The sequence below is a fragment of the Diabrotica undecimpunctata genome, chromosome 8, assembly GCF_040954645.1.
Source record: "Diabrotica undecimpunctata isolate CICGRU chromosome 8, icDiaUnde3, whole genome shotgun sequence".
NCBI lineage: Eukaryota > Metazoa > Arthropoda > Insecta > Coleoptera > Chrysomelidae > Diabrotica > Diabrotica undecimpunctata.
In genome coordinates, this window is record NC_092810.1 from 51,004,384 (window position 1) to 51,130,562 (window position 126,179).

The window sequence follows — 126,179 nt, forward strand, 5'->3', positions numbered from 1 at the left end:
TGATCAACTCCATTGCAGCAGTTGGTGTTGTTTTCATGGCACCTGTTATATTTATATAAGACATCCGCTGAATATGGTTTAGTTTGTTAATCGCTGTTGCCTGTGGCACTTTTGGTACCCAAGCAACAACTCCGTAAGTTAGCATTGGCGTACTGGCAGCGGTGTAGACCCAGTCGATCACCCTGGGCGTGAGGCCCCAGGTGCAGCTCTACCATCTAAGTGTGAGTTCCATGTTAACTTCCTGTCAAGGATAATACCAAGGTACTTCACCTCGTCAGAAAAATTTAGACTGTAGTTTAGAATCCTTGGGGGTATTAAGCCCGTGATTCTTCTTTTTCTGGTAAAGAGGACTATCTCTGTTTTCTTAGGATTTATAGATAGTGAGTGTTCCTTGCACCATGTTTCTATTAGTCGGAGAGCAACTTGTGATCTCTCACATAGTCTGTTCTCAAACTTACCGCTTTGCAGGACAGCAATATCGTCTGCATAGGCTATTGTGTAGAAACCGTTGCTGCTGAGTTGGTCAACCAGGGTATCTAGAACTATGTTCCAAAGTAGTGGTGATAGCACCCCTCCCTGTGGACACCCCCTCGTAACCATGCCTCTAACAGAAACGTCTTCTACATTTATGCTTATTCCTCTATTAGAGAGCATACTGAATATCCATTCGCTTATGGCCAGAGGAACATTCCTGACGTTGAGTTGTTGGGTGATAGTTGGGAATGTGGTTTTATCAAACGCTCCCTCAATGTCTATGAATATACCTAGGGTGGATTCTTTATTATCCAGCGATCTTTCAATTCTTCCCACTACATGATGCAGTGCAGAATCGGTAGATCTTCCCGAAGTATATGCATGTTGATTTGGATGAAGTGGGTTATGGACCAGAACTTCATCCCTTATGTACCTCTCGCATAGCCTTTCCATCGTTTTCAATAGAAAGGATGTTAGGCTAATTGGTCGGAAAGCCTTTGGTAGGGTGTAGTCCATCCTACCTGGTTTTGGTATGAAGACCACACGTACCTTTCTTCACTTCCTAGCTTCCACGAGCTGCGGCAGAAGGATATCCAGTCCCCACCGTAGTAGGGCTGGATATATGCCGTCAGGCCCTGGTGATTTGAAAGGGTGAAGCACGATATGGCCCATTTTACCTTTTCCTCATTAATCATTGTTCTAGCGAGATGCCAGTCGTTTGTTGAGGGTATGATGGCTTCTTCCATCCGGATTGGTGCTGAAGAACAGCACTGAATACTTTATGGAATTTCATAGAGCAAACCAGCAACTCTGAAAAATAAGAATGTTATGCTCTGTATATCTTAGACAATGCTATAGATAGAAAGCAACCGAATTATCTAAAGCAAAAGAAATTACTTACTTTTTTAATGGTAAATTTTTCTATTTTAAGGATGTTTTGTTATCTCTGTAACTTAAATTTTGATTTATTTCACCTCTTTAACTCAAAATTAGTACGAATTAATCTCAAACTCTTTATGTTATATCAAAATCAATATTTTTCTTTTTACAGTCAAAGTAATTTTATTCAAAATTGTTACAAGACAAAAAATTGTGTAAAACTCATTTAAATATATTGCAGTTGTTAAACAAAGTGTTTGTTTAAATTTGCACAGTAAAGGTTGTACCAGTTGCGGTTTGTTTAGTTCTATTTTTTATTTCCTGAATGATCATTTCATATTTTGTGATAGCCGCCTTCAATTTCTTGATATTTCTCAATATTCTAATATTCTTTTCTTCAGTCCTTTTGATAATATCGACGCTGACATTCATGATGTGCTCAGTTTGTTCATTTAAAGAATTAATTTGAGATGCTAAAAATTTACCACGTAACGCTTCTTCCTATAAAATAATATGTAAATAAATATTAAATAAAAGTACAGATATTTAAACTAAGAGAAGTTTCGTGACTTAAATATCTGGGTTCTAATATTAATAAAAGGTGGAGATCGGATAACCAAGTAAAAATTCGGATGGGTATGGCTAAAACATATGCGAGTACTGATGGCGGTGGATTATGAAATGTTCGTATTATTAAACGCTCAAGAGGCTTAGGAGTCATACTAACTTATGTGTAATCCATATAAAGAAAAAAAAAACATGAATTTAACAAACCAGAAACATGTATAACAAACAGAAGTAAATAATCTATAACCAAAAACTACGATTAGACATCCGAATTAGAGTTATTAAATGCTACGTTTGATCAGTCCTTCTGTGTGGAGTAGACGCCTGAACGTTAAAATTAAATAACATGAGATAGCTAAAAGCCTTTAAAATATAGCTTTATCGCAGAATATTTGTAATATCATGGATACAACACATTACAAATCGGACAGTATTAAACACCATAAATAAAGAGTTAGAACTTATAACAATGATTAAGAAAAGAAAAACTTCGTACCTAGATTATATACTTAATGAGAAATGACAAATATAACCTGCTACGAATAATAGTTAAAGGGAAGATAGTCGACTAAAGAGAAGTAGGCAGAACAACAATGTTCAACAATTACTAAGAGCTACGCATAATGGGGAAGTTTTTGATGTAGTAATCGCAAACCTTTAGTACTGGAGTGTACCAATAGAAGAAAAACGAAAGTTGGTTAGTATAATTACATACATATACACTTCACATTAGCGAATCGGTCACCAGTCAACAGTCTAGAAGTAAAGTGATCTGGGAGCTCAAAATACTGAGACCCCGGAAACCCTGATGAAGACTTTAAAGAGGAAATCGAAAACTCGGGGTACTGAAATTTGACGCGGTTTAACCCGGAAACTAGGTGAGTTTGATATTATTTTTCTAATAATATTAATCATAGCTTTAGGTTTACACAGGGTGTTAGTAAATATGTTGGACAAACTTTAGAGGGTGATTCTGCATAAAAAATAATAAAAGTTTGCTATATAAACGTCTTCTTTTTCTCTGTCTGTTTTTTAATGTGACTCCAGTGAGTTGTCGTTCCATCGTTTTCGTGGTCTTCCTACTGATCGTCTCCTATTGAGGAACCGTCTCTTGCCGTCTGTACTACTCTATTTTTTGTGATTCGGCTTATATGATCGTTCCATTCTACTCTTCTGTTTCTTACTCAGTTCTTGATGTTCTTCACCTTGCATCTACGTCGTATATCTGTACTTCTAGCTCTGCCATATAGTGTCCTACCATCAATTTTTCTAAGTGTTTTCATCTCTGCTGTTTCCAACATTCTTTTTGTCCTCTCTGTGTCAGGTCTCGTTTCTGCTGCGTATTGGTCTGATGACTTTTTTGCATTTCTGCCTTTCGTTTCTTTCCCGATATTTTTATTTCTCCATATTGTTTCATTTAGGCAGCCTGCGGCTCTGTTTGCTCTATTCACTTGATCTCCCACTACAGTTTCGAGCTTTCCGTAGCTAGATAATGTGATCCCTAGATATTTAAACTCCATCACTTGTTCTATCATTGGCACTTCCAGCTTCAATCTTAGTAAATTTGCTGTTGCAACCATGCATTTTGTCTTTTTTGGGGAAATTACCATGTTAAATTTTCTGGCGGTTATACTAAATTAGTGCAGCATACGTTGTAAATCATTTTCACTCTGAGAGAGCAGTATTGCGTAGAATAGAGGACTCAGGGAATCTCCCTATCGTATCTCATTGCCAGCTTCAATAGGGTCGGTTAATTCTTCTTCTACTTTTACTGTGTTGTTTTGGTAGATATTTTCGATCGTTTTGATTATTTCTAGAAGTATCTGTCTTGCGTATAATAAGTGGATAACGTCTTTTAGTTTTACCCGGTTAAATGCCTTCTTAAGGTCCACTAAACATAGATATGCCGGTTTGTTGTATTCTAATGATTTCTCTTGCACTTGCCTCATTATAAATATAGCGTCATTGCATGATCTTCCCAACTTAAAACCTTGTTGTTCTTCTGCTAGTGTTATAAGTTCATTCAGTTTATTTTTTATCACATTAGTTGTTAATTTTAGTGTTGTGTTTAATAAATTAATTCCTCCGTAATTTTCCGGGTCCGATGTGTCTCCCTTTTTGAAGAAAGGTATTAGGATGCTTGCTCTCTATTCTTAAGGATTTCTGTTTTGTTTTATTATTTTTTGGATTAGTCTTAATAGTTGATAAAATGTGTTAGGCTTCACGGCCATCATCTAACTTGTTAAACTGTTTCTTCGGGCTGTTAGGCCGTTGTCTTCTGAGATTAGTTCTCGACGTTTCGCTAACACTAGGGGTTGGCATCTTCTGGAGATGTTACTGTTTCGCTTGTACGCTGAAACTGACGCCGCGTTGTACTGCGTAGGCCATATTTATATTCTCTACTCGCCTCCTCTCCACTGGTTTTGGCGTGAGGGGGCGTGTCGTCGTTTGTAGTAGCTTTTCTTTCTTCGTGTTTTGCGGGAAGGGTTTTTGTGGATTTTAATATTGGTATCCATGTTTTGTTGATTTTTAGTCTTTCTTCTATCCGATTAAAATTATTTGGATGCTTATATATCTCCACCGCTTCCCGATACAACCGTAAGTAGTACTGTAATGTTTTATCCAGCATCTGCGTTTCTTCAAACAGTATTCGATGTTCTCCGCTTCCCAAAGCGTGTTCGGCAACGGCAGATTTGTCGATATGTCCTAAACGACAATGGCTTTTATGTTCGTTTATCTTTGTGTTTGTGTGTCGTTTCGTGGTTCCACATATACCATTCCACATGTGCATGGTATTCGGTATACTCCGGCCGTTGCTAATGGGTCGCGTTTGTCCTTCACCGATCTTAAACAGTCCTTGATTTTCTTTGTAGGCTTGAAAATAGTCTTTACATTGGCTTTTCTAAGTATTCGCCCAATTCTGTCCGTTACCCTCGATATATAGGGCAAGAACGCTTTACCTATACATTCCGTTTCTTCGTCCTTTCTTCTAGAGACGTTGTTCATCGCTTTATGTATTTCTCTTCTGGTATAACCATTAGTGAGTGCTTTTTCAATATGAAGAAGTTCACTTTGCAGATGCTGTGGTTCACAAATTCTCTTCACCCTCTCCGCCAGAGTTTTAATGATACCCTGTTTTTGGCCTGGATGATGATTTGAGTTCCTTTTTAGGTATCTGTCCGTGTATGTAGGTTTTCGATACACTTTATGTCGTAAGTAACCTCCCTTTCGATTTACTAATACATCTTGGAACGCCAGTTGTTGATCTTTCTCTGTTTCCATCGTAAATTGAATATTTGAATGTAGTGTGTTTATATAAGACAGGAAATCATTAAGTTTTTCTACTCCGTGACCCCAAATTACAAAAGTGTCATTGACGTATCTAAACCATACCCTTGGCTTGTATGCTGAGTCCATTACCCTCTTCTCTAGATATTCCATGAAAAGGTTGGCTACTACCGAGCTTAGTGGGCTTCCCATTGCTACTCCATCTATCTGTTCATAAATCTGGTCTTCCCATGAAAAGTAAGAACGACTTTTTACTAAATTATAGATACTGCCTATTAACAAAATAAAGATTCTCTTAGCATCTTTTAAAGTTTCTTCTACATAAATTTTAGCGTAAACCACTCATAATAATGTATTTGTCACGCATCCGTGCCGACGAACACTGCATAGAAAACTTTTTGACCAGTGCGCATGGCACGGATCCGTGACACATGTCAAAATGGACATCTGAGTAATAATTTTACTCTTACCTTTACTTTTAGTAAAGTTGAGTAATAATTTTACTTTTACCCTTAATCCAAAAAAAGACTTTCAATAAAAAATTTTTATTTTTTACAAAAACAAATAGCCGCTTCTGGGCATGACTTAAATCAAAATGTAACGGTGATTAATTTCCTGTACTAACTTTTTAAGCTTAAAAACAATGAAACAAACTTTATAAAATTTTATTAACGATTCCGTTTCAGAATTTCCCTGTGTGAGATTATTCAAAATCACACCCTGGATTCTCGTGTAGAACTCGTTCGCTAACTGCCTGCCTCAGATATGCTCCCAAAACCTAACATAGATTTTCCGTGTCAAAACAAACTTCTCTACCCTCTGGATACTGAGTTCTTTCAATGCAAAAATAAATTGATTATAGTTAAAGATGCTATTGCTATCAAACCTGCTACAGTCGACCCATTAAGCATACAAAAAACTAAAACTGCTTCCACTTTTATTTTAAATTGAATACTTTAATTTCCTTTCTCAACACAAACTTAACACTCTTTAAAAAGCGGTAAAACATTCTTATATATAAACTCTCTCGACTTTGATGTTATTCGTTTGACGGCACAGAAGCAGATGATCTTTCTCTCTTTTCAAATACGCTTATTACCACAAATTCTCTTTCCACCTTTCTTTCTCTCAATCAATCACATTCTAGCATTTTCATACAAACTAAGATTCCTTTTCTTTCCTTTCCTTTCCTTTCCAAAAACTGCTTTGCATAAATTAAAATGTTTTCTCTTGCCGGCTCTCGACAACAAACAGATAGCTAGTTGTTTGAACTTTCCAAACCATTGTCAACCTTACACTTTTCGTCGAATTCTTTTAAAACTAAATCATTCTAACCATACTTAAATTTATTTTCTAAGTCATGTCTTAATCTATATTTTCCACAAACCACTTTCATAGGAAAAAATTTTTTAATATGCACTGATCACTTGCTTACATCTAGAAATACAATATTTTTCACGTATTTGTGAATCCTAACAATATATATGTATGTATATATAAATATATATGTATGTATATATATATATATATATATATATATATATATATATATCTCTAGTGTTAGGGCAAAAGGACTTAAGTCCATTTTTGGCCAAAATGAGTTATCTACACATTTGGTTGTAAATTGTGAAGAAATTTGTTTCGGTAAAAAAGAATGAAGTCTATCTTGAAATATAAGGTTTTTATTAAGACTGGTTCAACGAACTTAAGTTACATCAGCCTATTTTTGTTTGAGCAAACGAACATATGTAACTTAAATCCTTTTTACCGAATGTTATTTTGTCCGATATAAACGACTTATGAAACTTAAGTCTTCTGTATCAATAGTCCATGCGTAGGTGGCGGTGTAAGTGTATATGACATAAATCTTACTGATCGTGCTAAAACATTCACTTGATTGATAAACGCTAAAAGTAAAGTGACTGAGTATAATATCTATTTCTAGGCTTGTTTACTATTAAAATTATGTCTAAACAAAGTGCAAAGATTTTGGATTTATGTAGAAAAAATAACGTATATGGTAAGTAAATTATAATACAAATATACCTAAGTACATACATTATAATTAAATACACGTTTTGACGTTATCTATTAAAAGTGCATCTTCAAAAATTATTAGTTTTATTTATTTTAAACATATCAAAAGCAAAATATACGTAATAATATTATAATTTATAAACAAGTTTAACGCATAAATAATCCATTAAATATTAAATTTATCACAATTATTAAGGGAATACTTAGTCGGAAAATGTCGCCTGTCAAAATTTTCAATGTGTTTTAAATGTATTCATTTTTTTTTTTCAAATCATAAGAAAACTAATAAATATTTTTAAACAATTTAAACGTCGAATGAAAGATTATGTTATTACCAAGGGTCAAAAGTCCCTAAAAACTTCTATATTGTTTATTAATAAGTTACAGGGGCGAAAAAAAAAGAGAAAATTTAGTGACTTTAATTTCAAGTATCTCATTCCAAAGAAACTTTTTGGTTATTCTAAGGGACTTTTGGTCCTCGGTCATAATGCAATCTTTTATTTTGCGTTTAATTGTTTCAAAAATATTTTTAAAACACATTGAATATTTTGACAGGTGACATTTTCCGCCTTTGCCCTTAAATTAAATAATTAGCTTGTCAATACATTATATAAAATATAGCTTTCATAGAAAACACTTTCGACTAATCCATGATTATTTTAAAAACATTGAGAGAAGTGAACTAGATGATGAATATTATTGGGATGGTTATGATTCTGAAAAAGATCCGCCTTACGTTAATTCAGAAAATGACTCGGATTGCGACGAAACTCTCAAAACAACTCAAAATTTGCTACCACGTAGTTCATTGGATCATATAACCGCTGAAAGTATACAGTTAAAGACGTGTGAACTAAACTCTTCTGAAGTAAATAACATCCACAATAAAGAAACTGTCGTATGTCAACAGGTACCACAAGTATTAAAGAAATACTCCAGAAAACTAAGGAAAGAGAGAACTTTAAAACGACATTTGAGTCAGAAATATGCTACAGCACAGGGAAAAGTTCAAAGAAAGCGCGTAATGAAAGACTTAAAAAACTGCAAATTAAAATGCAAGGAAAGGTTATCTGAAGAACTGAGAAGTGACATTTTTAAAGAATATTGGGGACTAGGAAGTTATGAAAAGAGGCAATATTTTATAGCAAACTGCATCACGTCAGCCGAAGTTGAAACACGTAGAAAAAAAGGAAGGAAGTTCAAAGGAAAAAAACATAACTTTCGCCTATTTTTTCCAAATAAATAGACAGCGGTGTAGGACCTGTAAACAATGTTTCCAATTAACTTTGGATGAAACTGATAAATTTATACAAAGTACCCTGAGAAACAAATCGAATAGTGTAACCGGAATGTACATGCAAGATAACAGAGGAAAACACACACCTACTAACAAAACTTCTGACGCCAGGTTACAAGAAGTTATTGCTCATATAAATTCATTTCCTAAATATGAGAGCCATTACACGAGGCGGGTCAATAATAAACAGTATCTAAACTCAGATCTTAATTTGACGAATGTACCAACTTTACTTAGAGATGTGACAAAACCCAGTAGGAAGAAATATATATGAAAGAGAATTTCATAAACTTAATCTTAAGTTTAAGGTCCCTCCTAAAACAGACGTCTGTCATACCTGTGAAGAATTAAGCATGAGAATCGCTGTTACTATAGATACGGAAGAAATGAGCCAGTTGATGATCTCTCAAACAACACACCACCTTGATGCACACTTAGCTTATAAATGTAAGAAGTTGGATAAAGAGAAGGCCAAGCAAGATACCTCATTTGGCTGTTACACTTTTGATCTTCAGCAGTACCTGCCAACGCCGTTTTTGGAAACTTCTGTTTCTTTTTATAAGAGAAAGTACTGGACTTACAATTTAACTGTACATAACTGTGCTTCAGGAGCAGCTTCCTGTTATATTTGGCATGAATCAATCGCTCACCGTGGTACAAATGAGATTGCTTCTTGTCTTTTCAAGAAAATAATGAACCTGCCACCTGAAGTCACTAAAATAACCTTTTACTCAGATACATGTGCAGGACAGAATAAAAATTTCCACGTAGCTGCCATGTTCATGTCAGTCATGCAAATGAAAAGCTCAATTAATTAGATCAACCATAAATTTATGATCTCTGGGCATTCACACATGGAATGCGATGTTGACCATTCCCTTATTAAAAAACAGAAAAAAAAAATCGGGAATAAAAATTGCTCATCCTCATGATTGGGCAACTCTCATTAGACGCACAAACAAAAAACGTCCATTTAAGGTCAATGAATTAACTTCAGATGACTTCTATGATTTTGCTGCTTTATTAAGGACAACGTTTGTAAAGAAGCAAAAAAATGTTGATGGAGAGTTGTTCAAATTGCAGAAATGTCGTTGGCTGCAATACAGAAAAAAATATGCTACAATATTTTATAAGAGTTCTCTGGAAGAGTCAGAAAATTTTATGGAAATTAATTTCACTAGGAGATGTCGATAAAGTGCAATAGAACTAAAGAAAAAGTATGATGGGTTAATACCTATAGCTCTTGAAAAAAAGCAACATCTTCTAGATCTCTTACCGCTCGTACCAGAAGTATACAAAAATTTTTATCAAGAACTGCCAACTACAAGTATGAACGATAAGGACCCAGGTTTAGAGGAGTTTGTTTCTGATGACGAATAACTTCATCATAGTTATTAGTTATATTATAATTTAAAAACTAAATATTACTTTTATTAAAATGTAAACTTGTGTATTTAATATGATTAAAATATCTGGTCAAAAAAACTTAAGTATTTTATTCTGTGATCCAAAGGACTTAAGTCAGATCAAACTTTATTATTTTACAATATTTTATATTAAACCCTAGTATGTATTGTAAATAAGCTATTTTTGACCCATACGTGCTGACAAAATATTTAATTAGGATAAAAATAGATTTAGCATGTTTCATCAAATCTTTAAAAAAATTTTCTGCAATATTCCATTTACTGACTTAAGTCCTTTTGCCCTAACACTAGAGATATATATATATATATATAATAATTTTAAAATAACATTTAACTAATAATAACAAACTGCATTACAGTTTTGCAGTGGACAACTGGACAAACATAAACATAATCGACGAAGACGTAATTAAAGATAAAATATAATAAAAAAACAATCACCAATCAATAGGAAGAATTAATAATTGCAGCGGCTTAAACAAGCATAATATAGCAAGTAAGAAGATATATTAGGGATATATCATTAAATTAAATTGAATAAATCTGACCGAAGAAATAAAAAAAAGAATAAATGTGTCGTGAGCATTATTCGGAAAATTGTCCAATATACTACAGAACAAAAAATATCTACAACACCTAAAGACAAAAGTATTGAATCAATGTATGCTTTCTGTCCTCATATATGGCGATCAAATTTGCACGTTTACAAGCAAAATCATGAAAAAAGTAGCAAAAACAGAAAGATCCATGGATATATGGATCAGACAACGGTCAAATAGTTGTATAACTTAAAACTTAAATGGAAATTTGCTCAACATACCCTAAAGCAAAAACGCGAGAAATGCAATAAGCTACTTGTACACTGGATACCATATAAATACGAATGGAAAAGAGGGAGACCCCAAAGGAGATGAAAAGATAATTTGAAAAAACACGCTAGCGCAAAATCACCATGATATAGGTCATCGAGTTAGAATCTATGTAGAAGCTATGAGCATATTAACCTGTGTATTAAAAACGGCGTAGGTAGGCGTGGCTAACGGTGATACCAATATGGCGGTGGGATCATGGCCGGACTCAATAATATTAAAACTACTATAAAAATATGACTAGTTATTCAGAAGATTTAATCATAATCTACAAAGTGCAATACATTTTTAATAAACTATGATTTATTTATCCTTCGGTAAACACTAAAAACACGATATATTATACATAAAGATAAATTAATACAGTTAGATACTATTAATTTATTCTCTGAAGTACGGGCCATTACTTTGTTTACATATTTGTATACTAACCTGTAGAACGTTATTCCTGAAGATTTTTTATTAACATTGCTTCTGCCACTGCAACTACGTTGAGAACAAGAAACCATTATTATGCACTATCACAATATATTATTATTATCACAAACATATACGATCTGTCAAATGTGTCAAAACAATATGGCCGAAGTGTGGTCGTTTTTAGTCACGTGATAACCTCTCCAGAGATTCTAACTCGATGATATAGGCATAGGAAAAACAGGAGGAAGGCTATATCCAATGAGCGATAGTTTATATTTAATACATGTAGCCAAATTTACTTTACCTCAACTTTCTTTTGGGTGTCATACATAGCCTCTTTCATTTTCTCGTATAACTGAGAATGTTCTGGTAAATCTTCTTTTCCTTCTTTCTCTTGTCTCCTTTCTTCGGTTAATTTCCTTAAATATTGTTCTTTAACTGCCGCTAATACCGCCATGGCGTTATCACAAGCTCTCTCGGCTTCCTAAAGTACCAACACATAAATGCAATTATCATTAATTTAAATAAAATAAAATAAATCGAAATATTGACAGTTTATCAAAGTTATTTTTTGTATTATTTCACCTTTATAAATAATATTCTACTATTATACCTCCTTTAGAAAAAATAATTTTTAATATTAAAATGATAAGTGGATTGCACAATGTGGCTCCTTTTCAACAAGGTTAAAGAAATAAATATCAGACTTAGTCAATTTATTGTACCTTAGATGACCGGTTTTGGAAAATATATAAATAAACTTTACTGTTTATCGTCAGGTCTCTGAAAAAGTTAACTAAATTCTAAAAATTACAAAATTGTGAGGTTGTTGTTTTGTTACTAACCACCAAAGACTAAAATTGTTGACTCCACAATATTTTTTCATACAAAACCACTCTGGACAACATCCGGAGTAGTTCTACTCAGCTTGCCATATTACATTACTTACCAGATACCCTGGTTGACCAGCTCAGCAGTAACGGTTTCTACACAATAGCCTATGCAGACGATATTGCTGTCCTGCAAAGCAATAAGTTTGACAACACACTATGTGAGAGATCACAAGTTACTCTCTGACTAATAGAAAGATGGTGCAAGGAACACTCACTATCTATAATTCCTAAGAAAACAGAGATGGTCCTCTTTACCAGGAAAAGAAGAATCATGGGCTTAATACCCCCAAGGATTCTAAACTACAGTCTAAATTTTTCTGACAAGGTGAAGTACCTTGGTATTACCCTTGACGGGAAGTTAACATGGAACTCACACTTAGATGCTAGAGCTAAAAGAGCATATATTGCCTATGGGCAGTGTCGACGAACGGTCGGACGCACCTGGGGCGTTACGCCCAGGGTGATCGCCTGGGTCTACACTGCTGTCATTAGGCCAATGCTAACTTACGGAGCTATTTCTTGGGTACCAAAAGTGCTACAGGCAACAGCGATTAACAAACTAAACCATATTCAGCGGATGGCTTGCATAAATGTAACAGGTGCCATGAAAACAACATAAACTGCTGCAATGGAGTTGATCATTGGCATCACGCCTCTAGATATATATGTCAAAGAGGTGGCGCTAGTGACAATGATGCGACTGCGCTCAGCTGGTGCAAACCTTGATGTAGCAATGGGACAATTAAAAACTCGTTTCTGGCGGGGAGAGCCGGATGCATTACCACTGCTACAGGCAGGCTGCAGACTCAATTGAAGCAAAGTTTGTCTTTAACAAACCCTATAAAATCGAAACAAGACAGTATAGGGAGACAAACGTGGCAAATGCCTATTGCATATACACCGATGACTCCAAAATGAAAGAAGGCTCAGAATGCGGGATATACTCTAGATCACTGAACCTAAGAATAAAGTGGGGTATGGGCAAAAATGCCAGCGTAGTTCAGACAGAACTGACTGGTATCCCCATAGCCGCAAAAGAGATAACTTAAAAAGGTATGGCAGGGAAAACTATAATAATCTGCACAGATAGCAGACAACTGCTACTAACCTTGAACAGACCACTTGTCGCATCAGGGTTAGTAATGGAGTGTCACGACTCACTAACTCAAGCTTCGGATGGTAATACCATCATCCTGAGGTGGGTTAAAAGACACAATAGGAATAAAGGCAACCGCACTGCTGACCAATTATCTAGGAAGGCGGCAGGCCTAAGACTCTTAGGACCTGGGGATCTTTTTGATTGGTCAACTACAACAATCGCGTAAATTGTCAAATGTCACTCCCATACGCAAACCGTAAAAAGATGGGAAGAAGGGCAAGGATGTAAACTCGCCAGGGTAATACTAAGTAACCTTGAAGAGTCAACATCAAATAAATACTTGGGAATGACCAGGAAAACCTACGTTTGACAGTTGGTTTTTTAACTGGTCATTGTCAACTAAGCAAACACCTCCACACACTGGGGCTAGCAGACACCCCTCTATGTAGGAAGTGTAAACGAGAAGACGAAACTGTACAGCATGTCCTATGTGAATTGTCCTATGTAAGCATTCGGCGAGTCCTGGCCCACACCGGCCCACATAAGAGAGATGTCTCCTGGTGACTTGTCCACCTTCCTAGAAATGGCAAGATGGACAATGAGCTAAGGGTGACAGCTCCCTGGGAGGATGCACAATGGGTCAATTGTGGCCTAAGTGCTGTGAAACTTAACTCGCCCTCCTTACTCTACAGATACAGATACATTACTTACATTGAACAAAAATTTTCCAATAAATAAGTAAATAACACACATTTTCATAATATATCTTCACAATAAATAAAAATACCTTTAATAAACATAACATCACTTACAGTAAGTTTGTAAAAAATTATGTAAATAGCTTTTCCTATTTCAGATTGTTTCCTAACTTTCTCCTCAAGAAACATTTCACAATTTTCAATGTCCAATAAAGCTGATGATCCTCAGACAATAGCCTAACATAATTGAGTGTTTACTATGCACCTATATAACTACATTTCTTGTATCGGAATGTAATTACAATTTATATACTCTTTCAAACTATGTTGTTACCTTTTATATAACGTAATGGCTTCTTTATTTTACATTTTCCTAATTTTCGATCAATTTTTCTCTCTTTTTTATTGTTAAATAATTTATATTAATATAACGACCCTTTGTTTTTGTTGACTGTTATGTTTTTATCCTGAAAACCAAAATAATTGGTGCTCAACTTCTACTTTTTAATATCTGTTTTGTCTACTAACTTTTGGATAACCTTGGTATCTCATCATTTCAATATCCATATATCCTATCTCAATTAATTTTCGTATCGATATCCTTACTACTTGCCTAATATCCCTACTACTACTTTTAGATCTACATGTTTTATTTTTTACTGAAACTTGTGTCTCGTGCTGGAATAAAAAGTGAATAGAAATAAATGGATTCCATCAGGCTCGATTCTAGATCCATGGAGTACAAATAATCCAACACCAGGTCCATTCCACATCCAATGGAATACAAAACTAAGAGTGTAATGCAGCACCCCTAGATAGAAAACAGCACGGCAAGTTAAGTGTTTCATTAGGACATTTTTTTAATCATTTAGGCCGTTAGCCACTTTTTTATCTTTGTTTGTTCAGTCTCCTTTTCAGGCCTTCAGCCACTTTGTACAGGAATTGACGTAACATAGAGGCAAGTCTATTTATTAATAAATAAAATGCTTTTATAAATTTTTTGTGTTACGCTTTGATCTCCCTTGTGATCGTTTTTGCTATCAATATTTGTCTTAGGGATTAGCCGAACTACCTGTGAGAAGAGCTAGTCGGGGTAGTGATCTCTATGATTGTAGTGACTTCCCCACGATCCTCAAGTCAATCATTGATTTCAAAATGGTACAACCCACGTGGTTAGAACCTTACCATGCATACATAATATTGGCATAATTCAATAGTGTACCTGGCAGAACAATAATAGATATAATTTGTAATTTTTAGCATTTAAGGAAACTTTCCGGAGACCTGACGATGAACCGCAAAGTTTTAAGATGAGTTCAAAATCGGTCGATCAAAATTTAATTAATAGATTGTGAGTAAGTTATATATTTATTTTTTTATATAAGTTTTCTCTTTATTAACATTTAACAGAAAAATAAATAGTTACCTCTGCCGTCAGCTTCATTTTTTCACCCTCTTTTCTCAGTTCCTTCTTCATTTGACTGACAACATTTTCATGTCTTCGTTGCATTCGTTGAGCTATTTGTTCTTTGTAATCTCCCAAATATTTAACATATCTAAACAAAAATATTATCTTATTATTAAAAATATTGTTTTTCTTTTTTTGTTAATATTGTTCTGAAGCTATTTTCTTGTGGAATTTTAAATTAATTACTATTTAAATGAGAATAAGCCACAATTAAAGGTTAAAATACGTTTATTGACGTTTCAATTTCCACTTCGGAAATTGTTCTCAAAATACAAACATTAGTAAATTAAACAAATTTTGTTTTTTGTTAATTAGTGAAAAATTCTTCTAATAATTTAATTTTATCTGACTCATCTATATTGACAATTCAGACATACCTTATACATTTTAAAGTAGACGACTTTAAAATGATATTGCCAATATTGTTGAGTTGCGTTCCTGGGACGACTTTCCTTATAAGATAGTTCATTCGATTACATGAAATCAACTTTAACTTGAGAATATCCGTCAGAAAAGATCATAACATGTAATTCGTCTTTAAAAAGACATATACATGCCATAATGACAGTAAAATTCTCCTGTTAGTGATTCCATAGTAAATTATGAGGGAAAAACCAGAAAAAACCTCATAATACTATCCCGACATGGTAAGTATTTGATCGTGCATTTAGTTTACCTTCAATAAACACCAAACTCTGATTTTATATGTTTGTTATTTAAAAAACATAAATGATGTACTCTCTATATATGTTACTGACTTACCAATACTGGTATTTTCCTTTTAATAACTTCCTCTTTCAATATGGGTAACATATAACAGTAATAATATGAGTCAGATAAAATTAAATTATTAGAAGAATTTTTCACTAAGTAACAAAAACAAAATTTGTTTAATTTACTAATGTTTGTATTTTGAGAACGATTTCCGAAGTGGAAATTGAAACGTCAATAAACGTATTTTAACCTTTAATTGTGGCTTATTCTTTTTTTGTTATTTCATATAAATTGTTTATTTTAACTTTATATATTTGGCATGTACGTATGAAGGTTATCACATAAAAATAAAAACTCACTGAAGTAGAGCTACTATAAAAGAAGCACCCCTTGCGTGTGAGACTTAAAAAAATATATTCAAATAAAAAAATATTCAAGTGTATAAATATAAATAGTTAGTTACATAATATAAGCTCTTTCAAAAATGCATTAATTTTAATTTTAATCTAGCCATGTGACACAAATGTTATAGCATTTGAAAATTCTTTGGATATGTATTGAAATCCCCTCGTATTTGCTAAAGCAATCGAAGAATATTTTAGTGTATTTCATTTCCCATTCGTACGTATTAAAACACCGAATTCTTCCAATTCATCTTTACGTCGCCGAAGTTAATGTAAACCATTTTATAGTTTGTTTATATTTCACAAGATGCGTATTTTGTCGGTATTCTTTGATCGAAGCCTCTTTAAGGATATTCTGCGTTTCAAATAAATATTCCAGTTTATATGTTTTGTTTATGTTAAGTTAAGCGAATGAATTTAAAAGATTATTTAATCACTCTCGCTAAGGTCGTTATCGTAAGTGGTTGACTTTAGCGTTTGTCCATTTTTTTCATCAAATTTGTAATATCCTTTGTTCTTCGTCTTACGTTATGGAAAATAAGTTTAGTGGCAGTTAAGTGTTCATTTAATAGTTACAGTTAAAGTGAGGATTTGAAATATACCCACAATGTTCCAGTCTTTTTAAGAAGCAGAGCTCCAAAGTTTGTGTTTCATGCCCAATTTCCAATTTTGTCTTATCCTATCACAGTGGAGATGAATTTGTTCGAGTGGTACAGAGTTTGAGTTCCAGCGAAGTTTGGTTTCTATCCCCAGAATTTTTGTGTAAAACCCCAGTGTGTTTAACTTTTTTGTGTTAAAATTTAAAGTAAAGACATTTTTTTAATAATAATAATTTGCTTTCATAACAAAAAGAATTTGTAATAATTAATATTGTACTATCTAATCATATTTGACATTAGTTTGCTTTTTTTTTAAAGGTCAACCTCCATGCAGTAACAATTTTTTGTAAGTTTTGTAGCATCTCCCGAGTTTGTAAATGAATAGGACACATGCAACTTTTTCTTTATTATTTTTGTAACTGTTTGTGGTGAGACACAATAATTGTTTAATTTTTTGTAAACCATTTTGTTTGTTTATCTTGACTAACTCTCTAACAATTTTTTTTAATTTAATTTGAATAGATATATTTTTTATGTTTAATAATGATTTCAAAAGAGATTCAGGTTAATACCCCTTTGTTTCATTTTTTGTAGTTGCCCCAATTTAACCCAATTGTCATTTACTTCTCCACGCCCAGCTCTCCAATTAAGCCCCGAGTGCCGTTCGGACAGTATCGTTTATTTTGCTTGCCCTATCTCCATTCCCAGTAGTTTCTGTCCCCAGTTTTCGAACCCCCTATAATTATACTCTAAGGCTTAACTCAGACGTACCACTTTCCACCAACAAAACAGTGGTCGTACGGTGGTTGACTTGTCGATCAAAACGACCACTGTCCGTCAACAATTTTGTGGACGTGCTGTGGTCGAATGAACCACAAATCAACCACAAATGAACCACACAAATCACACAGTACAGCTATGAATTTTGAAGAAGCATTGTTGTAGCTTTTAGTGCGCCAAAAAAGACGGCGTCGTCGTAATAGATTGTCTTGGGTTCATCCTATCATCGAAAATAAAGAGGAAAGTCGATTTCAACAACTTTATCATCATTTAAGACTGTATGATGACAAATTTTTTAATTAGTTTCGAATTAGCAAAAGTACTTTCGATTATTTGTTATAATAACAGAGTTAAAGGATAATTTAAAACGAGAAGATACATCCATAAGGACAAGTATTCCTCCTGACAAACGCCTCGCAATCGCTCTAATGTCAGTAAAACCATTTTATTATTTAATGTTTATTGAAATATTTACACAATAAACATGATCAATCAAAAATTTGAGATAAAAGCGACTCCTGGGAAAGTGGTAAAAACTCCGGTTGACTTAACGACAAAGCTTGTCCTGGATTCTCATGTAGCAAAAGCTCCGGTTCTGTTGGAGATAGTGATGCTTGAAGACTACTTCCTTGGGAACATTCCTGTTGAACTCTTGGCGATCGTATCTCGAAATGCCGGATCTCAGGTCGGTCAGTTTGGATACCATAGCGGTCTTCGGGAGACAGCTGTGATCTCTCCTGATATGTATTAGTCGTATTGTAACCATACCCGTGGTAACCATCGAAACCTCTATCTCTAACATTGTAGGTCTGCATGGGTTCAGAAAAGAGTTTTTCTAATAACATTTAAAATTTCTATTTAACAAATATTTAACAATCACCACCAGCACGACTTTATGCTTCACGCATAGAAAAGAGATTGACGCTTTGGCTAGGGAGTCGCTGTGCTGGTGGGGATGCCGTGCCTGTGGTCGGCTTGTGGTCGGTGAATTGCCCGTGTGAGCGCAGGATGGGCAGCATCTGCGATAGTTTTGTGGACGGTATCACCCACCGACGACGACAGTTGTTGATACCGACCACAGTCTGTCGTCCGTCTGAGTGCTACCACGATATTTCATACAAATTGTATACTCTCAACACACAACCACTTTTTTGTGGTTCTAATGTGGTCGGAAAGTGGTACGTCTGAGTTAAGCCTAAGAGGTAGGCAAAATATTTCCTTACAATGTGAGTACATGATATTAACTGCAGTGAATTAAAAAAATGTTGCAGTTGGTAATCAAAGCCTATTTAGATATTTATTATTTATTGCTATTGCCCATTAATCAATTCTTCATAGAACTGTGTTGTTTTGTCTTCAATCCATTGTTAAATGCCATATTTATAGTATATATACATATATATGTATATATATATATATGTATATTATTACAAATTCATTTGATATGTCTGTTAGTTATTATTTCACCATTTTGTGTTTTTATCAGTTTATATTTGTTTTTGAAGCTGTTTTTCCACAGAACTTCATAAGTTTTGTGACATAATTTTTTTAGCATTTATTGGCTCTTCTGCGTAAGCTTTTTTAGCTTGTTGAATATTGCTACATTATTTTTAATTATTTTATATCTATTCTGTAAACGTTTATCATCGGGAGGAGTTTTTAATGATTTAAATAAATTATTTTTTTTATGTATTGATTTAAGTAACGGTGGTGTTATCCATGGTTTTTATATTTTTCTTTTTGTTTAATTTTTATTTTGTTGGTATTTAAGTTTATATAAATTTGTAGTTTCTACAAAAACCAAATTTCTTGTTCTAAATATGACTTTAGTTTTGTATAGTTGATAAAATACTGAAACATTTTGGATTGCGTGCCATTTATATTTATGTTGCTAAAATTATTAATACTGAGTCGTATGGGTGAATGGTATCTAAAAATATAAGATGTAATAATATTCTCAAAATTTGAAGAACATTTGCCAAATAAATGATCCGGATAAATTCTACTTGCTGGACGTGTATATTCGTTTATATATGACACAAATTAACATTTACTCATAATACTATTATACTTCCCTACGAACTATTTATTAGAACTTTTAAAAAATTAAATTAAATTTTACATGATCCTTTGGTACTCAACGCATAGTAGAACATGAAGAATCGAACATTAAAGAAAGGCACATGATAGAGGCTTCACATTGTTTCTTATTCGTTTTTTATATTGGTAGATTGCAAACCTTGCCAATCACCCTCCACATTTTATCCAAGCTTGGTACCTGCTGTGGTAACCGCAGAGTTACTCGATCCACCCTCAATTGCCCCAGGTAGTGTAATAACAACAGTTACCAGATCAGTAATGACATACGCGGCAGAAACATGACCGGACACAGAGATGACAAAAGAATGCTAGATACAGCAGAGGTGAAAACCGACAGAGCTAAAAGTACAGATATACGACGGAGATGCAAGGTGGAGAACATCAAGGTTCGATTGGGTTCGAAATAGAAGAGTAGGATAACGATAACAATAAGCTGAATGACAACCAATAGAACAGTAAAGACGGCGGGAGAATGTTCCCCAATAGGAAAACGATCAGAAAACAATGGAACGATAACTTACTGGAGGCACATTGAAAAACAGATAATCATGTCTACACAAAAAGAAGACGAAAAAAAAAACAGAGAGGGAAGATAATAAGCGAACAAATATTAGAAATTTACGTATAAGAAGAAGGAAAAAAACTCCAATCCAAGAGGGAAAGAAATGATCAAAACAACTAAAAAATTGAAAGGACACAAATCTGGAGCAAACGATATTTCTCTCTGTCTCTCTCTCTCTCTCGCTCGCTCTCTGTCTCTCTCTCTCTCTGCATATTTCTCCAAATTATACTTAGGAATAAACTCTAAGTGGACTTCGGAACAATAAACAAAGTTCAGAAAGAAACGAAAACGGAGTTTACAAAAAACCCAGTCTAGTATTGAAGTACGAAAAAACACAACAGCATAATTAAAGCTTAGGAAATAATATTTCTAAGAACATTTAAAGGTTGCAAAAAATGCGACAGATTACGCAGCAATGAAAAAATAAGAAATGAGCTCAATGTCCAAAGTATGCCAGAAAATTATGAATCTATAGAAAAAAATGGAAACAAAAGAGAGTCATTCTACAAAAAAAAAACAAACAGCACTTTTTTGCTATTAGCAAAATAGTTTAAAACAAATCAAGAAAGGCACCTAAATTTGCAGACGGAAGGGGCTTTAGCCTAAACTATTACAGTGAAAACAAAAAAAAATCTACTTACTTCTTAACAACAGCTAACGGATAAGCTTGAAGTAAAAGTTCCATTATTTTTCTAGCTGGAGCTTTGTCGATAACTTGTTCCCACATAGCGGCTGGTAGTTTGTATTTATCTTCCACTGCTGGTTCCGATACATCGAAGAAAGATTTCGGAGGCACAAGCTTTTCTTCGATTTCATCTAATATTTCTTCCCTTTTGGCTACCTTAAATATTTAAATGTATCAAATATGTTTGTATAAAGTCGCATAATTAAAGAGTTTAAAACAAGATAGGGAGATATTGTAGAGTATTCACAATAAATAAGTTAAATTAACTAAATTAATGCAATTAAATTTGTATTTTAAAAGTTCATGAATTTTGAACCATCTATATATTATAAAGACCTTCTAAATACATTTATGAAACAAAAACTTTGCGACTTTTTGCTTATAAACAATTTGAATGACTTTTTTCGTATTGCTCGAGGAAAAATTATTTTTTCATATTCGAATAGATGATATTTTTTCATAATTTACTATTCTTATTGGAAATAAGCCACTAATTTTTAAATAAGTTATATATAATTTATTTTAACGATTCGATCCCACTTCAGAAATCGCTTTCAAAATACGAAACAATAATAAATTAAACACATCTTATGAAAAGTGTAATGGCGCTTAAATGCAATAAAATTTACATGAATAAATTCGTCTCAAAATTACAATCATTTCATATCATTGCGCCAACACTGAATTTTGATTAATAACGGCGTAAATAGTAATTAAGGTTATGGAAATCACTTTGAAGTCCATAAATCTGTCATTCATAAATACTATTAGTCTAGTCGCTATTGAAAACAGCTTAACCTAGCGTCAGCTAAGCCGATTAGGGTAACTATGTACTTTGGTAATGGTTCTTTGCCTTAATACCTGCTGAAAGATTTATGAACTGCCGATTCACTAAATCTGTTTTCTTTTTCTAACTCACGTATATATACCCATTTGATTTCAGATTTATTTATATCAATTTACGTCGTTATTAATCAAAATTCTGTGATTGTAATTTGGAGACTAATCTATTCATGTAAATTTTATTCAATTTGAATGGCATTACATTGTCCATAAGATGTGAGCGATGTTTATGTTTTGTTAATACTTGGTAAACAATTTTTTAATTTAATTTTATCTGACTCATTTATATTGACAATTCAGATACATATTATTGGTGCTGGTTCGGTATGCGGTCTACCGTCTAATACGCAATCTACGGCTGTTTAGCTGATTCGGAATGCAGTCTACGTCTTCCTAAAATAAGTACAAAGACAAATTAAAGAAACTGTTACAAACTCATTACTGGTCAATTTCTCCTCCTCAGTCCTAATCCCTTTTGGGATGTGGTGACACCATCAGGCCTTTACAGTTTTTTCACGATTTCTCTCCATCCTTCTCTATGCTGGGCTAGTTATTCGGCTTCATGTAACCCTTGGTTAATCAGTATTTTTGTTTGATCTACCCAACGGCTTGGAGATCTTTCCCTAGGTCTCTTTCCTTCAACTCTACCCTCGACTATTAGTTTTTCCATCGTACCTGTTCTTCTAGCAATGTGTCCAAAATACTGCAAATATCTCTGTTGTATTTGTTTAAGCAATCTATCCTTTACTTTAAGTTGTTCTAATATCGATACGTTAGTGCGATGATCAATCCAGGATATTCTCAACATGCGGCGGTATACCCACATTTCAAAAGCGTCCAGTTTATTTTTATCCGCTTTCTCTAAGGTCCACGTTTCGGATGCATATGTCGCTATGGGAAAAATGAGCGCCTTTACCAGCCTTAGTTTTGTGTGTATTGTTATGCTAGATTTTTTCCAAATTGCTACCAGTTTCATCATAGCTCTTCTAGCAATAGTCAACCTTCTACGAATCTCTCTGTCACACCCTCCGTCATTTGTTATTAGTGACCCCAGGTATATGAAACTATTTACTACTTCAAAGTCCCCAATTTCTTTAATGTGTTGAAGATTATTACGAGCTCTGTCTACTATCATGATCTTTGTCTTACTCCTATTTAGCTGTAGTCCATATGTTTTGTTTTTTTTTCTCCAGACGTCTCATTATGTCTTCCATTTCTTCTTGATTTGCCGCGATTATTAAAGTGTCATCTGCATATCTCAAGTTATTGATTTTTTGACCTCCTACTGATATTCCGCCCTTTCATCCGTCTAGTACCTTTCGCATAATGTGTTCGCTGTAGATATTAAACAGAGTTGGCGAGATTATGCATCCCTGCCTGACACCTGCCTCTGTTCTGAAATGATCGGGTGTTGTTTATTTTTACTGTGCACTTATTTTCATATAGACTTCTGATTAGTTGAACTAAGTGGTGGGGTGCTCCCATTTTTGCTAGTATGAACCACAGCTGCTGCCATTTGAGTTTATCGAAGGCCTTTGTGTACTCCACAAAGCACATAAGCTTAGAAGTATTAAATTCACGAGTTTTTTCGATTAGCTGTCTGACATTAAGGATCTGCCTTGTCCTGGGACAAATCCCGCTTGTTGTTCTGATATATGAGGCAATAGAAAAGCTTTTAGTCTTTCATGTATTACATGAAGTAGAACCTTGCTTGTATGAGATATTAGGGTTACCGTTCTGTAGTTGCTGCAATCTAGCGGAGTTCCTTTTTTAAATATAGGGATGAAAGTGGATGTTGTCCAGTCGTTGGGCCACTCTCCAGTTTCCCAAATCTTTTTGCAGATCATATGCATAACATTTACTCCGACATCTCCAGTCTCTTTTAAAACTTCTGCGGTGATCTGGTCTGCGCCATGAGATTTTCTATTTTTCAACTTTTTGATTGCCTTTTCTACCTCTGACTTAAGAATGTTTGGTTCTCTCTCTGCAGTGAACTCATCGTGATTTGCATTCTGGGGATCAACTGCATATAGACTTTGACAATATTTTCTCCATACCTCCGCAATCCCTTTCTCGTCATTTATAATATGTTGGTTTTAATCCATTATTGTTTTTGTGATTGGTTTAAATTCCCTGGATAGATATCGGACTTTGTTATATAGCTCATGGGATTCATACCGGTTTGCATGTCTCTCTAGTTATTCGCCTTCTTCATTTATATGTTTATTTTTATCATCCCTACATGCTCTTTTAATTTCTCTATTTAGCCTTGCTAATTCGTTTTTGTTGCTGTCGTTTTGATATATGAGAGATTTGATTCTCCTTCGCTCTTCGAGAAGTTGCAGCGTTCTGTCTGTCATCCAGTGATTTCTTTTGATGATCTTTTTTCCAGTTCTGGTTCTTTCTACAGAGGTTTCTATGGCATTTCTGAAATCTTTTCACATTTCTTCTGGGTTGTCTTGTATGTTCAACAACAACTGGTCAATTAGGAATGCAAAAACAAACTAGGGAAATTATGACAAACTTAAACAAATTAGAAGTTGAGGCTGGGTTAGTAAATCACTCAGACGAATGGCCAGCATACGGCAAATTGCACCAATTAGGCTACGTGCACTCAACCGTTAACCACCAGAAAGATTATGTCGACCCACAAACAGGAGCACATACGGTAGGGATAGAAAAATCCTGGTTGGAGGGTAAAATTACGATTTTGAAGAAATGAGAGGTGTTCCTGTCAGCACTTTGCAGTCCCATTTGGATCATGTTGCGTGGAAAATGCTACGCAGAAATGTAGAAGATAAGTTTATCTTTTTTCTGCACGATGTTAGAAATGTATATGTATAAATGCCTCTAATTAAATCTTGTCATATAAATTTACTTTAAGAAGCCAATAAGTTTTGAATTTTCATTGAGCTACTTGTTACTTTATTTTGGTGCTACATATAAATATAGAATTTTAGTGAGTGTCTCAACAGTATTTGATGATAGGTGACGTTTCCCGCATATCGAAATTTCGATAGATTGCATATCAGACGGTAGACCGCATACTGAACTAGAAACTCTGCCGTAGACCACATATCGAATCGGCACCATATTATATATACACTTTAAAGTAGATAACTTTAAAATGATATTGTAAATATTTTTGAGTTGCGTTCCTAGGACGACTTCATTGGAAGAAGGTTCACTCAATTACGTGAAATCATCTTTAACATAAGAATACCCGTCAGAAAAATCAGAGCATGTGATTTCTCTTTTAAAACATAACCAAGTGCAATGATGACAGTAAAATTCTTCTGATAGTGATCTTGTAGCAGGTTGAATTTCTTTATTAAGTGCATGTATTTTTTTGTTAACTGTCTTGGGATTAGTAATTTTTATCACTTTAAATACGTATAGGTGTTTAAAATACCCTTAAACTTAAAAGACCCTTTTAGAAATAAATTATGCTTGGGGCTATAGTATTCGATAACCAAATACATTTTCTTTTAAACCACTTTATTCAAGTATTAATTACCCATAATCCCTCTCAAAATTTCAATGGATTTTAGTTAAAAGCCTTCTAAAGCGTATTATTTTCACAGGGGAACAAATATTTCGAACCAAAGTTCACTTCCGCTTCCCAAAAATTAATAAGCTTAGGCCTAATTTATAAAAAACCACTATCCGATTTTATTTCTCAGTTGCCAAATATCATTTGTATCAATATGCATTCAGACAGTGCATATTTGTGGTTTAGTTAAGATCAAGAAACTCACAATTTTGTGATAAGTTGTTCACTGTTCGTTTTTAATTAATGGCGATAGTAAGAGATCCTTTTTTCGTTTATTTATATCGAGTCTGGCAATTCGCTTAGCGCACCTTAACTGGCTCCCGAACTCTATAAAACCACTTTAATCCTACACGAATTGGCTCCCAAACCGATATGTGTACTGGCTCCTGCCCATTGCGAAATTCCCAAAAATTGATTCACCTTCTGAAACTTAGATTTTAAGGAACAGAGGTATAATATACACCAGAAATTAGAAATGTAGATGTAAACAATTTATTTATTAAAGAAACTGCAACTTAAAGACTATACAGGTTGATGCCTTCTTGATATATTTTTTACAAACTTAGAAGCAGTTATACGTTTTTCCAACGTATTTGATGTTCAATGAAAGTTCTTTTAAGACGTATTTGTTTTCGATATACTCTTTTAAGATTAATACTACTTCTTACTGTAATATAGGTATGTATTTGAACATTTTTCAGAACCTGCAAAAATTGGAAAATGTTCAGATGGCAAGTATAAAATAAAGAATTGAATTTTGAATGAAATCTCTCGCATGTATTCGTCATTCTTCGTAGAGACGTACTATTGTCGGCCCACATGGTAGGTAGGTGGAAATTTGGCGTCGTCAGCAATGTAGTTCCCCAACAAAAAATTGCTCCAATATCAATCGCAAAACAATCGTCTACGTCTTCGGAGTCCGAAAAAGAACGACTAAACACGTACTGCAAATTTTTGAACTGCTGATTGTCTAGGTAAGATTGTTCCAATATCAATCGCAAAACAATCGCCTACGTCTTCGGAGTCCAAAAAAGAAAGACTAAACACGTATTTTAACGTTATCAAGCCCAGTTTCTGAATCTTTCGCCACCTGTTTCATGTAATTAAAGTTCATATGAACTAATAATCATTTAATGATAATAACATAAAATTAAACACCTCGTTTTAACTTTCAATATATGAAAGTGTCGTAATACCAAAGGAATAGCTTAACTTACAGTTTATAGCTATATTAGTTTAATGAGTCACTAAAATATTCTTAAATATCATACAGAATCGAATTTATAAAAAATGTGAGATAGTCATAAGTGACTCTCAGTTTGGATTTATAAAAGACTTGGGAACAAGAGAGGCGTTGTTTGCGATTTAAACACTCATTAAAAACACTCTAAAAAAACAGCTAAATCAATATGTGGAACCACAAGAAATAACAACAGAGGAAAACGAACATCTTGGTGGAACGATGAAGTGAAAAGAGAAATAAAAGAAAAGAAGAAATTATGGAAAGAATACATCCAAGACAAAACACAACAAAAATATGAAAATTATAAGAGACAAAGAACAAAAGTTAAAGAGATAGTTAAGAAAGAGAAAAAGAAAAGTTGGGAAAAATTCGGGGAAAAAATGGAAGAAAACAGCACAGAAAACGTAAAATTATTTTACAGAACACTGAAAAACCTAAGAAGCAACAAAGAAACGAAACTGAAACAAATAATGAACAAGGAAGGAACAATATTAAACGACGATAAGACAATAATGGAAAGATGGAGGGAACATTTTCAGCTGATACTGAATGGAAATCAAGCGAATACAATGGAGAAAGAAAGCCACAACAGGAGAGTATCCATGAGAAACACGGAAAATACAGAAACTATAGAAAAAGAAGAACTGGAAGAAGCAATAAGAAAGATAAAGATTGGAAAAGCACCAGGAAGCGATGAAGTAGCACCAGAAATGATGAAATATATAGGAGTAAAAGCAAAAGAAAAATTGTTATACATATATAACCTAATATGGAAGAGAAAAGTAATACCCAGAGAATGGACAAATGCAGTAATTATACCTATATACAAGAAAGGAAACACAAGAGACTGTAGGAACTATAGAGGTATATCACTACTATGTGTAGCAGCAAAAATATACGAAACCATAATAGAAAGGAAAATTAGAAAAGAAATAGAACATAAATTAGAGGATGTACAAAGTGGATTCAGGAAAGGACACAACACACAAGACCATATATTCACCATGCAACAAATAATAGAAAAAGCCTTAAAGAAAAATAAAGAAATACATCTGAGCTTTATAGACATGGAAAAAGCATTCGACTCAGTCAAAAGAAAAGATATATGGGAAAGCCTAAAGAAGAAACAAGTAAGTGAAGAACTGATAGAAGCAACAAAGAGTATATACATGAAAACAACAAATACAATAAGAATGTTAAATATACAGTCAGAACCATTTGAAACAACCCAAGGAGTTAGACAAGGGGGAAGTCTCAGCCCAGTACTATTCATAAATGTAATAGATGAGATAGTGAAAGAATGTAAGAAAATATTCAAGAAATACTGCATCGGTTGGAACAGAATGCAAATGATAAATGCTGAGATGTGTATATTTGCAGACGACATAGTATTAATTGCGGAAACTGCAGAAAAACTGAAATACAACTTAGAGAAATGGAACCTAGAAGCAAGCAAATACAACTTAAACGTAAACAAAGAGAAGACTCAAATAATGAAAATATCAAGGAAACAAGGGACGGAAGATCAAATAGAAGTAATGATAGACCAACAAAAAATAATACAGACAAATTCATACAAATACTTAGGAACAGTAATCAACAACAAAGGAGACATCGAGGATGATCTTAACAACAGAATGGAAAACACAGGAAAACTATTCCAAGCACTAAATAGAGGATTCCTTAATAACAAAGAAATATCAACAAAGACCAAGATGACAATATACAAAACAATATATAGACCTACAGTGACATATGGAGCAGAAAATTGGATATTAAACAAAAGACATCAGAGCAGAATTCAGGCAGCAGAGATGAAATACCTCAGAAGAACGATAGGAGTAAAAAGAACTGATAGAATCAGAAACGAAGAAATAAGAGAAAGACTCAAAATCAAACCGATACTCGAGTCAATCAAAGAGAAAAAATTGGCATGGTTCGGACATCTAACCCGGATGGACAATAATAGACAAGTTAAAAGAGTGTGGGACGCCAAACCAATAGGGAAGAACAGAAGAGGAAGACCCATTAAAGAATGGAACAGTGACATCTCGCAGATACTACAGAGTAAGGGTAAGACTTGGCAGGTAGCAACACAGATGGCATCCAATAGGAAGGAATGGAGAAAGTTCGTTAAGAGCTAGGACACCTCTGAAGACTGTCAAATAGTGTAATGTAATGAATTGTATTTTAAACGGCCCAACACCGAAAGGTACAAATGGGTCTACTGATTAAGTAAAGTAAAGTAAAGTAAAAATGCCTCGATCACCAGAAAAAAGTATATCTCTGTTTCATCGACTACCAGTCAATGTCGAGTTGATAGAGTTTAGCATGAAAAATTGTTGTATGAATTACAGAAAATGAAGCTTAGACGGAAAAAAATCTGGTCAATTCGCCTGAATCCTGAATCTCGCTAATTCACGCAAACCTTTATATCGGTATAGAGCTTATTACCTGCAAGCGGGAACCAATTCATGTGCACCCAATTCACCATTTGCCGCTATGTATTCACATAGTTATCTTATTCCATCTGATTTCTGCTGACGAGCTATAAGGGATTCCGACTACCTGTTCCTTTGGATTCCAACATCTGTTTTTTTTTCAGGCCTATGGCTCTGTATTGAAAGGTCAAAAAACTATTATGTGAGTGCAATATTTATTATTGAATTTTTTTTTGCTGTTAGGGACAGTAACTTTTATCATTTTTTGTTGAGAGTTTATTTTTATTTATTTTTAGTATGTTACTAAATGTAACATAATTTTGTAACGGTAATTTTAGAATAATACGAAACAATGGCCAATGATATTCGTTCAGATTTTAGTGGTAATAAACAATCTTTATTGTTTATCTTTTTGTAATTCCTATTTGTTTAAATTTGACAGTTTAATAAACATTGTATTATTTTATTTTTGAATAGGGGCGATATAAATCTTTTATCAAATATAAGTATTTTATTAAATATATAACCTTTTCTTACAGTTTATGGTTAAATATGTCGATTAAAACGTTTTTGGTTGATAATTTGCTGATATGTTTTCTAACGTGTGGTTTTCTGATGTTTTTGAGAGAAATGTCTGTTTAGTTTATTTATTTTTGAGTTTCTTTATAAGATTCATGTTAAAACTTATTGGCGCTTTCTTTCAAAACTATACTTGAATCTTTTCCTTTGAATATTTTATTTTTTATAATATATGACATTTATAAAGATGATATTTTCTATCCATATTTTACATATTTACATATTTGAGATCTATCAAATTCTTTATTGTTAATATAGGATTTATGTTCTCTTATTCTAACATTTATTGGACTTGATGTTTCGCCTAAATAAAATTGTTCGCATTCATAAGGTATTTTATAAATACAATTATTTGTTCTTTCTTGGTCGTTGTTAGATTCAGTTTTAAATAAAATGGATCTTAATGTGTTTGTTATGAGAAGGTAATTATGGCTATATCTTATAAGGATTTAATAATTCCCTTATTGATTAATTGATGTTGTGATTTGATTTGTAATTTCAATATCTGTCGGTGTGTGTTGGTTTTCTGTACACCTGAATCTCATATCTAGTATCGTCCTTTGAGATTAAAACATATAGGAAACGTAGTGTGTTATTATATTCCTTTTCCGTGGTAAATGTTATTGTCTCTTCTTTATCGTTTATATTATTTATGAATGTATCCAAAACTCTAATCCATGAGGCCCTATTGAGAACACATTATCTACATACCTTCACCATACTGTGGGTTTTAAATTTTGTTTATAAACAATATATTTTTATAATAATATTTGTTTTGACATCTTTCATAAATATAATTACTAATAATAGAGATAACGCAGTGCCCATTGCTAGATCAGAATTTTTATTTGCAGAAATCATTATTTAGTTGAAAATTGGTATTATCAGTGCATAACGTCAATAACTTTACTATAGCTGATACATTTAGTCTTGTTCTAGTTGTTAATGTATCATCTTTCTCTATTTTTGTTTCGATTATTTTCAAAGCCTTATCTAGTGGCACTATATATGATTGAGCTTTAAATTCTATAAGAGAAACACTCACTCATAAATTGTTTATTTAGGTGCTGGCATAATTTTAATATGAAAATAAGTTATATGTAAATTTATCAATTAATATAAATACTGTGTGTGTGTATGCAATCAAATTACGGTACCTGTGATGTTGATGTAATACTTGTTCTTCTTCCTCAGTGCACTGGGTTAACTCGGGAATAGAATCTTCTCAAAAGGTCGCGTGGTCACGTTACACAAAAAAATACTGCAGTGTTTGACGCGCTGATTTATACAAGACTATATCTAACATTGAAGTGCGTAGCGTGTCGTCTTGTAGCTTGCTCCCTTAAAACCTTAGGGGGGGGGGCGGACTGTACAGGTCCGTATTAATTCACGATTGACAAGACATACACACACGTTAATTAAAGAATTAAATATAAAAATAAAATAATAAAAATTATTAATAAAAACTAAGAATATGTATGGAGGGACGTAACAATATGTAAATACATTATTTATGTCAAAACTTACTAGAAGATTATTTGAATTAAATTCCATATTCGATAAATTATTTTAAAAATGTTGTGTATTCTTTATAAATGTGTCATTATTATTAAATTTGCAAATGGTTCATTTTGGCAGTTAACTACAAGGGGAATTCATGGTACAATACAATATACATATATATGGTATTATACAAATATGTCTAAGTGGTGTATTCGCTTTATAAACTTTTGTCACTCCATAAAAATGAGGTGTCTTGTTGAAATGAGGTGTAATTAATTATCTTTGATAATCTGTTAAATAAGTCTGAGTCAGATAAAATTAAATTATTAGAAGAATTTTTTACTAACTTACAAAATTAAAATGTGTTTAATTTACTAATGTTTTCTATTTTGAGAACGATTTGAGAAGTGGAAATCGAAACGTCAAAATAAAATTATTTTAAAGTAAAACTGTGCCTTCTTTCCACTAAAAATAGTAAATTACGTTAAGATGCCACAAGAAAGTACACTCATGGACAAAAATATCGAATATTTTGTAATTTTCCAACTTTTTTTTTTGGAGTCACTATTACTTCAAAATAATTTTAGATTACTGATAATACTCATATAGTAGGCTGATGTACTCAACTGGTTTGAAATATTTTGATGTTTATTTTGACGTTTATTCAGTGGTTAGTGTCATTTGTACATTTCATCATAAAAAACCTTCTTCACGTAAAGGAAAAATCATACTAATTCGGTTATTTTTAATATATATATATATATATATATATATATATATAGATCTAGCGGTTAATGTGGGCCCCGTACTAAAACGGTATTATACTAACTCCAGGAGAATATACACCGTGTATATTATTATCTGGGTAGCGCTTTATGTAGACTCCGACCATCACGTAGGATTAAATGAACTCCGTAATAGGGTAAAACACTTTTGGGATCCGTATGTATTCTTCCCCGTACACAACTAAACTCCTCCGATGTTGCCAATAATTTGATTAGTCGTAGATTTTTAAATTTTACAGCAGGTACGTTTTGGAACTTGAAATTTATTTAAATATCAATCAATTTAGTCATCCCGAAATTTCACAAATACTTGGTTAATGTAGTTAAATATTTTATGGTGGTAATTTATATTACTTGCTTTAATTATTTTTAAACTTAAGTTAGTGTCTGTTATAAGCTTGGAAAAGGCAATTTTTATGTATTAGAATTTTTTTAATGCATTGACACTGAAAAATTTATTATATAAATGTACGTTCCGATGTTTCGATTGCTACGTTTTATGATGTACAATATTTGTTTTATAAAGTAGTAAAATTTAAATTATAATAATTTGTAAATCAATCTTAAAATTATAATTTTTTACTGTCTAATTTTAATATTTCAATTTTTAAATGTAGGGAATTCAATATCTTACTATGAACTGTCAAATAACTGTCAAAGTTAAACTTGATAATTAAAAGTTCTCCTATTAATTTTTAATAATTGTGTGTATATTAAACAGTATTTAATAGTTATATTACAATTAATTAGTATTTAAGATTCCCATTGATGTAGTCAACGAGTAAACATTACCTTGTGATGTGATAATTCGAATTATTTTGTGTGTTATGGAAACAGCAATTATTATTGGACTATAATATTATTATATTCAACTGAAGGAAAACTGCAGATACAGGTAACTGTTATATTCCTATTATTTTATTCACAGTGTCCTAATAGGACGACTGTTGCAATACTAAAAATTAAGTGAAGTGTTTTTGGTATCCAGGAACACTCACAAAAATGAACTCAAATCAAAACCTCACAACTCCACAAGTCCTCCCCACAAAATCATATGTCGCTGCTACTTTATCCAAACCTCCACCTCCTACTTTCCCACGTAAGGAGCAAGACATTTTAATGCACGCTATTCCAAATACTGTTTTATTTGACTATGTTAAAGCTATAGGGGACATTGTTATCCCAAAAAACATTACCTTTGCATCACGTATTCCAAATAACCGCATCTGTATTTATCTTTCCTCGCCTACAGTTGTCGATAACCTTCTAAAAACACATCAAAATATCTCTATCAACTCTACAGTAGTTCCCATCAGAAGACTTATCACCCCAGCTAAACGCCTTCTTATATCTAACGTATCTCCTTCAATTCCACATTCCATAATTGAGAAAGCCCTTAAAGATATTGGATTACAGCTGGTCTCTCCTGTGTCATTTGTGAAATGTGGTGCACTCGGAGAAGGTTATGCACACATAATGAGCTTCCGAAGAGTAACGTATATTATCCCCGATAAAGAGAACTTTTCAATAGATAGAAACTTCGTTATTACATACGAAAACACACCTTATAGAATATTTATTTCTACGGATAAATTGCATTGTTTTTTATGTAAAGAGGTCGGACATACCGCTGACTCATGTACCAATAATCCAACTACTTTTTCTCAAACTGAACTACCCCATCTAGAGCCCTCTACATCTGAAATTACTGATATAATTTCTGACGTAAACACTCCTGTTCAATCAGACCTAACTACTTTAAATTGCACAGAAACCCACACTGAAATAGATACTGAAACTATAGACCCATCAATTCCACCCACACAAGGACAAAAAAGAGCTATATCAACAGACAGCAATTCTGATATTCCTTCTCTATTATCTTCAGCAAGTACACCCGAACCAGCGTCTAACCAAATGCTTCCTCCGTTATCCACAAAAACAAACACTATCTCCAAACCTCACAAGAAAAAAGCAAAAACTACAAAATTAGAGGAACATAATCTTACAGCTAGTTCACTACAATCCGTAGCGGCCATTTATAAAAATAATCCATCTGGTCTAACTTTGACCGAGACTCAGTTTATTGCTTTCCTAGAAAATACACATGGTAATCCTAGTCCACTTAATGAAGCTTTTGTTTTTACGTCAAATATTGAAGGACTATTACAAGACATAACAGTTCTCCATTCAGAAACTAAGGAAAGATCCCTTAAAAATCGACTGACGAGACTTCAAAAGAAAATCAAAAGACAGCTAAACCCAGATGACTCTGATAATATCAGCGTCTCATCTGAACTAACCGATGATGAAACCAAAACCCTTATCTCCCAACAGCCAGAACAACCATCTCAGTTGCCCCTTACCCCTTCAACTCAAGATTCACCTTCAATTTAATCCAATGGAACTGCGATGGGTTCTTTCCCCGTATTGAAAGAATCCAACAACTAGTGACAGAAAAACAACCCGATATCATATGTCTACAAGAAACGAACTCAAAAATATCTAAGCTTCCCACACTAAAAAAGTTCGAAGGATATCATTATATCAGAACTAATTGTGACAGAGCCAGTGGTGGGACATCTATTTTTATTTCAAGTGAAATATATTCATCCCATCTTCTCATCACCACCGAACTCGAGGCTATCGCCGTAACTACTTGGTGTCCTAATAAACTTACGATATGCAGTGTTTACATTCCTCCTAACTACCCCCTTAAAGAAATTGAAATTCTAAATCTTATATATCAGCTCCCCGTTCCGTATATTCTAGTAGGTGACTTCAATGCTCATAACTTTATGTGGGGGTCAAACCATACTAATGGCAAAGGTAAAACTATAGAAAACGTTATCAATTGCACAGGCTCCTGTCTACTAAATACAGGCTCTAATACGCATCTGAACTTTTCCTCTGGCACATTTTCGGCGATAGATCTTAGTTTTAGCGACCCAAAAACATATACTTCACTAACTTGGAAAACTTTCGATGATCTATATGACAGCAACCACTTTCCAATATTTGTATCATCTGATATCTCCAACCATGAACAAACTATAACCAGAAACTTCTGGCGGCTAAAAAATGCCGACTGGATAGACTATATTTCACAAACAGATAACACCTTACCTTCTCTATCCCTATCCAACAATATTAACAATAATCTATTATTAATCACAGATTCCATACTTAAAGCTGCAAATTTGCACATAGGCAAAAATAGTATTTCCCATAAAAGAAAGGCAGTACCTTGGTGGAATACATCTTGCCAAACTGCAACAGAACAACAAAAATTAGCTCTTAAAAATTACCGTAAAAACAAAAATCTGGAGAATCTTATTGAACTAAAGAAAACCAGAGCCAAAGCCCGATTTATTATAAAACAAAGTAAAAAATCATCTTGGAGAGAATATGTATCCTCTATTAATTCAGGCACCAACCCGGCGGACCTCTGGAAAAAGATTAGGCAAATCCAAGGAAACAGCACCAACCTCAAAATCTCTAGTATTGCTGTAAATAACACTACAATCACTGACAATCAAGAAATCGGTGAAACCCTAGCAACGCACTTCGACACTAAATTCAAAAGTAAAATAGATGCCTCCTTACGAAAACCATTACCTAACGCCCCACCCTGTTCCTCACCCGAAACAATAATGGACATCACACACCTTAATTCTCCCTTTCTTTTTGAAGAACTAGTATCAGTTATTCAAACTTGTAAAAACAATGCCGCTGGTCCTGACGACATTCCTTACATATTAATCAAAAAGCTCTCAAACTGTAGCCTACTTAAAATACTTGAGATGTATAATTTAATCTGGTCATCTAACCAATTTCCCAATCAATGGCAAACCTCTATCGTAATGCCTATTAAAAAGCCTAACCTAGAACGTTCCTTGGCCAACTCTTATAGACCTATATCACTAACTTGTACGATGTGCAAAATATTCGAAAAAATGATTAATAAAAGACTCCTATGGTTCATTGAAAAACATAAGATATTTGCTAGTGAACAGTCAGGATTTCGTCAGAACCGTTCAACCCAAGACAACCTTGTAATCCTCCAAACTCATATATCAGAGGCCTTAAACAAAAGACAAGAAGTCGTAGCTGCCATATTTGATATTGAAGGTGCTTTTGACACTATAAGTAGGCAATGTATATTAAACAATCTTATCCTTCTTAATATTAATGGTAATATATTTAACTTCATACGAAATTTTCTATCTTCTAGATCGTTCAGAGTCTCTGTCAACGGTATTTTATCTTCTACTTATACTCAAACTGATGGCGTACCTCAGGGATCGGTACTAAGTCCTACACTTTTTAATCTAGCAATAAGTGACTTATGCTCTCACCTCATTTCCCCTATTAAACATATCATGTATGCTGATGACCTAGTAATTTACTGTCATGGACAAAACTCTTCTACCACCTCGAAGCTTATTCAAACTGCTGTTGACACACTTTTAAAAAAAACTAGTGACATGGGGTTATCTTTATCCAATGTAAAATCTAAAATTATAAACTTTAGTAGACGTCCCCCTTCTCCATCTCCACTTATTTTGATCAACAATGTCCCTCTTCCTATTGTTAAACAATGCAAAATTCTCGGATTAACGTTTGACTCACGACTAACTTGGAAGCAACACATATTTGCAATAAAAAGAGAAACGAGCATAAGACTAAACATAATAAAAACTCTATCACATCATTATTGGGGATCTGACGAAAACTCACTACTTAAAATATACAGATCACTAATACGCTCCAAGCTAGATTATGGTTGTCACATATATATATCCGCCTCCAAAACATATATTAACCTTCTAAACTCAATTCACAACACAGCCCTTCGTCTTTGTATTGGCGCTTTTCGATCTAGTCCTGTAGATAATCTTTATTGCGAAGCTAACGAACCTCCTCTTTGTATAAGACGAAAACAACTGCTACTTTCTTATGCAGCATCGGTATCAGCTAACCCCTCTAATCCAGTGTATCCCTTATTTGTAATGTCCACGTATAATTTACACAATACCAATCTCTTACCACCAATAAAACCTATTCCACTAATTTTAGCACAGACACTTAATGATATCTCTCTTACACATACCCTTCCTCTTTATCTCCCTCCATCTCCTCCTTGGATCATGTCCTCGCCCAAATTTAACACCTCGCTCACCAACTTCGATAAAAATAAACATCCGAAAGAGATCATTATAAATGCATTTAAAGACATTATAGATACAAATAAATACGACCTAATATTATACACAGATGCCTCAAAAAATGACACAGGAGTAGGCTGCTCTGTTACAACCTCTCATTCACTAATTAAGTCATCACTTATACCAGCCATCAGCAGCGTTCATACTGGCGAATTATTTAGTATATTGCAAGCTTTTAACCATATATCTCCACCTAATAAGCAGGTTGCCATATGCACAGACTCTTTAGCATCAATCTATTCTATCAAAAATATATTTACTGATCATCCAATCGTCCAAAAGATCCTAGACTCTTACCAAATTATCTTGTCCCAAAACATAACAGTTACCATAATCTGGCTGCCATCTCATATTGGTATAGAAGGCAATGAAACTGCAGATCACTATGCTAAACTTGCTACAGCATCACCTGAAATCACCGATAAAATTCAAATTTGTAAGGACCTAAAATCATATATTAAAAGAAGAACCAGATTCCTTTGGCAGCAGCATTGGAACTCTAACCGTTCGATCTTACACGAAATACAACCGTCAATAACCAGTCAGCCTACATTTGACTATTCAGCCCTCTCAAGACGAGATCTCATTGTGATAAGACGACTTCGGATAGGACATTCAAAACTCACACACAGCTACCTAATGTCCTCTAGCATCCGTCCCTTCTGTCAAATCTGCCAATCATATTTGACAATCAAACATATTCTCACTGAATGCCATCAACATTTGGCCAGAAGATTACAATACAAACTCAAAAGTGAAGTACGAGATATCCTAAACAACCCTGACCAAATAAAAGCTGTGCTACAATTCCTTAGAGATGAACACTTATATCAAAAAATATAATTAGATTTTAATTTAGACATTGTGTAACATATTATTATCATTCCGTATTATTGTAACATATTCTTAATGTAACACTTAATGTTTGTGTAATGAAAATTCATGTTATAGTACCTGTGTAAGTGGCCATAGTAGCCGAGCACGTTAAAGTTGAAATAAAAAAAAAAAAAAAAAAAAAAAAAAAAAAAAATATCTTACTATAATACTTTAGTATGTAACTTGTAACAGATACTAAAATAATAAGGAGGCATAACACCTAATTTCGCTTTTAACTATAAATGTATCGTATAACGTAACGTAGCAATCAGTAGTGAGTCATTACTCAGATAAAATATTTCGGTGACTTTATGGTAATTTGATTATAGCCAACATATCTATTACAATTATTACATATAATATGTTCGGTTGTTTTAAAAAATACTTTGTCCCTTGTAAATTTTGTATCTTTCGTTATCAGGCATACGAGTATTTTATTTTTAATTTAGAAGTAAATGTATATATAATATTCTTTTTTCTGTCACTTATTTTAAATATGGTTCACTTATATTCTTCTTGCTTATTTATTTTTATTCGTAATACTTATAACGTACGTAATAACGTACCCGTTGTTGCAAAAAGCAACAACGGGTACGAAAGATATCAGGTATCAGGGGTGGTATTTGTCAATCTAAATGCCGCCTACGACACATTAAATTAGAGGACATTTCTCCAAAAACTGTATGACAAACTGTAAACATCGTTTTATCCGCGTATATCTACAGAACAGAAGATTTTTCGTATCATTCAATGGTAATATGGAGAACGCAGACAAACGGTCTCGCTTGGGGTAGCGTAATGGCACCTACACTGTATTACATTTACACAAATGATCAACAGATACCAGTAGATACTAGGATTTTCATGTAGACCATACATTGCACAACCAAAAACTTTTGTTGCTGGAGTGGAAAAAAATCTAGTAGATGCCTTAAATATAATAAAAATGAACTACGATTTAATTTTAAGCCAAACCCCGAAAATCTTAGGAACGCTCCTTCAATTTTCCCAACACAGGCGCTTTCACAAAACTGAACATCCAATAGTGTGATGAAATCCTTGAACTCTGAATTTCCTATAAATACCTTGTAGATAGTTTATATCGCACGTTGTCAATCACAGAATCTTGTTTAAAACTAAAAGGCAAACTAAGGACCAGAAATAGTATGCTCCGCAAGCTTGTCAGCTAAAAATGGGGCGCACATCCTTTCACCCTTAAAACGTAAATGCTTGCACTTTTCTTCTTGCTTAACTGTCTTTTTCCTTTTATTCTGATATACTCTGTACGAGTACTAGAAACCAATTCGTTAAGGATTTTTGCTTAGTTGAGGAGATATGTTGTGGAATGCAATTTTTAGATTCCCCATGTCTCTAATAACAAACAGTTTTATCAACGTCTGTTTTTCCTTGCAATTCTTAGAAGGCACAGATTAAATCAAAATACTGAATTTGGTTTCAAAAATTAGTTTACGTTTTTTAACCAAGTTTGACATCTTGGTGTCTATGCATGTGTCTGATCTACCTTAAGCGATTTATTTTCCTAAACAATATATTTATAAGAGCTTTCTTTATTTAGTATGTGTTCTTATTCTATACGGATTTGTAGCAATATGATAATGAGGTTAAAAAAGTTTTCTTATTATTTTTCTTTCAAATATTCGGAGTTCTTCCTTATTTGTTTTAGTCATTGTCCATGATTCGCATTCATGTATTAAAATAGGTCTTAAGTGAATTATGCTCTGTATTGAATTGCTTTCTTCTGTTGATTCGCTTGTATTTGGTTTTTATTTTGTTGATTTTAAGTAAAACATTTTTCGTGCTCTCTTCACTTTGTTGAAGATGTCGTTTGCGGAGAGAGTTTCTTATAAGATCAATATCATTAGCAGATGCTAGGACTGCTTTGTACCTTGAGCCATTAATGAATTGCATTTTAAATAGACGTTATTTCTATTTTAGTAAGCTGTTCATTAAATTTTTGAATATTTGAATCGAGAATCTGTATTTTATTCAACTGTTTTATAACACAGAGTTTCTTGGCGCCTATCTTCATCTCTGTTTTTTTTTGTTTAGCGTATCATTATTTTTCTTCCTATGCCGTCCCCATTAACGGAGGTTGGCGACCACATTTCTAAAAGTATCTCTGTCTTTTGCAACGTGGAATAATTCGTCTACAGTCATGTTTGTCCAGTCACGAATATTTCGCAGCCATGACTTCCTCTTTCTACCTATTCCCTTTTTGCCATCGACTCTACCCTGCATGATGGCCTGCAGAAGACTTTATATTCCTTAGTATGTGTTCCAGGTATATCTAAAATTCGAAGGCTTGAAGCTTCCTAACTATTTGCGCTTTTACTGTCCATATTTCTACTCCGTACAATAGTTGAGACCAGACGTAACATTCAACAAACCTCAGTCTCAGCGCAGTATTAAGATTTTTGTCACAGAACAATTGCTTGAATTTTAAGAACGCTGCCCTTGCCATTTAGTCTTAGTCTGAATCTAATTCTTTGTTGATGTAAGCTCCCAGATATTTATTATTAAATTAGGGTATATATTCAGGTAGCTAACTGATGTAAATATAACCCACATAACACTTTTAAATCCAGAAGTCTAATATAAATCCCTAAAATCAGGATATATAAAACAGTGATTAAACCAGTGCTATTGACTGAAAATGTGACGAGAACGCTGACAAAACAATGTAAGTAAAACTTAGGTATTAATTAGATCAGGATTACTAGAAAAGCCATAAGATCTATTTTCCAACTTACAAAGGTCCGAATACTAACCAATACCGAACCGGAACTAATGCCAAGGTCTAACAGATATATAAAGATAGCAACGTCATACAAGAGACTAAATCTCAACGCCAAAGTTACGCTGGCTACATCCAAAGGCTTTCTAATAACTGCATTGCCAAGTTAAACTGGGAGAATGCCCCGAGAGAAAAAATGCCCTTAGGACGTCCACGAATCAACAGGGGAGGTAACATATGGTCAGATTTAGGAATAATGGGACTACCTACCGCCCCATCATATTTATCAACACATGCCTGTACAACCAACTGCTATCCAACCTACAATCAATACTTATCTGTTGGGAACTATCAAATCCATTACATGTAGTCAAACGAAGTAGGCTTAAAAAAAGTTATCTTAGGAAAGGCACTACAGAAATATTGATATATATTTTTAAAACGTTATTTACGTGGCTAAGTTTTCAATAGGAATGAGGAGACAAAAAGCAGAAAATCCAATAGAACCTTGTTGCGTTCTGACTATACTATGACGATAACCTTTACAATATAAACAATACTTGGGGCAACTGTTTGTCTCAATTTTGTCATTCAGAATAATTATGTATGTATTTTTTAATTTGCTAATTTCCATAGATTCTAATTTCCATAGAATCTAAATATATCTTAAGGCCTTTATTTTAAATATACTTTTTTAGTAATGAAAATACGTAGATAGAACCTGGAATATACATTTAACCTTTAATCTCTGGGATAAATCCATCTCCTAAACAATGGCGCCGATATATTTAGTTAAAATTCTGTGCACTTATTTTAACCGTTTATGCCCTTATCATTCATATATGAGTTGTGACCGATATTACAAACTCATTTACTTTTCACAAAGAGACTCCATATTAACTATACTTATTACTATACAAATCTGATTCGAAATATCGTCTAAAAGTAACAGTGTGTAAAATTATTTTTAATGAAAAGTTAATTAGCCATTTCTTATGGGGTTCAAAAGAAAAGCCTTTACGAAAATTTGAGTACAAATAAGACCACCGTAATCAGTTGTACCCTGGGTAATGAATAATTAATTAATCGGCTAATCAGAATCACCCGGTCAATATGATTTTTGTCAAATCGGTCCTTTTTAGGATCAATTATTCTAATAATGTCTATAAATATTAAGGGCATATCTAGAGATAAAGACACTTTACTTTACTTAACCTTATCAGACATATGCGCTTAGCACAAATGTGACGTATTTCTAGTGCAGAAAATACATAGAGGGCAAAAAATAGTGTATTTGGTATTAAGCTGATCGCTGAAAATCACATAATAAATGTAAAAGTGCTATCTCTGCCGGCCAAAGAAAAACTTAAAATGAGAGAGGACAAAACCAGTCAGCTGAAGGAACCGTTTAACGATGTTGAGCTTGGATCCACTATCTACGTATATAATGAAGAATAGTACGGCACTGACTGAAGATCTGAGCACAAAGCTTATTATAAAATTTAGACCAAAAATACAACAGTTACTGATATCCAAAGTCTTCAGACAAACAAAGCAAAGACAAAGTTGTTGCCTTGCTTAAACCTGGCAAAAACTCCAACGACCACAAAAGCTATCGGTCAATATATTTATTTTGTCAGCTTTACAAAATACTGCTCAAGAGGTAAAACAGAAGAAAAACTCAAATTAAAAGACAAAAGTTGCTATAGACAGGAAAGATCATGTACGTCACCAATATTAAATCTTGCCCAACACAGCAAAGATGGGTACAAAAGATATTAGGTATGAGGAGTGGTATTTATCAATCTAAGCAGCAATTTGCAGTTTTCATTCAACATCTAAGTTACGTTATGCCCTACTCTACGTCCTCTCTCTTGTATGTTAAAGAAATTTATTTAGTCACCTGGGAAAAATTTCTCAAACGATATTAATATTAAAAGGGACTTTAAAGAGCCAAAGCACGCTAAACCGTAAGGCGACTAAACCACACAAAATGGTTATTTGAGAAAAATTATAGCTCGTTCCAGAAAGAATTGTAAATATAACATTAATGTAGATTAAGAAGAAACGCTGAAGAAAAAAACAGTAGCGGTTAGCCTAAATAAAGAAAGACAAAAAGATGTAATTTAATGTTTTGAAAAAATCTGATCCGAAGACTATATGAAAAACATTTCATAGTATAGACATCGAGCGCGGCGATGCCTTTGCCGTCTGGTGGCCTATATCGGAAACTTTTACTACCATTTGACTATTTGTGTACGATTTACTATACTTCTAGATGTTCCAATACAATAAAGGATAATAAACATAAAGCACAGGCTACAAAATTTTATTATTTTCTATGTGCTAGTTATTATAAACACATAAGCTATACTACAATTAAAAACTATGACCACTAGGAAAAAATACGGTAGACTATAAATTCATTTGTGGTTTAGCACTATAGTAAGAACAAGATAAAAATTTAAATTCCTACATAATTATATTAACGAGAAGTTAAAAAAACTTTTGTTCGTTATCAGTAATAGAAAGCGCATTTCAGAATATATTATGAAAAATGTTGTTGATATTACAATATCAGATGATAGGAATACAAAAATAAAAAACAACTTACCTTTTCAAAACAACAATCAATCACTTCATTTTATCACGAAAAATTTAAAAATTGCAATGTAATTGAACCCATTTTGTGAGCTATAGTTACATTGATACTTATGTGGCAATTAGCTTGTAAAGTCATTAGTCGTTTTCGCCGTATCATATTTTCCTGATATTTTTTGTAGGCAAGCGGTTTAGTTTGTGTAATATAATATCCCCAATTCGTCTCATAATATTTAGTTTTCAAAACAGATGTTACGCTAATTCGTTTAAATTTTTTAAAGCACTTTGCAGTACATTTGAAAATAAGTCGATAGTTTTCCTCCTATTTGATAGTTCACCTATTCACTCAATCGTTCCAGGTGTATTAGAAAAAATACTGTATATCCTAATAATTAACAGATATATAGCTTATATATATATATCTTATATCGCAATAGTTTGTGCAGTACATTTTATTATCCCTTTTGTGTTTGGTATGCTTTTCAGGCCAAAAGGTAAATCTACCTAGGCCAAATCCTGAGACTTGACAAAGAGAACCAAAGTGCGGAAATTACTAGAAGAGCAAGACTAGCATGGGCAGGATTTGGAAAACTTAGTTGGATGCTTAAGAACCGCAAAATACCCCAATACTTGAGGAGCAAAGTGCTCAACCAATACATCCTTCCTATCATGATATATGGAATGCAAACCTAGACCCTAACCAAGGCAAACATGAATAAACTAGCCACAACAGAAAGAACAATGGAAAGAGCAATGTTAGGTATACGACTGTCAGATAAAAAGAGGAGCGACTGGGTAAGATCAAAAACAAAAGTCGAGAACATAGCAACAAAAATTGCCAAACTTAAATGGAGCTTCGCGGGCCAGACTGCTAGACAAAAAGAACAACGTTGGAATACTACAATACAGCATTGGAGACCTTACGAAAGTAAACGACCAAGAGGAAGACCACAGATGAGATGGGTTGATGATATTAAAAGAATAGCCGGAACAAATTGGAAATATGTTGCTCAGGATAGAGACCGATGGAAGGAGTTGGGAGAGGCCTATGTCCAAACGTGGACGACACAAGGCTAAGAAGCAGAAGATGCTTTTCAGCAAGTTGGTACTTGCTCTTACTTCTAAATTGACAGAGCAGCTGTTTAACTGCGTGTACTGAACTTTCTTCTTCATTTTGCAAATATATATATGAAAACTAATAAAACTCTGGCTTACCGTTGATTAAAATATTGGATACCCTATACTATTGAATCAACGGAAATACTAAGATCACACGGGGAGAATATTATGGGTTATTTCTGGTTTCGTAATAATTTACACTGAAATTACTAACAAGAGAGTGCTCTCACTTCCACATGTTCAAATTGATATGTAGTACCAACATATGCTAGTTATATACCATCAGTACTAATAAAATGGAAACTATCAAATTAATGTCAATTTTATTGAATAATCAAAACAATCGAAAATATATACCAAAACAACACAATAAAAGTAAAAGAAGAAGAAGAACTAACCGACCCTATTGAAGCTGGCAATGAGATAAGACAGGGAGATTCCCTGAGTCCGCTATTGTTCAACCAAATTATGGATGAAATAATAAAAAAGTAAGAAATAAAAGAGGATACCAAATGGGAGAAAAACAAATTAAAATAATCTGCTATGCAGACGACGCAATACTATTCTTTCAAAGTGAAGATGATTTACAACGTATGCTACACCAATTTCATATAACCGCCAGAAAATTTAACATGTTAATTTCTCCAAAAGAGACAACATGCATGGTTATAACAGCAAGTTTACTAAGATCTTAATTGGAGCTGGAAGGTCAGCTAATAGAACAAGTGATGGAGTTTAAATATCTAGGTATCACATTATCTAGCTACGGAAAGCTCGAAACTGATGTGGAAGATCCACTAAATAAAGCAAACAGAGACGCGGGCTGCCTAAATGAAAAATATGAAGAAATAAAAATATCGGGAAAGAAACCAAAGGCAGAATTTACAAAACAGTTATCAGACCAATAATGACATACGCAGCAGAAACAAGACCTGACACAGGTCATAGAACACATAGAAGCAGCAGAGATAAAACACTTAGAAAAATTGATGGTAAGACACCATGGGACAGAGCTAGAAGTACAGATATACGACGTAGATGCAAGGTGGAGAACATCAAGAACTGGTTAAGAAATAGAAGAGTAGAATGAAACGATCATATAAGTCGAATGACAACAAATAGAGTATTAGAGACGGCAAGAAAAGGTTACCCAATAGGAAGACGATCAGTAGGAAGACCACGAAAACCATGGAACGGCAACTTACTGGAGGCACATTGAAAAACAGACAGAGTCATGTCTATATAAAAAGAAGAAGAAGAAGAAGAAGAAAAAGATACACAGGATAAACATTAAAATAGCTGCAAGAAAGAGAAAATGAATCAGTCATATTATTGTAGAATAGCAGAGGACAGAGTGTTTAGAGAAAATAATGAATCAGTCATATTAATGTAGAATAGCAGAGGACAGAGGATTTGTCATAGCCTTGGACAAGTGCCCAATTGAAAAAAGAACACAGGTCGTTCAAAAAAGACGGAACTCTAGAAAGGAAATAGAATAGATTTAAAAAAATAATAAAAGCATAAACATGTCTTTTCCTACTCTTTTAATATTGAAAATACGCAAATAGAACCTTGAATTAAAATGTAACCTTTGATATCTGTGATAAACCCATCACCTGAACAATGGCGCCGATGTATAGAGTTGAAATTTTTTACACTTATTTTAACTGTTTATTTTTTTATTATCTATATACCTATGAGTTGCGAACCATATCACAAACTTATTTATTTTCCAAAAAGAGGCTCTTTAATACCTTAAATTATTACTATACAAATCTAATTCGAAATATCGTCAAAAAGTAATACACGGCATGTAAAATTTAAATTTTGAATAAAAAGTAAAACATTAGGCATTACTTATGGGGTTGAAAGAACGAGCCTTTACGAAAATTTAAGTACTAAGAAGACCACCACAATCGGGCATATCCAGGGTAATGATTAATTAATTAATCGGCTAATTCTTCAGTCACCCCTTTAATATGATTTTTGTCAAATTGGTCCTTTAATTTAAATTGCTAGTTGAAGCTAAATATTGCCAGCTTCAATAGGGTCGGTTAGTTCTTCTTCTACTTTTACTTTTATTGTGTTGTTTTGGTATATATTTTCGATTGTTTTGATTATTCAAAGAAATTGACATTAATTTGATAGTTTCCATTTTATTAGTACTGATGGTATATAACTAGCATCTGTTGGTACTATATATCAATTTGGACATGTAGAAGTGAGAGCACTCTCTTGTTAGTAATTTCAGTGTAAATTATGACGAAACCAGAAATAACCCATAATATTCTCCCCATGTGATCTTAGTATTTCCGTTGATTCAATAGTATAGGGTATCCAATATTTTAATCAACGGCATGCCAGAGTTTTATTAGTTTTCATATATATATTTGCAAAATAAAGAAGAAAGTTCAGTACAGGCAGTTAAACAGCTGATCTGTCAATTTAGAAGTAAGAGCAAGTACCAACTTGCTAAAAAGCATCTTCTTCTTCTTCGTAGCCTTGTGTCGTTCACGTTTGGACATAGGCCTCTCTTAACTCCTTCCATCGGTCTCTATCCTGAGCAACATATTTCCAATTTGTTCCAGCTATTCTTTTAATATCATCAACCCATCTCATCTGTGGTCTTCCTCTTGGTCGTTTACTTTCGTAAGGTCTCCAATGTTGTATTGTAGTATTCCAACGTTGGTCTTTTTGTCTAGCAGTCTGACCCCGCGAAGCTCCATTTAAGTTTGGCAATTTAAATCCAGAAGTGTAATTCGAATCTCTAAAATCAGGATATTTTATATAAAATAGTGATCAAACCAGTGCTAATGTGTGGATACGTGACGAGAACGTATTAATTAGACCAGGATTGCTGGAAAAGCCAGCAGAGGTATTTTCCGACTTACAAGGTCAAACACATATATAAAGATAGCAACGTCGTACAAGAAACTAAATCTCAATGCTAAAGTTGCGCTGGCTTTATCCAAAGACTCTATAATTACTGCATTGCCAAGTTAAATTGGGAGGATGCCCCAAGAGAAAAAATGCCCTTAGGACTTCCACAAATGAAGGGGGGGGGGTAACATACGGTTAGATTTAGGAATAACGGGACTATCTATCGACCCATCATATTTATCAACACCTGCTATCCTTCCTACAATCAATACTTGTATGTAATACTGTTGTGGACTATCAAATCAATTGCATGTAATCAAACGAACTAGGCTTAAATAATTATCCTAGGAAAGGCACTTCAGAAATATTGACATAACTTTTATAAACGGAATTTACGTGGCTTTATTTTCAATTAGAATGAGGAGAAAAAAAAACAAGAAAAGGCAATAGAATCTTGTTGCGTTCGGACTATACGATGACGATGATTATATAAGGTATAGGGAGAAAGAGAGAATAATGTTTATGTTCAATTTAGAACTCGCTGATTTTCACCCTTTTGAATTGGGTATGTATATGTATTACCATAGAAAATAAAAGCAAGAATACTATAATTATGAAACGAAAAGAGTACGAAATTAAAAGATTATATAAATCCCTTATATTTACACAGACTGCTTTACAAAAGGTGCACGAATGAGCATAAAAACACAGCTGTTCTAAAAACTTAATATTATTAGACGAATTTAGGATCAATTTCACTCAAAATATGATATGCTAAAATATGATACGACAGGAAAAAAGGCAATGACTTTTACAGCTGATAGCTTATGAATATTGTCTCGTACTGTTATATAGCAGTTTGTTGTCACATTTTAACCTGTTTATTTTCTTATTATCCATATATGTGTTGTAAACCGATATTACAAGCTCATTTCACAAAGAGACTATATATTAAGTACAGTTATTACTAAACAAATCTGACTCGAAATATCGTCTAAAAGTAACAGTATGTAAAATTTAAATTTTTATTGAAAAGTAAAAGATTAGTCATTTTATGAAGTTCATCGTGGAAGCCTTCACGAAATTTGAAGTAACAATAAGACCACCGCAATCGAGCGTACTCTGGGTAATGAATAATTGTTAAATCGGTTAATTCTTCAATCACCCGTTCAATATGATTTTTATCAATTCGGTCCTTTTTAGGACCAACTATTCTAATTATGTCTATAAATATTAAGGACATATCTACAGATAAAGACACTCTACTTTACTTAAGCTTATGAGACATATGTGCTTAACACAAATGTGACGTATTTCTACTGCAGGAAGCAAATAGAGGGCTAAACGTAGGGTATTTGGTATTAAGCTGATCGCTGAAAATAACGAAATAAACATAATAAATGCCGGCAAAGAAAAACATAAAATGAGAGAGGACAAACAAGTCAGCTGAGGAAACCTTTCAACGATGTTGAATTTGGATCCACTATCCACGTATATTATGAACAATATTACGGCTCCTGACTGAGGATCTAAGCACAAAACTAATTATAAAATTTGGACAAAAAATACAACAATGGCTAATATACAAAGTGTGTAGACAAGCAAAGCAAAGACAAAGTTGTGGCCTTGCTTAAACCTGACAAAAACCCCAACGACCACACAAGCTATCGGCCAATATATCTATTTATTTTTTCAGCTATACAAAATACTTCTGCATATGATCCTTAATATAAACCGATATTAGAAGAAAAACTTCAATTGAAAGATAAAACTGGCTATATATGACAGGATAGATCATGTTCGTTACACATACTAAATCTTGCCCAACACAGCAAAGACGCATATGAAAAATATCAGACATGAGGAGTGGTATTTGTCAATCTAAATTCTGCTTACGACACCTTAAATTAAAGCACATTTCTCCAAAATCTATGTGATATCCCCTTAGGTAATAAACTCACTTGTATTATCCGCGTATGCCTACACAACAGAAGATTTTCCGTATCACTCAATGATAAGAATAGAAGATGAAGATGGAGAACGTAGTAGAACGGTCTCCTTTGGGGTACCGTAATGGCACCTACACTGTATAATATTTACACAACCCATACCAGTAAATACTAGGACTTTTATTTTGTAGACGATACATCTATTGTTGCACAACCAAAAAATTTTGTTGCTGAAGTGGAGAAAAATCTAAATATCATATCTTAAACACAATAAAAATAGATTATAAATTAATTTTAAGCCAAACCCTGGAAAAAGTCAGGCGGGCTCCTTCAATGTCCCTAACAGAGACGCTTTCACAAATTTGAACATATACCTGAACCAATAGTGTCATGAAATCCTTAAACACACTTTGTAATTCACAGAACTTTGTTTAAAACTAAATGGAAAACTAGAACCAGAAAAATAATATTCTTCGCGAACTTGTCAGCTAAAAATGGGAAGCACATCCTTCCACTCTTAAAAGGTAGACGCTTGAACTCTATGCTTCTGCTGCCGAATATACCTTGCTTGTATGGGCGATATCAATACATACTTAACACGTAGATTCAGCTATAAATTAGTCAGCCAAATTCAGCGGATATTAAGACTCACATCCATACATAAGCTCTACAATATCGTAGTTATCAATCCACATAATATCCGAAGATAAGTAGCTAGAGAACAAAAGAAACAAAGTCTAGATTCATAACATCCACTCCACGAATAACAACCCATTTTATGACTAGAATCGAGGAATAACTAGCTAGACCAACACATCTGCAAGACATACAAAAAAAAATAAGCTGCTTCTCGCCATCTGAACTCTCGAAAGGAACTTCCTTATGGTAGTTATCTTCCTTAAATCTGCAATGAGGACTCTTGCCTTCAAACACCGGTTAACCTGTATGAATCTGGGGTGATACAAGATTCATTAGTTGACTTTGCCATTCCAATCGCTCTTTTCTGAAGGGACAAGGTTTATTTATTTGAACTAAACATGTAAAGTACAGTCAGTAAGCTATTACTTATATTGATCATTGCAAATTTGACACTAACTACACTTATATTGACTACATATTACCCCTAAATAGGAGATAAAACTTTCAGTATGTAATATGGGTGTAAGTATGTAATATGGGTGAAGTGGTATAATTGTTGTTAGATAAATTAAGCATTCTTCCTTTTTTGTGCACTACTATCTGTAGTACACAGATAAAACAAGAAATAAAATAATAAAAAATCTGTATAAAAGATATCATAAAATAATGGATAAAATAAAAGAAGTTCTTATCTATCGAATTCTTAAATAAAACGTATGAAGACATACTCACGTTAACAAAATACATTAGGAAATTTCCGCATGTGAAAAAAATCCAATTTGGTAACAAAATCCTTTTGTATCTATAAAGCTATTTTTAGAAAAGCACGTACCTACCAAAAACAGGTAGTTAATAGTATTCATATCTGTTACACAATGTAATGCGTTTGAATGATAACAAAAATAAGGAGTCCATATAAACCGTTCAGACTATACGCGAGAAGTATACAGCTTAATGGCAGAGTTGCCAAACTATCAGAGCTTACTTAAACCGATATACCTATGGTTCCAATATACAATGAAAAAGATCTGAACGACCCCTATAAGATATACACGTGAACTAAGCAATATACATTCATGATACAGGGGTACTTAAGGGCTCCACAAAATTTTTAAAAATTATGAAACTACACATGTTGACGAATCGACAGAGTCAATATTATGGAATGGTCAAGTGAGCTCCGTATATCGGTGTCGACTTGACCACGGAGCTCACTTGAACCTGAATTTTAACATGGGCGGAGTCCACTTTATGCCGTAGATATATATATATATATATATATATATATATATATATATATATATATATATATATATATATATATATATATATATATATATCGAGAAAAGGAGTACGACCGTCAATCCAAAATAAACTAAGGTACACTCGAAGAGTGGTGAGTTTTTCGGTCAAAGTGGAGAAATAAAAGACAAAGAAGGTGGCTACTTCATCTATTTATTGAAGACGTTTCGCTTTCTGCTCAGAAAGCATCATCAGTTCATCTAAAAAGAACAATATGAAACCAAACATCCATAGAGAAGTTACAACAAAAGTGTGTTACCTTACAAAGACATGTAGCAGTCAATGATGTTAAAAATATGAAAAAGCTTACGAAACTGGACATTCAGAGTTAACGTTGTATAAAACAATTAATTGAAACTAGGTATAGTTTGCAATTTAACAAAATTAGCACAGCAAAAGAACATGTGATAAACATACATGTATAAAAAAGTTATTATAAAAACTTAAGTAAAAAACATTAAGGTTTATTTTAAAGTGTAAAGAACTAAAAAGATCATAAGAATGCACTTCCAACAAATTTATTTAATAAATTAGATTTTAATTTTAACTTTAGGTAACATTATAAGCTATTTAAAATTAATAGTAATAAGATAAAATGAAGTTACCAGTCTTTAGCTTACTGAGTCTCGCAGATAAATGAATTTACAGGTTTAACACCCACGCAAACAACGTGAAGAGAAGTGGCCTTGAGGTCAAAATGACATAAACAGCAAGGCAACCTACCAACCTCTATATAATAACGCGGTATATTCAAAAAATGTGATAAATTTGGTTGACAGCTTGTCGTTAAAAAACCAAACAATGAAGGGAAAAGGTGGTTAAGATCACCATTTACCCCACAGTGATTGATCTGTCAACAAAGAACAAAGCATGCGAAGTCAATCCAAAATATCATATATTATAATATTATGACGTCACTAGTTAGCCAGCTAACAGGTGAAGATTAATACAACTTCCACAGTCCAAAGGTTCAAACATTTAAAACCGTAATGAAAAAGATTCTATGAATCAATTTCTGTTTAAATTTTATCAAACAAGTTCATCAAAAAGAACAATTACTTAATTATGTAAAAGTGATATTGACAAATATTAATAAAATGTAAGTTGATAAATCTTAGTTAAGGAAAGAATAATTTATTTAATTTAATTTTTATTTAAATTTATTATATGAAAATGTAATAACAAAACCCCAATGTGGGACAAAATTTAAGTAAACAACATATCAAGCCTAATTCTGTAAAATTAATGCATGATAAATTTGACTCAAATTACTAATGTCGGTTCTCTTATTAAGGGTATTAGGATGTTTTAATATTGAACACATTTCTAAAAACTGTCTTTTAACGAGATTGCGTTCAGTGCCAAGAATTTTAACTTCATTAAAGTTTACTTCGTGCTTAGTGTTAATAGCATGTTGGGCAAGAGCACAAGTATGCTTAGATAAATTAATATCACTGCGGTGTGTCGTCAGACGCCCTCTCAGTGATCTTCCTGTCTGACCGATGTAACATGAGTCACACTCAGCACAAGGTATATGATATATTACATTAACTTGTTCCAGAAGGGACAGAGGAGTTTTAGTTTTAGAAAACAAAGTCCTGACAGTCTTAGCATTCTTAATAGCAATTTAAACCGGTACATTGTTATGTTTGTACAGTTTAACGAGTTTCTCAGTAACTTGAGGAAAATAAGGTAAAGATGAGTAATGGGTAGTTGGATTCCCAAGTACAGTATTAGACAGAACAGTGTTATTAATTGAATTATTTGATATTATTCTGAGTTGGTCACCATTGGGTATGTCATTTAAAGAAGAACCATAACTTTGAGTATAAAGGTATTTATTAATAAGGGAGGATGGATAGGAATTCTCAATATGAATATTTTTAAGTAATTGAAAGGATTCCCTTCGATTAATCGAATGTATCAGTCTATTTAGCCTGCAGCTTAAAGCTTTAATAAGGTTTAATTTATATTTAAAGGGATGACAAGAGTGGTAGTTGAGAAACCTATTAGAGGCCATTGGTTTCCTGTACCAACTTGTAGTAAGGGTGTTATCTCCCATTCTAATGACACGCATGTCTAAAAAGGGAATACTATTTGTGTTAGAGTCCTCAAGTTCAACAGTGAACTGTAAATGAGGATCAAACTCATTGAATAAAAACAAGGTGGCCTGAATCTTGTCTGGAGGTAAGGCTAGTAATAAGTCATCAACATACCGTTTAATAAACGGGATTTGGAAATCTAAACGACCAAGACGGTCAGATACTAAATCATCAAGTACATAATTAACCAGGATGGGAGAGATTGAGGAACCCATAGGTGTCCCAAAAATTTGAAGGTAATATTTGTCGTTGAAGACCAAAAAATTAGTGTCAAATATTAATTGTAAAAGTTCTGCAAATACATCCCAGGATACAGGACAGTTAGGTTGGATGGAGTTCCAGTGATTTCTTAAGGAGGTAATAACGCTAGAAATAGGTAAATTAGTGAAAAGAGATACCACATCAAAACTCACTAAAATGTAACCTTGTGGAAGTTCAAAATGATTAATAAATTCACTAAAATGAAAATAATCAACAATATTAAAGTTGTTATTATAATTATAAGATTTAGATAAGATGTCAGTTAAAAATTTAGCAATATTAGTGTTAGGTGAATTAATAGAGGAAACAATTGGCCTCATGCTCAAAGTGGGCTTATGTATTTTAGGTAGACAATAAAATCTGGGAGCATATCCATCATAATTATGTAAAAATTTTGCAAGTGGTTGATCTATGATCTTAATATTTTTTAAGTGTGTAATGAATTTATTTATTTTATTTGTAAATTTAGAGCAAGGGTTGGTAGAGAGAGGTTGATAGTATCTATCATCATCTAACAACGATTGACTGAGGTTAAGATATTGATCTCTATCCATGAGGACAGTGGCATTCCCTTTATCACTTGTAAGAACGAGAAGATTAGGGTGAGTTTTTAAAAACGATACCGTCTCCCTGTAAATCTTATCTAACTCCTATATGGGTTGTCTAGGGCGATTAGAATAGTTCAACAGAATATTATTGGAAGAAGACCTAAGAGATAAAAGGTCAGAATTGTCAGCATGTGACAAAATATTTTTACATAATTATGATGGATATGCTCCCAGATTTTATTGTCTACCTAAAATACATAAGCCCACATTGAGCATGAGGCCAATTGTTTCCTCTATTAATTCACCTAACACTAATATTGCTAAATTTTTAACTGACATCTTATCTAAATCTTATAATTATAATAACAACTTTAATATTGTTGATTCTTTTCATTTTAGTGAATTTATTAATAATTTTGAACTTCCACAAGGTTACATTTTAGTGAGTTTTGATGTGGTATCTCTTTTCACTAATTTACCTATTTCTAGCGTTATTACCTCCTTAAGAAATCACTGGAACTCCATCCAACCCAACTGTTCTGTATCCTGGGATGTATTTGCAGAACTTTTACAATTAATATTTGACACTAATTTTTTGGTCTTCAACGACAAATATTACCTTCAAATTTTTGGGACACCTATGGGTTCCTCAATCTCTCCCATCCTGGTTAATTATGTACTGGATGATTCAGTATCTGACCGTCTTGGTCGTTTAGATTTCCAAATCCCTTTTATTAAACGGTATGTTGATGACTTATTACTAGCCTTACCTCCAGACAAGATTCAGGCCACCTTGTCTTTATTCAATGAGTTTGATCCTCATTTACAGTTCACTGTTAAACTTAAGGACTCTAACACAAATAGTATTCCCTTCTTAGACATGTGTGTCATTAGAATGGGAGATAACACCCTTACTACAAGTTGGTACAGGAAACCAATGGCCTCTAATAGGTTTCTCAACTACGACTCTTGTCATCCCTTTAAATATAAATTAAACCTTATTAAAGCTTTAAGCTGCAGGCTAAATAGACTGATACATCCGATTAATCGAAGGGAATCCTTTCAATTACTTAAAAATATTCATATTGAGAATTCCTATCCATCCTCCCTTATTAATAAATACCTTTATACTCAAAGTTATGGTTCTTCTTTAAATGACATACCCAATGGTGACCAACTCAGAATAATATCAAATAATTCAATTAATAACACTGTTCTGTCTAATACTGTACTTGGGAATCCAACTACCCATTACTCATCTTTACCTTATTTTCCTCAAGTTACTGAGAAACTCGTTAAACTGTACAAACATAACAACGTACCGGTTAAAATTGCTATTAAGAATGCTAAGACTGTCAGGAATTTGTTTTCTAAAACTAAAACACCTCTGTCCCTTCTGGAACAAGTTAATGTAATATATCATATACCTTGTGCTGAGTGTGACTCATGTTACATCGGTCAGACAGGGAGATCACTGAGAGGGCGTCTGACGACACACCGCAGTGATATTAATTTATCTAAGCATACTTGTGCTCTTGCCCAACATGCTATTAACACTGAGCACGAAGTAAACTTTAATGAAGTTAAAATTCTTGGCACTGAACGCAATCTCGTTAAAAGACAGTTTTTAGAAATGTGTTCAATATTAAAACATCCTAATACCCTTAATAAGAGAACCGACATTAGTAATTTGAGTCAAATTTATCATGCATTAATTTTACAGAATTAGGCTTGATATGTTGTTTACTTAAATTTTGTCCCACATTGGGGTTTTGTTATTACATTTTCATATAATAAATTTAAATAAAAATTAAATTAAATAAATTCTTCTTTCCTTAACTAAGATTTATCAACTTACATTTTATTAATATTTGTCAATATCACTTTTACATAATTAAGTAATTGTTCTTTTTGATGAACTTTTTTGATAAAATTTAAACAGAAATTGATTCATAGAATCTTTTTCATTACGGTCCTAAATGTTTGAACCTTTGGACTGTGGAAGTTGTATTAATCTTCACCTGTTAGCTGGCTAACTAGTGACGTCATAATATTATAATATATCATATTTTAGATTGACTTCGCATGCTTTGTTCTTTGTTGACAGATCAATCACTGTGGGGTAAATGGTGATCTTAACCACCTTTTCCCTTCATTGTTTGGTTTTTTAACCACAAGCTGTCAACCAAATTTATCACATTTTTTGAATATACCGCCTTATTATATAGAGGTTGGTAGGTTGCCTTGCTGTTTATGTCATTTTGACCTCAAGGCCACTTCTCTTCACGTTGTTTGCGTGGGTGTTAAACCTGTAAATTCATTTATCTGCGAGACTCAGTAAGCTAAAGACTGGTAACTTCATTTTATCTTATTACTATTAATCTTAAATAACTTATAATGTTACCTAAAGTTAAAATTAAAATCTAATTTATTAAATAAATTTGTTGGAAGTGCATTCTTATGATCTTTTTAGTTCTTTACACTTTAAAATAAACCTTAATGTTTTTTACTTAAGTTTTTATATTAACTTTTTTATACATGTATGTTTATCACATGTTCTTTTGCTGTGCTAATTTTGTTAAATTGCAAACTACACCTAGTTTCAATTAATTGTTTTATACAACGTTAACTCTGAATGTCCAGTTTCGTAAACTTTTTCATACTTTTAACATCATTGACTGCTACATCCTCAGAAAAGCTTTCTTAGGATATACCAGTATAAAGTGGTCCAGGGTAGTGTCTAACAAATATTCTTTTTCAATTTAAATGTTTTTATATTTTTGCACGTGTTTACATATATTAATCCACTCCTCTAATAACACTCCAGAAAATTTAGTTTTTGCCATATTTTCAACATCATTTATATTAAATGTTGTACTAGTAGTTGTCACTCTACCTTTTGCGAAGCCCATATTTTTTTGATAGGGTTTAACTCCGGATGATAGGGAGGCAAACGAAGAACTTGATGTCCATGATGTTTAAGCTCAAAATATAATACATAAACAGGTGGAAAAAATGTCACAAACTTATCGTATAAATTATTTTAGAAGATTTTTCGGCGAATTAAAATATTCATTGTATATTTTTGCTGAACGACCTTTATCTCGTTATTAGTTTTGTAGACAGTCGTTAATAAGCTTTTTACGAAATTTTTGTTAAAAATAGAATTTGATTTATTATGAAACTTTAAAAGTAATTATGGGTTACGTTACTTTTATTGTTATAACAATTGACTTTTTAATTATAAACATGCACATGATTTAAAAATTCACAAGCACATAAACGCACCCAGCGTTAGGTACAAATCCAGTCTCTTTTCCAGCATAAACAATAATCAGCGTTTTGCCCGTAGAAATCGGTTTCTTTAGATCGAAGTTTTTCCACTTTGATCTGCCAAGTGATATGGTGCAGTATGGCTGCTGTGTACCTATATATCTTTCATCGGTATAAATTATGGTTCTACCCTCGAATCAAAATTGAATTAGCTGCTTTAAATATTCTATTTATTTAAACGAATATCATAACTTTTTATTAGGACACTCCTATTGTCTTCGAATTTTTGCCACCTGCAATTTATTCGAGATGATTTTAAGAGTATCTGTTCAAAAGTATGATGGTTTTTTTTTGTTCCTGTCTTTTTAGGAACCATATTGTTAAATAACTATTATTAATAACTAAAGTAAACACACTATAGATACACTAAATGACTTAATAATACACTAATTTCTACTAGCAATATACTAAGCACTAATCTGAAAAAACCTAATAAAACATCCAACACGATCAAATCAACAAGTCAAACGTCAAACACTCTCTGCGATACGTACTTCTCAAACTACGACACTGGCAAGCAGTACACTGGTCATTTCCATGGTAACAATAGTAAACACGATTCACTGCGCATCGTCGAGGTATGAGTCATATTCCCAAACTTAAGTTTGTTGCAGTATAGCACATATTATTGTAATTTTGTACGAGGAAGGATATGCACAAAAAGGTATCGCACGACGTCTCAGCAGAACTGAATCTATAATTTCGAATACTCTAAAAAGGTAACGCGAAACAGAAAATTTTGCACGAAGGCCTGGTCAAGGACACCCAAGGTGCACAACCGCAATCGATGACCGTTTTTTTGGTTCTTAATTTTACACGAAATCGTTCATTGACATCGATGCACCTCAGAAATGAGCTATTAAATATTAGACAAGTTAATGTGAGTTCACAAACAGTTAGACGAAGATCAAAAGAAGCAAACTTAAAGCCCAGATGCCCCTCCAAATTTCCATGTCTCTTCCAAAATCATAAAGCTCGTCGTTTGGAATTTGCCAGAATATATATTTAGTGGAATATCGACAACTGGAAAAACGTTCTTTTCACTATAAGACCAGAATCCTATTATGGAAGCCAGATAGTCAAAACTATGTCTACAGAAGAGTTGGAGAACGATTCGCTAGCTGCAGTCTCGCCCAGACTGTTAGTTTGATGCGTAGTGAGTTGATGGCATAATTCTTTGGGGAGGTATTAGTTGGGAGGTACGTACCGCACTTGTGGAAGTGATTGGACGGATGAATGGTGATTCTTACGTTTAAAACATCCTGCAAGATCATGTTTTGTTATATGTTGGTTACAATGGATATGAAAGATTCACGTTAATGCACGATAATGCTCGACCACATGCCGCTGCCATAGTGAGTAATTAATATGATGATGTCCAAATTCGAAGATTGGATTGGCCACCATTTAGCCCGGATTTAAATTCAATAGAGCACATGTGGGATCACCATACGCATACGACAGCATACGACATACGGGGAAAACGCAGCATACGACAAAGAAATCTTGTCCCTAATACGATAGAGCAGCTTCGGCTTGCTGCACAGGATGGATGGAATGCAATTTTCCAAAGATATGTCCAAAATTCACTTGCAAGCATGCTGAGAAACATGCAAGCAGTAATAAGAGCTAGAAGGGGGAATACTCGTTACTGATCATGCACATCTTTCAGTCAAAACGACTTATTTAAGCAATTTAAGTTATCATTTAAGCTTAGGGTAAAATAACCTTATTTACCTAATATTAAACATTTATTTTTTTCGCAATTTTCTCTGCATAAAAACTTAAAATTGTTTACAAACATTGTTAAAATAAACTCTTTTTTACAATAAATGACTTGATTGACCCGAATTCATTTTGAAAAAACAAAAATTGGAAAATTTAAAAATATTCGATATTTTTGTCCATGAGTGTAACTTCAGAACAATATTTTTCACATATTTAAAAAGTTCTATGATAATTAGGGACGATGATAATCCCTTTTTTTTTAATTCATAGTTGGTTCCTCTATAACAATTAAGAAACCTTATTAGCAGCATTTTAAAGATCTAGGATTAAAGTTTTAGTATAAAAAGTTTGCAAGAGATTGCCCTTAACCGTTGACGGTGTCGTCTACAAAGTTTCAGAATGTGGAGCTTAAAGCTTGTGCCAGCTTGAAGTATTAGAGAATGAACTTTAAAATTCGTACTCTCAAAAAATGAAATATCAACTATAAACTCGAGCTTTAAACTATATCTCCGGTTTTTGTTGCAGGATTTTGGTAATTCTTTTTTTTTTTATTTTTAAGTACGCTTTACGTACATTAGGAATAAGCCTTTTATTAATACCGCAATTAGCACATCGATTAGAGTTAAAGACTGTAAGCTGTTAGTGAGTTTTTTTAATTTTTGACATTTTTTACTGAAACAGTATGCAAAACGTTCAATATGAGAGTTATTGAAGTTGTTTTGTTAATTTGTAGGTTAAAAAATTTCCCAGCACTCCTTTTGCAATATTATGAACAGGCTATTGAGTAACATTTCGTCGACTAGAACCAGACACAGAAAGACTTTTATTAATTTAAAGTTACAAATTGATTTTCTAAACAAAGATAAATTAAAGATCAGGCAATGACCAACACACTAACCCTTCATTTTGGCCTTTAACCAAGGACCCATTTTTAGAGCAACTTCGTGTCCAGTTTCGCGCAGTAAACTTTTTTTAATGTATATAAATAATAACCCAGTTAAAAAGGACTAATTAAAATAATCATAGGTCACTTTTTTAATTCGTGAAAAAATCTGCAGATACATTTCGAATTAACAAAAGTATACATCGTATACATAATATAATATAACGAAACGTCAAATGTAACGTATTTTCAATTAAAATTGTTGCTGATTTCCATTAAATATAGTAGTTAACATAATATTTCAGTTTTACCTTATCTCTCCTAATTTTAACTCTGTCAAACAGAACTAATAGTAGTTCAATTCTTCTTTCACCCTCCTCCATCTGCTCATACTCATCGTACATATTTTTATCAGTTAAATCGTGTATTAGCTGCGCTATAAGTCCTTCAATAGTTTCATTATCGGCCACTTCTTTGCCTGGAACAAAAACGTTTTAGAATATATTTAATTAATATTTTATAGTTTCTTATTATTATTTGATTTATCTTGAGCTATAAAGAGAACAAAACTTAGATCACAACCCACTTATCGCCAAGATTATAATCACACTTAAAGATCACAACTATTCAAATCACACTCACAATCTTGAAGAACCCAACGTAAAAGAAAGCCTTTAACACGAGCCTCATACGAACTGTAGCATGAACATAGACACCATTGATATTAACAAGCACTGGGATCGACTCAAACATTGTCTACTGAAACCGTGTAAAGAAGTACTAAAGTAGTAAGGAGAAAAGAGGATGGATGAATAATGAGATACTCAATATAAGGGAGCAACAGAGACAATGCCAAAACAAAGAGAATAATAAATATAGAGGGATTAACCACAAGATCAGGACGATGATAAAACAGGCAAAAGAAAACTACTTAGAATAGAAATGCAAAGGTATTGAGGACCTTCAAAAAAGTTAAGAAAGTGGCAGGACTACGAAAAGAAAGTCTCACTGGTACATTAGGAGCTGAAATAAAGGTAAATGGAGTGTCAATCAACAACATTAGATGAACCGATGATACTGTGATCTTCGCCGAAAATATTGAAGATATTCAGAGACTGGTGATCAAAATAGAGGAGCATTTGAAAAGAATATGGTCTAAAAATGAACGTCAAGAAGACAAAAATTAACAAAACATGTCTTTATATGTTGTCGCCTTAGATCATATCAATAGTAATCCCCTTAGGCCTAATTACCTCACGCATAAGTCTCATATGTTTTCCAATTAATTTTATTCTGAGCATGTTACTCGGGGTGATTCTTATGAGTATCTATCTATACAGCCCTTGCTGTCCAATTTTGGACAATAGGCCTCCTCTTCCTTCTTCCACGTCTCTCTATTGTAGGCAGTTTGTATCCACTTCGGGCCTGCGTGTTTCTTCAAGTCATCTGACCATCGCATTTGTGCCGTTCCTCTTTTTTGTTTGTAACTATATGGTCTCCAGTGTATAATCATCTCATTCCATCTGTCGTCTTTTTGTCTTATGGTATGTCCAGCAAACTTCCACTTAAGTTTTGCTATCTGCGTTAATACATCGGTCACTTTTGTTTTGGTTGCGGATCCAAGTATTTCTTTTCTTGTCTGATAGCCTGATGTTCAGCATTTGCCTTTCCATGGCTCTTTGTGTTTGATATTTTTTCTGTTTTCCTTTGTAAACGTCCAAGTTTGAGAACCGTAATTGAGAACAGGAAGTATACATTGGTTGAAAACTCTTGTTTTTAAATATTGGGGGTATTTTCTATTTTTTAGTATATAAGAAAGTTTTCCGAAAGATACCCAAGCCAATCGTATCCTTCTCTTTATTTCTCCGGTCTGATTTTCTTTATTTAATTTAATTCATTATCATCATTATCATCACTGGCTCGACAACCCTTTTTGGGTCTTGGCCTGTTCCAGGATTCTTCTCCACTCTGATCTGTTTCGTGCTTTTTTTCTCCAGTTTTTTATTTTTAAGGTTGTTATATCATTTTCTATTTGTTCTAAGTATCTCAGTTTCGGTCTTCCTCTTGTTCTTTTTCCTACTGGCATCTGTTTGAATATTTTGTTTGGTATTTCGCCTTCTTCCATTCTTTCTACATGTCCTATCCAACGCAGCCGTCCTATTTTAATGAATGTTATAATATCCGGATCCTGGTATATTTTGTATAGTTCAGAGTTGTATCGTCTTCGCCATATTTCGTTTTCTTTTGTGCCCTTATATATGTGTCGCAAGATTTTTCTTTCGAAGGTGGCTAACAACGTTTCCTCTCTTTTAGTGAGTGTCCAGGTTTCTGAGCCATATGTGAGTACCGGTCTTATTAGGGTTTTATATATTTGGCATTTTGTCTTTCTTGCGACGTTATCTGATCTTAGGTGTCTAATTAAGCCATGGTAACATTTATTTGCAATAAATATTCGCCTCTTCACTTCCTCCGTAACGTTATTATCAGACGTGACTAGGGATCCCAAGTATATAAAGTTTTTTACCCCCTCTATGTTGTATTCTCCTATTGTTATATTTTGTGGCTGCCTTATTTCTGCGTTTTTACTTACCTGCATATATTTTGTTTTGGTCTGATTGATTTTAAGACCACTATTTTGTGCAGCTCGTTCTATTTGGTTGTATGCCTCTATCATTTCTCTTCTTGATCTTGCGATTATGTCAACATCATCTGCAAATGCTAGTATTTGCACGCTTTTATTTTTTTATTTAATTTAATTAGTTACCCCAAATATACATATTCTTTTACTTGTTCTATAGTTGTTTGTGCAATTGTAATTATTAATTCTTCTGGTTGGTTGGTCATAATTTTCGTTTTATTATAATTCATTTGTAGACCTATTTTTGTTGATTCGCTATTTAATTCATCCATTATATTTTGCAATTCTTATGAGTATATCAATATTTTATGTGAGCTACTATGTCATTATCACTATAGGTAACTAATACTAATACTACTTCATTAGAATACATTAGTGCTGACTCGAATGCGAAAATTGGTAAAGGAAAAAGCGGTGAATTAATTGGTGATTTTGATCTAGGGAAGAGAAATGAAAGGGCGAAAGATTTAAACTATTGGTAGAGGAAGAAGAATGTGTAATAGTAAATACGTTCTTCAAACTACCACCAAGACGTTTGTATACTTGGGTCTCTCCACAAGATCAACCAGGAAACATAATAAGGAATCAAATTCATACATAATGGTGAACAAGAGATTCCATAATGGATACCTATCAGTTAAAAGTTATCCAGGTGCTGACGTATCGTCAGATCATATTCCTAGGATATGTAGAGTATGCGAAGAAAAAATCAGCCGTACACAGTTTGGTTTTCGGAGTGCAATGGGTACGAGAGAGCTTCTCTTTAGCATACAAAACGCAAGTGCTATTTCAACGATGTAGAGATGTGAATTGCGATATTTATGCATGCTTCATTGATTACCATAAAGCATTTGATACAGTAAAGCACGCAAGCTGATGGAGATATTAACAAATATTGGAATAAACGCCTGTGATCTAAGAATTATTAGCAATTTTTACTGGAATTAAACATCGTGTATCCGTACAGAGGCAAGAGAATCCGATAATATCAAAATCAAACGTGGGGTCCGACGGAGATGTATACTATTACCCTTGCTGTTTAACATATACTTTGAGAAAATCTTTCAAGAAGCTGTAGAAGATGTTGAAGCTGGAATTCGAATTAACGGAGAATGTATCAATAACATCAAATACGCGGATGACACGGTAATATTCGCTGACAGTTATGAGGAGTTATTGAATAGAATCATAGAAGTGAGTCAGAGATATGGACTTTCACTGAACATTAAGAAAACAAAATAATGTATGATGATCTCTAAGAAGGAACAGCAAATTGAAAGAATCAGTGTAAATGGTCAACCAATAGAAAGAGTAAAAACATACATCTACCTTGGTACGAACGTCAATAAAAACTGGGACCATTCCCTAGAAATAAAATTTAGGATAGAGAAAGTAAGATCTGCATTTACTGATAAATGCCACGATTTATTAGTACCCCTTAAAATTAGGTTACTACGATGTTATATATTTCCTATACTGTTGTACGGAGTTAAGACGTGGACTCTCACAGACGCTGCCTGTAAGAAAATTGAGGCTTTCGAAGTATCGCTTTATCGTAGAATTCTGAAAATATCCTATACCGACCACGTTACTAGCCAGGACGTTTTATTAAGAATGCAAAAAGAAAAAGAATTGTTAACCACAATAAAAACAGTCAAAATTGAATACCTAGGTCACATCATGAGGAACAGCGAAAGACATGGGTTGCTGTAATTAATTCTTCAAGGAAAAGTAGAAGGAAAACGAGGAACAGGAAGGAGAAGAATTTCCTGGCTGAAAAATCTACGTACGTGGTTTAACACAACAACCCCAAAATATTTTCAGAGCCTCAGTTTGCAAAATACAGGTTGCCATGATCGTCGCCAACATTCGATATGGATAGGCACTACAAGAAGAAGAAGATCGCTAAGAACAGAAAAAGTTTCTATAATCAAATAGATTCAATACATGCGAACTACTGAGAATATAATTACCTATCTCAGAGACCAATAAACCTCATAGGAATAATAACTTAAGGATGAGTCTTATCATCATCATAATTATTATCATAATTGGCTAGACAATCTAGTGAATTTTAGTCAGCTTGAAAAGAAATTGCCACTCTCGTCGATTCCTAGCAACTTTTCTTCAACTTCTGACTCTTAGAATCTTAAGGTCTTCTTTCACATCATCAATCCATCTGTATCAACATATATTTGGTTTCTTCCTCGTTTTAACAAGTCCTAGTTTCCTTCCTCGCCGCATTCGTAAACTTTGTAGCAGGTACGTGCGTATGTATCTCATACTTCTACCCGCTATAACGATATCATCAGCGAGTGCGAGAATTTGTGTCGGTATTTTAAAAATGATTCCATCCAATTTAATATTTATCTTCCTGACTGCCTTTTCCATTAAAGAAAAGGCACGCTAGCGCGTCTCGCTGTCTAAAGGTGGGTACACATATGCGAGCCGAACTGTTTGCGAACTGCTCGTGAGCTGTTCGCGAAGAGTTCGTTGAAAATATGTTTATGTTCAGGCTATCCAATACCCTAAGCATCTAATAACAAACCGAGAATTAATTTACTTCGTTAATCTAAACATTTCGGTATTTTGTTTAGATTATCTGTGATTAATTTCTCTAATTACTTTTAAATAAGCCGCGCTTGTTCAGCAATTTTGTTTAACCGAATGATCTCATCGCACACTTAGCAGAAACAATTTATAGACACAATTTATAGTTCTGCGAACATTCTTTGTGTTCGTCTCAAAAACCGACAGGCGGTGGTTCCTGACGAGCAACGAACTAACAGCTCGCAAGCGGTTCGTCCCGTCGTACAAATTAACGAATATAGCGTTCACAAACGGTTCGCGAACAGTTCTGCTCGCATATGTGTACCCGCCTTTAGACCATTATTAATATTAAAGAACGTAAAGTTTTCTCCTTGAATAATTCTATTGCACGAGCTTACGTTTTGCATTGTTACCTTTGTCAATTTAACTAACTTAGGTGGGATCCTAAAGTCTATCATCACTATCATATAGAGCATGTTATATATAAAATATATATCCTTAATTAATAAAACAATTTAAGAATACTTTAATAAAGTACATAGTTGTTATCAAATTTTATTATGGCAATTAGAAACTAGAGCACACATTGTATAAAATCCGTGTCGCTTATAAAAACACATTCGTCGCATCAAAGCACGATCTTGCAAGCTCGGCATTTTATTGTCAACAATAATAATTGTGGCTTATTTCCATTAAAATAGTAATTACTTTAATATAGAGGTCAGAGGTAAGCATGAATAGAATAACACTATCATTCTCGGAAAAGATTATCTCGAAATATCTCGGCATTGATAGTAAATTTACATAGAATGCACACTTTAAAACCCAATATCATTTGTTACTAATATATAACTGATTCATAATTAAATATTCTGTGCTGGTTTGTTGCATAATATAGAGTGTTTAATATAGAGGTCAGAGGTAAGCATGAATAGAATAACACTATCATTCTCGGAAAAGATTATCTCGAAATATCTCGGCATTGATAGTAAATTTACATAGAATGCACACTTTAAAACCCAATATCAATTGTTACTAATATATAACTGATTCATAATTAAATATTCTGTGCTGGTTTGTTGAACCAAAAGAAACGATCAAAAGACAATAGTAGAGTTGCAGAAAGTGCAAAGACTGTCTTGCAAAAGAATCAGCGAAGTGAAATCCTGCTTCACTGTTGCCTTAGAGGTAATTGAGATTGCAATTCCTACCAGAATTTTAAATGAATAGGAAGGTCAAGTTTAATTATTTTAAAGGTATGTTAAGACATTTTGTAGATATACTGATTTATTTGTTTTGCGATAAAGTTATTGTAAAAAACTCTTACCATCTAATTCATCAGCAATGTGTTGCATTAGAGCGTCGTAAAACTGTAATACTTTTTCCCTATATTTGGGATCTTTTCGTCTAGCTAGGATCTTCTCCATTTCAGTTATAGGAGGCACCATCTCTACAAATTTTTCTCCTATTCTCTGATCAAATGAACTGTAACATAATTATACTTTTAAAATCGTATTAAACAAATTACTCTGACTACAAATGTAATCATGATTATATTGGGAATTTTAGAATTGTATTGATTACCAAAAACAAAAATATTGAACTTACCAAAAACATTTGTTATTATTAATAATATAAATTTTATGAAATAACTGTTTAAGTTCAATATTCCACAAAATAATAATTCTAATTTAAATAGATTAGACCAGTGTGGCCCAACTTCAGGCACGCGGGCCGCTTGCGGCCCGAGGCTCGTTAAACTGCGGCCCCCGCAAACACATTTCAAAAATAATGCCATTGATATCTTTTACCTCTTCCAACCCTGTCTAACTCTCCGTAATCTTAAGAAAGTAGTTAACCTTGAACCCCCACTCCCAATGAGCGGGCAGTTAGCTTCGGTCAGCTGCATGTGTGATGTTGAATTAACAGTGGCGAATAAATTGAATGTTAAATTCAGAATGAGTAGTGCCAAAAAACGCAACATTTTCGAAGCGAATCGTACGTTCCAAGGAAAATGGGAAAATCAATATTGTTTCATCGAATTAAAAGGCAAACCTCAGTGCATTATTTGTTGTCAATTACTCGCGGTATCAAAAGAATACAATATTAGTAGGCATTATGAAACTCTGCACAAAACAAAATACGACAAATATCAAGGTGAAGCTCGCAATACTCTTATAAAAGAACTTAAAGCTAAATTGAATAAACAAAAATCTCTATTTACAAAACCGATAGCTGTTCAAACATCAAGCTTAGCAGCATCATATGAAGTATGTTTAGAGCTTCTTCTTCTTCAAGTGCCCTGTCCGTTGCGAACGTTGGCTATTAACATGGCAATTCTGATCTTATTTGCGGCGCTTCTGAATAGTTCGACCGATGTGAGCCCGAACCACTTCCTCAGATTTTGGAGCCACGAGTGTCTTCTCCTGCCTGGCCCTCGCTTACTGTCTATTTTTCCCTGGACAATCAATTGCAGTAGACGGTACTTATCGTGTCTCAATATGTGGCCTAGATATTCAAGCTTTCTTTGTTTAATTGTATTCACGATTTCTTTCTCCTTTCCGATTCTTTGGATTACCTCTATGTTGGTGACATGTTCGGTCCAGGATATACGAAGAATGCGTCGGTACACCCACATTTCGAATGCTTCTAGTTTTCTCGTGAGCGTCTCCGTCAGCGTCCAGGCCTCCACACCATACAGTAAGATCGGAAAAATGTAGCATTTAACTAGTCGTAGTTTTAGGGGAAGAGACAAATCCCTGCTTATGAGGAGCTTTTTCATATTGCTAAATGCTGCTCTAGCTCGTTCTATTCTCGCCTTAATTTCTGTGGCCTGTTCCCATTTTGCATTTACGTTGGTGCCAAGGTACACATAAGATTCTACATGGTCAATTAGTATGTTACTTATCCGTAACTGTCGAGCAGGCTGTTGCTTCCTGCTTATCAGCATCCACTTTGTCTTCTTGAAGTTGAGGCTCAGGCCGTATTCCTCACTAACTAAATAAACTCTTTCCATTACCTGCTGTAATTCGTCTATGGTACTGGCAAGGATCACCGTGTCGTCGGCATATCTTATATTGTTTGTTAACTCGCCGTTTATTTTTATGCCCTCATTTGCATTTTCCATTTTCCCGTTTAGAGCTTATCAAAAGTAAACAAGCATTTAGAGAGAGAAATGATGAAGCGGTGTGCAGTTAAAATGGCGCGATCCTTTGGAGATGAAAAGATGGCCAAAAATTTTGAATGTATTTCAGTTTCCTATCAAACTATATCTAGAAGAGTTGATGAGCTGAATACTCATGTATTTAAAAAAATTGTCGACACAGTTCGTGATTGTGTTTACTACTTAGCCCTGGACGAATCTGTTGATATTACTAACAAAAATCAGCTATTAATTTTTGTTAGATGCATCAGTGAAGATTTTTGTGTAACTAAGGAACTCAAACTGCACCACATGGAAGACGGGATCAAAGGTATAAATATATTTGAAGCAGTTAGTGACGTCGTGAAAAATATAGGCGGTTTTCAAAAGTGCTCTTGCGTTTACACCGACGGAGAAAAAGCAATGACGGGACGTATAACGGGATTGGCTGGACTTTTGCGGGAAAATGGGGTTAACTGTGTTATGTTTCATTGCATTATCCAACAAGGGACTCTCTGCGGAAAGATAATTAAAATCAACGATACTATGAAAACTGTAGTGCAGATAGTAAACAGCTTAAGAGGAGGAAACAGAGCTCAGCGACACCGAAAATGCATCTCTTTCTTGGAGGAATTAAATATTGAATATAAGGACGTCTCCCTACATTCAGAGATACGCTGGTTGAGTGCAGGTAAATGCCTTTCGGCAATGATAAAAATTTTGTTTCTTGAGATCTTACTGTTTTTTGAAACGGAAATTGTTATTAACACGGACATATTTATAATAAAGCTTAAGAACAAAACATTTCTTCATGAACTGGCATTTCTAACAGACATTACCTCTCACTTGAACACATTAAGCCTACAACTTCAGGGGAAAAATAAGACAGTATCACAGTTGGTTGGTCAAATTGAGACATTTCGCAAAAAAATGATCTTCTCGAGAACTGAATGAAAATAAACGACCTCACACATTTTCCTGCGTGTTTCGAAATAAATCAGGAAGAAACCATGGTCGATTTCTCGAGGTTTGTAAAAGTTCTTACAGAAATAAAAAGAGAATTCGATGAAAGGTTTTCGGAATTTGATGCACTAAAACTCGATCTTGGGCTTTTTAAAAATCCAATGGGAGTCAACATCCAGAACCAATCATCAGAATACCAATTAGAGCTGTGCGAACTACAGTCCGATTCGTTTTTTTAAGCAAAGAAATTTGAAGACATTAGTACCTTTTGGAAGTTAGTCTCCAAGGATCGTTTTCCTAAACTTCGTAACTTTGCGTTGAAACTATATTCAATGTTTGGTAGTACGTATATATGTGAAAGTACATTTTCTGCTTTGAAGCATATTAAATCTAAAATACGTAATCGCATAGAAAACGATTCTCTGGAAGCGTGTATTAGACTCACTACGACTAGCATAGATATAGATGTGCAAACATGAGTAGAGGATAAACCCTTGCCTCAAATATTCCATTGATTTTTTTATTTTATGTTAAATTTTAAACATAAGATGTAAATTGTTAACCATAATAAAATACTTGTAAATAATATTTCGTTTGTATATTATTTTTTAAAATAAACTTTTTTTGAACGAGTCGAGTTCTCTGGCCCTTCTTAATAATTTCAAATTTAATACGGCCCGCAACGTCTAAAAGGTTGGACCACACTGGATTAGTCAATCGTACGTCAGTGATACGGGAATACTTCAAATTGAAATGACAGTTCAACGTTTGGCAAAATTGTTTAAAGTGTTGCCGCTTTTTTAGAGTAAGATTTTTGTTTATGTTTTAATTTCTTATACAATTTAATCACAATATATTATATATTATTAAATTGTATTTACAAAAAGTTATTAAATTTAGCTTAATAGCTTTAAAAACTAATTATTGTTGTGTATAAGTTGATAAGCTTTAATTGATTATTTTGAACAAGAAATAGTGGCGGGACGTTTTTACTATTAATGCTCTATAAGAGGTAATTTTAACATTTAGAATACATAATTTTGTATAAAAATGATTTCTAATGTATTTTAGTGTGTTGCAGTAGTCTTAAAACTAAGTGTATCTGCTGTTAATAATATTTCTCAAGTTGTTTAAAAATAATGAACTTTTAAAACCAATTTTGAAAGTGGGATTATTTTATCTATTTTAAAAATTTAATTGACTATAGTCAGAATCCAGAAATCTAGGCAGTAATTCTTGGACGTAATAGTGATGGTTCATTGCTATTGTAGGTCTTCCAATGGCGTACGAAAAATATCATAAGAAATTACGACAAAGCTACTTGTATTAAATAAATATGTACCTATTTATAATTATGTTAATTTTGATATGATTATTGTTGACATTTGGGTTATTATATATATTAATATAATATACATGGTGTTTGGTAACGAATGGCCATAACTTAATCTTAGATTTCTGAGATTAAAATAGGCCGATTTAAAATAACTTACTTTAGTATGAAAGTTGATAATAACCAAAATAAAGGGGGTCAAAATTAAACTTTTATTTTTAAATATTTCGTGATAGGCATGGGATAACAACACGAAATTTGGTAAGCTGGAGTTTTTTGGGACGAGAAATCAAAATTCGCCACTAAAAATGATGAAGGACGCCACATACATCTTTCAGTGTAATACGTTCAATTTTTTTTATCTCCCACTCAACATACTTTTAGAATCAAAACTTCTGTTCTCTTAATAGTTTTACTTAGAAAAGATATACTACATCGCTGTACAACCCATTACTTTTTATTATTCTTTTATAAATTTGAATTAATTACAATAAATAATAATTTTAGTTTAGAAGGTAATAGTTACACCTCCCTAAAACCGCGATAGTCGGTGAAAGTCGCCTTCTCAGGTATTTAGTTGTTTTGCTATTGAAGTAAACAGTGGTGTGATGCCGATGAGTAAAATACTATTTTGCTGACGTCACGTTGCCCAGCAACCGTCGATTCTATTCGTGACGTCAGCAAAATAGTATTCTACTCATCGTGGCCCCACCGCAGGACATGACTCACATATGGAATAGATTATCTAAGCAGTGAACACTTATTTTACTGTTGTGAGTAATATGGAAAATGAAAGCAGTAAAAGTAAACGACGTCCAAATTTTTCGATGGGAGAAAAAACTATTATATTCAATGTGTATTGTGGACTCCGTGAAAGGAATAAAAGTATGTCGGTCAACGATGTAGTTACCCTGTGTAGTGATTTGATTAAAGTTTCGACGAGAAGTGTATACAGAATTGTAAACAATTTTAAACAAAGTGAAGGCAAATTGAATGATGGACCCCATTGAAACCAGAGGTAGAAAACGCATTCAGCTTGAAGATCATACCAAATATGCTATTCTGAGGAAATTCCATACTTTCTTTTTTCGGAACGAAATACCAACCTTAAAGAAAGTTGAAGTTGAAATAAATTCCAATAATTCAATACCCAAAATATCACGACGTGTTTTATGGCGAACATTAGAACAAATGAACATTAAATATATAAAAAGAAGCAGGAATAGTGTTCTTTTAGAAAAAGATGAAATTGTTTTGTGGCGGAGAAATTACTTACAAAAAATCCGAGAGTATCGTCGTGAAGGACGAAAAGTATACTATTTAGATGAAACTTGGCTAAATCAAGGACATACTGTCTCAAAGGTGTGGCAAGATTTGGAAATTAAAAGTCGTCGACAAGCCTTCATTGAAGAGCTTTCATTAGGATTAAAAAGACCAGTGGGTAAAGGACGGAGGCTCATAATAACACATATAGGCAGCGATTCGGGTTTTTTGGACAACGGCTTGTTACTATTCAAATCCAAGAAAACCAACGATTACCATGAGGAAATGGACGCTCAAAGATTCAAAGGTTGGTTTTCAAATATTCTACCAAGCCTTGAAGCAAATTCTGTCGTTGTTATGGACAATGCGCCATACCACAGTCGACGGTTGGAGCCATCACCAACGACTGTCTGGCAAAAAGGTGAAATAATCAACTGGCTCTCTCAAAAAAATATACCATTCAATGACAACATGTTGAAAGTACAATTATTAAATCTCGCGAGGATACATATACCCGTTTTCAAGAAATATGCAGTCGATGAAATGGTTCGTGCAAACAACATAATTGTACATCGTCTCCCTCCTTATCATTGTGAGCTGAACCCTATCGAGCTTATATGGGCTCAAATAAAGAACCAAGTGGCAAGGGAAAACTTGAGTTTTAAAATGGAGGAGGTGAAGTGCTTGTTAGCTACTGCCATACAAAATGTCACACCTGAGTCTTGGAAAAATTGTATAAGACACACTATAAAAGAAGAAGATAGAATGTGGGACGTAGACACAAGAGTGGGCATTTCGGTTGAACCATTAATTATCAATGTAAATAATAGTGATCGCGATAGCTCTTCATCAGCCGACGAGTCGTCTTCATACGATGATTAATATTTTAACTTCCTGTGGAGGTCGAACCATTTTATTAAGATTACTTTCGTATGTAAGTAAGTTTGATTTGTTAACCTAGTTTTCAAACTAAAATACATTTGGTACCAATATACTTTGCTCTTAAAAAAAATGAATACTTCTTATATAGGATTAGGTATATTCGATTCGATTTATTTTATTTAATTACAATATATGTGTGTGAGTGTTTATATGTTCACTAAAAGTAAAAGTTCACTTCATGTAATCGGCAAGTTCAGAATTGGATTTTCATAATTATGTAAATTAGTCTATTTAAAATATAAGTAATTCCAATGAAAAGAAACCTTTCATTGAAATAACAGCAGGGTAAATCTCTCTACCTGCCTTTTTGATAATTAATTTTTGTAACAAACAAAAAATGTCATTAAAAAAAATTATAGTTTGTCATTAAATGTCATAGAAAGTTTTTTTGTCTCGTATGTTTTGTTCAAAATTATGGAATTTGAAAGTAAGTGTTATTTTGTGATAAGAAGTATACACTTCAAAGTTAAATATACGTCTTATATCATATTATATTAAGAATAATTTTTAAAAGTCACTGCAACAGTGTGAACGATACGCTACTGAATGCTAAGCTAGCAAGTCAATGAGCAATTTATCTCTTTCTATATTATGACAACGTTGATCTACTATTCCTTTCTACCGGTCCTAGAATTCGATGTTGTCATGTATGACTTTTACAAAGAATATTATCGTACTTTAGATGTTTTCTATATATAAGTATTGTATATAAATATAATATTATACATAAATATTGATGTTACTAAATACATTTTATTATATACTTTAACAAATACAAAACGATCATTAATATGATAATTTTGCTGCATGTCAATGATTAATTGATAAATTGCTAGAATATCTATCATTACAAACTGGCAACGATGTTGTTGGTTTATCGCATTCACAGTTCGGAGAATTTACTGCCTACAAATTTGATTCTCAAGTATAGTGTATTTTATATGTATATATATATATATATATATATATATATATATATATATATATATATATATATATATATATGAAAAATTCTATCACTGTTAATTTTTTCGTCGCATAAATTAACAGTTTTGCGACGAAAAAATCTACTTTTTTAGAGGGTTTTTTGAGAATAACTCGAAAAATATAGATTTAATCAAAACAACTGTGGATATGGAAATTGTATCTTTTAGAAACACAAACAAAATCTTTTTTTATAATTTTTCTACGACCAATACAAACCGAGATACGGCATATTAAAGGTTAGCTTTTTCGTCAAATATACAATTTGAAATATTCAAAGCTAAATAACGAAAATACTTTTTTCGAGAAAAACTTACAAAATCCTTTTTCAAGTATACAATTAGACCTTAAAAAAGTTTCTAGCATAAAAATTGAGCGTCTTCTAATCAAAATAAGGTCGGTACCTACTTTTTTCGAAGAAAAAAATCAGTGAAAACAATCCTCTAACTACCCTCCTATTTAAAAATGATCTTCACTCTTCTATAATTCTTTTTATATATGTATTATCAATACACCTAAGAAGTTTGACGTATTTAAAAGGCCTAATTTTAGAAAAATTGGAGTTTAAAAATTGATTTTTTGCAATTTTGTACCATTTTCTTCAAAATATCTCCGAAAATACTGGAGATACGACAAAAATTATAAAGTACTAAATTGTAGCTTTTTTAATAACTAAATATTTCCTTGTACAAAGATTTTCTTTACAGTGAATATTTAGCAAGGTGTAGCTGTTAGTTCACAACCTCTATTTACGAGTAAAGACCCCCTTATTCGAGCCCTTTAAACTCACCCCACTTAAAAACTAAGAGATCTTATGGAATTTAATTTACATAGTCTTATAGCGCTTCAAAAAATCCCACAAAATCATTTTTGAAAAAAATTTTTTATCACCAAAAGTGAAGGAGCTATATAAAACGAATTTTTTGGGTTAAACTGCAATCAAACTTGTTCTGGGTGCTCGGGAGAAGATTTCAACAATAGTCCACCAATTATAGAAGAAGACGAAGATAACATCGATTTCGATGAAGATGACTAAAAACTATTTGTATTTGTATTTGTAAACTCGTATTTTTGTGTAAATAAATGTTTTTGTACATAATTCTACTTTTTCGTGGGTGATTTTTAAGGGTTGAATATTATTATATTTTATCCTAATGCATAAAACAATCATTATTTAACTAATAAAAACCAAATGTTGACCATATTAAAGTTTAAAATGTTGTTTTATATTTGTTTACTATTAGGGATAGTTTTCACCCTTAAAAAACCAAAAGCGTACAACGGCTCAATAAAGAAAATGAACTATAGGGTGAAATGAGCTAATCCCAAATTTTCGTACAAATCGATTCTGGATGAAAAAATTGCGAGGTTTTGCCATTAGCAAAAAAAATTGTTGACATGTCGAAATCTTAAATAAGTATATATTACGTAGACATGAGACTTTTCAATTTTTGAGACAAAATTTTCAATTATAGAGTAAATCTACAATCGTAATTTGATCACATATTTTAAAATACGTGGACTTGTTTGGGTGAAGTTGTTTATGTCATACCTTTGTATAAAATGTGACATTATTGTTACATTTTATATGTTGGAAAACAGTTGAAGATATATTCTATAATAAATGTCAGAGATTTTGTACGATAAATGAAATCATACTCGAGAATTTTAGAGTTGCATCTCTGACATATACACGCAAGTTACAATTTTCGACACAGACGTGCTTTTAAATTTAACACCTTGACAACTGCATCTAGTTTTGCCGGTAAATTGAAATATTCAATACGAAAGTCTTAACTTAATTTACATTTCTAGTAGCAGTCAAGTACAGCTCGTTTTTAGACGATTTGTTTAAATTAAATAGCGGTATTGTATGTTGGCTAATATTGCCGTTCGATATATTTATCAGTACGCGTGGTGAGGTTAATTATAATAATTATGAGTATTTTTGCAGATATCAAACCATAGTCAAACTTTGCATTCTTGGCGTATAAATATCTATTATTTGTATATTTTTAAAATTCAATTGTGATTGAATAATTTCAGTTTCATCTTCCTTCGCTGGGTTTCAATATCAAATCGGCCAAAAACGTTAAAAAGACAATAAATGCTATTTGTAAGAGAATTATATTAATCATTGTTATAATTCTAAGAGAAAAACGTATAAACCCTTAACTGCTATCGTCACTTAAGTACTCGTAACTGGTATCGGCTGGTAAATTCTAACGCGACATTTTATTCAAGTATATATATATATATATATATATATATATATATATATATATATATATATATATATATATATATATATATATATATATATAATAACAAATTTATCAATAAAAATTATTATCGTATATAATTTTACAAGATAAATACTTTGCTAATCGCATGAAAACTTAAACTTCAAACGTTGGATCACCGTCTTAAATAATTAGATCGTAATTTCTAGATTTTGCGTGTCTATCACTCTGAAAGTCGAGTCAGCGCAATTACAGTCACATAACATCGCCCCCTTCTCTCAGGCTGTTCTCCCCAAATAGTACCTAAACAAATCAGATTGATCGATTCTGCCCTTCATAAGAACGTAGCGTCTCTAAGTGGATGACCTTCGTCTTACTTCGTGGTGTTAGTTGCACCCTGTATACAAGGTCATTTATCTTCTTTGTAACCAGGTACGATCCCTCTAAAAAGCGCTGCAACTTAAAAAAATAGACCTTTCTTTCTGGTTGGTTGGAAGCTAACGGGAGTGGAGTTCTGATCGAACCTAGCCTTCATCCGGTCACTGGTTATTGCCGGCGAAATTACTGCTTATTCCTGGCGAAATCGTGGACCTTAACCAGTAGATCTTTTAGGCCGCAGACATACTCGGGGAGTGTCGCTTGCTCCGACTCTCCGTCTGGTAGATTGCCGTGTAGGAGATCAATGAGAAGCTTCATCTCTCGACTAGTCAATAACATTGCTGGAGTGTAACCATTTGCTTCATGTTGGGAGCTTCGGTGGGCTAGCAGAAACAGAGGCACCAGTTTGTCCCAGTCTCTCTGATTTTCATGTACAAACAGAGACAGGCAGTTGTTGATGGTCCAGTTATGTCTTTCTACCATGCCGTCGCATTGAGAACGAAGCTGTGTCGTTCTGGTCTTCTTGGAATGAATCAGAAGTGAATCCCCATGTCGGGAAACGACATTCTCTAGCAAAACCTCACCAACTGTGATTGCTTCTTGGTTGGGTAATGCAACTACTTCTGGCCATTTGGAAAAATAGTCCACAGCAATCATCAAATACTTGTTTCCTGATGCTGTTACTGGAAATGGTGCCAGATTTCATCAGTAACTGGTTCCCATGGAGTCCCGGTGATGTATTGTTGGAGTTTTCCCCTCGTTTGTCCCGTTTTGGGTTCCTTCTTGAACATATGTCACATCGTTTGCACCATTCTTCCATATCTTGCCCACAATTAACCCAATAATACCTCTGACTGACTCTGGCCAGAATCCCATTGATCACAAAATGTTCCGAAGCATATTTGGTAATCTCCTGCCACTCTGGCCTAGCTCTGCTGTTCAGCCACTCACGGACTATCTTTAGATCTGGATCTTTTTTTTATTCACGGTCTAGCTTTAGATCTGGATCTTTCGTCGGCTCAAGTACTAGCTTTAGATCTATATCTTTCTTCTGCTCACGGACTAGATTCAGATCTGGATCTTTCCTCTGCTCAGCCTGGAGGTTTTCCGTGGTTAGAGCTTATTCGATACTTCCGCCCTCTATAATTTTTAACTGTAGAATCTGGCTCCCTTGTTCTTTTTGGCGCTCGCAGAATCGGCAGTTGCACTTCTCGGATAGTCTTTTCGAGAGACCGTAGACATTCGCACGACTTCTTCTCCTGCTTGGTGACTATTGAGAAGTCCATTGTCGCTGCTTCATCTTATTGTGGATATTGAGAACCTCAGACTGCGTTGCTGTGGTGGGAATGACCTGTCAGTGACCCCTCCGATCTTACCCGCTGTCTGCAATCACGTTGAAGGTGGCCTAAAAATCCACAATTGTAACACTTTGGGCGCTCTTGACATATTTGTTTTAAAGAACCAGCTATTGGGCCGAGATATTTTTCGAATTCAGGGCTACGTATTTAGATCACCTTCTTTCACTTCGGTAACACCTCTTACTTTATGGACTTTGCATTGATAAGGGGACACATTCTTCACGGCTTCATATTCCAATGCTGCGATAATAGCGTCATTCAATATTTGGTAGCGTCCTCTGCCTAGTCGTATTGTCTGCTGGAGATCTACATCGCGCAGGCCATTAAGGAAACGTTGGGTGGTGAATTGGTGTAGAAACTCTTTCGGGACTTCGGACCAAGCAAGTAGTGCCATCTTTTCTACTTTCGCTTTGCATTCTTGCACAGATTCGTTGGAGCTTTAAATACGCATTGTTAGTTGACTTTGGTATACTTGCTTCAAATATTGGCTGCCAAAAGCTGCCAAGAGCTTATAAGATGATCTTAGTTTTTTTGTGTGACGTCTGGGATATTTTAAAGGATTTGGACAGCCTTACCTCAAAGTGCTAATATGATAGCTGTTGCCTTCTGTCCGTATGTCCATAAATGATTTTATGCAGTGGCTTCGAATTGTCTTCTATACACTGGCCAAGAGGTCTCGCCTTCAAATATAGGAGACTTAATTATTTTGTTGACAGGGGAACAAATCACTTCTGCTTTACCTTCAACTCTCAGTTGCTTGGCCTTTTCAATTTCTAGGCGGATATTTTCAAGGGTTTTCGTTATCTCATCATGTCTTTTTTTGTCTCTTCGATTTCTCTTTTTATATCTTCTTTGCCTCTTTGAATTTTAGTAGTTGATGTCTTCTTTACTTACTTTTGAGGCCTCTATTTTTGATAAAAGACTCAAAAGCAACTCTCTTCCTGACGAGGGTTATCTTCAGCTTCTTGTCAACGTTTTTCTTTTCTTCTTGCCGTTTTTTTGTCAGCTGCTTTTTTTTCTTGACGACGTCTCTCTTCAGCTCTCTTTTCTTCCAGATGACGTACTCATCAGCCTCTTTTTCTTCTAGATGACGTTGTTCCATTGCGGCCATCATATCTTGAATTTTCTCCATCTTAGTCTTGTTTCTTGTTTTTACGATATAAATTCTCGACAATACCTTCTTTCACTTAATCTCACTTCTGACACCAATTGTTACATTTTTTCTGTGGGTTCAGGGATTAACTAAATTTCACGTAGTTAAACTAATTTTATTTAAACACTTAAATACAAAAAAAACAACTAACTTACTATATAAATATCAAATGTCTCATTAATAATTATCTTATATCAAATCATGAATGTGTTGCTTGTGTGAGTCCATTTCAAAAGGTAAAAGAAAAAATAAATTTGACTTACTCACAATCAATTTAATTTAACTATCCAGACGACCGGTTTCGCTTTCTACAATATGCAAAGCATCTTCAGGTCTCGATACAAATTTAAATAAATGCTGAAATAATAAACCCATGTTAGGGTGTTGTCTAATAAAGATAAACAAAGATAGATGATATAAATGTTTAAGCAGACAAGGTAAGACCAACAAATTGGTAAAATAGTCTATTAAACTGTAATAAATTAATAAATGAACAAATAAATAAAACATTACTTACATGCCGGTACTCTATTAATTGATGGTTGAAAGAACATGGTTCAAACTATCCTGTATTGTTAATTGGAGAACTCAAGTCTGCTATTGTAATTGTTTGACAGTAAACGGGGAAGTTCTTGAGGAGACAGATTTTATCCAATGAAGTAGAGATAGGTGTAATGTAATTGTTTGTTTGATGAAAGTAATGTTCTATACCATTGAGTTATTTAAAAGTTATTTATATTTATTCTAGAAATATATTTATGAAATGTGTGTTATTTATTAAGATTTTATTTTTGCAGGTGACAGTTGTGAGACAATGAATGAGATTAGATGTACAAATTGTGTGGGTGTGTAATTCTATCAACTTGTATAACAAGTTGTTGTTTGTATATTTACAAGTTGATAGAATTGCACACCCACACAATTTGTACATCTAATCTCATTCATTATCTCACAACTGTCACCTTCAAAAATAAAATCTCAATAAATAACACACATTTCATACTTTCATCAAACAAACAATTACATTACACCTATCTCTACTTCATTGGATAAAATCTGTCTCCTCAAGAACTTCCCCGTTTACTGTCAAACAATTACAATAGCAGACTTGAGTTCTCCAATCAACAATACAGGATAGTGTGAACCATGTTCTTTCAACCATCAATTAATAGAGTACCGGCATGTAAGTAATGTTTTATTTATTTGTTCATTTATTAATTTATTACAGTTTAATAGACTATTTTACCAATTTGTGGGTCTTACCTTAACCTGGGTCTGCTTAAACATTTTATTCATTTTGAAAAACCACAGACATGTAATATTGGCATAATTACTGTAATTTATATCATCTATCTTTGTTTATATTTATTAGACAACACCCTAATATGGGTTTATTATTTCAGCATTTATTTAACTTTGTATCGAGACCTGAAGATGCTTTGCATATTGTAGAAAGCGAAACCTGTGGTCTGGATAGTTAAATTAAATTGATTGTAAGTCTAATCTATTATTTCTTTTACCTTTTATCTTATATCACTTTACAAGATAAACACTTCGCTAATCGCAAGAAAACTAAACTTCAAACGCTGTATCATCGCATTAAATAATTAGATCGTAATTTCTAGAATTAGAGTGTGTATGACACTGAAAGCCGAATCAGCGCTTTCAAATGAAAGTCTAGAAAAACATCGCTAGTAAATCATTGATATGATGCCAGGCAGATTTTTCGAGATATTACAGGACCGTAATTACAGTCACATAATAATATACTAAATGTAGTTCATCCGAAAAGCAGACCTTACTCAAGTTTTACTATTTTCGTTTTGTATCGAATTTACCTTTCACCTGCTCCTAACCACATTGGTTCTTCATTTGTAAGAGAAATTCCTACGTACGCGAATGCTCCTTGGCCATTAGGTAATGTCCGAGTTGCTACATAAGTTCTTCCTTGTTTTCCTTTGCCTTCAGAAAAGTGAATTTTTGTGGTGTCTAATTCTGTATCATTCAACCAAGACGGTAACTATAAATAACAAAAGTCGTATATTTAACCAAGATATATGGTATGCTAGTAGTATAGCTGCTGGTAGTGAGTTCAGTGCGCACTGTACTCATTTGTCTAGTCAAAAAACGATCTCTAAACAGAAAAAGATGCAGCTATATAACAGTATTTTTAAAAGCATTGTACTTCATGGATATGACACCTGGCAATTTACTGAGAGAACGAAATGGAATAAAAACTTCTTGTTCTAGAAATAGATTTTTTGCGCAGCAGGTATATCTAGAATGATACAAGATATGCGCGAACAAACCAGGATATCTATGTTTCGTGGACCATACCAAATGGAAGAAAAACAACTTCAAATAATCTTCTATGCAGACGACTTAATACTACTCTCTCAAGGTGAAGATGATTAAGAACGTATGCTGCACCAATTTAATATAACCGCTAGAAAATTTAACATGCTAATTTCACCAAAAAAGACAAAATGCATAGTTTAACAGCAAATTTACTAAGCTGTCAATTGGAGCTGGAAGATCAGATAATATAACAAGTGATGGATTTTAAATATCTAGGCATCATATTATCTAGCTACAAAAAGCTCAAAACAGAAGTCGAAGATCAAGTGAATAGAGCAAACAGAGTCGCAGGTTGTCCAAATAAAACAATATGGAGAAATAAAAATATCGGGAAAGAAATGAAAGACAGAATTTGCAAAACAGTCATCAGAGCAATGAGATGCGGCAGAAACACGACCTGGCACAGAGAGGACAAAAAAGATGTTAGAAACAGCAGAGATGAAAACACCTAATAGCAAGACACTATGGGGCAGAGCTATAAGTAAGATACACGAAGTAGATGCAATGTGGAGAACATCAAGCACTGGGAAAGAAATGGAAGAGTAAAATGGGACAATCATATAAGCCGAATAACAACTAACAGAGTAGTAAAAGCGGCAAGAGACGGCTCCCTAATAGGAAGATGATTAGTAGGAAGACCACGAAAACGATATACCAATAACTTACTGTTGTAAGTGTATTGTGTTACTTACGAAACACCCTTTGCAAAACCCTTTCTTTTTGGGAAGACAAATAAAGATCTAAGTTAACCAGTACTTGGGTAATACGCCTAAACTATTTTGGTTCAATAGTATTACTAAAACATCAATGTGCTTCTTATCTATAATTTTTAGTATTTCAATAGGAAGCATAACGGGTCCAGGGCTTTACCACTTTTTATTGTTTTTAATAAATAGTGAATGCATTCAAATAGGACTTGACATCAACACAGATAAGACCAAGTTTATGATAATATCCAGTATGGACTTGGAAAAAGGAACGAAAGAGGGCAAAGCTAATACAGTTCTGCCAAAAAGAGAATTGCAGTATAGCAAATACTTTGTTTCAACAACCTAAAAGACGACTATATACCTGGAAATCTCCAGCTGATCAAGAAGGAAAGGTGGTCAGAAATCAAATCGACTGCACTATCATTAACAGAAGGTTTAGAAACAGTATTACATCTGCAAAAACATTCCCAAGTGCAAACTAAAATTAAAAATAATAAAAACCCCGACAGCTCAGAAAAAACATAATAATCGTCTCCTAAGAAGTGCCGAAATAGCAGATGAGTTCGGAAATAAGATAAATCATAAAAATAAAAAACAGCTAGAAAGATCCAAACAAGAAAATATCGGACAAAATATAGATATAATGCATTCCGCCATGGTTACCATAGCAGAAGTTTTGAAATCAGAAAAAGAGCCAGTAGAGAAAAAGGATATAAGGACCGATAACATACTAGACCTTATTCAGCAAAGCAGAAATTGAAAAATAAAGATGAGATTCGATATAGAGAAATATATCGACAAATAAGATACGAGGTTAAGCAAGCAAAAGAGGCCTGCATGGAACAGAGATGCCGTAAGATGGAAGAACTACAAAGAAAACATGACGAGTTTAATATACACAAGAAACTTAAAGAAATTACCTACACTCAGAGAAAAAGAACTCCTCCGTTTATGAGAAACTCCAAAGGTAAAATTATTCTCGATTTAAACGAAAAAAAGGAAGAATGGACCAACTACATAAAAGAGCTCTTCCTGGATACGAGGCCACCACTTAACACCACAAAGTATACGAATACTGGTCCTAATATTTTAAAAGCAGAAGTAGAGAAAAAATGGGAAATCTCCAAGCCATGACCAAATACCATCAGACTTTCTCAAACTTCTAGACGACGACAATGTCTCAGAACTAACAAACATATATAACCACATAATACTAAACTGGAACACTGCCACGAATATGGTTGGAGTCTACATTTATCCCACTTCCAAAAAAACCTAATATATCATCATGTAAAGTCTTTAGACTAATTAGTCTCATGAGTCACTCTCTGAAGCTACTTCTTAGGACAATTCTTAATAGAATCAAGCAGAAATGTGAAGACACAATGGGAAATAAACAATTCGGTTTCAGAGAAGGATTGGGAACAAGGGAAGCTTTGTTCTCAATGCTAACACTACTTCAACGATCATGTGAAGTACAGAAACCAATTTACGTCTGTTTTATAGATTTTGAGAAGGCGTTTGATAGGGTTCAACATGGTAGGCTGTTCGAATATCTAGAAATGATTGGAATAGATGATACGGATGTGAGACTTTTACAACATCTATATTGGAATCAAGAAGCTTCTATTCTGGTAGACGGAAAAGAAACAGACAAAATTTGTATTCAAAGAGGTGTTAGACAGGGTTGTGTGTTGTCACCAACTTTGTTTAACATTTACTCAGAAATAATTTTAAACGAAGTCTTGGAAGGGCAATGTGGAGTTCTAATCGGGGGAGAAACTATTAACAACATCAGATATGCAGATGACACCGCGATCATGGCTGAAAGTATCGAAGATCTTTAATTCCTTAAAGATCAAGTCACTAGATAACGCTCCAATAACGGACTAAGCATAAATACAACAAAGACAAAGTTACTTGTGGTTAGTAAACAAGACCTCGGCGCTATACAACTAATTGTCAATAATGAACCGATAACAAAAATTAACCATTTTAAATACCTAGGATGTTGGATAAACGAGACACTAAATCCGGGTGAAGAAATTAAAACTCGTATAGAAATTGCAAGAGGAGCATTTATGAAACTTAGATCTATTCTGAGCAATTCTCAGCTGAACTTCCTAAAATGTTATGTGTATCCTGTATTACTGTATGAATGTGAAACCTGGATTATGAAGGTTAACAAGATGAACAAATTAGAAGCCTTCGAGATGTTGTTATATCGTAAAATGCTCAGAATAAGATGGGTTCAACACATTTCAAACAGAGAAGTTTTGAACAGAGTAGGTCAAGGTGAAGGCGACTTAATAAAGATGATAAAAAAGAGAAAACTCGAATATCTGGGGCATATATTGAGAGGAAGCAGATACAGGATAATGCAGTTGACTTAACTCAACGGAAAGATCGACGGAAAAAGAGGAATTGGTAGGAAGAAATACTCATGGCTCCGAAACCTTCGTCCATGGACTGGCTTAGCTGATGAATTATTACATGTCGCGCAAGATCGAGAACGATATCGGCAAATCGTCATGGAAGCTACCCACGCCTAAAACTTTGGCACGGTACTCAAAGAAGAAGACAAGGAGTCCAATAAGTAATAAATAATTAACTCTTGGTGGACAGCAAATAGAGAGAGCGGCAAAATATAAATATCTGGGAGCTTACATCAACACAGAATTAGATCCAGACCAAGAGATTAGAGTACGAATAGAAATGGCGAGGGCAGCGTTCTTAAATTTTAAGCAATTGTTCTGTGACAAAAATCTGAATACTGCGCTGAGACTGAGATTTGTTATTGTACGGGTATTGTACGGGGTAGAAACATGGACGTTTTAAGCGCAAATAGTTAAGAAGCTTGAAGCCTTTGAACTTTTAATATACCGGAGAATGTTGAGAATTCCATGGACTCCCAGGGTCACCAATGAGGAAGTGCTGAGAAGGATGGGTCGAGACAAAAAATTGTTGAGAACAATAAAAGTACGCAAGACTGCATACCTTGGACACATACTGAGCAATGATAAATATAGTTTTCTGCAGGTCATCATGCAGGGTAAAGTCGATGGCGAAAAGGGAATAGGTAGAAAGAGGAAGTCATGGCTGCGAAATATTCGAGACTGGACAAACATGACTGTAGACGAATTATTCCACGTTGCAAAAGACAGAGAAACTTTTAGAAATGTGGTCGCCAACCTCCGTTAATGAGGACGGCATAGGAAGAAGATTGTTTTTAATGCTTGTAATATTTATTCTTTTGTAATATCTGGACCAATATTTTCTAAATTGAGTTCCAGTTTCCCTCTTCCATCATCAAAAAGTCTATCCAGAAGTGTTTTCTTTATCCTACCATTTCTTTACATTTCTTGTGTAGATTCAATAGAGCATACCTTTTTTGAAGGTTCTCGATCAATTTGCATTTCCCTTTAAAGTATTGTTTTGCCTGCTTTATTATCTTTATGATCTCGTAGTTAAACTCTCTGTATTTATTATTATATTTGTTCTTACATTGTCTCTGTTGTTCTATCATATTGAGTATCTTGTCATTCATCCATTCCTCTTTTCTCCTTGCGGAAGTCTTTCATATGTAGTGTGTGTTGGACGCACTCTTTTAAGTTGGGCTCTTTTAGCTTCCTTGTGTATATTCTATTAATTCTTTGAAGTCATTTAATGTTTTTAAGTGTGAGTGTAATTCTGGCGACAAGTGGATTATGATCTGAGGATACATCTGTTCCGGGAAATGCTTTCATGGCTTTCATAATGTAGTCCATCTGATTCCTAACCACTTTTTCCGATGTATCTGCGGGCTAACGCCATATATACAGTCGTCTATTTAATAACTTGATAAAGTGTTTGTAATAATCAAGTTCTACTCTTGGCAAAATTGTAATAGACAATCCCCTAGCTCGTTGTGACTTCCCAAACTATAGCTTTCTACACACTTTCCACTGTGTCCCTTTCCAGTCTTTATATTGAGATCACCTAGGACTATCGTAATTTCTCTAGTTTTCTTCTTAAGCATTCAGTTAAATTTGGCGTGATTCAATTCATATGTTACTTACTTTAATACCATTACTCTTTCTGATATGAGAAAACACCTTCAACTGCTCTATTCGATACTTTATTAACTATTCCTGCCACGACGTATCTATGTTGGTTGTCCTCGCTACCGGAATAATATATTGTGGCTTTATCTGTTGGGTTGGATGTATACATCAAAATTCAACCTGTTCATTTATTGAATAATATTGTGCATCTTACCGGGCTGAAACATGCTCCGAACATTCCAGGTTTCAATTACGCCTTCGTTCTTCTGGCGAGGAATTCGTTAATTAACGATCTGAGAGACCTTGTCCTTTCCTCCCTTACTGAATCTTGGCTTCCAAAGGCCACCATCAATAACGCCGTTGTTAACTTTAAACACCATGATGATTGTACTAAACTGTACCTTAAGAACTAGGCTAGACTTTTTTTCAAGAATGTGATAGGAAAATACCAAGATGGATTTACAGGAGGAAAAGTGACAAATAATAGAGTTTCTGTGAGAAATATCAGAAGAAGAACTAAAGAAAATATTTAAAAATATTGAGATACAAGCGACAGAGAGTATGGATTACGAATGAATAATACCAAGAAAAAGAAAGATTGATCTAAAACGAAATCGTTGAAAGCGGCGGCAACCTAGTTAAGAGGGGTGAGAGTAGAAAGTTAGAAACAAAAAGCAGAAGTGCAAAATGCAGAGTAGTAAAGCAACCAGAAGCCAAAAGTCTAAACTGTCTATAGCGCTTATTTGTGGGCCATTAAGTAACCTGCACTCTAGTTAATAGTTAATCATAGTTCTAAAAAATCCTAATCTTTTTTAAGTATATATGTCAAATTTTAGCGCAATGTAGCCATTACTAAATTTATGACAGCTGTATGAATTTAACATGTTTGGAAAAATGAAGCATATGAAGAAAAACGAGTTTTTCTTCATATGAAAACAAAAGAAAAATAGAAAACAGAAAAACAGAAAAACAAAAAAAATGCTGGATAAAGATTGTAGACCAATGCTCCTTCAGACTACATTGTCAAATTTTGGTTCCGTGAATTTTGTAGTGACCGTATACCTACATTGGATGAACTACATACTAGACGGCCTTCCGATACAGTTACACTGGGAAAAGTGAAGCAGATACCCATTTCAATATTTAGCAGTCTACCTACGTTACCAGAGGATAATGTTGAAACGTTATCTGAAAAACTAGAGACAAATAGATTTGTGGAGACGGCAGCGATTTCGAAGGAGATTCAACACGTTCTGAGCACTTTATTCAGGAAGAACTAAGCGATCTTGTCAGAGATTTAAACCTTCCAAAGGATTCTTCCGAGTTGCTTGCCTCTAGACTAAAGGAACAGAATCTTCTTCAGCCAGACACCAAAATTACATACTACCGTAATAGAGAAAAAGATCTTTTGCCTTTTTTTTAGCAAGATGATATGGTTTTTTTGTAACAATATTAAAGGAATGTTAGAAAAAATGGGTGTATTGTAGTATACACCAGATCACTAGCGTCTTTTTATCAACAATTCCCAACGTAGTTTAAAGTGTGTCCTTCTACTTAATGGCAACAAATATGGAAGTATACTAATTGGGCATTCTACAAAAATGAAAGAAGAATATAAAACAATATCGCTGGTGCTAAAAAACATCACGTATGACCAACATCAGTGGGCCATCTGTGTTGATTTAAAATGGTGAACTTTCTCCTGGGACAACAAGGTGGCTATACAAAATATCCTTGTTTCGTGTGTCTTTGGGATAGCAGGGCCAAGGACCAACACTGGAGTAGAAGAAAATGACGTTCTAGAGATGCTTTAGTTCAAGGAGAAGCTAACGTAGTTAACGAAGCATTGGTCAACCGAGAGAAAATAATATTACCTCCGTTACATTTTAAACTAGGGTTGATGAAACAATTTGTAAACGTCCTAGACCAGAATCGTCCTTGTTTTGAATACTTGTGCCGCAAATTTCCTGCACTTAGTAAAGAAAAATTGAAAGCAGGAATATTTAATGGATCTCAAATACAACAACTTATAAAAGATTCGCATTTTACAGAATCGATGACTGAAATTGAATGTAATGCATGGTGCTCTTTTGTGAAAGTTGTGGAAAATTTTCTTGGAAACAATAAATCGGAAAATTATCGGAATATAGTGGAAGAAATGCTCAACAATTTTAACAAACACGGTTGTCATATGAGTATTAAAATTCATTGCCTCCACAGCCACTTAGACCGTTTCCCAGAAAATCTTATGACCTTAATGAGGAACAACGGGAATGCGTCCACCAATATATCAAAACGGTTGAAGAGAGGTATCAGGCAAGATGGGACACTCACATGACAGCGGATTACTGCTGGAGTCTTCAAAGAGACCATCCTTTTAAAGCCTTTGCAAGAAAATCCTATAAAAGGAAGTTTTTAGGTGACGCCGAATAACAGATTTGTGCTGAGATACTGCTTAGGTTACATAAAAAATTTAGTTTTTTGTAAATTACCTAGAAACAGTAAAAAAATTTTCGGCAGCAAACTGTGTGTTTACCATTATTAGATGTTTTCAAATATAAAGAAATGTCTCGTAAATAAAATATTAAGCTCAAACGAAGAGATAATTGACGAAATAAACGACTATTTTGCAGATCTTCGAGAATTGTGTTATTCGGACGGCATAAGAAAGTTGGAAAATCGCTGGAATCATAATATGAAGCTAAAACGGGAATATATCGAATAAAAAAAAAGAAAGAAAATGTTTTCATTTTAAAGGAGGTTACATGTCAGATCAAGAGTTATTTTACGATAACCTACTTCAACAGTATCCGGAATAGGTCCAAACACTTCATGGGCATTTAATATATCCGTATCTCGTGCTGGTGCCATAAACGGTTTTTCGAGAAGCCCATTTTGCATTCCAACCAGAAGGTTGGATAAATATATATTTCTGCATCTCTTTTTCTGTACGCCTTCGCATGGTTCGCCGATTAATTTTTGCAGCCAAACCTAAAATATTATTCAATTTTTTTAATAATAAAGTAATAAACTATGGTTTACGTAGAGGTTAAAATACTGTCAAAAAACAAAAGATACTTTGGTGAAACCAGATGATACTTTGGTGGTTGAGAAAAGTTGTGGGATAAGCTACTAAGATGCGTTAGGCTTTCATGACCATCGTCTAACTTGTTAAGTTGTTTGTTCAGGCTGTTAAGCCCCGTTGTCTTCTGAGATTAGTTCTCGACGTTTCGCCAACACTAGGTGTTGGCATCTTCTGGAGATGTTACTGCTTTGCTTGCAAGCTGAAACTGACGCCGCGTTCTACTACGGGGGCCCTATTTATATTTTCTACTCGACTCTCCTAAACTGGTTTCGCCGTGAGGGGCGTGTGGTCGTTTGTAACTTTTGTTTTTTCGTGATTTACGGGAAGGGAGTTTGTGGATTTTAATATTGGTATCCCTGTTTTGTTAATTTTTAGTCCTTCTTCTATCCGATTAAAATTATTTGGATGCTTATATATTTCCACCACTTCCCGATATAACCGTGGGCAGTACTGTGATGTTTTATTCAGCATCTGCGTTTCTTCAAAAAGTATCCGATGTTCTCCGCTTCCCAAAGCGTGTTCGACATCGGCAGATTTGTATGTTCCCACATATACCATTCCACATGTGCATGGTATTCGGTATACTCCGGCCATTGCTAACGGGTCGCGTTTGTCCTTCACCGATCTTAAACAGTCCTTGATTTTCTTTGTTGGTTTGATATTGGTCTTTACATTGGCTTTTTTAAGTATTCGCCCAATTCTGTCTGTTACCCCCGATATATAGGGCAAGAACGCTTTGCCTATACATGCTGTATTTTCGTCCTTTCTTCTAAAAACGTTGTTAATCGCTTTATTTATTTCTCTTCTGGTATAACCATTAGAGGTGAGCGCTTTTTCAATATGAAGAAGTTCACTTTGCAGATGCTGTGGTTTACAAATTTTCTTCGCCCTCTCCGCCAGAGTTTTGATGATACCTTGTTTTTGGCCTGGATGATTATTTAAGTTCTTGTTTAAGTATCTGTCCATGTCTGTAGGTTTTCGATACACTTTATGTCCTAAGTAACCTTTCTTTCGATTTACTAATACATCTAGGAACTCTAGTTGTTGATTTTTTCTGTATCCATTGTAAATGGAATATTTTATATAAAACAGGAAATGGTTAAGTTTTTCTACTCCGTGGTCCCAAATCACAAAAGTGTCATCGACGTATTTATACCATACCCTTAGCTTGTATGCTGACTCCATTACCCTCTTCTCTAGATGCTCCATGAAAAGGTTGGCTACGACCGGGCTTAGTGGGCTTCCCATTGCTACTCCATCTACCTGTTCATAAATCTGGTTTCTAATGAAAAGTAGGTGGTAGTGAGCAAATACGGTATAATTCCACCATATCCTTGGAAACTAGTCTCTCAATTAAATTCAGAACGACTTCTAGGGGAACTCTTATAAATAGGGAAACAACATCTAAGCTAACAAGAATGTCAGGTTCCTGTAAAGTTATTCCTTTGATCTTCTCGATGAAATGGGCGGAGTATTTTACAAAGGCATCGTTTTTTCCTATGTGTGGTCATAAAATATTGGCCAGATATTTAGCAAGGCTGTAAGACGGAGACCCTGTGGAGCTTACAATAGGGCGTAGAGGTACATTGGCTTTGGTTATTTTCGGTAAGCCATACAAGCTTGGTGGGTCTGCTTCGCTGTTGCGTATTCTTGGCTTTGTATCCTCTGGTATAGACAAAGATTTTATAAGTCTATTGATTTTCCATAGGGTGACTGCTGTGGGATCTTTTTTAAGTTTTTTATGTACCGTAGGATCTGGAAGATTTTGAATTTTCGTTTTGTAATCGGTTGTCTTCATTACGACGGTGGCGTTTCCCTTGTCTGCTGCTACATTTACAATATCTTTGTCTGCGTTTAATGATTTTGTGGCACGGATTTCTTGGTGATTCAGGTTATTTTTTGGTGTCTTAGCTTTATGCTAAATTTCACTTTCATTTTACTATGCAAAAGCTTTCCACACTTTTTAAATTATGTCACTGCGCACTCAGAAATCATCCGAAGTAAAAGAAATATACATGGAATAAATAAAAAATACCTTTGCTCTTTTTATTAGTTCTTCATTTTGAATTCTTCTTAAGAATGTATTTGTAAAATTTAAATAAAACAAAAAGTCCTCATCCAACTGCTCTTCCAATTCCATGTTACGAAAATTTTTATTAATTATGGCAAAATTTTATGTAGAAAATATTTGACATTGACAAGGTATTATATTAGGTTAAAACTGATATACAGGGTGCTTGATGTAGACTTTATATTAGACTTATCTTTGAAAATAATCGGATTTGAAAGCTAATTTTCGCGCTGCTGTATGATATTTCTAAAATATTTCCAGCTCATTTTCACTTCCGCTCACTTGTATTTTAATATTTTAAGTAAAATTTTACAGAAATTTAGCATGTTTATTTTTTTGTCGTATGACAGACACATAATTTAACCCTGCGGAGGTCGCGCCGGGGCAAACACACCGCACAATTTGTTTCAAACTGTGTAACACAAGAAGCGCTGAATGTCCAACTCTCTAGTGCTAGGCATGGTACAATGAATACACATTGAGTGTGTATTCATTGTACCATGAGTGCTAGGTATTCCTTCCTTTCAGTGTGCGCGAGCAGCTAGTGGAGTGCAGTCAGATTTTAAATCGCATCAAGTCCGTTGATATTACGTTTTTGTGGCTGTGTTACGTTTGCGGTGCAGTTGCCGCTACGCGACTGATAATGTAAGTGTTTTTACAATTTTTAAGATATTCTAAATGATTTTTTGTTCCAGGAATCGAAGGAGTCTAAAACCTAACAATTTGGAAAGGAAAGCGGAAAGAATTTCACGAGAATTACAAGAAGAAAGGCTGAACGAACAAGAAAAGCACGGTGAAAATGAAATAGACACTGACGATGATGAGTGTATAGCGAGAGAAGTAGAATGTATAGTGAGAGAAGATCATGATAGTGAGTCCGAGCAATCTGCTAATAAAGATGATCATAAAGAATGTATACCTTCCTGGAGACTTCAAGACCTTCCTGGAGTTTACAGATTTTTTATTGGACGAGATGATGAAAATGTTTTTATAAGCAAACTTCTTACTACAGGTAAGACAAAGTCAAAAAATGTTGTTAAAATATTACCCGGACCAAAATTGTTGGCTAGAAACGCTTCAAATGGTGTGGAAGTATTTAGCTTATTCATCACTGATAAAATGATAGAAAACATTATATCTAATACAAACAAATGTATTGAATTAAAAATGTACAAATAATTAAGAGACAGGGATTGTAGAGAAGTATCAAAATCTGAAATAAAGGCTCTCTTTGGAGCTTTACTTCTTATTGGTGTCAAAAAGGGAGCACTCACAAACTGTGTCGAGCTCTGGGACAGAGACGGAACGGGAATGAATCTTTTGCGAGCACTTTTTAGCTACAACCGATTTTTATTTTTACTTCTAGCAATAAGATTTGATGATTTACGTACTAGAGACGAGCGAAAAAAACTGATAAACTGGCACCCATACGAGAATTTCATGAACAATTTGTCACGAATTGTAACTCTCATTTTAACTTAAGCGAATTTGTTACAATTGAAGAAATGCTACACACCTTAAGGGGAAGATGCGGATTCATTCAGTATATTCCGAACAAGCCAGCTCGGTATGGAAGTAAAATTTACGCACTATGCGATGCAAAAACTTTTTATACATACAACTTTGAAATATATTGGGGAAAATAAGTTCCTGGGCCATATTTACAATCAAATAAGCCATTGATGTTGTAAAAAGATTGGTTGTACCAATTGAAAAATCTAATAGAAATATGACAACTGACAATTGTAGTAACTTCCCGTTAGCGGAATATCTTTTAGAAAAAGGACTCACATTTTTTTGTGAATTTAAAAAAAAAATAGGAAGGAGATACCGCGAGAATTTTTAGAAACTAAATCCCGAAATCTTCAATCAAGTCTATTTGGTTTGCAATGTGACAAGTGTCTAGTTTCAATGGTTCCAAAAATAACAAGGTTGTACTATTTCTTTCCACGATGCATGATGACAATCATGTGGACGAAGAAACCAAAAAATCCGCTGTAAATTTGGATTGTCTTCTTCTTCTTCCTATGCCGTCCCCATTAACGGAGGTTGGCGACCACATTTTTAAAAGCTTCTCTGTCTTTTGCAACGTGGAATAATTCGTCTACAGTCATGTTTGTCCAGTCTCGAATATTTCGCAGTCATGACTTTCTCTTTCTACCTATTCCCTTTTTGCCATCGACTCTACCCTGCATGATGACCTGCAGAAGACTATATTTATTATTTCTCAGTATATGTCCAAGATATGCAGTCTTGCGTACTTTTATCGTTCTCAACAATTTTTTGTCTCGACCCATCCTTCTCAGCACTTCCTCATTGGTGACCCTGGCACTCCATGGAATTCTCAATATTCTCCGGTATATCCAAAGTTCAAAGGCTTCAATCTTCTTAACTATTTGCGCTTTTAGTGTCCATGTTTCTACCCCGTACAATAGTTGCGACCAGACGTAACATTCAACAAACCTCAGTCTCAGCGCAGTATTCAGATTTTTGTCACAGAACAACTGCTATCATAAATTTGGTCTTATCTGTGTTGATGTCAAGTCCCATTTGAATGCATTCACTATTGATTGCATCTAGTAAAGTTTGTAGTTCTTCTATACTCTCAGCCATAATTACCTTGTCATCTGCAAATCTCATGGTGTTTATGATTTCTCCACCAATTCTTATTCCCTCTTTTCTTTCCCATAAGGCTTTTCTGAATATGACCTGTGAGTACACGTTGAAAAGCGTCGGAGACAAGACGCATCCTTACCTAACCCCTCTCGCAATCGGTATATTATTTGTTTACATATCGTTCACCTTTACTACTGCTTTCTGGTTCCAGTATATAGCCTTAATAAACTCAATGTCTTTTTTGTCTAAATTGATGTTTTTTAATTCATCTAATAACTTCATATGCTGCATTCGGTCAAAGGCCTTCCTAAAGTCTATGAAGCATACATATGCACTCTTGTTATATTCCCGACATTTCTGCAAGAGTACCGTCAACGCAAATAATGCCTCTCTTGTACTTATGCCTCCTCTGAAGCCAAACTGAGTTTCATCTATCTGCTCCTCACATTTCTTATAAATTCGGTTTTGAACAATTTTCAAGAGAATCTTTAAAGGGTGGCACATTAGGCTTATCAATCTACAGTCATTACATGATTCGGGATTGTTGTTTTTTGGTAGAGGTAAAACTATCGATTTAAGCCATTCTTCCGGGATGTTGCCCTCTACATATATGTGGTTGAGAATTCGGGTGAGTCTCTTTATATTACCGTCATCTAAGGCTTTTAACAGTTCAACTGGAATTTGATCAGGACCCGGTGCTTTTCCTTGTTTTGCATTCTGTAGGGCATTCTTTACTTCTGAGGGTAAAATTTGTAGGTATTGTTTTTCTTCACCTATATCTTGTTCATTTTCTCTCTCGTCCTGACACAGATGGATTATATATTGTTCCCATACTTCCTTTATTTTGCTCCCTTCAGTATTTCTCCATTATTATCTCTTGTTAGGAGTGTTCTTCTTTGTCTGGTGTTGCCTGTAAGTTCTTTCATTTTTTTATGTAAGTTTGAGGTGTCATGTTTGTTGCTGAGTTCTTCCAATTCCTGGCATTCTTTGTTCATCCATTCCTCCTTAGCCTTTCTGATTTCATATTTGATTTTATTCTTGATGGTTTTATATTTATTTTCATCTTTATTTTTGTATTTTCTTTTTTCAGTTATTAGCTCAACTATTTCCGGTGTCATCCAGTCTTTTTTAGTGGTTTTCTCTTCTTCGCCTAGGACCTCCTTTCCCGCTTTTAGTATGGCTTTTTTTATATCTGCCCATTCAACGCTTCCTTCAGTTAATTTATTTATCTCTGCGTTTAGTTGCTGTTGGCAGTTGTCGTCTTTTAGGTTTTTAATATTAATTTTGGTGGTTTTAACTTTTTTCTTCGGTTTCCTGAGTTTAATGTTGACGTTTGCTAGTAATAGATTATGATCCGTATCTGCATCTGCGCTTGGATAGGTTTTTGAACTTTGTACTCCATTACGAAACCTTTTTTTAATCGTTATAAAATCTATTTGGTTTCTGATTATATTGTTGGTGTTATCTTTTGGAGAAGTCAACGTGTATAATCTTCGTAAGGGTAGGTCGTACTATGTATTTGTTATGAATTTGGATTGTAATGCTACAAAAGGAGGGGTAGATACCGTCGACCAGATGTGTTCATCCTATAGTAGCTTAAGAATTACCCGGAGATGGTCTCATTCATTATTTTATAGACATCTAGATATCCATCCATCCAATGGCACTACAGCCCAAATCGGGCCTTGGCCTCCTTCAACAGGCGTCTCCAATCATCTCGATTTACCGCTGTTCTTTTCCATGAACGCGTTCCCAGACAGTTCCTGGCATTCTCATCGACTTCGTCTTCCCATCTTTTTTTAGGTCAGGCATCTAGATATAGCAGCAATAAATGCCTATGTTATTTTTAAGTTTAATAACATTGACATTAACAAACGACGAAGAGTATTTCTTAAAGATCTGGCATATGAACTTATAAATGACCACTTAAAATTGAGAGCAACACTAAAAATCTTCCTAAAGAAATTTATGTTTATTTGGAAAAATATAGAGATAATGACGAAACCGTTTAAGACATTGTCAAACCTGGAATTTGTTACATTTGCGGTAAATACAAAAATAATAGCACGAAAGCAATTTGTCAGCAGTGTAAAAATAACGTATGTAAGAAACATAGCCACATCTCTGTTAAATGTATTCATTCTGATGGTAAATGGAAAATAGTGATGAGTATGTTTTATTTGTAATCATAGGTAACTTGTTTGTAATGGTAATAAATTAAATTTAGAAACTAAAAACTTTTTTTTGTAAATACTGAAGAAAGCAATGAAATGTCTTATTTAAAGATCTAAAAATCGAAACTATCTAATGCGATGTAAAAGCCGCCACGCGACTTACCATGGAATTTTTTTTTTGTGCGACCGCCGGAGGGTTAAATGTAAATAAACACAGACATACACCCATTTACATAAAAAGTAAATAACACCCTCCAACAAATTAATATTTTATTTTTTAGTACACGTCAGAGCTATAAACTAGTTAGGTACTTTATTAAATTAGCTACACTTTAAGCTTCATATTAAAGTTTTTAATCCAACCAATCATCGTTGGCAGTCGGGGGTGGGGCACTTAAAGATATAGGAGTTCTACAGAAGGGAGGCATTAATCGGATATTACTGACTGGGGGAAAACCTGAGCAATGTAATAGTTAGATCTTGACATCAATAAAATCAGAGATACCGAGTGGATGATGAGTTCTGACGATACGGTATCCAAATATAGGCCTAAAGTACCTTTACAAGTGGACATCTGTTTAATTTTTTACATGCGAAAAGCCATGTTATATTTTTCGCTGTATTAATTCCTATAATTCTCAACCTCAATATTAAAAATCATTACCTTAATCCAGCCATTAATAATAATTCCTACTTCCACTCTAACCCCACCGTCGAGAAATACAGTCATACCTTATAAAATGAAAAATAAACTCTTTCTCGACTATTTAATACCGATAGCAAGACGCTTTTCTCCACACTCTGCGTGTGTTTGTCAAAACACTCCTTTTTTTTGGATTGTGGCGATCGTACCGAAAAGACGCTTTTCTCTCCGCTCTGTGTCTGTCAAAAACGTATGTTTTGACACCTCTCTCTGAGTTTTGTTCCAGTAGCAATGAAACGAAAATATCGCGAATTCATCTCTACTGTGAAATCGCGAATGGAAGCCTGCTTATCTGAATACCGCGAGTGTATGTAACAGTGATGTTGGTAAGCTTTTTAGTAAACTTGCTTTGGTTATCTGTATAACCGTTTATTACCTCTCCTAATTACTCTGAACCAGCTCTTTTTAATACAGTTCTCATATGCGTACACGCCTTTTTGTACAATCTACTCACCAGACGATGGGGCAGAGGAACCACACAACTCAAGCTGAAGGAATATACTATGGTTTGTTTTTTAACCAGGAGGAGTAAACTAAAAAGATAGATTCACACCCAAGAAAGTTACTAAAAAAGTCACCAAATACATCGTCTTTTTTGGTTCATTATCTCGGCCTCGGCCTTGCGGTAATCCAGTAATTAGTATCGGACAACCTCACACGTCGATTCTAACCTAACTTGTTTGTTTATTTTTGAATAATAATTTTTCCCAATTCACTTAGATTTATTTTTTTGTTTTTCTAGTTACAATAAAAAAATGTTGAATTGTTATGAAGAAGTTGATTACCTTTTTTGTTTATCACATTGTATAAGAAAATTGTCCGGAACGTATACGAAAGCGATATATTCGTGATAAAATTATATCTAAAATCCAATGGAATTTTACAATATTTCATCAGCGCATTAACTTAAACAACAAAACATTGTATGCTACTTTATAAGAATATAACCAGTTTTTATGGGATTGCCCATTTTTTAAATGTACAGGTATATACTTATGTTCATTATTTATACCCTACATAAATGTATTGTTGCTTTTTCAGGTCATAGAAGAGAGATTACATTACTTTAGTAAATCTTGATTTTAACAATAACTATTCTGCAAAACTAACCTGTTGCCTGTTTTAGTTTTGCTACCATTCTGGGATTATCAATTTTTATTTGTTTGTACATGGGTACATGTTTATAATGCATTGTTTTTCATTTGATGATATTTGATGATAAATGACCCAAATCTACTCGGCGTTTTTTAGGTGGAGAAGGATAATTACCACTAGTACTTGGCATTGAATCCATATTGTTATGGATAATAACACTAATACTTCGCTAAATAGTTCTGAAAAAAACTGTTTTTTATATAAATGCAGACGAAAAATCTAAAAATTAAAGGAATAACGCAGAAAATACAAAAAATCGTCGATATATTTTGGTTAAAAAGCCTCTTGGTTAAAAAACAAACCATAGGTACCTAGGACGCAATACTCGCTGCAATTGGGAGACCAGTTAAGTGCTTTGAAAACTGAATGTACAAGCTGTCAAACTCGTAAGATATGACAAGCATGGGTACCAGATTCATGTTCTTCAAGCTTTTAAACGGGACAGATTAAAAAAAAATGGTTTCGCTCTACGTTTATCACACTATCCAAAATTGCACTGAGAAATTCTGCACAGACCACCGGCTAAACCTAATGAGTGATTTTTTAAAATTGTTCTTGAGAATATAAGATACATGAACTACTAATAAACGTAAAGTCAGTGGCTAGAATCAGTTAGTATTCAAAAATTTACTTGTTATCTATATAGAGAGGTTATTTTTAGCAATTAAACATAATTTAGAATTATGAATTATAAATTCTTTTTTCTACACTCACCAGCATATAATTAATATCATCATCCAGCCTTCTGCTTCTGCGTTCAAAGTTGAACATAGGCCCCCTAATTCTTCAATTTCTGTTGGTCTTTAGCTTCTGTAGTCAATTCCCAGCGATTCTTTTGACGTCGTCTGCCCACCGTGTAGGTGTCTTTCTCTGCTTCTTGTATCTGCTCGTGGTATCCAGACTGTAATTTTTTGGGTCTACCGCCCATCATTCATTCTGGCTACATGGTCCGCCCAGTTCCACTTATACTTATACAGCCATGGCGCTCTATGACATGTGACACCTGTCCTTCATATTTCTTCCTGTCTCTAAGAGTTAGTCCAAGTAGCGGTCGGTCCATTCTTCTTTGAATTACTCTGAGTTTGGTTGTGATTTGGATTAAGGAAAGTGTTTCGGTGCCGTAAGTCATGACTGGAAGCGCACATTGATTGAACGTCTTCTTTTTCAAATAGTTTGGCATGTTGCTCTTGAAGAAGTCTGATAGAACTCAATATGCGACTCATGCTAAAGTCATTCTTTTTTACAGTTCAGGAGTTTGGCTGTGCCTGGCAATTTTAATTTCATGACCTAAGTATTTATATTTATAAGCATCGTATTTCGTTGCAGTCGACTTTTTGATTTTTGCTTGGTACCAGATTTGTCATGTATTGTGTCTTTCCAAAATTTATGTTTAAACCAACTTCCGTACACACGGCATCTGACTCAGTAAGCATAGTTCCAATCTCTTTTAAGTTATCTGTTATCAGACCTACGTCGTATACAAATCCTAGGTGGGAGAAAATTTTGCCGTCGACATTTATTTTTGACGTCCCACATCAATGTTTTGAAAGCACGGTCCAAAACTGCTGTCAAGAGTTTGGGAGATAACGTGTCTCCTTGTCTGATTATTCTTTGGATTTTTATACAGTTTGTATCTTTGTGTAGTCTTACGTTCATTATTGCAATCTTGTATATATTCGCGATCAGTTATTAACGCTTTCATTACGCTGTTAATTTCTATCGTATTGAATGCTTTGCGAAAGTCTACGAAAGCCAGGACCAATGCAGTGGAGGTGGTCGTTAGTGTCAAAGTTTTTCCTAAAACCTGCCTGTTCCCTAGGTTGGTAGAAATTTAATTTTCTTTCCAGTCTATTTGTTATTATTCTTGTGAATAACTTGTAGATGTGATTTAACAGACTTATGGGTCGGTAATTCTCAATAATTCGAGAATTACTGGCGCATTAATAATATAGAACTGTATAAACCAAAGAAATGATGTTTTCTCTTTTTCATCGATTATATGAATACATTCGATACATGAACTAAAGATAAAATATCTTTAAGAGTTTGGAGTGGGTAATAAGTTGGGAGTGGGCAATAGTACATTTTCAGAACTACAAAAAAAAAACAATAGGTTTCTTAACCAAAAAAAAAAATGGGATACTCTTAAATGTATCGTTCATTGAATTAATATTAGAACAAAAAAATAGAGGATGAGAGCGGCCTAGGGCGTGAAAAGATGTCATAGCTGCGTAGTATTTAGCATTTGACAAGAATTCATGATTATGAAATGCTTCGCAATGCTGTTAACAATAGAACAATTTAATCCTGACTATGTAACATCACATATTACCTTACCATGGTACCTAAAGAAGAAGATAGAAACCAAATAATAGGCCTAAAATTTACTGAGTATTGATAATAGACGGATGGATCGATAAGACTACATTTACAAAGTTTAAGAGCGATATTAAATATATATTTAAAGTTAAATAAATAGTTAAATATATATTTCTAAACCAAAAAAAGTAGAATAAGTTCAGCAGATGATTGGAAATCGTAAGCCAATGATAAAAGAATTTATTTCTCATGGTCTATACACCTGCTTAATATTTTTCGTCTTCTTCCTCGAGTTCCATAGGCTCCATAGCTTAGGCCATAAAATTCTTCGTCTTCCCACAATTCGCTTTCCTCGACTTTTGCCTTGCATAATAAGTTGCAAGAACTATTATTTCTGTCCTCGTTATCACATGTCCTAAGTACTTAAGTTTTCTTTTTTTGCTAGTCAATATTATTTCCGCTTCCTTTCCTATTCGTCTAGTTATTTCTACGTTTGACATTCTTTGAGTGATATTCGTAGGATTTTAGTTAGACATTTAGTTTTCTTAAGGCTTACCGCATACGTTCGGTTTCCTGATTAGGTTTCCTTATCAGGAATTCAGATTCGGAAAACGGAATGCTCCATTCTATTATAAAATCTACAACAAGGCGCACACGTCCTTACTATTTCCGAACGGAAAATAACCCGGCATTCGTTTCGGATTTAATTCCGTACGTTCGGGTAGTCAGAACGAAAAAAAAAAACCTAATGGCGTCACCCCGAACGCAGCTCTCTCATGCATTTCGTATCGTTCGCCGCACACGAACGGATTTTTGTATTCAGAACCGCGCTAGCATTGTGGCGAAAAAACGTGTTCTTACGAGTTTAGTGACGTCTTATTAAAAAATGTGTGAAACCCAAAATTTAATAATGTCTGTGGAAAAATATCCTTGTATATGGGATATTAATCATGCAGACTACCATAACAGAGACATCAAAGACCTCGCGTTGGAGCAGATATGTAAAAAAGTTTATAATGATTGGGAAACGTGCACCGACAAATCAAACAAAAGTAAGTATTTTAATATTCATTTAATTTAAAGAAAAAGAAGGCAAACAAAACGTCGCTATTTTGATAATCCTTTCATTGTTGAATATTAATGTGGGATTAAAGTTATTATTGTGGATTGATAATTCTTGCACTGTATTGACATGACAGTTCTCCAGGCTGTGTCATGAAGTACTCGGCAAAGTTATCTCTTATAGTTCTGCCTCGGTTTGTAGATTGTGGTCGAGAATTGAATGGCAAATCCTCAAAGTAATGTGTCAACGTGTCTTTGAAATCATACCCATCCCGTCTTCTTACAAAATTATGCAATACCCATGCAGTCTTTGTTACGAGTACAGCATAATCTGGAGGGATGGTCATATTAGTATGAAAAATTCTCCACTTGTTTGAAAGGATACCGAAGGCACATTCTAAAATACGTCGAGATCGACTTAGTCGGTAATTAAAGATGCGAGTTGATTGTTGAGGTTACATCTTGGATATGGTTTCAAAAATTATTATTCAGTGGAAAGGCCTCATCACCTAGAAACACAAATGGTCGAGGTGGTCCATTATTTCCTGGCAGAGGTTTTGGTTCTGGCAACAGGTGGTTTTCTTTTAATTTTTTCCCAAAAACCCAATTATTAAAAATATTGCTCTCGCTGTCTTTGCCATAAGCGCCAACATCTACAGCTATGAAGCGGTAGTCTGAATCTACTACTGCCATCAATACAATAGAGTAGTAATGTTTATAATTATAAAAAGCCGACCCACTGTGCAAGGGAGAGATTAACCGGATATGCTTCCCGTCAACTGCACCTACGCAGTTGGGGAAGTTGGTATATTTATGAAAATTTTCTGCAATTTCTATTCAACGTTCTTTTGATGATGGTGGCTTCATTTCTAATCGTTAAAACACTTTCCAAATAGCTTCACAAGTTTCTTTAACGAGCGCAGACGCAGTGCGGCTTCCCACTAAAAAATCGGTTTTTAATTCTTCAAAATTGCAACCAGTTGCCAGAAAACTGAAAAACAAAGCGAATAATTTAATTTTGAACACATTTCAGGTGCCGATTTGAAGAAAAGGTGGACCAACATTAGAGACTAGTACCGAAAAGAAGTACAAAAAGCCAAAAATATTCCTACTAGCAGTGCAGCTAAAAAGTGCAAAACATATGTTTATAGTGAATTGCTTTATTTTTAACACCCGTATTTGCTAAAAGAATTACTGAAGGATACTATTTACAATTAAAAGATGAAGATCCTGAATCTATTCAAACCCCCAATGAAGAACAAAATATTGAACCGAAAGCTATCATTCATATGGTGTCGCCAGAGCCAAATTTACCACTGGTTAATCAAAAAAGAAAGAAAGATGTTCCGACTCAGTTATTAAATTTGTTACAACAAAAGCAGAAACAAATTGCTGCTAACACTGACGAAGATGACGACACCAAATGCCTACTGAGTTTCAGAACTTATGAAAACAATGAATGCTCATCAAAAAATTGATTTTAAAGTGGGTATGCTAAATTTGGTCAAAACAATCACCATGGGAAATGATCCATCACCACCAGAGTCTCGATACATGCCCTATTACCGTCAACATGACAATCCTTCAGGGTCATTACCAACGGATGGAAACAGTTCATCTCCATCACAGACTTTCAATCCATCTTTACCAAATATACATGTTCCGAAAAATTCACGTATACATTTACAAAGTCCATCTCCATATCACCACCTTCTTTTCACTCATTCTTCCAGCAGCAAAAATATCCCCAGTACGAATATGTCTAAACCTATTATATATGCACCAAAACAATCACCTATATATTTGCAAAGTCCATCTCTATCACAACCAACTTTTCATTTATTCTCCCAGCAGCAAAATATCCCCAGTACGAATATGTCTAAACCTATTATATATGCACCAAAAACAATCACCTATATATTTGCAAAGTCCATCTCTATCACAACCAACTTTTCATTTATTCTCCCAGCAGCAAAATATCCCCAGTACGAATACCTCTAGAAAACCTATTATTATCAACTCAATTACCTACTAACATGACACCTTTCCAATCAACTACCCTACACAGTCGGGCAAGATTATTCTGAGTTATCTATACCAGAGACTAGTGCTGAAGATAGTGAGGATGCACAGTTTATAGTACTCCAATCTGAAGGTTCACAAAAGAGTACAATTCAAGAATTTTTAAAATTTAATTAAATTAAAAGTGTATTGACTGTACAATATTTTGGTTTTATTAAAATAAATAAATACATACCTTAATGTTATGGTCAACTTTTCTTCTGTATCCAAACACAATCTCATGCTAGTATTTTGATTTGGTATTTTATCTCTTATGCCGTTATTAAGTTCATCAAAGGATTTTATTGACATCCTGTAATATTTGAAGAATTCTTCTGGGTGTGCTCGTAACTTTGCTCATTTGAGATAGTATTGACTGTCCGTTAATCTCTGAGTGTTCAGCGGATGTACCCAGTAACGGCGTTTTCTCCTCTTCTTGTCTAGCGCCAGTAAAAGTGCAATAGCCATCAATTCATCGTCGTCGTCCATTTGGTGCTGTTACAAAAGCGTCTTTATTTGAGCTGACCGTGTAAACTCCTAATACAAAAAAACGAACGGTTTGCGCTAGGCACGCGGAATTACGGATCTGAATTCCTGATAAGGAAACCTAATCAGGAAACTGAACGTATGCGGCAAGCTTAAATTTTCTTTTTCCTTAGTCCGTATTCATGACAGCATTAATTAATGCGTTGCATTACGTTCTGTAAATAATTTTTGTTATACTCATTATTACTGTATCATGCGCAAAACGCCAGTTATTCAAAACCTTTCCATTGATAGATATACCTACCTTCTATTGAATCTGAGAGCGCTTCTTTAAATGCCGCTTCACTGAAGAGATTTTTTAAAAGTCCTTTGGAACAACTGCGGCGCGTTCAGTCGGTAAGTATGGACCTCTATATTGGATTTAGTGAGGGTACTACATTCTGTCACAAATTTACCTGGCTGTCATAAAGCCACCTCGTTTTACAGTAACTTCTACTGAATCTGAGAGCGCTTGAACAGAGACATTGAAGAGGCATACTTAACATGCCCTTCTCTTTGTTCTTCGACTTCTTCGATCTCTTCGTCTGGGTGATAATTTAGTGTACACTCTCTCTCGCGAGTAGTCTTCATAACCTCGGCTTTTTTCTCAGTAAAGTAGACAATTCCGGTCTCTTCATGTATTGGGGGGGGGGGGTTGGTTTTCTATCCCTTCTGAGAATTCTTTAGAGCTTTCAAATATTTTGCATATTTGGGGCTTGTTCCTCCATGTCTTGGACGTGGTTTTCCCAGTTTTGACTAACGTGTTGTCGTAGTGCTGTTTTGACCTCTCTATTTGGCCGGTTTGCCCTGTTTTTGTCCACCTGTTCCTTGTCCTGACCGCTGTCTCTTTTGCTCTGTTCTTTTCCCTTATCATGTCCTTTATCTCCTGGGGTATGTTTTTAAACCTTCCCATGTGCATATCTACCTCCTCTTCTGTAGTGCTGTTGGGAGTACTTGTTGTTTGATGATGGTATCCTCCATATATTATGGATTGTTTATCACTGGAACGTTGTTTATTTCAGTGCTCACTTGTCCCTTGAAGATGGTCCATATAGTTTTCTTTTTAACCCTTTTTATGGTACTTTCTTCTTCCCGTGTTCCTAGTTCCAGTAATATGGGGTTGTGGTCCGCTGTTCCTTCATTTAGTGTTTGGATTTCTGTTTGGAGTCTTAGGTTTCAAGCAACTACCATATATACATATGTGTGTGGGAAGTACGTTTCCTGGGTAGTGTGTTGGGTTGATGGGGCCTACTACCATGGTGACGTCGTTGTTCTCTAAACAGTGGTTTAATAATCTTCCGTTTCTGTTCGTAGCTCTGTCGTTCTAATTTAAGGATCTTGCATTTAGGTCTCCTATTATAATTGAGGGTTCGTCTATGTTTAGGAACACGTTCCGGACGTCTTCGATCAGTGGATCCTACGGTCTGACGTAGACTGAGGTAATCCTGAATTCTCCTTGCCTCATTTGTATTCACATTGTTGTTAAGCTGTGGAGTCAAGATTCTGATGTGTCTGATTTCTTTCCTTACTAGGATTGCTGTGTCACTTGATCTTCCTGTATTGTCGTTTCTATATATATGTCGCAGCCAGGAAACTTTATTTTAATGTTGTTCGTGAGCATTCCTGTATTGCTACATCCACTTCATATTTGTTGACCAGTTCGTCCATGATATTCTGATTGGTCACTCCGCTCGTCGTCGGTATAAAACGGCGTTTTAAACCGTTGTCGATGTTTCATCTTCAGCGCGCATCGATGATAGTGGAAGGTTGTCGGTGGTAGTACGTCCGTACTGAGAGATGCAAAGCCTGTGGCAAGTGCTGGTGATGCCATCGTTACAGAAGAATGTCTTATAGTTTTATTGTCATGTTTGAAGATATTTTAATTCTTATAAAACTACAATAAAAGTTTATTTACAATTAATTTTGCACCGATTTTTAATGTTGATTAAAACTCTTATCGCCTGAGATAAAATTTTAAAATATTAGTCAGAAGAAAAATAACATAAAAAATTATCAGTGACAGCGTTAATTATTCTCTTAAAAATTTAGAAAATACGAATTCATCATCATCATTTTGGCTTTACAACCCTGTGTGGGTCCTAGCCTCCCCAATAATTTTTCTCCAGTCGTCCCTATCCATCGCCTTCCTCCGCCAAGCACGTATTTCCATATTTCTCATGTCTTCATCGATGTTATCTAGGAATCTTGTTCTGGGTCTTCCTCTTCTTCTTTGACCAATAGGTCTACCAAGGAGCGTTTTTCTAGCTGGGTCGGTTTGCTCCATCCGCATTACATGGCCTACCCACCTCAGACGTCCTATCTTTATGTGTTTTACGATATCTGGTTCCTGGTATATCCTATAGAGTTCGAAAATACGAATTATCAAGTAAATTATTTAATAATAATAAAAAATCATTAATTAATAAGTGAATGACTAAACTAGGGGTGCTCACTACTTACGACCTGGGCACCCACACGAAAAAATCCTGAACACGCCTATATCGCGACAGTTATTTTCTCGTTTTTACGAAATAAGGTGTTTATCACATTAGTTTTGTAATACATGTTACATAATATCAGCGATATTTGAAATATTCAATAGCTCTCATCAATGGTGTTTCATAGTGGTACCTCGTTTGCGGTGTCCTTAGGCAGTACAGTTGTCTGGAATAGTTTGTTTTTAATAATGTCTGCTGCAGTTGCAGACAAAACATCAGGAACGAACAATTTTAGACCACGGCTTATAAGTAATGAAAACAATGTATCAGTTTTCATGAAACTTGGGATTTGGGGTTTGCCTAGTCATAAATAACCCGGAAATGGTAAAAAGTAAAAAAATCTAAAATTTATCAAACTTTTATTTATGAAAAAATAGTTCTATTACATATTTAATAAATAAATCGCTAAATTGAGAGGTAGAAGAAAACATTAGTGATTTTAAATAATCTGTATCTAATCAGTCTCATAAAACTTGTATGCAGGATACAGGGTGATTTGTTTATATTTTCTATTACTTACAGTTCTAACATTCGAATCACATTAGTGGTTATTCTGATTCAAGATATAGAAAAATGTCGGCGTCCAATTTCATAAAAGTGAACCAAAACCTATTTTATTGTTTAAATTTTAATGTTTAAATATTTAAAGTACCGTGATGAAAAAGGCAATGGGTAACCACCTCATTAAACTACCCAGAAAAAATCATCAGCATGACTGGAAAACTTAAACCCCTAGTGATCAGACCCCCTCTGTGTTCAGTAACCAGAGGCTGCTAATAATCATACAGAAATTACTATTTAAATGGAAATCCTTTATCGTTTATAAATAGGGAATTTTCAACAATCGACCGAATAGAACAGAACAACTTAGAACGAGATCCTACAGCATACACAAGGAATAATACGAGGAAAATAACAATACCACATAAAAGGATTATCAGAAAACCTAACAATGAACAAGAAAGTGAAGTGAACAGATCTCAAATATGTAAACGCGCATGGGATAATGAACATAAGGTTGGTTCAATGGAATGATTCAAATATAGTCCTAAAAGAAACGGATGGTAAAAAGAGAAAAATCAAAGAAGCGGCTCTAATTATGCTAAATGAGACCAATTGTGTCGCAAATTCCTCGGCAGAATGTAGTAGGATCTGGTTACCTATATTAAAAGAGGAAGTTGTTAAAAGGAAAATACCAGTATTAGTAAGTCGGTAACATATAGAGGATACATCATTTATGTTTTTTAAATAACAAACATATAAAATCAGAATTTGGTGTTTATTGAAGGTAAACTAAATGCACGACCAAATACTTACCATGTCGGGATAGTATTATGAGGTTTTTTCCTGGTTTTTCCCTCATAATTTACTATGAAATCACTAACAGGAGATTTATACTGTCATCATGGAATGTGTTTGTCTTTTTAAAAACAAATTATATGCTATGATTGTTTCTGGCGGATATTCTCAAGTTAAAGTTGCTTTCATGTAATCGAATGAACTATCTTACAAGTAAAGGCGTCCCAGGAACGCAACTCAACAATATTGGCAATATCATTTTAAAGTCATCTACTTTAAAATTTATAATGTATGTCTGAATTGTCAATATAAATGTGTCAGATAAAATTAAATTATTAGAAGAATTTTTCACCAAGTAACAAAAAAACAAAATTTGTTTAATTTACTAATGTTTGTATTTTGAGAACGACTTCCGAAGTGGAAATTGAAACGTCAATAAACGTACTTTAACCTTTAATTGTGGCTTATTCTCATTTAAATAGTAACTACTCAAACATGCCACAACCTAGATTACACAGACAAAGATTACAACCTAGATCATACAAAGTATGAACCATGTCTGAAAAGCGATTAACATCATTAGTGAACTGAAAAAGTTAAACAGAAATTTTAAGTCAGTGAATTAAGATAATTAAGACCCAATTAAACTCCAGATAGAAGATCACGACGGGCAACAATGCAATCATAGCAACGTTCAATACCAATATTATCCCAGTTTAAAGAAGTACGATACCATAGTTATTGGAGACTTCAATGCAAGACTTAACAACGCTGCTAGATACGGTTTGGGTAAATGGGCATGAAGATCGTCCTTTTTAGTGAACTTAGAAAGAACCTTCACCAGAGTACGGCTATAAGATGCAATACGAGATATAAGAAACAAAACCAAAGTAAAATTACAGAGAAAAATAGAACCCATCAAAATACCAACTGAGTTACACAGAGAGACTCATTCTGCTCATTATGTCGAATATTTAATCAAATATTGGACGAGTTGATAAAACAAATAAGAGAGAAAGAAAAATACCAAATGGGAAACAAGAAAATAAAAATAAAGATCTATGCTATGCATATGAGTTCTGATAGACAAAGAATGTTACATCACCGCAATACTAAGGCTAACGGATTAAACATGAAAATATTGCCACAAAAAACTCTACTATAACCAATATGATACAAATTGGAGATTGATATTCAGATGGTTGAACAAATAATAGTAACCAGGCAGACAAAATGTTTGCTGGAAAAATTATTATTGACAAACGAGGAAAATAGGTAAATATGTAACCAAACTATTCAAGACGACGTCGATGTCGAACCTATAGAGTAATGTAAATCAAGACGAAGGCAAAGACATTTTAAAAACTCAAGATCTTCTTCTTGCCCTAAAGTCTGCCAAAACCGGAAATGCAACTGAACCAAAAAAACTCGAACAGAATTCTTAAAAATAATCGATAAAGACCACATGAGCGGTATAGTTAAGTTTTTAACGTAACATATGAAAAAGTGTATACTACTAATATCATAAAAACAGCCATAGAAGAAAGAGATCCAACAGTCATTAATAGATGAGCACAGTAAGCATGATGAAACAAATATAAATGGACAAAGGTTAATAATTTTTTGATTCGGAAAAGAAATAGATATCAAACTACCCAATTTGAAAGTAAAAAGGTATACAAAGCGACTTAAGCTGCACTGGATGACAAAACAGTCAATCAAATAGATCATGTGCTTGCAGAGAGAAAGCAGAAGACACTACCAGAAACAAAAAAAAGAAAAAAGTCTGCAAGGACTGATTTTAAGAAGAATGAACAAGATTTTCTGAACCTAAAAAAGTATAAAGAAATACGAAGACAACTTAAAACCATGTCAAAAAAGGAAACAAGACATAAAATGAACAGGTGATATTAATAATTACATGAATGCAAGAAATAATTAATAAGAATCGTAAACGAAATAAATGGAGACTGAAAGATTGCCAAAAAGAGCCCTAGATAGTAAAATGTAGGGCGCCATACCAAAAAGAAGGCCACGGAAAAAGTGGAAGGAAGAAGTGGCAGCGGATGCGCAAAATTTGCTAGACGTGAGAACCTGGAGAAGATCGGGGCGGGACCGGCAAGGTTGGAGGCATAGTTTGGAAGAGGCCAAGGCTTGATTTGGGCTATAGCGCCATTGGAGAGAAAAAGAGAGACATAAAACAATAATTAGATGCGAATGAAGCCTAGATGACACCCTCTGTGGCTTTAGGTGCACTTAATCGATTACAAAAAAGCTTTTGATAGGGTATAGCATGGAACACTTTTGAACATATTAAAAATCTCGGGAATGTATGGTAGAGAAAATATGGGTATCATTAAAAATTTGTAGTGAAAGCAGAAGACTAACCGACGAAATTCATGATACGACGAGAATGCGTATCATGAATTTTATCGCCACATAGAGCCATTTATAGCAGACGACTTTCAGAGAAAAAAGAAGAGATAACATTATTACAGGAAATGGGTCTAAAGATGAAGGCCACTGAGACAAAATTTATTATATTCAACCGTCAACCTCATGCTGATGCTTTAATATAGGTAGATCGATGAAACATTAGAGACAGTTACCCAATTTAAATATCTGGGATGATACATCGCAAAACAACTAGATACAAAAGAATGAGATTAATTGCAGAATTGAAACTGTTCGCACAAAGTTTCTGAGAATTAAATCATTCTTAACTTTATAATTAATAAGTAATACTTAACTTAAAGATAAAATTTTTAACTTAAAACTTAATAATAATAAACTTAAAACCTAAAATTGCGCCAACGCAAGATAAAATTATATATTCGGTCTGTGTTGTTACATGAGACCGAGATCTGCACGCTGAAGGCTGATATGACCAATTGCCTAAAGGCGTTTGAGATGTGGTTGAATACAGGAATACTCCGAATATTCTGGAAAGCGATGTGGACCAATGAAGCAGTGCAAAATATAGCAAATTTTATAAGTAAATAAACGTTGTAATTAAAGGTAAAAACGAGGACCGTGGAGGAATTGGAAGTAAGCAAATAACATGGCTAAAAATATTCAGCGAAAATAAAAATATGAGAAAGAATAATTAATGAAATTTAAATACTTTTAGATAAAGTTATCAAGCGACACAATAATCAGGAAGAATTGAAGGAACAAGTGTCAAACGCAAGTAGACTAGCAGCTCAACATTGATAAACAAACAAAAACGTGGATATACAACTCTGTAATGCAGTCTGTCATGACTTACACCGAAAAAATAAGACCTACAACTAGCCCAACACGAAGAAACTTAAAATAAAACTAAATGAAATCCTAAGGAGAATAAAAGGAAAAAAGAATGATAAAAAAAATAAGTAGTGAGATCAGAAATACATGACGGATCGAAGACACAAATTAGTGGGTGCAATAGATGAAAAAAAAAATGGTACTGAACAGAAAAAAGAAAGATAGAATAGCCCCCGAAAAATCACCAATGGGGAGAAAAGGCTAAAAATAGATGAATGATAATATTCCAAAAGCAAAAGAGGCAAAGGTAAAGAAAAATATGCAAATGCATACATAAAATATGAAAAGTTGTACCTACTTACTTAAAAAAATAAAAATTTTAATATATTAACTATATTGGCTACATCTTACAAAATGGTAAGCATAAACTTAAATAAAAATGTAAAATTGATAATAGAAGGAAATATCTCATAGCTCTGGCTTGTAGAATAAATATCCTCACTGAAGAATCTTCATCAATTGTATCAAGTCAGTACTGTCACGTTTAGAGAAGCAGTAGACCAACTTTAAAATATTTTTGTTGATTGTTTTCAAGATAATGCACTAAATTAGAAGTAAGTACATATCAATATTAATTAAACATTATACCTATTCAAATATATTCCTAAAGTTACTTAAAAACAAACAAGTTTAAAAAATATTCAAACCAATTTTGTAGCTTTTAACCTTCGTGGAATTTTTTTGGAGTGGCCCAAAAGTATAGTGAACTCTCTCCTCACGCACACCTTACTTAGCAGTTTTTAAGACAAAAGCAATTCGGATATATAGGCCTATACCCTTCAATCAACATTCTCAACAACCAGCTTAGATATTAAATTATACTTATATAAACAATAATTATAATCGACAATTTTTTAAAGACTTTCGATATTTCCCTTTATTAACCATAAACTATACCATATATATACCATAAACCAATACCGTGTCAACCAACAAAAGAAACCTTATAAGTTTAAAACAAAAAGTGGATCTGATCCATCATTTTGCTGATATCTATGGTGTGTGCAAGGTAGCAGGTAGCACTCCTCTACGATCCCGGTAGAGGATAGGCTACTACAGGGCTTGACGGCCCTGCCTTATGCTAGCCGCTAACGTCCCCCCTTAATACTACGAGGGAATCAGGTCGTTATACCCTTTCCTGTCTTCTCCCAAACTATCCCCACCTACATTCTTGACCTAAACCGGCCAACACGTCGTAGCAAATGCGGTAAATTTTAAATTACCGCCAAACAGCCCCTTAAATAAAATGAAAATGTCATTATCTAAAAATGTATTACCTCAGGCGAGTAGCAAAAGATTTCCCGAATTTCGCACTAAACTGCCAGTCTGTTCCACGGATTCTGGGGAGGGCAAGATTGTAAACATACCAAACTGAAAAAACCCCTAAAACTGAACGTTGCTACATATAATGCTAGATCCCTAGTAACAGAAGAAAGAACCATAAAGATGCAGCAGAAATGTAGAAAATTAAATAGGAGGTGATAGGCGTTAGCGAGGTTCAATTGTTTTATCAGGTCAGTAGTGAAACTAAAACAATGCCAGGCTTTGGCTTCTTCGTACACAGAAAACTGAAAACAGCATTGTGGTCGTGAAAAATTTCCCTACTAGACTAGCTTCTTTAACCTCAAAACTAAGTGAAAGATATAGTTTAAAAATCGTACAAGTATATGCCCCAATATGTGGCCATGCGGTCTATGAAATAGAAGAATTCTACGATGACATTACTTAAGCCTTAAACAATACAAAAGCACACTTTACAATAATATACGGTGACTTCAATGCTAATACGGGGAGAAAGGCAGATGAGATAGAAACATCACTGGAAAATACCTTTACTTAGTTTCCTGCTGGAAAAAATCTATTCCAAATGAACAAACAGCTTCTTCTACAAAAAAAGAACATCGAAGATGGACGTGGAAGAGCTCCAATTGAAAAAGTAGAATCGAGATCGATTTTATGATCACTGACAAGAGGCAGATCTTTAAAGATGTTATAGTCCTGAACCAGTTTTTAACAGGTAGCGACCACAGGATGGTAAAAGCGTCGACACAACTAGATCTTGGGAAATAGAGATACCGCATGATCAAAAAGAAGTCTACACCTACCTGGGCAGAACCTAATAATATACATGAATTTGAAGACAACATCAACAGTATTATCGAAAGCAATAAGAATACAGACCCAAATGTCAACATCCAGAATGACATTATAATAGAAGCTATAGAAGTAAGTCAGAAGACACACTGCCAAAAGAAATCATATAACCAAAGAATAAGTCCCCAAACACAAGCATTAATGGAAGAGAGAAGAAAAATGCAAAGTAATAAGAGCAAAGAACGTCATGAAATTAGAGAGATAAGTAAAATAATATAAAAATATATTAGGATAGACAACTGAAAGTATAAAAGTAAACAAATTCACCTCTAGATTGAAAATAACAAGAACCTTAAAGTTCTATGGAGAAAATTGACAAATGGCAAAAAAGAAACAATGAAATTAAACGATAAAGATGAAAATATCATCACCAACAGAAATGAATTACTAAGATTTCTGTACAGAATTATACAGAAGTCAAAGGAGCAGAATTGATGCCTGATTTATCAACACACGAAATAAGGAACGCACTGAAGAAAATGAAAAGTAATAGAGCCCCAGGAGAAGATAATATCGTTATAGAAGCCACAAAGATGGAGGAGACAGACTTTTAGGTAATATAAAGAAATTATTCAACTTATGTCAGACATTTTCAAGAGCAACATGCCAGATTATTTAAAAAAAAAGATGTTCAACCAATGTGTGCTTCAGTCATGACTTACGGCGCCGAAACACTTTCCGTAACCCAGGCTACAGCAATCAAACTCAGAGTAGCCCAAAAAGAATGGAACGCTCGCAACTTGGACTGACTTTCGGAGACAGGGTTGGAAACGCAGAAAGAAGAAGTACAGGCGTCACAGATGTCATAGAGCGCATAGCATGGCTGAAGTTTAACTTGGCGGGTCATGTGGCCAGAGTGAATGACTGGCGGTAGACCCAATAAATTACAGTGTGGAGACCACGAGCAGATAGTAGCAGAGGTAGACCATGGAACGATGATAACCATGAACGATGGACAGCCGACAGTCAAAAAATCGCTGGGAATTGGTTGCAGGAAGATCAAGACCGACATAACTTGAAGAAATTAGGGGAGGCCTATGTTTAACTTTGGATGCAAAAGGCTGGGTGATGATGATAGTGTGCTAAAGTCCACCCCATCCCCCAAACTATTTTCTGAGTCAGAAAACCTAAATTAATAATTTTTTGGGTAACTGAACTAAGGCATCTCTAGATAATTTTTATGATGTTTTAGTGACAAATACTTAAAATAGCGAAGGAATGCCATTTTGTAAAATTATTTTGTATCGGATCACAGGGCAAATAATACCTTATTTAAAACCTCTTCAATCACTCAGTATCTTGTTACTGAGCCATTTGAAGGCTCTTGTATCACTATGTTTCTAGAAACAAGAGAGAGTTATTCTTTCGCCCTGAGTCAGATTAAAAATAATATTTATAATTTAATGGTGGCCATTTTAAAAACGGCACCATAAAATAGCACAAAAATTGAATATTAATGAGCGATGCTTTCAAATGATCATGTGCCCAAATATTTGTTTTTAAACAATTTAGTCAGGCACTTAATACATGCGAGGAGAAAGAAAACCTTGAAAAATAAAGTGATCAGGTAAACAAAACGGATGAGAAAAAAAGAGGAACCAACAAGGTTCTTGAGGTTAAAGGCTTCTTAAGGCGGGTCCTATCAAAGTAGCTGTCAAGCAAATGGCATACAAAACGAGAATCGGGAAGGGGAAATCGAAATCACGGAATATACTGACCGTTTACAGCTGTCAGTGAAAAACCTATCTAAAGGGTCAACAGCTAAAATACAACAACAGAAATAAATACTTGAGCATATTTCAGGTAAGTAAACAACACTGCGATAAGAACATAGTCTCTGAGGAGTTGATCCGGTTTGAGGTCGCTAAAACAATGAAACACTTCCAGAAACGTATTCATATACCGTACGTTAAATTTTAAATTAGATATACATACTATAAATGGCAACAATGCGCGCCGTCGACTTTCCACGAACCTCCGTTACCCCGTCGCCAATAATTTGTCATTATATAGTGGTTGTTTAAAGCAATAAGAGCGTAGATTTTTAATTTATTTTTGTAAACAACATGTCTGTTTATACGCCTGCAGAAAAGGTCCAAATAATAAACTGGTTTTATGGTGGTAATTCTCGACAACAGTGTGTAGATTTATTTTTTGTGTTTTTGTGGGGAGACTAATTCCTTGTGTACAGTCAGTTCATAATATTGTAAAAAATTTTGAGAGTTATTATTGCCTTAAAAATTGCAGAAAATGTCACGCTCAAGAGTCACCAGAAAAAATTGAGGAGAGAGAATTTCGGGATACAGAAATTTGTGCAATAATTGAGCTAGATTAAACACGTTTAAGTAAAAGCGTTGTTAGAGAGTTATATGTTTCTGTAACGAAAGTGTGGAAAAAGCACGGTTAAGAATTTTAAATATTCGAAAACGCAGCAGCTTTATCCATACGACTGCTTTCGAAGATTGGAGTTTTGTGAAACTCTAATCGAAGGCTAATGATGAACCGAATTTTATTAAAAACATTTTATTTACTGATGAATCTTCTGTTTCGTTAGTAGGGAGACACAATCCTTCCATAACGATGTATTGGGCGCCGGAAAACCAGCACAGAAGTGTTGTTTACCGAAATCAACGTCCTCAAAAAGTTAACGTCTGGACTGGCATTTTAGGAGACCACATAATAGGTCCATCTTTTATTGAAGGCAACTTGAATAGTAGAGTATACCTCGATTTGTTACAGAATCATATTCTTCCCGCTATTCTCAATCTTCGTGATGTAAATCTGCAGAATGTTTGTTTCCATCAAGACTGTTCAGTTCACAACGCTCGAATAATTAGGGAGTACTTCTTAAACAATACTTTCCCGAATCTAGTTATCAGTGGAACAGGCGATATTAAGTGACCTGCGCGATCTCCAGATCCTAAGCCCATGGACTTCTTTCTTTTTGGGACATTTAAAAAGCATCATCTACGATCATCCTGAGGCTAGAGCCCAAAATTTGGATGAATAAGAGAAGTCTTCAATTCTATTACAGCAGAAACTCTTACATCTTTCCGCAGAAGTTTTTATGAGAGATTGGCATACGGTTCAGCCGTAGAAGGTCAAATATTTGAATCATTTCTGTAAGGCATTAACCCTTTCAGGACGGTTGACCGATATATCGGACAGAAAGAAAACTGGCACACGGACGACTGACCGATACATATGTCATATATACATATGTCCAAAGACCAGTGTATGATTAATCAGCAAAAATTTTAAAATGAAATGGACCGTGGAAGTGATGACGTAGATTTTATTGACATCTGTCAGTTTCACTTTCCAAACAAACCTTGTTTAGTGTGGATAATTTGTATTTTTCGTTATTTTTTCATTTTTTTTACAGAATATTTCCGCTTTCTGCAATATGTAAGTATTCTAATAGTTACTACAACAATTTTACAAGGTTGTGTAAATAATAAAGCATGTTGTTTTATAAAAATAGCAATAAAATGCATGTATCAATAAAGTAAGGTTAGAATGTCTTTAATTTAAATTTTTAAATTCATAGAAATAGAACACTGAATTATGATGGTATTATCGTAAGAAACACTATACTTAAAAAAAAGCAGCAGAGGAAGCAAAATGTTAACTTTATAGAATTTAAAAAGTCTTGAGATTGGGCATTTCAACTTTTGTTTGGAAAGTAATTGACAGTTGTGACGTCACACTTCCACTGTCCATTGGCAGGTAGACGATTGGCGGATATATCGCACGCGCACTGCGCACGCAGCATACGGATTATTTGAATTTTCCGGTCGCTACGTCGCGACGTGTTTCAGTAGCAACTAAAATATCGTGCAACGGGAACTCCGGGCCTTCGAGCAAAAGAATTAAAGTTAATAATAAGACTACAAATGATTATTCTTCGTATTGTGGATCAACCCAACAGGAAGTGGCTAATTTACTAAAAATAGTGGACACACCTGTTTTCTGATAGTGAAGAGGAGCTATTTTCTGATAGTGGGAGTGAATATTTGTCAACTGGAGAAAGTGATCAAGAAAGCAGTGCTGAAGAAGAAATTGATGAAGATGTAAGCTTAGAGAATTGTGACAACTTAGATGCAAATGATCAAAATATTATTGAAAAAAATTATAGTGACATACAAATTCAGTGGGAAAAAAATTAATTCGTCCTCAAGTTACATAAATTTGATGATAGTCAGAGCGGAGTACAGGACATGATGAACTTAACGGAAGAACCAAAGGCAATAGATTATTTTTTGAAAATTTTTACCGAGGATACAACGAAATATATAATTCATGAAACTAACAGGTATGCTATGCAAAAAAATGATAAAAAATTGAAACATCTTCATTTAGATGAGTTCTTTACCTTTCTTGGATTGACTATGGTTATGTCCAGAAACAAAAAGCTTGAAGTAAAGGAGAATTACTCAAAAGATCCTCTTTTGTACTCCGCATTTTTTAGCAAAAAGATGTCAAGAGACAGATACTTACAAATTATGAAATATTTGCATTTCTCTAACAATGAATATGCAGAAGCTGGAGATCGCTTGTATAAAATAAAGGAGGTTTTGACAAAAATAAAACAAAAATTTCAGTCACAATTCTATCCCTTTGAAAACCTCGTTATTGATGAGAGTATGATATTATTTAAGGGAAGACTCCTTTTTAAAAAATACATAAAAACCAAAAAGGCTTGGGTGCCACTGGAAATGTTGTGGCTCAGCAAATATCAAGCGAAAAATCCCAGATCCATGTCAGCGGATATATCCAGATTAAAGGAAAAGCATTTTCCTTCATTTGTTCCAGCAACCGAAAGGACAAAAACTGCCTCCAGAAGATGGGTTGTGTGTTCACATACAAAAGAAACGGACAACAAACTATACCATACTATAGACCATATATACCATAAAAATTAAACATAACCTAAACATAACGTGTTAATTTTTTTATTCTGTCCGATATAATCATCCGTCCACAAGGCACGCTAAAAACTGCCGTCTGTGTACGTGCAATGCCGTCTTTGCATTGCAAGGGCAAATAGGTGCCGTCCTGAAAGCGTTAAAAATTATTTCTTATTTTATTAGGAATTATTTTTTATTTTCAATAAGAGTATAATTTTTGTTTTATCTTTTTAAAAAAATGCGCTTTTATTTTTAATTCAACCACAAAAAATTTGACACATTATTAAAAACCGATACAAATGCACCGCCTTATAATGGTCAGTGTATTTGTATCGAGTTTATGTTATAAGAAATGAACCGGGTATAAGTAAGAAAAACAAAAATCGACGGACGGGGTTGCATATCCCTTGCGTTGTTGTGTTACTAAATAGTTTTCTCGTTTTCTGTCTAGGAGTCTAGGTGCAAAACTTAACGAACTGTATAAAAGCAAGCATGGAAGATGGATGAAATCATGAAAAAGCTGAAAACAATTGATAAAAAACTAGATAAATTAAAAAACATCGACGCAATATGAAAGAAATGTTAAAAGCGAAGAACATTTTATACACCGTGATTTAGTCGATAGTCGTACGGATGGCCGTTTAAGAAAGAGTTCACTATATTTTTAATTGAAACAGTTTTTGTCGAATTCAGAATATCAAAAAGAATGAAAAAAAGAAGTAGATTTGGACAAATCACCTTGCATCTTAGTTAAGTATAAAGGTTTTAGAATCACCTTTGCGTCCTCTAATTACCCCTATCATATACACCTTACTCAAGACATTTTCCAAAACTCTTTTATAATGCTTTTTTATATCAGAATTTCCTAAAAATATAACTCTATTGAGATACTTCTGAATTTTTTTCCATGTTTGAATGTCAGATTTCTTACGCTCTCGCAACAAACTATTTTCTTTGTCATTCGGAGAAAACAACAAAGTTCCTGGGAGCTCGAAAGAGTTTGGTTGCCTAGCAGTATCATTTGTGTCGCCCTGCATCCCGTCATCAACTTTAATTGTTTGCACATGTGGTACTATTGGATTGGTTTTCTGTGATTGTGTCACTAAAGTTATTTGGACGTCACCATCGGGTAGTAAAAATTTTTCAGGAATGATATTACTGCTGGAAATATAAGATTTTTGTCTCATTACGTTTATTGGTGTGTTGTGGTTGTTATCTGCTGGTAAATTTTTGTTTAATTCTACTTCATCGTCGTGAATTGTAATAACTGTAGTTCCGTCCATAGATTTGTCTTCGACGAAATTTAAAGTTTTTTGAGACTCTCTCAATACATTTCTCATGACTAGTTTTTTGTTATGTACATTAGAGTTTCTTTTTTCTGCGTTTTCTGACTTCACTGCTTGATTACATATAATCGTTTTATTAACTTTACCATTAATATCACAGACTTTTAACTTTTTATTGGTCTTACTAGTTATCTTCTCGACACCACGTTTTCTGTTTGCATCCGTGGATGTGACCGAAAAAGGCAGCTTTGATTTGAGTTGTAAGTTGACCTCAGAAACGAGATGAGACTTTTGAGTTTCGTTATTTAAAATACTTTTCTTTTGATATTTAGAATTTTCTTTGGAAGTCTTCTTATACAAATATGTATTTCTTTTCGTATAACCGTCATCGGTAACATCTCCTAATCTTGACAGTACTGGAATTAAAACACTCCGCGTGTTGGCTTGAAGGTCCTAAAAACACAATTATAAATTAGTTAACTATAGTATATTTGTAAAATAAGCTGGAGTAAATTCTCAGAAAAAAAAACTAAATTGTTTTGCATATTGTAGTACGTGTGTTTTTCGTACAACGTCAATATTTTAGCTTATTTTACGTTGGGTTTGACTATTTAGATAGAAATTTTTCCACGTCACATGGACTATCGCAAAATTTAGTTACCTGCTATTGTTAAAACAGTAGGCTAGGGATTATTCAGCTGTTCATAGATGTACTTTAAGGGAATTACATTATTTATTTCGGTTTATTAGATATTTAAACCATTTTCAAAGCATATTATATTTATATAAATCTGTTTATTTTAGTAACCTTATTTATGGTTATTTTTGTTGTTATAATAATGACCCATTAAATAACAAGAAATAAAGAAACTCTTAAAATAAATAGGTATTTAGTTAATGGTCTTTTTATAGTTTAGATAGAAAAAGTCGATTAGCGAAATATGGTTTCCGATAAATATGAACGCTATTTTAAATAGTATAAATTTTGATTTTGTTTGGAAAACCAATGATTAATAAAAAATTGTCTTTAAATAGTCATTCAATAATATCAGAATATTTTTGTTCAGTCGATTATAAGCGAGTGAAGAGATCTGACACAGATGTTTTTTGCAAGAGTGAATAGTGAGTTTATAGAATATGGAATTAACGTGTGATTATACACCAGTTAAAAAATTAAAGTTAAATCATTTATCACCTAACAAAAAGAGTGTTAGGTATCCTCAATATCTACAATTATTTTAAGCAAATTGAAATTTCGTCTAAAGTAATGAGATATTCAAAATCAACTGTATATAACATTTTAAAAGAGGAAAAATCAGCTGGTATAACCCCACCCAAACCGTTAACAGGAAGACCAAAATTGTCGAAAGTGAATGTAGATGAATTTTTCAAAAATGCAATTCGTAGAATGGTCCACTCATTTTTTTTAACAAACAAATACCAACTTAAGATAAAGTTTTACAAGCCATTACCGATGATTTACTCACAATAAGTAGGGACAAACTTTGGAAAATTTGGAGGCAAGGTAAGAAAGTTGCAAAATGAGCTCCTTTAAAAAATATACAAAGGCTGATGACTTAGCACCAGCCCCTCGCCATAACACAATAACAGGCGCAACCAACATACTGACATAACCTGCTACGTTTTAATCCATACAAATGCCACCACTTTCAGAACATCAGCTTTAAGTCTGGTACTCCATGTCTCCGGGTTTTGAATCATATTAAACCTCCAAACATCCGTAGACAAGAGAGACTCCTCAACTCTTAATTAGTAATAATTCGTTTTCCCGACTACAACTCCACTTTCAAAAACATAGACGTTTCCTAGACAATACAAAAGAAAAATCTCTCTATTGACTGTAGGCTCTCGTAGACAACAGATGCTGTGTTCGATAATCTGATTTTGGTGTCCGTAACCAATAGACGCTTTTTCAGCCTCTCATAGTAAACGACTATCGACTATCGAATACAATCGACCACTCGTCCTGGCTTTTGTAAATTTCCATAAAGCCTTTGACACGATAGAATTTGACAAAATCCTGAAAGCACTACAAGCATGCCGCATTGGCTACCGATATACAAGGTTAATTTACAATACATACAAGAACGCAACTATGTCGGTGAAATTACATAAAAACACGGATCATATCCCAATCGGCAGAGGAGTCCGACAGGGTGATACCTTATCGCTTAAACTGTTTACCGCAGTACTGGAATATGCTTGTAAAAAACTTAACTGGGAAGAGAAAGTCCTGAACATTTACGGTAGAAGATTAAACCTCAACGAGATATGTACAATGCTGCATAAACTTCAGTTAGTGTGTGCCAGTGTGGGTCTTAAAATAAACAGCGCCAAAACAAAACTCATGGCAAACCTCAGTCGATCACAAACCTCCGATCAAGGCGGTCCAGTGCAGTTATTTTAAAACATTTTATATTGTAAACGTTAATTCCGATTTGTGTACAAAATGTGATTATTTAAATGTGATTTTAATTACGTACATGTTCTAATATCAGTTATTTGAACGTCTCCGTAAACTTTTTCTCATAAACAAATTCAGTTTTTATTTTTAATTACATTTTAACAGTAAATAAGTGTTTTGGAATCGATAAATAGTTATCAGAAGGCAATTCTTCTTCTACTCATTGCGCCGTCTCCTTTCGAAGGTTGGCGATCCAAATGGCAACTGTAGTTTTCTAAACTGCTGCGCGAAAGATCTCTGCGGATGAGCGGTCGAACCATCTCCTCAGGTCTTTCAGCCACGAGTTCTGGCGTCTTCCTACTGATCTTTTGCCCTGGACTTTTCCTTCCAGTATAACTTGAAGTAATTCATATCTTTCGCCTCTCAATACATGACCCAAGTATTGCATTTTCCTCTTTGATTATTCTTAGTAATTCTTTTTGTTTACACATGCGACGAAGTACCTCAACATTAGTAACTCTTTGGACACATGGCAATAGAAGGCAACTAGTGATAAGGAAATATTCAAAAATTCATATCAGTGGAGTAGAATTAAAAAGGGATATCTAACTAAATGGTGTGCCAACTCATCAATCCGGATATCAGGTGAATAACAATTTTCCTAAGTCAATGTCACAGCAACAAACGGGTTACCATGATCAAAATCAACAGGCCATATATCAGCAAATGCCAGGCTCATCTACTCAAATGCAGCCAATTTTCCCACAATATTTTTCACAACCAAATCCTCCCCCCCCCCACACTTAGTACCCCAAAATCCACAAAATCCACAGGTAGTCCACCACACGAATGAACAAGCAGCTCCTAACTCTGAATCTAAAGATAAATGGGAGACAGTAACAAATAAAAAAAGAATAAGAAGTCCCGAAGTTGAAATATCCAGGAAACAAACAAAATTAAGTGATAAAGGCTGCAAAAGCCACTAGAAACAAAAAACTCGTATAGTATGCTCACAGAACACAGAAGAAAATGAAGAAAGCAAAGACGAAGCAAATAATCAAGAAAACAATACAAAAGATGTACCCAAGCCCCCCCCCCTCCTCCTCCTCCTATAACCATCTATAATGTAGGTGTTGTCCAACACACATTCATGACCTACTTAAGCAAACCACAGGAGATAAATACACGATTAAAACCATTAGTTATGAAACAGTAAAATTTCAAGTCCTGGAGGCCGAACATTCTAATGACCACTGAACTTGATAAAAGGAATACGCAATACCACACTTTTAGGCCAAAAAGGGAAAATACATTCAGGTTTGTCATAAAAGGGCTGCATCACGGTACAGATACTGATGACATAAAGGCAAATCTAGCAGCACAAGGACACGAAGCAGTAAACATTTACAATATAAAACATTATGTATCAAAAACTCCCTTGCCAATGTTTTTCATGGATATCGTATCGAAGGAAAAAAACAAAGAAGTTTATAAAATAGAAAAATTAGGAAACAATATCATCAAATGCGAACATCCCCGTAAGAAAAGAACAATCCCCCAGTGTACAAGATGCCAAGACTGCGGACACACTAAAACCTACTGCCGCAAAGTACACAGATGCGTAAAAAGTACAGGTAATCACGAAACAAAAGATTGTCCTCGAAAATCACGCGATGACAAAGTAAAATGTGTCAATTGTAACGGTGACTACCCGGCTAACTATAGAGGATGCCAAGTTCACATTCAACTACAGCAGAAGCTATATCCTACACTAAGAGAGAAAAGAATCATGCAACCACCTATGCAAACAAATAATTCTCAACAAATACAACCTGATTTAACCTATTCTCAAATAGTCAACAAAAATCAACCACAAAGTAGCTATAACAACCAAGCAATACCAGGACCTAACCAACCTAATAACAACTTAGCCAAGCTGGAAGAAATGATGCAAAAACTCATGGAGCAAATGGGCACAATGCTCAATTTGCTTACTACTGTCATTAATAAGATCGCTTAATGGCTTCAGAACCAAAATATAAAATAGTAGTCTGGAACGCAAGTGGCCTTTATTAACGGGCTAAAGAACTTAAAACATTCATACTTAATCAAAATATTGATATAATTTTAATTTCCGAGACTCACTTTACAGACAAACACTACATGCACATTCCCAGCTACAAGTTGTATCATACAAGACACCCAGGCGGTAGATCTCACGGTGGAAGCGCCATAATTATAAGTAATTCTATTAAAACCTCCGAAAGGGAAAAATATAACAAAGACTACCTGCAAGCAACCAGCTTAACAATTGAGGAAGCACACGGCCCAATAACAATATCTGCCTTATACTGCCCACCTAAGCATGTCGTTAAAAAAGAACATTTCCTAGAATATTTCAACACTCTAGGGAACAAATTCATTGCAGGTGGAGATTATAATTCAAAACATCCGATGTGGGGCTCTAGACTAACAACACCAAGAGGCAGAGAATTAGCTAAAGCAATATTAGAAAATAACCTGCAACAAATATCTACTGGCGAACCAAGTAATTGGCCGTCTGACTTAAACAAAATACCTGATGCCGTTGATTTCTGCATTACAAAAGGAATCAATACCAAAAAATGTAAAGATGAATCATGCTTCGATTTATCATCAGACCACTCACCGTTTATAATAAGAATCTTCAAAAAAATCTTAAACAAAGTACATCAACCAACTTTGCATAACACCAAGACTAAATGGTCCCAATTTAGAGAAAAACTAGACAACCTGATCTCACTAAATATGTCCTTGAAAAATGAACTCCAACTAGAATCAGCTGTAGATAACCTAACAAAAAGCATGCAAATTGCTTCATGGTATGCGACTCCCAGCTACGAACCATCTTCAAACAGAAATAATGTGTCTCCCACAATTAAACAAAAAATTTTAGAAAAACGACAATTACGTAAAAATTGGAAGCAGTCAACAGACAGAAGATAAGAAAAAACTTAACAAAGCAATTAATCCATGAAGAAGAAAACCATGGAATTCAAGAATATTCAGAAAATTTAACACCGATTGAAGCTACAGATTACTCACTCTGGAAAGCCACGAAAAAATTCAAACGGCCACAACATCATAACCCACCAATCACAGATGAGGCAAACCCCTGGGCTAGGAGCGACAACGAAAAAGCTGATCTTTTTGGCAAGCAGCTTCAAAAAGTATCCACGCCATACCCTTCTACAGTATCTTCAGAGGAAGAAACAGAACTAACCAGATTCCTAACACCACCATTTCAAGTGGATCTGCCCCACACGAAATTTACAGTCAACCAATTAAAACAAACAATAAATGAAGTCAACATCAAAAAAGCCCCTGGATTTGACCTAATCTCTGGCACGATTCTAAAAGAAGTCTCTGATAAGTGCATAAAACTAATAACCTTTATATTCAATGCAATCCTGCCCCTAAACTACTTCCCTAGTTCATGGAAAGTGGCATAAATCATAATGATCCTTAATTACATCCCGGAAAAAGACCGGAAGATGCACCTTCATACCAGCCTATAAGCCTTTTGCCTATGATTAGCAAAGTCTTTGAAAAAATGTACGTAAAAAGGTTAAAAACGATAATAGACGAACATAAAATAATTCCGGAATATCAATTCGGTTTCCGAGACAAACACGGAACCATAGAACAAGTGCATAGGCTAGTCAACCAAATAAACAAGGATTTTAACGCCAAAAGATACTGTTCTGCTGCTTTCCTTGACATATCTCAGGCTTTTGACAAGGTATGGCACATAGGACTACAAATAAAATTAAAATCCGACATAGAAAATAGACACTTCCTTGTGAAGCACGGTACCGAGCACACTAAGATATATCCTATTCACTCAGGTATCCCATAAGGCAGCGTTCTCGGCCCAATTGTATATCTTTTATACACAGCGGGCATTCCAATATCTAGTACAACTACTGTTGCAACGTATGCAGATGACACTGCTATCCTGGCATCCCACACAGATCCATCAACAGCATCAAGAAATCTTCAATCAAACCTAAATAGAATTC

The 126,179-nt window shown here is 34.2% G+C and overlaps 1 protein-coding gene across 1 annotated transcript; it reads right to left on the reverse strand.

The window, feature by feature from the left end:
- Nucleotides 1-1,572: 1,572 nt before the first annotated feature.
- Nucleotides 1,573-91,773, reverse strand: LOC140447530 (uncharacterized). The gene is made up of 9 exons (XM_072540229.1): nt 91,590-91,773; nt 89,269-89,460; nt 81,197-81,378; nt 66,927-67,084; nt 60,723-60,889; nt 21,217-21,416; nt 15,375-15,504; nt 11,563-11,742; nt 1,573-1,854 (listed from the first exon to the last, which is right to left on the reverse strand). Exons 1-9 carry the CDS (start codon nt 91,692-91,694, stop codon nt 1,615-1,617), a joined length of 1,554 nt encoding a protein of 517 aa, XP_072396330.1. The 5' UTR covers nt 91,695-91,773; the 3' UTR covers nt 1,573-1,614.
- Between the last annotated feature and the right edge of the window lie 34,406 nt (nt 91,774-126,179).

Coding starts and splice junctions, on each gene's coding strand:
- LOC140447530 (XM_072540229.1), bottom strand. CDS start 91,694: ATGGAATTGGAAGAGCAGTTGGATGAGGACTTTTTGTTTTATTTAAAT. Junction 81,379..89,268: donor CTATTCCGGATACTGTTGAA/GTAGGTTATCGT, acceptor TGTTATTTATAG/TTACCGTCTTGGTTGAATGA. Junction 67,085..81,196: donor TGGTTAGGAGCAGGTGAAAG/GTAAATTCGATA, acceptor ATTATGTTACAG/TTCATTTGATCAGAGAATAG.